At 46.3% G+C, this 105,096-nt stretch overlaps 7 protein-coding genes and 1 long non-coding RNA gene across 18 annotated transcripts; 5 read left to right on the top strand and 3 right to left on the bottom strand.

Moving 5' to 3' along the window:
* The first annotated feature begins 3,815 nt into the window (after window positions 1-3,815).
* CLDN19 (claudin 19) lies at window positions 3,816-9,681 on the top strand. Its single transcript, XM_061601821.1, has 5 exons — window positions 3,816-4,128; window positions 6,427-6,591; window positions 7,019-7,103; window positions 8,901-9,047; window positions 9,353-9,681. Exons 1-5 carry the CDS (start codon window positions 3,906-3,908, stop codon window positions 9,384-9,386), a joined length of 654 nt encoding a protein of 217 aa, XP_061457805.1. The 5' UTR covers window positions 3,816-3,905; the 3' UTR covers window positions 9,387-9,681.
* Window positions 9,682-13,934: 4,253 nt separating this feature from the next.
* LOC133372924 (claudin-16-like) lies at window positions 13,935-20,815 on the bottom strand. The gene is made up of 5 exons (XM_061602118.1): window positions 20,726-20,815; window positions 17,539-17,674; window positions 16,238-16,402; window positions 15,501-15,565; window positions 13,935-14,255 (listed from the first exon to the last, which is right to left on the bottom strand). Exons 1-5 carry the CDS (start codon window positions 20,813-20,815, stop codon window positions 14,061-14,063), a joined length of 651 nt encoding a protein of 216 aa, XP_061458102.1. The 3' UTR covers window positions 13,935-14,060.
* A 1,806-nt stretch (window positions 20,816-22,621) lies between these two features.
* Window positions 22,622-35,029, top strand: SLC45A1 (solute carrier family 45 member 1). Of its 3 annotated transcripts, none has more exons than XM_061600876.1 (9): window positions 22,622-22,725; window positions 25,908-26,315; window positions 27,588-27,680; window positions 29,138-29,362; window positions 30,816-31,000; window positions 32,222-32,375; window positions 33,196-33,372; window positions 33,720-33,925; window positions 34,679-35,029. In XM_061600876.1, the coding sequence occupies exons 2-9, from the start codon at window positions 25,919-25,921 to the stop codon at window positions 34,943-34,945; spliced, it is 1,704 nt and encodes a 567-aa protein (XP_061456860.1). In that variant the 5' UTR covers window positions 22,622-22,725; window positions 25,908-25,918; the 3' UTR covers window positions 34,946-35,029. The 3 variants fall into 3 exon arrangements, with proteins under 3 accessions (XP_061456860.1, XP_061456857.1, XP_061456858.1); XM_061600873.1 differs by having other exon boundaries at window positions 30,816-31,552; XM_061600874.1 differs by lacking the exon at window positions 33,196-33,372 and having other exon boundaries at window positions 30,816-31,552.
* Window positions 33,792-36,871, bottom strand: LOC133372371 (uncharacterized). The gene is made up of 3 exons (XR_009759484.1): window positions 36,799-36,871; window positions 35,413-35,549; window positions 33,792-35,013 (listed from the first exon to the last, which is right to left on the bottom strand). It is a non-coding gene; the product is annotated as an uncharacterized LOC133372371 (long non-coding RNA).
* Window positions 36,872-36,976: 105 nt separating this feature from the next.
* On the top strand, window positions 36,977-54,350 carry LOC133372549 (scyllo-inositol 2-dehydrogenase (NAD(+))-like). 2 transcript variants are annotated; one of them, XM_061601322.1, is made up of 14 exons: window positions 36,977-37,075; window positions 37,623-37,733; window positions 41,112-41,196; window positions 41,687-41,760; window positions 42,334-42,393; window positions 43,824-43,931; window positions 44,558-44,614; window positions 47,292-47,422; window positions 48,895-48,949; window positions 49,609-49,701; window positions 50,698-50,832; window positions 51,246-51,347; window positions 52,393-52,557; window positions 53,917-54,350. In XM_061601322.1, exons 2-14 carry the CDS (start codon window positions 37,641-37,643, stop codon window positions 54,031-54,033), a joined length of 1,275 nt encoding a protein of 424 aa, XP_061457306.1. In that variant the 5' UTR covers window positions 36,977-37,075; window positions 37,623-37,640; the 3' UTR covers window positions 54,034-54,350. The 2 variants fall into 2 exon arrangements, with proteins under 2 accessions (XP_061457306.1, XP_061457308.1); XM_061601324.1 differs by lacking the exon at window positions 36,977-37,075 and adding an exon at window positions 37,082-37,186.
* Window positions 54,351-55,107: 757 nt separating this feature from the next.
* MRPS16 (mitochondrial ribosomal protein S16) lies at window positions 55,108-59,323 on the bottom strand. Of its 4 annotated transcripts, none has more exons than XM_061601328.1 (4): window positions 58,983-59,323; window positions 58,012-58,036; window positions 56,602-56,862; window positions 55,108-55,910 (listed from the first exon to the last, which is right to left on the bottom strand). In XM_061601328.1, exons 2-4 carry the CDS (start codon window positions 58,022-58,024, stop codon window positions 55,789-55,791), a joined length of 396 nt encoding a protein of 131 aa, XP_061457312.1. In that variant the 5' UTR covers window positions 58,025-58,036; window positions 58,983-59,323; the 3' UTR covers window positions 55,108-55,788. The 4 variants fall into 4 exon arrangements, with proteins under 4 accessions (XP_061457312.1, XP_061457310.1, XP_061457311.1 ...); XM_061601326.1 differs by having other exon boundaries at window positions 58,012-58,146; window positions 58,983-59,320; XM_061601327.1 differs by lacking the exon at window positions 58,983-59,323 and adding an exon at window positions 58,906-58,977 and having other exon boundaries at window positions 58,012-58,146.
* On the top strand, window positions 58,995-76,767 carry CCDC27 (coiled-coil domain containing 27). Of its 5 annotated transcripts, none has more exons than XM_061601319.1 (14): window positions 58,995-59,046; window positions 60,386-60,483; window positions 61,038-61,247; window positions 62,127-62,256; window positions 64,104-64,235; window positions 65,455-65,600; window positions 67,211-67,390; window positions 68,987-69,220; window positions 69,971-70,187; window positions 71,424-71,554; window positions 72,101-72,178; window positions 72,919-73,131; window positions 74,851-74,955; window positions 75,231-76,767. In XM_061601319.1, exons 3-14 carry the CDS (start codon window positions 61,086-61,088, stop codon window positions 75,354-75,356), a joined length of 1,854 nt encoding a protein of 617 aa, XP_061457303.1. In that variant the 5' UTR covers window positions 58,995-59,046; window positions 60,386-60,483; window positions 61,038-61,085; the 3' UTR covers window positions 75,357-76,767. The 5 variants fall into 5 exon arrangements, with proteins under 5 accessions (XP_061457303.1, XP_061457302.1, XP_061457304.1 ...); XM_061601318.1 differs by lacking the exon at window positions 58,995-59,046 and adding an exon at window positions 59,169-59,255; XM_061601320.1 differs by lacking the exon at window positions 58,995-59,046 and adding an exon at window positions 59,178-59,939 and having other exon boundaries at window positions 68,990-69,220.
* Window positions 76,768-79,970: 3,203 nt separating this feature from the next.
* LOC133372736 (uncharacterized) lies at window positions 79,971-98,853 on the top strand. Its single transcript, XM_061601750.1, has 13 exons — window positions 79,971-80,037; window positions 81,047-81,184; window positions 82,583-82,769; window positions 84,281-84,528; window positions 86,161-86,335; window positions 87,412-87,512; window positions 88,213-88,299; window positions 90,484-90,612; window positions 92,765-92,887; window positions 95,028-95,192; window positions 96,811-96,981; window positions 97,946-98,106; window positions 98,763-98,853. Exons 1-13 carry the CDS (start codon window positions 79,971-79,973, stop codon window positions 98,826-98,828), a joined length of 1,818 nt encoding a protein of 605 aa, XP_061457734.1. The 3' UTR covers window positions 98,829-98,853.
* Window positions 98,854-105,096: the final 6,243 nt, after the last annotated feature.

The following is a 105,096-nucleotide window of genomic DNA, read 5'->3' as shown; positions in this document are numbered from 1 at the left end:
AGAAAATGAAAGGAAGCTATGTTTTAGGAGGCTTCTTGGAAAGTAGGTTATAGATGAAGCAGGGCAGATATTTGGAGGAATGGCATTTTGTAATGAAGGTGCTGTAAAAGAAAATAGGCAGTTATATGAAACCAGAGGAGGGCTGTAAGTTTGGAACCACAAAAGGCCTGTAGATGGAGATGAAGGGAGAGCTGCTTCTGGCGTCCAGGACAAAGGGATAATAAGCGAGTGAGAGTAAAAAGAGGGGTTGAGAGAATAAGCCAAACACCTGAAGACCAGGAATGTGATTTCTGGGCGGTTCAAAGGGGGCTGTAGCTGCAAAGCAGGCCGCTTTTCATGCAAAAGGTCCCAGTTTCAGTCCCCAGCATCTCCAAGTGGGGTGGGAAGGACCTGTCTCTGAACCCCTGGAGCGCTGCTGCCAATCAGATTTTGCCATGCAAAAAATATATTGGTGACAATAACGTGCAGAAAAGAGTTCTGTGTCGGGAGATGGCTTGTAAAAATGTGTTCGTTACTCAAAATTGCATACGAAAATCGGTATTAGGGGAAATGTACAGTTACATGCTGAAGAATGATCATGAGGAATATGTTTTAAAGCAAATTGCTGCAGAAATGTGAAGATTGGAACAATGGCAGAGAACCAACCTTGACAGAGCCTTTCCATCCCCAACACTGAGTAGACCACAGTGGAATGCAACCCACTGCTCTGTCCAGTTTTGCATCCAGACCCCGTTTATCAGTCACGTGTGGCCCCCAGAGGGTTCACATGTCAAAATGATTGGGAGGAGAACAGAACTGTATTGTATACAGTTCTATCCATCAAAAAGGATATTTTAGAGCTGGAAAAGGTTCCAAAAAGGGCAACCAGAACGATTAAGGAGATGGAGCGACTCTCCTGGGAGGAAAGGATGCCTCATTTGGGGCTTTTTAGTTGAAAGAAGAGGCGGATCAGAAACGACACGGTAGAAGTGTATAAAATGACATGCGGCCTGGAGAAAGACAGAGAAAGCGTAACACTACAACTCCTAGTTGCTGCCCTAGGCTCCTACAGGAAGGAAAGGCAGGATATAAATCGAAGAAAGAAAGAAATACAATTTGTGGGACATCCAATGAAGCTGAATGTTGGAAGATTCAGGACAGACCGAAGAAAGGAATTCTTTGCACAGCGCATCATTTTGTGGAATTGGCTCCCAGAAGAGGCAGCGGTGGCCACCAACTTGGACGGCTTTAAAAGCAGATGAGACAAATTTATGGTGGAGAAGGCTATCAATGGCTACTAGTCGTGATGGCTACACTCTGCCTCTGCAGCCGGAGGCAGTATGCATCTGAGTACCAGTTGCTGGAAAGCGCAGGAGAGGAGCGTTCTCTTTGCACTCGGGTCCTGCTTGTGATTTTCCTATTGGTAACTAGTCGGCCACTGTGAGAACAGGATGCTGGATTAGACGGGCAGAGCTCTCAAATGGCCCCTGGCAGAGTGAAATCAAAAGCTGTCCTCTGGGCTCAGTTCTCACCTGCCTTGCCCCCCCAACTCTGAGCTGCAAATATTTAACTCTCCCGGCTCATTAGCAATCTGCTCACGCCCCTGCAATCTTGCTTTCACCTTTCCTTGCAGGGGGAGAGCAACTGATTTATCCTTTATTGCTTATTGAAAAGTGTTCCCAGTTCGTAATGAGTAAAAGGCCTATCCCTTAGCATAACACTTGTGGCCTAGGGTTTGGGGGCGGAGAGGTTACCGATAGTCTCCTATGAATATTTGTTCATACTGTTATCATTTCAACACCTTGTAAACGACTCTGGCAGCAACATACATTTAAAGCAGGTGACCCAAAACAACATCCTGTGGAACTGTGGGAAAGCCATGTGCTTTAAACGTATGGTGTGGATGTGACCAGTAGTGTAGCAGCAAATTCAGGAGTCCAGGGTCCCTTCATGATCGTCACAGCCCCCCCTACCCCTCCCTTTTGCTACTGGGTTGAGAATTAGGTCCTTGTTAATGCCTCCTTCCACAACAATAGACATCCCTAGGAGCCAATAACATGAAAGGGGGAAAGTGTTAGCTTCTGAGAAGAGTCTTCTCAGTGGTTGATTCACCTTTCTTTCCTGGTTGTTTCACTGCCCAGTAGTGTAGTAACAAATTCAGAAGGGCAGGGTCCCTTCACATTGCTCACAGCCAACCCGCACACACACTTTTTTGCTGCCGAGTTGAGAATGAGATCCTTGTTTATGCCTTCTGCTACAACAACAGACACCTCTAGAAGCCAATCAGCATGAAAGGAGTGTGTTAACTACTACTGAGAAGAGTCTTCGCAGTGGCTGACTCATCTCCCTTCTCTCCGATGGGCTCCAATAGGCAAGAAAGGGCAAGGAAGCATGTTAGAAGACCCTTCTCAGTGGCTAACTCACTCCCCATTCATGCTAATTGGCTCATAGGCTGCTGGGGACACAAGGACCCTGCTCCCAAAAAAGTAAAGGGTCTAAGACCCTCTGAGACCCTGGACGACTACACCCCTGGATGTGACCCCAACTGGGAGGTATGCTCAATAAATCAGGGGTCTGGACACACACACACACACATGAATCTCCCTCCCCACACACATTGCCCCATGAGGAACAGCGGCCTGTATCCTCTGACATTTCCAAGCCACCTTATTGGGTGACCCACTTCTCCAAAAGTCCCTCCTCTTTGGTGTCTCTGTGGAGCCCATGAGCAATTTTCTGAAAGGCGACCTGCGAGAGCAATTTGCCAAACTGCTCCAGGCAGGAATGCACTGCACATGATTTGAGTTCTGGCTTGTGGCCAGGATGCCCGCTGTGGGGCAGGAGAGGCTCTGTGCCCTGAGCTGCGAGATGTCCTCTGTTTGTGACTGCAGTTTTCACCAGGATGGCGCACAAAACCCCCCTAAAGTGCATTTCTTCTTTACACACATACTTGTGGCATGGGGGGGGAGAGAGTAAATGAAATCAGCAGGAAGCGAAACACTCCCAACCATCCCGTGTCAATGAGGTTTTTTGTTTACAAACGTGGCCCACCCGAATTCCAGCCCAAATGCCAAGCAGCCCCCACATAGCGGCCGGGCACAAAGCAGGCCTTTGGATGGAAAGCAAAGGAGAGGGAAAGGTTAACCTCATTAGCACGCAGCTCAGGGTTGCTTTCTAGACAAAGGGCAGGAGTTGAAGAAATGCGGTGGGGGGGAGAGGAGAAGCAGGTCAAACATTCCAAACGCTGTTGTGTGTCGAGGCCCTGATCCTGCTCAAGGGGGCACGTGATGCCAAACCCAATGGTGTGCACAGAGCAATCTTTGATGCATTTTTTAAAAAAAAATCTAAGCCCTCTAAGTTTTTCCTACATGTGCTTGAAGATGGTGCTTGCAGCATGATCCGACGGCAGCCCGACCTGCACCCTTGATGCAACCTTTGGGTTTCTCTATGAAACTGCAGCCAGAAATTTAGCCAAGGGCCACAGCTCTTTTCTTTTACTTGGAGTAGACCTATTGAAATGAACGGGACCACCGCTCGCCACGCCCGTCGGTTGCAGCGGTTCTAACCTGGGAATGGATGGACCTCCGTTAACCGTCTCAGTTTCAAGGGGTCTGTTCTGAGAAGGCCGCGCTGTGGATGCCACAACTTGCCTTCTCTTCTGAGCGCTGGGAAAGACGCAGCGGACAGCAGCCTGGCTGGACTGGAGGACTAACTCCTCCCGCTTCGGGGCCAGCCGGGGGGAGGAGAGAGAGAGAGAGATCGCCCTCTGCCAGAGCGTTGTCCCGCGCGGGGGCGGCCCCTGGCATCGACCGGCGGCTGCTGCAGCTGCAGATCGCCCCGTCGGAAGAGGCGAGCCCGCTCCTTCTCCTGCCTCGGCCGCTTCCCTGCCGTCCGTCCGTCCGTCGGTGGCGCTCCTCCTCCTCTCCATGGCCGGCGCGGGGCTACAGCTGGTGGGCTACTTCCTAGCGCTGGCCGGCTGGGTGGGCGCCATCTGCTCGTCGGCGCTGCCGCAGTGGAAGCAGAGCTCCTACGCCGGGGACGCCATCATCACGGCCGTCGGGCTCTACGAGGGCCTCTGGATGAGCTGCGCCTCGCAGAGCACCGGGCAGGTCCAGTGCAAGCTCCACGAATCGCTGCTGTCGCTCGACGGTGCGTCCGGCCGCGGGCAGGGGCGGGGCGGGGGCCAGGGTTCTGTTGCTGTTGCGCCTCGCTGGCGTCCAGTGCGCAGCCTGAAGGTGCCTGGGGCTCCCGCCTACGGGATGCGAGCAGCTCAGCAACATGGGGTCTGGGGGAAATGCTCCCTGCTAGCCTGTGCTCTCTCTCACACACACACTTGCTCGCTCGCTGTGGTCTGTCTTAGTTACCCACTAGTGACAGAGCTGCACTCTGCACCTGCTCAGAGGGCCACTCTTCCGTCTCTTGAAACTCAGCCTTAAGCACCTTGTAACTTGAATTCATATTCTCCCCTCCCCCCAACTTCCTTCTAGGCTTCTGTTGCCTCTACTACATTGAATTTTAAATTGTAAGTTCAATGGGGCAGGGACCACTGTTCTTGTTGTTAGCCTGTGAAAATGCCATGCAATTGACGACTGTTACTTCTTCCATATTTGTTATGGTCATGGTTGTTGTTTGGTATTATCTTCTGCTTTATTTTTATTTTTTACTATTCATATTATTCAGTATTATTTCATATCCAAGTTGCTTGGTATCATGTATGGGTGCTGGAAGTGATAATGGTGGTGATTTTTTTTTATTATTATTATTATTATTATTATTATTTATTACTACTATTTTAGTATTTAGTATTACTTATTATAAGCAGGGAATGCTTATCAAATTCGCAGATGATACATAATTGGGAGGGATAGCTAATACCCTGGAAGGAAGAAACAAAATTCAAAGGGGTCTTGATAGGCTGGAGCATTGGGCTGAAAAGAAGAGAAACACTGGTGCCCTTGAGACTGGATTACTGCAAAGCTCTTTATGTGGGGCTGCCCTTGGTCCTGATCCGGAAGCTCTAGCTGGTACAGAATGTAGAGGCTAGACTTCTGATGGAAGCAGATGGCCAACAGCGTGTAACGGCTTTGCTAAAACATCTGCACTGGTTGCCCATATGCTGCTGGGCCAGATGTTGATAGAAAAGCCCTGAACAAATTGGGTGCAAGACACCTTCAAGGCAGCCTGAGCCCTTGTATCCCAGCCCAATCACTGAGATCATCCAGAGAAGTACAGCTAGTTGCTCCCCGTGTTACAGAGGCCTGCCCGGCCACTGGTAGAAGTTGGGCATTTAGTGTAGCCGGTGCCATGCTGTGGAACACTCTTCCAGCAGAGATTCGGAGAAACCCTCACTTTTGGGTTTTTTTAAGCTAACAGGCCTTTGCCTGCCGCTGTTGATTCGCTAGTCACTTTCATGATTATTTGTATTGTTTTAAATTGCCTTTTATGTCTTGCTCTTGTACACTGCCCTGGTATTTTATGAGATGGTGGTATGAAACTACTTTTATATAAACAGGGGTGTAATCATCTGGGGTCTCAGAGAGTCATAGACCTTATTTTGGGGACAGCAGGGTCCCAATGTCTCCAGCATCCTATGAGCCAATCAGAATGAAAGGGGAGTGTGTTAGCCACTGAGAAGAGTCTTCTAACATGCTTCCTCATCCTTTCTGGCTGATTGGAGCCAGAGTGGAAACAGGTGAGTCAGCCGCTGCGAAGACTCTTTTCAGTAGCTAACACTCTCCTCTTTCATGCCTATTGGCTCCTAGGGACATCTGTTGTTGCAGGAAAAGGCATTAACAAGGATCTCATTCTCAACCCAGCATCAAAATAGGAGGGGAGGGGCATAGCTGTGACTATCATGAAGGGACCCTGCACTTCTGAATTTGTCACTACACTACTGTATATAAATAACTAAATAAATAAATTAGGAAGGAAGGAAGGGCCAGTAGACCATGGGCCAAAGGTCATTAAACATACATGATTTGGGAAAAGCTCAAACGTATACTAGACAAACGCAGTGACAGACTAGTCCGTGTCCATGCTAGGCTTGGCGGAATGGACTAAACGGCTTTCAAATAAGGTTGCCTCCTTCCTCCCCTCCCTTTGCAGGGCTCCAGTGTCTTTCATAAGTGCCTGTAATAAAAGATGAACTTTGTCAGCCTCAAATGCAATGAAAAGGAGGAGGGGAGGATTGAGAGCTGCACCTGTGGGATTACAGGCTGCCACAAGCCCCTTGAAGGCACAGGGGCACTGCAGAACTGACAGCAGGAGGGGAAAGGTGGCAATTAGAGCTGTAGCCCTTGGCCGGTGTGGAACCAGACACTCTACAATTGTGGCCTTTGTTAAACAATTTGTTCCTGAGCATGTCATTTTGAGAGAGAGAGAGTTAAGCATGCAATGGTCGCTGTCTCCTTGGTCGTTGCAAAGACAGGCCCTTGTTTTGCTTTTCAGTTCATATCCAGACGTCCCGGGCACTCATGGTGGCCTCCATCCTCCTGGGGTTCGTGGGGGTTGTCGTCAGCGTCATTGGCATGAAGTGCACCAAAGTTGGAGACGAGAATCCCGTGGCTAAAAGCTGGATTGCCGTTTTGGGGGGGGTGCTCTTCTTACTAGCAGGTAAGTTCCAGGCTGGTCCCAGAAGGGCTCGCAAAATCCGCTTTTGTTATCCTGCTGTTAACCCTCATACTGCAGGAATATAATTTAAAAGTGTGTGGACATCTGCCCATATCAAGGGTTTTGCCAGTACAAAAGTATCTCCTGGGTGTCAAGGGCAATCTAAAGATCCCCCCCACAGGGAGTGGCTCAGGGGTGACGTGCCCCACCACCTGTGCAGCCGTGGGCAAGCTGCATAGTCCCAAGGAGCCCAGTTGCCCCCCAGCTGGCAGTTGTGGACAAGGAAGGGGCTGGCTTGTGCAGCTGTGGCAATTCCCAGAATTCCTTGGGGGAAGCCAGGACCGTTTAAAGAGGTATAAAAGTGGTTTACATGTATGGTATGGGTGTGATGTATCCTCTGGGTAATTTGCACTTCCCTCTCTACTCTCAGGTCTGTGCACAATGACAGCCGTTTCGTGGTATGCCGCGCGGGTGACATACGAATTCTTCAATCCCAGTACGCCGGTTAATGCCAGGTGAGTTCAGATGATGGGTCAGGGGTGAGAAGCAGCCGTGCCAGTCTGGAGTACCTTTTGTACACCTCCTGGGAAACCAGAATTGATGACAGTAGACTTGTGCATTGAATAATTCAGAAGTGCCCCAATGGTCTAGATCAGGGTAGAGAACTTTTTCAGCATGGGGGCCACATGCCGCTCTGGGCAACCTCCCTGGGTCCATGTGCCAGTGTTGGACGGGGCCATTGGAAAATGTGGGCAGAGCAACAAATGTAAATTTTACCTTTGTACTGTAGCCTCATTTCTACACATGCTCCTGCATCCCTATCCTCCGTCCAGGCCGGTGCAGAGGTATGGCCAAGGGTTCAAGGACACATTCAAGCCAAGCAAAAACACTGAATGAAGGTGGATGCAAAGCAAGGCCCATGAGGGATGTGGCCTGGCACCATTGTCTCCATGAGCAATGCTTATTCCAGGAGCCACCCCCAAACTATGAGCTTTGTTCTTCAGTGGGTGGCTTCTGCTGGGTGGGCTTCTATTGTACCCAAGGGTGAATCCCGATCCCAGGCTCTGACTCTCTTCCTGATCTCTGGCTTGTCTGGATTAAGCTTCAGTTTATTAGCCCTCATCCAGTCCACCCAGTGCCCCCAGGCAGTGATTTAGACCATCAACTCCTTCCTTGAAGACTCATGAGACGTTCCTCCAGATGACCTCTTTATGGAGTGCTCATCCTAATTTGCTTGCACAAAGCTTATTTGGAGAATCATAGAGTCGGAAGGGTCCTGTAAGAGCATTGAGTCCAACCCCCTCTCAATGCAGGAATCCAGCTTAAAGCATCCCCGACAGGCGGCTGTCCAGCTGAGTGGTGAAGCATCTGCTTTGATGCAGGAAGTCCCTGGTCCGATACCCGGCATCTCCAGGTAGGGCTGGGGATGTCCATCAACTGAAACTTTGGAGAGCTGGTGCCAGTCTGTGCAGACAATAGTGTGCTAGATGTACTGGGCCAGAAGGCAGCTTTCTCTGTTCCTCTGTTCCAATGGAGGTTGGACTGTCTCCAGTCTTCACTGACCATTTCTCCTGATTTGTTTGGAGGGAGTTTACACGACAATGAACATTCATTCTGCTTTCATCCCAATTTGGAAACTGTCGTTTACTCTTCAGGGAGCTACAATGCCCAGCACCCTTAACAAGCTACAGTTCCCAGGATTCTGTGGGGGAAGCCACACGATGGAAATGTGTTAAATGTACTTTCAATGTATGGTGTGGGATGTGACCCTAAAGCTCTGGTATGCACTAGAATCCCTCCCACAAAATCCTGCCGCAGAAACATAAGAAGGTTCATTATAATGACTCAGACTGTTGGCCCACCTAGCTCAGTATTGTCTATCAGGGATGAGGGATAAATTTGATTCAGTTTGCATTTAAAGGTGAATCTACCAAATGGCCACGTTTTGAAACAATTCACAACCCGAACACAGCGGCCCTTTGGAATTCACACTTTGAGACATTTTGCAATGCCATTCGTCCAACCGGTGTTTACAAAAATCCGTGTGTTAGGGGAAATTGTGCCTAACAAGGAATATATTAGGGAAAATAACATTAAAAATGCATTATATGAGGAGAAATCGCTTGCAAAAATGTGTGCATTAGTCAAAACTGCATACAACAATGTGTTTGTTGGGAGAAATTTGCACTAACTTGCTGATGAATTTTCATGAGGCTTTGAGCTGGGTCCCTTTTTTCAGTGTCTTGGGGCAACTGAAGCCATCAGTAAACACGCACCGTGACTTGTTTACTAATACCCCTTTATCGCCCTAGGTACGAATTTGGACCTGCTCTGTTTGTGGGGTGGTCAGCAGCCAGCTTGACTTTGCTGGGGGGCACCTTCCTGTCCTGTTCCTGCCCCAAACCGGAAGAGAGGGGTCAACAGTACTACCGGCAATCACAGCCTTCCACAGCGAGAGAGTACGTCTGACAGCCAAGGGGAGAAAGAGAGAGAGATGAGAGATGAGGGATTCCTTTCCGTGTCCGAGAAACGGACAGGACCAAATTGCCTCTTGCAGCCCCAAGCAGGCTGCAAGTTCAGAGGCACAACAATATCTCAGGATGTCCCCCGCCATTCCTTCTCAAATTCATGTTCATGAAGGAATTTCATATTGGCGAGGGATCCTAACCATGGGATCTACTTCCCTACCCCCACCCGCTAGGTGTTTTTGCGGGCTTGAAATTAATGGCCCTCTTTTTGTTTTTATTTTCCCTTGATTTTTCAGGCCCACTGAAAAAAGGGGAGATCAGTGCATGTAATGTCTTCAGGGGGAAGAGACCCGGTGGTTTGGGGCCTGAGCTTTTCCTTCCAAGAGGCCAAATAAAGACTGTAGCGAAGAGATTAAAAACAAAACCGTACTCCCCAACACCAGTTTTCTTTACTGGGGAAAAAACCACAAGATTGAAATCAGAAATGCAAGGCTGAAAATGAAACCTGCTCTTTTTGCATCATTCCCCCCCCCCCCATGGGACCATCTATACTGCTTGTCAAGATGGCTCTGGATATTTTTTTAAAAAAATGTTTCTAATGTACTAAACACTTGCCTTATTAAAATATTTTTATTGCCAGTTTTGAATGTTCGTTGTATCCCTCTCGCCTGCACCCACATGGTTTCCGGGCTGCGTTGTAAGGGCTGAACTGAATGGTCCACCAAATTCACCACCCAGTTTGGAGATGACACCGCTTTGGGGGTAGGGGAGGGTAGTAAGGAAACTGTCTTATATTGAGTTAGACCACTGGTCCTTCTAGCTTAGTACTGTCTACACTGGCTGGAGGCAGCTTTCCGGGGCTCGCAGCCCTACCTGGAGATTGAACCTGGGACCTTCTACATGCAAGGCAGATGCTCTGCCGCTGAGCTGTACCCTTCCCTTAAGACACAGGACCTAAAAGCCTTATACCAAGTCATACCCTAACCCTAACCCTATTGGTCTATCTAGGTCAGTATTGTCTACCCTGACTGGCAGTGGCTGTCCAGAATTCCAGACAAGGAGTCTTTCCCAGCCCTATGTGGAGATGTTGGGGATTGAATCTGGGACCTTCTGAATGCAAACCATTGAGCTACAGCCCTTCCCTTAAGACATGGTTTGCCAACGTGGTGCTTTCTAGATTTGATGGACTCAAACTCCCATCATCCCCAGTGACTGACCATGTTGGCTGACGGGAGATGGAGTCCAGGAACATCTGGAGGGCACCATGTTGGCTGCCCAATGCCTTAAGAGACAGAAATGTAGGAATTGCCTTATATCAAATCAAACCATTGGACCATCTAGCTCAGTATTGTCTACACTGACTGGCAGCTGCTCTCCAGGATTTCAGGCAGGGGTCTCTCCCAGTCCTACCTGGAGATGCCGTTGGGGGTTGAACCTGGGACCTTCTGCATGCAAAGCGGATACTCCGGCACTGAGCAACAGCCCTTCCCCATAGGTTGACAGAAAACCTGTATCTCGGACAGTGTTGGATGGCGTGTTCAAGCAAAAGTCACCAGGCCCAAGGCCATAGCTGTAGGTCCCAGGCGCTAAAATTAATTCCTGAACCCTCCCCCACCCAACCAACTTGACCCACTTAAGCCCGTGATGTTGTGACTGGGGCTGGGACCCTTTGTTCTCTGGCTTCTGTTGCAGTCTCCTTCCTCCCACCCTCAAGCTGGTTCTCCACTTGCTGCTGGAGAGTCGTAACTTTGCTGCTTCCAGTAATTAGTCCGTAGGTTGCCAAATCCTTTTTGGACCTATGAGCAAAGGAAACGCTAATTAACCTAATCCTTCTGAGCACGGGGATGCCATCGGAAGGGGTGTGGGGGAGATAATATTCTCCCATACGGCATTTGGGCATGGCTTTGTGCCTAACGTCGGCTAATTGGGCCTGCTTTCTGAAGTTCAGAGACAAGCTTCCGAACTTTCTGCAAAAACCAGCTGGGCCACGTGACCTCATGAGCTGCTGAAACCAGTGTGCATCTGGGTGTCAAACTGGTCTGAAACTTTAAGCCACCGAAACAGGGGTGTCAATCCGGTAGCAGGTCTGCCCTGTTGTTGCATTCAACTGAAGATTACAGTCTATGAAAGTTTGCAGTGGAGGGTGAAAGGGGCACCACCCCACTAACTTCAGTCTGCCCTGAGCCAGCCCCCACCAGCCTGCCTTCTTACTTTCAAGCAGTCCAGGGGTGTGCTTGGCTGTCGGTTTCCTCCCCCTTAGTGTTAGTGCTGCCAGTACCAAATTTTGCAGAGAGGAGGATAGGCACAAACCTACAATGAGTTGGCTCTGGCTGTCATTGGTTCCAGATCCACCAACTGCTGGGCTCCCCATCTTCCGCCCCACCCGTCCCAATGAGCACCAGCCATCATTGGTATATTTCCCAGGATTTGGTGGCCACTTATGCATCACCCAACATCACCCTACACGGGGTTGTCTCCAACTAAGTCCTATTCAGAGTAGACCCGTTGAAATTAATATTCCTACGTCAGCCACGCCCCATTAATTTTAGTGGGTCTACTCTGAGTAGGACTAACATTGGCTTCAACCCACAGATTTTAATAAAATTTTCATATCCTAATTTATAAGTAGGGATCCACATTTACAAATAATGGGTGGTATTCAATGTGAGTCCAGCTCAGAGTAGACCATCAAAATCAATAAACCCAAGTTAGTTAAGCCTATTAACTTTAATGGGTTTACTCTGAGTAGGATGTGTTGAATACGACACAATTTCTTTAATTTAAATAGAAATGCAATGCTTCTCACCACAAGGGAGAAGGCTGTGATGGGATATCCTGTCTGCCTGTTCAGTCTGCTGTCCAGGTGCTGATGGTCGATGGGCAACTTCAAGACCTCACCCTGATCGGCTTTCTTACACTTCTTTATCTTTAAACTGAACTGGAACCAGATAGGCTGCAAAGTCATCTGCAGTCATTGCTATTTTCCCACCATAACTGGTACGGAAAGTGTGGTGTAGTGGTTAGACTGTCAGAATAGGATCTGGGAGACCAGGGTTCAAATCCCTTCTCAGCCATGAAGCTCACTGGGTGAGCTTGGGCCAGTCGCTGCCTCTCAGCTTAACCTACCTCACAGGGTGGTTGTTGTGAGGATAAAATGAGGAGGGGGAAAACCATGTTTGCATGCCACCTTGAGCTCCTTGCAGGAAAGGAGGAATATAAATCTAATAAATAAATAAATGTCCCCATGGTGCACTGCGCCTTACATCCAAAGTACCACTAGCCCTCTCGTTCTATTAGTGCAAGGATTTACACTTGCCTTCCCCTCTCCTCCCCATATATGGCCCCTAAATCTGTTTGGGGTTTTCCCCCAACCCTCCGAAGCAGATTTGGGGAGGGGATGGGCTGCGCACAGGGGGAGGAGAGGTGGGGGAATTCAGTTGTGCAAGCTGAAATCCATGTCTTTTTGTTTGCTGTTTATGTTTACTGTTGGTAGGTTGATTTTATTGTGATATTCTGTATTTTAATCTTTTGTACACCGCCCAGAAAGCCACTCGCTATGGGCGGTTTAAAAATGAAACAAATAAATAAATAAATAAAATGTGCTTTGGAAATGACAGCATTGGGTGCTGCCCTATGTCTCTAGGCTCAGGATTCCGAAAAGCACACTTCCATCAGTGACATGTAAATAATCCAATATACCATCTCCTCTAAAGGAAACCAAAAGCAAGCCCTGGAACTCCTCACGGCTCAGGTAAGTACTGAGCACATAAGATGCATCAGTGTCTCTACGCCTGATGATGTGAACCAAAACAGTCAAGGCTGAGAAAAGAGTGACTTGCCAAAGTTCACGGCAAAATAAAACTTTTTTAAAAAAAGCTAGGTTTGAATTAGCCTAGGCTTTCCAGCTTGCGATTTATACCCTCAGCTACTCCATCAGTAGCAGAGCCGCCTCTGAAGATCAAAGCAAATAGGGGAGGAGGCTTTGAACTTATCCACTCTTGGTCCAGAGAACGGGATGGGGAGTCTAAACCAGGTTGAAGTCTGATAAAAGATATGCTCACTGTGTGGCAGAATCTGTTGTAGCGACAAAGCAATCTATGCAGCCCTCCTGAATGGACCACAAGGTTTTGAGATAACCTGGCAGAGGTCCAGAAGATTTCCAAAGCCACACACAAGACACTCTTTCATTTTGCTTTATCAGACAATTCCGTTGGAAGGGCCCAGCAAGTAATCTCTGTCTGATGTTGAAGGAAGGCAAGTGAACTGGCGGTGAAAATCATTGAACTGTTCACAGGAACAAGGGTGGACTGTTATCCTAATTCATTAGGAGAAAGCACCCACACTTCATTGAGGGCTGCATTCACTGAGGGCCGCATTCCTATCGGGGCAATGTTCTGGGGACCATATGCTAGTGGGGTAAGCTGTAAATAAAAAGGCATCGATGGGTGAATCTAACATACAAAATTGCATTATATAAGGGGGGCACGCTTTACAAAAAAATGTGTGTACCAGGCAAAATTGCATACAAGTATGTATATATCGCATTCAAAGGATGATGAATTTTCATGAGGACTTTAAAAAATATATATCCCAAACTGATGTGGAATTGCGGAGAAATGAACTTAAGACTCAAAAGATGGGAAAAGGAATGAAACGCAAATGGACCAATTCACCCATCGCTAGATACAATCCTATGTCCCTTCCCAAATGAAATATCTTACTTGCTTAAATCTGCAGAGAGAGTGTGACATATTTTGGCCTGATGTGAATAATAATTGCGAAGCTTATCAAATGCTAAAACATACAACACACCTTCTGGTTTAATAGGAATCTTGCGTTATGGTCACATTCCACACCGACTGTATGCTGAAAGCACATTTGAAAGCCCATGGATCCCCCGCAAAGAATCCTGGGAACTGAAGCTCGCCCCTCACAGAGCTATGGTTCCCAGCACCCTGAACAAACAATAGTTCCTAGACAGCAAAATGCTGCTGGGCTCCACATTCACAGGTATGTCCGCTGCCCTTTGGAGGCCGGTGGGCTGCATAGAAGATTCCGCTCTTTCCGTGGCACCCGGGCATCGAGACAGCTGGCCGCGACCAAAAAGGTGCCACTGGAAGCGGTGCAAGCGACGCCCCCAGCAGCCATCCAGTAGGAATAGCCAAGCTCATAAGTCACGCCAGGGATGCCGAAGCTGACCTGAAAGAGAACCGAGCTGGTGAGCAAGCCGGGACATGCTGCAGGGGTTGGGGAAGACACACACATATAGGCCAGGCTTACGCAGGGATCCATAAAAGCCTGGTCAAAGCTGGTGTTGATTAGTATTAAAGGGAGGGATTGATTCTCAGCAACAACACTTTGTCAAGGCCTCGAGTCTGAGTCTCTGGAGAACTGCTGTCAGTCAAAGTAAAAAATAAATAAATACTGGACTAGATGATAATGATGATTTAGGTTCATATCCTGCACCTTCCTCCAAAGGAGCTCAGCGGGGCAGACAATATTAAAACATCACAATAAAATCTTCCAAAAACATTTAAAAACAACCTTCTAAAACACCGTTAAAAACTTCTAAAAGGAACCCTATTCTCAGACTAGTAATGATGTGTCATCTGACCTGGTTTAAAGCGTCCACGGAGCAAAGGGGTGGATGCGAAGCGCCTCCAAGGAGCCACACAGCTTCCAAGATTTTCCGTTCCTAACAGCAGTCCCTGCGGAGAAGTGCCATAGCCTTCCATGCACAGTCCCAGGTTCAATCCCCGGCATCTCCAGGTAGGGCTGGGAGAGACTTCTACCTGAAGCCTGGAGAGCTGCTGTCAGTCAGTGTAGACAGTACTGAGCTAGATGGATCAAAGGCCTGACTCGGTGTAAGGCAGCTTCCTGTGTCTTAAAGGAAGGGTCATGGCTCAGTGGCCAGAGCACCTGCCTTGCATGCAGAAGGTTGCAGATGCAATACCCAGCTTCTCCATGTATTATTATTATTATTATTATTGTTATTATTATTATTATTGTTATTATTATTATTATTATTATTTGATTTCTATCTCGCCCTTCCTCCCAGCAGGAGCCCAGGGTGGCAAACAAAAGCACCAAAAACATTAAAACATCATAAAAACAAACTTTGAATGAATGAATGAACTGCCTTCAAGTCTATTCTGGCTTATGGCGACCCTAAGACACATTAAAACGAAACATCTTCAAAAACGTCACTTAAAAAAAGCTTGCAAAACATCTAAGATTAAAAACATTTTAAAAAGAAGGTTTAAGAACATCTTAGAAAGCAATTCCAACGCAGACTGGAATAGGTCTCAACTTAAATGTATGGCTGCGAATGTCCCCTGACTGAAACCGTGGGTAGCTGCTGCCAGTCAGTGTCGACAATACTGAGCCAGATGGACCAGTGAGTCTGACTCAGGATACGGCAGAGCCTGAGGCTCAGTTACTTACCTCTAGCTTATACTTCTGGACTGTGTCGATGCCATACCAGAGAATAGCAACAGCTCCAGAAAGCCCTGTGAAAGGGTAAGATTCCACATTAGAGTTGCCAATGGCCACTGTTTCCTGGATGGGTCTCCTCTATAAAGCAGAATTTTAAGCTTTTTGAAAGAGGTCTGGGCGTGGACATTTGTGGCATAAGAAGTTTCAGCATTTCAGCAGGATGTTGCGGGTCATGCACCAACTGGAAAGAAGCAATGTGTCCATCTCATAATGTTTGCAGGCACCAACAGTATTGAAAATGGATCCACATATAACCATCCCATAACCACTGAGAGCACAAATCATGAAAAAAGCTTTGGGGAGGGGGCTTTTGGCTGCTGTTAAAGGCATCAAAGCAGGGCTAGTGTAAACAAGAAGGAAGGGGAAAGCCAAACGGCACTCTAGAAACTGTTGCAAAGTAGGTTCTTTGCTTAAACTGGATCCTTGTACTTAACAACGTCAACCATTGCCAGTTGCAACAAACTCAACAAAGAAAGAGGAAAGAGAAGCTAAACTCATGACTCAGGAAGGCCACCTTTTGTTCCTAGGTGTAGATACATGAACCCTTTAGTGGCCTCCCCCCTTTTAGTAGAGTAGGTATTAACTGGTGACTGTTGCTTATTCCAACAGAAACAAGTGCTTGAAAGACAAGGCCTGGATAAGGTTACATTTTGCTTCACCCTGAAACAAGCCAAGGCTGTGCTTACCTCCTAAGAGCAACAGGATCCCAGCAGCAAGGGCAAACTTGTGTTTCTGAGGGACTCTGTCGCGGATCAGCTTGGTGCATGTCATCCCCGCGATGAAGGGAGGCACGGCAGAAAGGGTCAGGAAGCCAGAGAGAATCACCAAGACCCGAGTGACCACAAGAACAGCTGGGGAGATGGGGAGAATTGGGAGAGAATGAGACCAATCAGGATCTACTGATAAGATAGGGAATGGTGGGGGAAGAAATCTGAAGTGAACTGACTTAATTTGCACTTTCCGATACAATTTGACAACCGAAACACAGCCATCCTTCAAAAAGGATCACTTCTCTGAACTTTGCAATGCGGTTCTCCAACCGCTGTTTACAAAAACAGGGGAAAGTGTGCCTAGAAGTGAATCCATGAAGGCAAATAACATACAGAATGCATTATATTAGGGCAAACTGATTTGCAAAATTGTGTGCGTTTGGCAAAACTGCATTCAAAAATGTGTAGATTCGGGGAAATTTGCACTAAAATCCTGACAAATTTTCCTGAGGACTTTAAAAAAAAATTGCAAGCTGGTGTGGGAATGTGGAGAACTGAACTTAAGACTGGGAAAATGAGAGAAACAAAAATTGACATGTTCGTCCATCCCTACTGGTAAACCTCAGACTTCCCGACAACCAAAATTCTCCACCTTCCCCCACCAGACTGTCAGTATTTTGGGGTGGAATTCAATCACACACCAGCAAATTCAGGTTGCACAGTTTTATTGGATTGGGAGGTCTTGTGCAACAAATGTGTTTTCCCCCAAAGACTGGACTTTCTGTGATAAGGAAAATGCACTGGAAAATGTGGAATGGCGCTTGTTTTGATGCCACGCCATCTAACTTTCCTGCAAATGAATCGGAATGAATGCTCATTAAATAGACAGTGCCATCGTCTAATCTCCCTGCAAACAATATCAGAACGGCTGCTCAATAAACAGGTTGTCTGGAAGCCTCTCCTCCGGGGTTGTTAGGATCCCTGATCTCTGTCAATCGGGTGTAGATTTTGTATATCACTCATGGGACGCTGCAAGCAACCTCGAGGTCCTGAATGTGGAGAGGGATGGATTTGGCCAAGGCAGAGCATCTGCCTTGCATGCAGAAGGTCCCAAGTTTGATCCCAAACTCTTTCTTGAAACCATGTAGCTCCACTGCCAGTCAGTGTTGATGATACTGTGCTAGATGGACCAATGATCTGACACAGACTGAAGCAGCCTCCCACGTTCCACCATTGCAGCCTGGTCCAAGTGCATGGACATGCTTTGTTTCCCTCACCTGGATGTTCACTGAGATATGAAATGGGAATGTCACAAGTCCAGAGGTTGGCCACATTATCAAACACGCACTCGCTCCACAATCCCCGGCACCGGACGCTCAAGCCCACCGAAGACAGGGGGTCCTTGGCATCTTGCTAGAGGAAGGAAAGGAAAAAGAATTGCTTCGGGCAGGAACAAGGAGCCACGAGGTCTTTGCAAAAGCAGGTGCTACATAAAGTGAGCTGGAGGTGAGCCCAGAGGCCTTGGTGGACCACCTCAGCTACACACCGTCTCCACAAGCTGCACAATGCATGGACAAAGTTGTGAAGAGACTCCTCTTCCCCTCACAGAGCTACAGTCCCCAGAGTTCTCTGGGAAGAGGGACTGACTGTTCAACCCTGCTGGGAGGAAAGGCAGGATACAAATCAAACAATAAATAAATAAATCAAATAAAACCACTCTGGGGACTGCAGCTTTGCGAAGGGAAGAGGAGTCTCCGAACAACTCTCAGCATCCTTCACAAATTATCCTTCCCACAGGGTTTATTCTAAACAATTTTTCCTATTGCACAAGCAACCAGCATACTCCCCACCCCTCCAAACTATTCCAAGTAATAAGTCCCATAATATACTATTAGCAGGGCTTTCTTTTGTGACAGTACCCACCAGTATGGAGTGCCAGCACCTCTGTTTTTTGCTGTCCATGCTAGCCATTTTGCACCAGCAGCCACAGTAAGATATAAGTACTGGCACATCATCATCATCATCAAACTTTGCCTTCCCAGGATTCTTTGTAGGAAGCCATGACTGTGTAAAGTGGAATAAATGTCTGGTGTCAAAGTCAGGAGAAGCAGATTTGACCTTTCCAGGAGCATAGCAAACGCCACAGGCGCTATCGGTGTGTTTTCCTCAGAGCTTAGTGTTCCTATGGCAACTCGGCCTCCGTTTGTACAAGAGCGCAACCAAAGCACCCCCCACCCCGTTCTTATGTCACCCGGGTGATCAATTTCTTCCGGAAAGGAAAAGGGAAAGCAAGAAGGAATGACTCTGAAGTCCATTCGACATGAATACATTCCAGAAACGTTGCTGCATCTCCCTGTTGAAGGAAAAAGACTTGGGGTTGCATCCAACTAGGTTTTGCTCAGAGTGGACCCACCGAAATGCATGGGCTTAAGTCAGTATGGAAAAGTTACTTTTTTGAACTACAACTCCCATCAGCCCAATCCAGTGGCCATGCTGGCTGGGGCTGATGGGAGTTGTAGTTCAAAAAAGTAACTTTTCCAAGCTCTGGACTAATGTATATTATTTTAATGGGACTACTCTGAGTAGAACTAACATTGGGTACAAACCATGGTGTGTTGCAATCTGAGAACAGTGGCCTATGGGAATTTCGATGTGAAGAACAGCCTTATCACAGCTATGTTTGTTCAAGCGCCCCTCCAGAAGTGCGCTCATGATGATTTGTGCTCATGATGGCACTGGAGCAGTTCCATGCCATCCCACTTTCGGTAGCACAAGAGTGCGCCTCCAGATGGCAATGATGTGGTAATATTAGGGAGGCATTGCAGAACAGCCAATAACGTGGAACGATGTGCGGGCAGTCCAGTATAAATCCACCACCAATGCACTATGATTGCATCTATGGTATGTTGCAGAATTGACCTGCAAAAAGCCACCAGTCTGGAGGGCCCCCAAGCTAATCCCATTTATGTCAATGGAACTTTCTCCTGAGTAAACATGTTCTCGACTGAGCTGTGTAAATAGTGGGACACAGCCTCTCTTAATGTTGGAGTGTGTAAGCCGTATGCCTCCTCCACCTATGCTCAGCCTGCATGTCTTCAAAATGGAAATGGACTACCTTCAAGTCGATTCCGACTTATGGCAACCCTATGAATAGGGTTTTCACGGTAAGCGGAATTCAGGGGGGGTTTACCATTGCCTTCCTCTGAGGCTGAGAGGCAGCGACTGGCCCAAGGTCACCCAGTGAGCTTCATGGCTGTGTGGGGATTCGAACCCTGGTCTCCCAGGTTATAGTCCTAACACCATAAGCCTCCAATTATCTCCTTTAAAAAAAGAGAACAGGTTGAGTGCTTTACCCCTGGAACTTCCGACTGACCTGGGAGATGTGGTGAGCATAGTTATAATTTTATTTATAATTATTTATTTATTATTTGATTTATATCCCGCCCTTCCTCCCAGCAGGAGCCCAGGACGGTAAACAAAAGCACTAAAAACACCTTAAAACATCATAAAAACAGACTTGAAGATACATTAAAACAAAACATCTTTAAAAACATTTTTAAAAAGCTTTCAAAACATCTTTTTTTAAAAAAATAAAAAGGTTAAAACATATTTTTTTTTAAAAAAAGAAAAGGTTTAAAAACATATTAAAAAGCAATTCCAACACAGACGCAGACTGGAATAAAGTCTCTACTTAAAAAGCTTGTGGAAAGAGGAAGGTCTTCAGTAGGCACCAAAAAGATAACAGAGATGGCACCTGTCTAATATTTAAGGGGAGGGAATTCCTCTTATTTTTATTTTTATAAATTTTTTATAAAATTCTCTCATCGTGTCCATTTCCAAGGGACCTATTTTAACCCCCCTGCCCCCAAAATGCAACTCCCTTTCCTTGGGAAGGTGATCCAGCCCTTCATTCATTTTGGTTAGTGCTGTACAGAAATGGGCATATTTGTTCATTTCAGTTTCTCTCCATTTCTCATTTTCTCAGCCTTCAGTTCATTCTCTGTATCTGCAAATCAATTTGCTTTATATATATAAAAAAGTCCTCCTGAAAATTCACCAGCATTTTCGTGCAAATTTCCCCCGAAATATATACATTTTGTACTCAATTTTGCCTGAGCAAGTTACTTCCACAAATACATGCACGTTTATCCACACTTTAGCCTAACAGATGCCCTTTTCTATACATCTGGCCAAGAGTAAATTTCAAAGGACGACTGTGTTTCGCTTTGCACATTGCTTTGGAAAGTGCAAAGTAGGCAGGTCCGCCTTTAAATGCTTTCTGAAACAGAAATTGGCTGGTTTATCCGTCCCTGACCGCGAATGTGGTAGAAAAATGAAAGCCACTCACAGGGCAAGAAAACATGGGAGGACAGGGATGTGGGGTTCTTGTGGCACAGCACAGCTTTTGATTGCCCCCTTGTCTGCACCTTTCCCCGCTTTACAACCCTGTGAGTTGTTCCTTACCCTCCAGCAATCAGATCCAGTGCCCAGGCCGAGGAGCAAAAGGCCCAGCCCGCCCAGGCATATCACCAGGATGTCCGTTGCCACAGCCATGTCTGGATCTCCATTCCCCCTTCAACAGGATTTTTTTTTCTTAGCAAACACTCCCCCCACCACAACCTTTCTTTTCACATCCTGTAGACCAGAAGGTGGTCTGCAGCTCTGCAGAGAAAGGGTTGCAAGTGGAAAGAGGTCAGCGTGTTCCCCCTTGTGGAAATGGAAAGAACACGTTCCTGAAATCACAGCCCTGAGCTCCAGAAGTCTGGCCGCCTGCCTCACCTTCCCCTCCTGAGCTGCTGTGCACCATAAACATTTAAAAGCTGAGAAGTCCACCTAGCCAGTATTGTCTACACTGACTGGCAGTAGCTCTCCAGGGTTTCAGACGGGGGCATTCTCAGCCTCACCTGGAGACGCCAGGGATCGAACCTGGGGCTTTCTGCATGCAAGTCAGATGCTCTACCACTGAGCTACGGCCCTTGACCACATGCATTCTTCTCCACCTTCAAGGGCCCAAGGTCAGCAGTACTAATTGCCTACTGCATCCCATGAGTCATACCCAAAATTAAAATCTATAACTGATTGACTGAGATCAGTGAGGTTGTGATTCTAGTTTGTTTCAAACCGTTTTTAATATTAATTTTTTAAAAATTGGTTTCTTGAATGCAATCTCATTAAGGGGGTAAAAGGGAAGGAAAAGAGAGGAAGAGAGAGAGAGAGAGAGAACCCCTGTCCGCTCACATTAACAGGACATTTAGAAATATACAGATCCATTTGGGTTTCCACGTAGAGACCAATATACGCCACCCAAATGTCCAATTTGCATTCAGACGAAACTGGCATTTATAGAAAGTAAGCTCAAATGTAGCAAGGGTTGATCAGTAGCTGGCGGCTATTGGTCGTTCCAGGCTCAAAATACACGTCTATTAATGCAACTCCCATCTTCCCTGACCATTGACTATGCTAGCTGAGGCTGATGGGAGTTGGCCAACAACATCTGGAGGCTGCCATGTGGGCATTCCTGGCCTACACAGACTGCCAGCAGCTCTCTAGGGTTTCAGAACAGGAGCCTTTACCAGACTGGACCTTGCACCTTGCACCTGCCAAGCAGGTGCCCAGTCCCTGACGTGGGGTCCTTTCCCTTAACGCTAAAGTTAAGATCCCAGTCCTCATGGTTCTAAATAAAGAGCTGCTTAAATAGGAACATACTGAGTCAGACCATCAGTCCAACTAGCTCAGTGTTGTTGACACTGACAGGCAGCCAGGCTTTCAGAAAGGGAGGCTTTCCCAGCCCTGCCTAGAGATTGCAGGGGTTGATCCTGGGGCCTTCTTCAAGCAAAGCAGATGCTCTAACCACTGAGCTACAGCTCTGCTCCATCATCAATCTCAGAACGGACTTAACAGGCAGAAATCCAGCATTTTTTTTATTTTTTAAAGCAGAAATGGTGATTGCCTCAATATCCAGTTCTCGCCGAAACATCCTCACTGCTTCCCAAAACATACCTGAATCAGGATCCTGCACATGCAGAGACTCTCTTCTGGTGGCGGAAGGCTGTTGTCATTGTGCGTGCGTGCGTATGCTTGCACCTGTGCATTTTTCTTCTCTTTTCAAGAGATCGATTTCCTCCCCTCCATAGATCGCTGCACAGAGGAAGGATGCTCCATCCTCATCGCTGACTCCTGCCTCTTTAAGACAGGGTAGAGGGAAGGCGGGTGCGTTCCTGCAGAGCTGTGGAGGGGGGGAGGTGGGCAGGGCTCAGAGACACGGTGACATCACCCAGCCTCCTCCCCAGCCAGAAGCGCAGAATCTCAGTGCAGGGGTGGGTGGGAGGGGGTGGGAGGGCGAGACAAGACCGTGAGCAGACCTGCCAAGGTGAAACCAAAAATCCAGGGGGAAATCGGCAAGCCTGATCAACACACATATATATATTTTCAAGGATGCTGCACCATCTGCCGTAGTAACACAGGTAAATCCATCTCCTATTGCATCGCTGCAGGCTGCTTCCTAAGACCTTTAGGACCAGGCCCTCTTGGTAACAGGAGATGAGGATGAATGAGAGGTGGGTGCTTCTTCACCTGCCTGTTTGAGCCCGGAGAGGGATGGGGTGTTTTGAGGGGCGAGCCGCCTTGCGATGGGAAAGAGAGAAGATGGGTGCATTTGTAGGTGTTGTGGACTTTTGCCTTCACAGACAGGATGGCCGGGAATGAGGATTCACACCAGCCGCCTCTTCCCAGATTTAAACAGTCTGCGAGGGCCACGGCCTGTGGGGATGTCTGGAATTCTTATTTATACTTCAGGTTCCTTTCCTGATTTTCAGCTTAAGAAGTTTCTAGATCTAGAGATATGAAAAATGAATTTTCAGCTATATTTGTTTTCTTAAAGTTTCTAGCCCTTTTGGTTCCAGAGATATAATGAAAGAAATTAATTTTCAACTTTATTTTTCGTGAGTTTTTAATCCTTTTGGTTCCAGAGATATAAGGAACAATGCATTTTCAAGTGTATTTGTGTTTAAAGTTTCTAGCCCTTTTGGTTCCAGAGATTTAACGAAAAAATGAATTTTCAGCTTTATTTTTTGTGAGTTTTTAGTCCTTTTGGTTCCAGAGATATAAGGGAAAATGAATTTTCAGGGTTTTTTTTCTTTTTAAAGTTTTTAGTCCATTCTAGTTATAAGGGGGGTGAAATGTGTGGACTGTATTTTACCTGGTGGCACATTAAGGAGTAAATCTGTCTCCACCTTCCAGTCTCCTGTGAAAAGACACTGGCATGACTGATTGATGAATTTGAAGGTGGCACCTAAACACAAATAAATTAACATGTTACGGTCATTAATTTATTCAGCCACATGTTTTGTAAGGAGGAGAGGTTGAACATGGTGTGGCATAATGGTTAGTGTATCAGATCAGGGAGACCCAAGTTCAAAATCCCACTCAGCCACTGGGTGACTTTGTGCCAATAACTATCTCTCAGACTACTCTACCTCGCAGGACTGTTGTGGGGATAAAAGAGAATGAATGGGGAACTAGGCGAGCTGACTTGAGCTATTTAAAGGAAGGACAGGATAAAAGTTGTTGTGTTGTGTTTTATTATGCTTATTTGCTTGCTTTAAATTGTATTTACATGCTCTTTGAATTAATTTTTACTCACACTTTTGTACACCATCCTGGAATGGTTTGGCAAATAATGGGTAACAAATAAATAAGGGTGCAATCCACACAAAAAATCTTCATCTCTTGATTCTGCTCTTTATATAAACTAGCCCCTGGAGCCAATCTGTGCATGTAATGAGGTAGACTCCTTAGATGGTAGAATAGACGATACCATGTTAAATGTCAGGTGGGGTCACATTTGGGCATGACATTTTTGTAGAAAAACTCTGCAAGCAGAAATCTAGCACAATGGGTAAAGGACTTGGCATGAATGTTCCTCCTTTATGAGCTAGCTTTCTAACTTACAGGGATTTTTGTAGGATAGCATTCCCAAATTCTCTCTCTCTCTCTCACACACACACACCCTACTTACCTACATTCAGTTTAATCTGTTAAGGGCTTTCCATGTTAAGCTCCAAAATGCTTGGAATTATAGCTGTTGAGGACCACACCCTGAAGAGACACATTGTGCAGGCAATATATTCTGTGGTTAGTTCCTGCTTCAGCTCTACCTTTGAGCATTCAGTGGGAGAGGGGTGGACCTAAATCCTAGATTTGTTTGTTTTGGGGAGGGTTTTTTTGGGGGGAGGGGGGAAGGTATATTCTGCAACATGTCATTGACCAAATAATACTCCATTCGTAGTAGATTTATACTGGACCATCCAGACATCTTTCCACTTTGTGAGTTCTTCTGTGATGCTCTCCAATGGTGAACTGCGTTATCGCTGTCTGAAGAGGTGGTCTTGTGCTTTAGCGCAACAAAAGTCAGACAAAAAGTAAACCCGGACACACGTGGTATGAAAAGTAACAGGATTTCAGCAGGACATTTCAGGGCATGTCCTGGCTGGCCACGAAACGGCTTGTCCAAGTCTCTGGCAGGTGCCAATGGCTATTGGAAGTGGGGTCACATATAGCTGCCCCAATACCGCTATGAACGCAGAAGAAAAATATGTCTGGAGAGCCCGTGCAACTGAAGCCATCATACAACTGAAGCGGTCATTCTCCATTGCTTGCACCAAACTGGGAACTAACTTTGTTTGTGAGAGAATGACTTCTGCATGAGGCCACCAGCTTGGATGGCTTTTTAAAAGGATTTGCGAAATTTGTGGAGGATAAGGCTGTCAGTACAGCTGGTATAGCACAGTGGGGCGGAGAGCCTGGCTGGGAGTCCAGAGTCTGTGAGTTCCAATCCCTGCTCATGTCTCCTGGGTGTCAACGGTCAGCTAAAGATCACCCCCGCAGGGAGTGGCTCAGGGGTGACGTGCCCTGCCACCTGTGCAGCCGTGGGCAAGCTGCATAGTCCCAAGGAGCCCAGTTGCCCCCCAGCTGGCAGTTGCGGACAAGGAAGGGGCTGGCTTGTGCAGCTGTGGCAAGCTGAGCAAGCCCTAGCCAGCTGGGGAGGACTAGCCTCAGAGGGAGGCTATGGGAAACCCCCTCTGAAGACCGCTTACCATGAACACCCTATTCATAGGATAGCCATAAGTCGGGATTGACTTGAAGGCAGTCCATTCCAAAGCTGTCAGTGGACACTACCCACAATGGCTATGTTGTGCCTCCGCTGTCAGAGGTAGCATGCTTCCAACTACCAGTTGCTAGGAATCACAAGCCAGGAGCGTGCCGTTGCGCTCGGGTCCTACTTTGAAGCTTCCTATTGGAGCAACTGGCTGGCCGCTGAGAGAAGAAGAGGGTGGACTAGATGGGCCAGCCAGATCTGGCAGGGCTGTTCTCATGCTTGTATAGGGCAGCCCATAAAGGGTGAAAATCAAGCCTGGGGAACCTGTGGCTCTCCAGATGTTACTGAACTCCAGCTCTAAGACGGCCAAGCATGATGGGAAATGTAGCCTGGTAACATCTGGAAGGACACAGGAGCCCCCTCCCTGCTGTAAATCAGAAGCGAGTATGCATTTTTTATTTGGATTCCAGCACTGAGCAGGGGGTTGAACTTGATGGCTTTATAGGCCCCTTCGAACTCAACTGTTCCATGATTGCCTTTTCCCTGCAGGCAAATCCGTGATGATTCCTCCTGCTGTGGCAAGCCCTGCCAGTGACGCACTCTTCCCAGCTCTATCTTCTCAGGATCTGTGGAGGACCCAAGTGACGGGTTACTCTGGCTCCATCACCCGCCACATCAGCCACCGTGCCAACAACTTCAAAAGGCACCCGAAAAGGAGGAAGCACATCCGCCCCTCCCCTCCCCCTCCCCCCAACACCCCTTGCCCCATTGACCAGATTCACTTTGGCGAGATCCACCCGGAGAGGTCCTTCCGGGAGCTGCTGTTCAACGGGTGCATCCTTTTCGGGATCGAATTCAGCTATGCCATGGAGACTGCCTATGTCACCCCAGTGCTGCTTCAGATGGGGTTGCCAGATCAGCTGTATGGAATGGTTTGGTTCATCAGCCCCATACTGGGTGAGTGGTTAGGTCTGGGGTGGAGGGATCTCGGTCCTGAGAAAGCGAGTTATGCTCCTCTGGTAAATCATGACTGACCTGTCCCCCTTGTTGTTGATGATGAGTATAATTCACAGTATTTACTAAAACACCAGCAGTGACTGCGTAAATATCATACATTTAAAGGGCATGACTTCCTTTGGATTTCTGCACTGAGCAGGGGGTTGGCCTAGATGGCCTTATAGGCCCCTTCCACCTCTACTATTCTATGATTCCCCCCCCCAAAGAATCCTGGGAACTGTAGTTTACCCCTCACTGTTCTATTGATGTATTGTTATGTTCATTTTCTTTTGTAAGCTGCCTTGAGGGGTATAAATTTAATAAATAAATAAATAAATTAATTAATAACAGAGGTACAATTCTCAATATTCTTAACAAACTACAGTTTCCAGGATTTTTTTTGAAGGAAGTCATGGGTTTATATCCAATAGTAGTTCTATGTAAAGTGGACCCATTGAAGGTAATGGGGCTAAGTTTGTTGTGCCCATTAATTAGAATGGGTCTGCTCTGAGTAGGTCTCGCATGGAATACAACTCAATGAGTTAGTAGAGCACCATCAATGTCTGTGGCACTTTAAAGACTATTGTGGGCTAAACAGACAAATTATCTGAGCTGATGTATAAAGCCCTATGCAGGTTGGCACCAGGATACCTGAAAGACTGTCTTATCCCTTATATACCCAGTCAATCACTGTGCTCTGTAGGTGACGGCCTCCTGCAGATATGATCTTATCAGGAGGTCCGTTCTGCACAATGTAGGAAATGGATCTTTAGCGCAGTGGCACCTACCCTTTGGAATTCCCTTCCCATAAATATTAGACAGGCGCCACCTGTTATGTTTTCAGTGCCTTGAAAACCTTCCTCTTTCAAGAAGCCTTTTAAGTAGAGACCGTATCCCAGTCTACATGTGTGCCAGAAGGGCTTTTAAGATATTTTAAAATAAAAAACAACTTTCAAAAATATACATTTTAAGATTTTTTAAATGACGTTTTGTTTTGAAGATGCTTTCAGCGTTTTATCGCCTATTTGCTGCCCAATGATGACAAATGAAGCTTTATATGTTGCTGAGGCCTTTCCATTCTGCCAGCCCCTACCTATACCCCAAAGTGGTGTGGTCTGATGCAGGTTGACCTCTTCCGGAGAACGAGGCTTGTGCGACTGGCCTCTCTTGCTCTTTCGCACCAAATCCCCCTTGATGCTGGACGGTGCTCTGAATCGTAGCTCTTTCTTCCAGGTTTCCTACTTCAGCCCTTGCTGGGCGCTTGGAGCGACAGGTGCACCTCACCGTTTGGGCGGAGGAGACCCTTCATCCTGGTCCTGGCAATTGGTAGTTAGATTTTGTTTGCTTTTTTAACCTTTGCTTTTCTAACTCAGGGCCCTTAAGACCCGGGAAGCTGCTTGATACTGAGACCATTGGTCCATCTCATTCAGTACTGTCTACACTGACTGGCAGCGGCTCTCCAGGGTTCAGGCAGGGAGTCTCTCTCAGCCCTACCTGGAGATGCCATTGGGGATTGAACTGGGGACCTTTTACTTGCAAGGCAGATGCACTAACCAGTGAGCCATGACCCTTCCCTGTCTGGACATAACTCTTTCCTGCTCTTTCTGATGTTTTTGGAGAGGAATTGTAGCAGTCTATACCACCATTTTCTGGTTTTTTAACACAGTGATTGTGTCCAGTAGCATAGAGGCACATTCCGAAACACAGGGTCCCTTCATGATAGTTGTGCCACGCCTCCTAACAGCCACACTCCCTCTCCCCCTTTCTCTAATCTCCCTTGCTCTCTGTGTCACTTTTGAGTCCATACTGCACTAGACATCCCTAGGAGCCAATCAGCATGAAAGCGAAGGCTTTGCGTTAGCTACTGAGAAGAGTCTTCTCAGGGGCTGACTCACCTCCTTTCACTCTGGCTGTCTCCAATCAGCACGAAAGGACAAGGCTTCTCGGTAGTTAACACAGTGCCCTTTCGTGCTGATTGGCTCATATGTAGGGACCTGGCTGGGACCCTGCTCCCAAAAAAGTAAGGGGTCTACGACCCTCCGCAATCCTGGATGACTACATTCCTGACTGCATCCCCCCATCAATCTCCACACCAATGATGGGGTGTGTTCAAATTCAGAAAGTAGTCACACCCTTTCCCTCATTCTGCCAGCCAGTAAATGTTGGAGTTACGAGCATGCACACAGGTTACTGGTTTAAAGTGTTTGTTTGTTTCTTGTGTATAACACTGGATATTCTGGAATTCTGACCCAGTGGGAGATTAGGAGAACAGACCGCAGGAACTGTTGAGTGCACTCTGAATCTGAACTATCCGGCCTTTTTAGAGAGTGGAATTTGCTTGCGTGTGGTTGTAGACTGTACGCTTCTGTCCTATGGAAAAACAAAACAAAACAAATGGACTAGTGGGAACTGCAGCAAAATGTTGCAGCGTAACATTGTTTTTGTCTGGCTAGTATGTTTCCTTGGAGCCATTTTGGCATGTAAGTAACACACATATTAATAACAAATAATAAAGAATAACTCTGATCATGCTTTATGCCTGCCTGGATGGAGGAGAGAGGGGTGTGTGCAGTAACTGGCCTACTGTAGAAAGGCAAAATTTGCATTTGTTGTTCTGCTAGCTTTTACCTCTGGCCGCGATCCACATGGCCCCTCGAAGGGTTACCCAGAAGGGAATGCGGTCCTTAGACTGAAAAAGTTCCCCACCCCGGCCTCATGGTAAAGTACCACCTTGAACCAGTGTTCTTTATCTTACTTGTCCTGATCTGATTCCTCCTCCGCAGGGGCGCTGTTGGGACTTTCACTGATGTTGAACGGCAGGGACATAGGCACCGCTTTGACCGACACTGTGAACAACCACAAGTGGGGAATTGCACTCACCATCTGCGGAGTTATTCTGATGGACTTCTGTGCCGATTCTGCAGACAACCCCAGTCACGCCTACATGATGGACGTGTGTAGCCCGTCAGATCAGGACCGAGGACTCAACATTCATGCCCTGCTAGCCGGTGAGCTTCTTGGCATAGATCAACAATGACAATGCTGAGCCTTTATTTATCCACTAATAGGCCAAAAACCTTGCGGTTTAAAAACTTACCTATAGCCCACAGATATTTCTATCAAACTTTAACAAGCAGGGAAATTGGGCAGCTGTAATGAATGCACCAGGGGAGCAGGAGACCTGACCTCTTCTCTGAAATATTGGACTGCCCTATAAATTGGTCAAAATGCAAACACCATTTGGGTTGATCTTTCACAGTCCAATCCACTTCCTGTGTAGCTTGGAAGAATTTGGTAACATGTGCCTCTGAGCATAAAACAATCCTTATAGCAACTTTCTAAGATAGATCAGTGTTATTATGCCTATATTGCAGGTGGACAGTTGAGGCTATGAGGGACAGGGTGCATGCCCTAGGGCATCTAGGCATCTTTGTGGCAGAGGTGAGATTTGAATTGGGGATTTTCTGATCCATCCTAGCTCAGTATGTATTTCTTCCATTTCTATCCTGCCTTTCCTCCAAGGAGCTCAAGGTGGCATCTAAACACGGTTCTCCCCTTCTCCCCATTTTATCCTCACAGCAACCCTGCAAGGTAGGTTCGGTTGAGAGATACTGACTAGTGCAAGGTAACCCAGATAGTTTCATGCCCAAGCGGGGATTTGAACCCTGGTCTCGGTATACTTAGGGAGGAACATCGGGATAGCTGCCTTATACTGAATTAGACCGTTGGCCCATCTAGTTCAGCATTGCCTACTCTGACTGGCAGCAGCACTCCAGGTTTTCAGGCAGGGGCATTTCTCAGCCCTACCTGGAGGTCCCAAGGATTGAACCTATGACCTTCTGCATGCAAAGCAGATGCTCTGCCACTGAGCTATATGGCCCTTCCCGTTTCCTGGTGCATTTGCCCAAGCTGACGGCCGCAAGTTGAAAGAGGACGGTCTGGCTTGATGTAAAGCATCTCCCTATGTCCCTATTGGAGGTTACTTTTGTGGAAGAAGACAAAGCTTTCTATGGTGTTTGAATCATCACGATCTGCTAGAGATGCCTTTTATTTACAAGAAAGCAAAACAAAACCAAGTAAAGCAAACAAATGGCTGTTCGGAGAGAACGTCAGACAAGTGCTAGTCCAAAGCTCTCTCCCATAGACAATTCTCCGCTCGCTCTTATAGCAAACTTTCTAAGGTGTGCAGAAGCAGATTTTCGTCATCACGCTGACATCTGTAAGTGATTTGCAAAAGAAACGCCTGTGCTATGCACGTGTGCTATCTACTTTGCGGTTTTCCAGAAAGTCAAACATCGACGGTTTTGTCGGAACATTCTGTAACAGACTCCGTACATGTACTTTGCGGCACTTCATCATTATCTTGCACATCATTCCTTTTGTGTCTGCAAAGTTCAGACCAAAGCTTTGAGGCTCATAGAATTTTAATTGCACAATTCCATTCTGTCCTCTCCCTGACAGGTCTCGGAGGCGGCTGCGGGTATGTTGTCGGAGGAATCAATTGGGACAGGACCGGCTTTGGAAGGGCCGTTGGGGGACAGCTCCGTGTCATTTACGTTTTTACCTCAGCCGCGCTGATGATCGCGACCGTCTTGACTTTGATCAGTATTCCTGAAAGGCCCTTGCAGTCTTTTAGCAAGAAGAAGGTGATGAAGAGCCCCAGCTTACCTCTCCCACCTTCCCCGCCCCTTCTCTTTGAGGACTGCACAAATGAAAACCTCGCCTCTCAGAACCCGGTCCGTCTGTATGCCAGTTTCACGAGCCCCATCTCCCCTCTCAGCCCGCTCACGCCCAAGTATGGCAGTCTCATCAGCCGGGATAATTCCTTGACGGGGCTTAGTGAGTTTGCCTCGTCCTTCGGGACCTCCAATATCGACAGCGTGCTCATAGATTGCTTTACGAGTGGACATGATGGGTACTTGACCATCCCGGCTAGTCTGCCAAGGCAAGCTATAAGTGTTAGCTTCCCTAGGGCTCCAGAAGGATCCTATTCCCACGAAAGTGCTGCCTTGGAAGTGGGAGAGAATGTAGGAATGTCTGGGCAAGATGGAGATTGCCTGAGGGTGGGTTCCCTGGATACAATAAAGCCACGATCGTCGGGGATTCTGAAAAGGCCGCAGACTTTGGCCATCCCAGATATTATCACAGGCAACATTCCGGAAAGCAGTAGAAGAAGGAATGTAACCTTCAGTCAACAGGTGAGTGATGAAAATGCTTATTCAGTAGCAAGAAGTTCTGCAAAAGGCCCTTGCAACTTTAATTAGAAGCTTCCTTCTTGCAGCTTCTGCCTATAACAGCTTCCTATTTAGTTTAGCCAAAAATTATTTATGAATCAACGCCTTGCCCCTTAAAAAATTAGGCCCTGCTCCATGGAGGGGGTGAGAATTTGACTGCTGGTTTCCTCCCATTTTTTTTTTCATTTTGAGAGGAATATTGCAATGAAACCTCCTCCTTGCGGGGGCAGAGGAAACAGGAACTGACTTCATTATTTAAGGAGCAGTTCATCAGTAATGCTGGGCTGAACTGCATGGAAAGCCATTAAAAGCAGAATCAGAAAGGAGGAAGGTTCTAATTAAGGGTACAGTATCACTGAAAACCTCAATAGCACTTTCCATACTGGGCAGGCTGGGGCCACAAGTGCTTTTCTCTGGAGTTCTGCCGTATGCTGGGGAAAGCAGACCTGGCAAAGGCTGAATTGCAAATATGATAAAAAATCAGGGGTCACTAACATGATACCCATGGGTCACACCTTCCACGGCACCCACAAAATGTCTCAGTAAACATCCCTTAAAAATCCACAATGTACAAGAGGCTGCTCTTCCTGCTCAGTGCTGTTTGTTCATTTTTGAATCCTCTTTGCGGTGCAGGTAGCAAACATTTTGCTGAATGGGGTGAAGTACGACAGCGAACTGAACGGATCGAGCGAACTCTCTGAACAGCCGCTTTCGATGAAGCTCCTTTGCTCAACTATCTGCCGGATGCCCAAGCCCTTACGCAACCTCTGCGTCAACCATTTCCTAGGTAAACCTCCGTGCGGATCTTTGCAGGGCTGGCCTGGGGTCCCAGGACTTCAGAATGCCCCCCACAGCCATGGTTTTGCAGGACCAGTTGCTGGTCTTTTACATTCGTGTGAGTCAGGGCTGTAAGAAGGCATCACTGTGTCTATTGGATGCAGCACTGTTTTGGGACAGACGTCAAGAGCCCCCACTCAGCTGAGTGAGCGGAAGAGTCCCCAAAAGCAGTAGGGACTGGCTCTCTACATGAATTACGGGGTCAGTTTCATTCATTTTTAGTCAAATGGCTGTTAGGGATGGGGGAGACATTTGATTCTGTTTGCATTTAAAGGCAAATCTAACCAATTCTCATTTTCCAAAGCAATGTGCAAACTGTAACACAGCCACCCCTCGAAGTTCACCCGTCCAAATTTTGCTTTGCACTTCTCCAACCAAAGCAGCGTCTACAAAAACGCATAGATTAGGGGAATGCGTGCATAAAAATGAATGCATGAGTGAACAACAGAAAAATGCATTATATTAGGGGAAACTGCTTGCAAAGAAATGTGTACATTAGTCAAAACTGCATACAAAATTGTGTTTGTTAAGAGACATCCTCACTGAAATGCTGGGGGAAAAACTCCCTGCAAATTGCTGAAGAAATGTGGGAGACTGAATTTTGAGAACCAACGCTGACAAATCTTTTCATCCATATTTTTGATACAATCTGCATCCTCTAAAGATGCCGCCTTGCATGTAACCGGCTCTTGATAGCCCCCTCCTCGGGAAAGGTGTCTGCTCCTCCGAAATGTGCTTTCTGCCTCTCTGCCTTCCAATTTGTCTCCTAGGCTGGCTCTCATTTGAAGGGATGATTTTGTTCTATACGGACTTTATGGGGGAAGTGGTCTTTCAAGGGGACCCCAAAGCCCCTCACGATTCCAAGGAGTACCAGAAGTACAACGCCGGCGTGACCATGGGGTGTTGGGGCATGTGCATTTATGCGTTCAGCGCTGCCTTCTATTCAGGTACAAAACCTCTCAGGGTTTGGACATCTTGCAGAGCAGCTGGTGGTCACCTCCTTAGCCGGAAGCCAGCTGCAGCACCACTCAGTTTGTGACCCTCCAGATGTGGCTGGACTACAACTCCCAGCATCCTTGAACATCGGCCCTGCTGGCTGGGACTTATGGGAGCTGCAGTCCAGCAACATTTGGAGGATTTTAGGGATCCTCATCCCTGTTTTAAAGTTCTGTCCCTAGCTAGCGGGTGTAAGGAGATACCATTTGGCCTGTCTGTCAGGCAGCCACGTGTTTTGGATCTGCCCTGCATGAGAAAATAATCCACATTCATTTTTTAATTTAATTTAATTTTACAGCCTCACTAGAAAAACTGGAGGAATACTTCAGCATCCGGACACTGTATTTTATAGCATATCTTGCTTTTGGACTCGGCACGGGGCTAGCAACGTTGTCCCGGAATGTCTATGTGATTTTATCACTCTGCGTAACTTACGGAATTTTATTTTCAACGCTCTGCACACTCCCATATTCTCTGTTGTGCGACTACTACCAGAGCAAGAAGGTGAGTCTCAGGTGTGGCAGCCCAAGCGGATATATTTGTTTTATTTAGGGCATTTGTACGCTGCTGTGCGGCCAAAAAAAGCTCCCTGAGTGGCTAAGTACAATTAATTAAAACTAGGCAGTCCTGGACCTCAGGCTTACAATCTTAAAACAAAACAAAACAAGACACAGAAACGAAAGGCACAGGGAGGGAAGAGGGGAAAAAAAGCAAACTCAGGTACCAATTCTGAAAGAGTAGTTCTTCTAATGACCAACTGGCACAGAAACAGAACAGGAGCAAGAGGTAACCTGACGGAGCTGGTCTTTCAGCAGCACTGATGGAATGAGCTCCACTCCCCATCTCTCCCACAGAGGCAGCCTGATGGAATGGGGATTTTTTTTAGGGTTGCCCCCTTATCAGTCTGGGAATCTGGAGATCTGTGGCTCTCCAGATGTTGCTAGACTAAAATGCCCATCCTTTAAAAATGTTTTTAAATATGCAGTTGTTCAAACGGTTTTTAAAGGTATAAATGCAATTGTTTTAAGTGGTTTTATGGCTTTGAGAGGCTTCATAGGAAGTGATTCATAAGCAAAATAGATCGCCATCATCGTACCTGACCGTTGGCCATGCTGCCTGGGGCTGATGGAAGTCAGAACCCAACAACATCTGGGGGGGCACAAGTGCCCCCATCCCTGCCCCCAGAGCCCCCACTGTAAAACTGCGTCTAAGATAATTGTTTTCAACAAGAGCCTTCTTCTGCCCCCCACTGAACAGTTTGCAGGATCCAATGAGGACGGCACCAAGAGAGGAATGGGGGTGGACATCTCCCTCTTGAGCTGCCAGTACTTCCTTGCACAGATCCTCGTCTCCATGGTGATGGGGCCTTTAACGGCCGCGGTGGGCAGCGCCAACGGGGTGATGTACTTTGCCAGCGTGGTGTCCTTTGTCGGCTGCCTGTATTCGTCCCTCTGCGTCGTCTATGAGATCTCGCCGGGCGAGGAAATGGCGGAGGAGCAACAGCCCCTCATGCTCAGCGCGTGAGGTCGGAGTGGAGGCAGAGGCGGCAGGTGGGTGGGTGGGATCCCACGCCACGATCCGATGCCACGGTGCTATGGAAGAGACAATGGAAGGAGGCCAGCTGCAGAGCTGTGCACCTCGTAATAATAAAAAAATCAAACACATGACTCCTTTGACGTCTTTAAATGCAGAGGGGAGGTGGGGACAGGAGAGGCCTCAGCAATTTCCATTTTTTGTCCCGTCCTCCTCACAACAGCTCTGGAAGGTGCATCAAGCCAAGGGTGGGCTGCATTTTCTTTGCTACTGTCCTCCAAGGGGCTGAAGGAGGTGTACAAGGTTCTCCTCACCATCCTCACCCGTTTTATTCTCACAACAACCCTGGAAGGACGGGTAGGCCGAGAGATTGTGACTGGCCCCAAGCGTCTCTCTCCGGCCTCATGACTCTCCTCCAGGTGCACCCCCCCCCTGCCCTTGCCTTGCTTTACATCTACCTCAGTAGGAGGATGGAAGAGGCACAGGTAACAACTGGATTTGTTGCTCCGACCATTTTTTCCTGTGGCTCCACCCATCAAGTGCTCCTTGCACTCGGGTCCTGCTTGCGTGTTTCCCATAGGCAACTGGTCGGCCACTGTGAGAACAGGATGCTGGATTAGATGGGCCTTTAATCTGATCCAGGAGGACTCTTCTTAGGGACTTCATGGCTGAAGTTATGGCTCAAATTATGACTTGTTTGGTCTAAAAAGTCTAACCTGCCCTTTCAAATAAACAGGTCCTCCCTCCCCACACACACACACACTACCTGGAGGAGAACATCCCTCTGGAAGTAACCTGTTACAGGCTGCGTAGGTGCTCAGAGTGGTTTATTATTATTTATTTATTTATTAAATTTATTAGTCGCCCATCTGGCTGGCTGTTCAGCCGCTCTGGGCGACGTACAAAATAAAAACATACAAATACATTAAAACATTAAAAAATCTCAACAATAATAATAAAACCTAACCCACCCCAAAAGCCTGCCCGAAGAGCCAGGTCTTCAAGGCCCGGCAGAAGCTCATCATAGCGGGGGCATGGCGGAGATCATTTGGGAGGGAATTCCACAAAGTGGGGGCCACAATTGAAAAAGCCCTCTCCCTAGTCCTCACCAGTCTAGCTGTTTACAGAAATACATGGAACAATCATGCTTAGGATACGTAAAACTGATCATTGAGGGAAGAGGAGGGGGGGAGGGCTGGAGTGGACAGGGGAGAAGGAAGAGGGGAGGAGGAAAGGAGAGAAGGTGGAAGGGAGGGAAAGGCAGGTCTGATCATTTGCATGCTTATTGAGTTCAATGGGATTTACTCCCATGCAATCATGGTTAGGCTAGGTAAAACTGATGAAGGTGTAGGAGGAGGGGGAGGGGAGAGGACAGGGAAGGAGGAAGGGGGGAGAGGAAGCAGTGGGAGGGGGGAGGGGATGGAGAGGGGAGAGGGGCAAAGGAAGGGGGAGTGAAGGGGCAAAAGGGAGGTGATGGGAGGGAGGAGGAGGGGAGGGCAGATTTGACCATTTGCATGCTTATTGAGTTCAATGGGATTTAATCCCATGCAATCATGCTTAAACTAGGTAAAACTGACAATGGGGGAGGAGGAGGGGAGGGGCAAAGGAAGGGGGAGGGAAGGGGCAAGAAGGACGGGGGAGGAGGGAAGGAAGGCAGGTTTGCTCATGTGCATGCTTTTTGAGTTCAGTGGGATTTACTTCTGTGCGATCCTGTTTAAGATAGGTGAAACTGACCTGGAGGAGGGGCAAGGAGGGGAGGAGGAGGGCTGGGAAAAACAGCAGGGAGTAGAAAAAGAGGAAGGCCAAACAAGAGATGGCTTGATTCCATCAAGGAAGCCACAGACCTGAACTGACAAGATCTGAACAGGTGGTTCACGACAGTTGCTACTGGCGGTCGCTGATTCACAGGGTCGCCATCAGTCGCAATTGATTTGACGGCACATAACAACAAACACAGAATCCTTCCGGGATCACGTCGTCCGCGCTCATTGGTTGCCTTCAGCGTGGAAAGACCCGCATCCAGGGAGAGGGGGCGTGGCTATGGCTGTGTGCCCAGCTGGGCATGCCAAAGTCCGGGTTGTTCTGAAAGCCTCGAGGGCGCAGCGGAAGCTTCCCTGTTAGGTGAGTGCAGACAATGGCTCCTTTGTAATGCAATCCAACGCAGACAGGAGATCCTTTTATTGCAGAGAGAAGCGCTGTTGGGAAGGGACGTTGTTAGCGGGAAAAGAATAGGTGAGTTCCTTTTCAAGACAGGGCAGTGTTTTGAACGTGGGAGCAAACCTATCTTTGCCAGTTTCAGTTTAACCAAATGTCCAGCGCTTGTTATTCAGCCAGTGTGGTGTAGTGGGTAGAGTGTGGTGACTAGGACCGTGGGCGACCAGGGCTCCAATCCCCATTAAGCGCAGTGGGTGATCTTCTTCAAGCTGGATTAAGAAGTTGGCTTGAAATTGTAGGGGCAATGCACGGCAACATTTTAGAAGCTGCTGATCAAGGTTTGAGGCTTCACAGCTCTTTATGGTTCCTTGAATCTCTGCCAAGATTAGCAAAACAAACCAAGCAAGCCAAGCCTATGCAAAATAAATAAATCGGTATATGCTAACCAGTTGAGCAGGGAAGCGGCTGTCCTGAAGTCTGTTTGAAAACCAATATTTTTGTTTCCTGGATGCAGACCAAAGGCCGTGCTCAGATGTCTCTCCAAGTCACCGTTCTAGTGGTCGGAGCTGGAAATCGGGGAAGCAATTATTCTTCCTATGCTCAGATATATCCTGCGCGCATGAAGGTAAGGTTGTTCTTTGTGTCCACAAGACTGGGCTCCTGCCGGGAGGAAGGGCAGAAAATAAATCAAATAATAAATAAATAAATAAATAATAAAACACTTCAAGGAGGTGACGGCTGGGAGCTCCGGGGCAATGGGTCAGAGGGATCCACTCAGAGTTTTAGTCCAAACTTTCAAGGAGTTGTCCGAGGTGCTGAAACAGTTTCCTCCTTTTTCCAAACTTAAATTGTGTTCACAATTCTGTAGCAATTTGCAATTCTTTTTTTTTAAATCGTCGTGAAAATTCTCCAGTATTTTAATGTGACTTTCTCCTAATAAGCACATTTCCGCAGGCAGTTTTGACTAAGGCACACATTTTTACAAGCAATTTCGCATCATCTCACACATTTTTCTGTGATGTCTTCACTCGCATTTTCATTTTTGGCCATGCTTTCCCCTAACGTGCACATTTTTGTAAACATTATTTTGGATGGCGAACTGCATCACAAAATTCAAACAAGTGTGGATTTCGAAGGACGGCGGGTGTGTGTTGATTCTCATATTGTTTCAGAAAGTGCAGATTTGATAGATTCAGCTTGAAATGTGAACTGAATTGAAATTATCGCCCATTCCTACTCCCAGGACCTCGAGGTGGCATCCAAACATGGTTCTCCTCCTCCTGATGTTATCTTCACAACAGCCCTGTTAGATAGCGTAGGCTGAGAGATAGTGACTGGCCCAAGTTCACTGAGTGAGCTTCACGGCGAAGCAGGGAGTTGAACCCTGGACTCCCAGGTCCCGGTCCAACACTCTGTTACACCGCACTGGCTCTGTATACCTGCCTATACATTTTTCCTTATAGTTGTAAGCAAAAGGCCTTAGAGATTTACCTTAAATGAAAGCAGAAAAGTCAGGAGAGAGGCCTGAGGGCGGGGGACAGGCTTCCAAAGCCCAACCCCTCTCCATTCTCAGCTTTTTGTGGCTATATCCCTGATTGCTACCCTCACTAATGATTTCCAACTCCAAAGTCCTTTCTTGGTTGCCTCCTGACTCCTGCCTGTCTGTGACCTGTGATACAATAGTGTGCAGTCCTAGTTAGACTGATCAATTTGATTCAGTTGAATTTAAAGGGGAGCCTGCTTAACTTGCACTTTCCAAAACAATACGAGCATTTTATTTATTTATTTATTTGATTTATATCCCGCCCTTCCAGCAGGAGTCCAGGGCAACAATCAAAAGCACTAAAAACACTTTAAAACATCATAAAAACAGACATTAAAATACATTAAAACAAAAGATGTTTAAAAACATTTTTAAAAAGCTTTCAAGACATCTTTTTTTAAAAAAGGTTAAAAACCTTTTTTTTTTTTTTTTAAGGTTTAAAAACATATTAAAAAGCTTCCAGCACAGAGGCAGATTGGGATGAGGTCTCTACTTAAAAGGCTTGTTGAAAGAGGAAGGTCTTCAGTAGGTGCCGAAAAGATAACAGAGATGGCGCCTGTCTAATGTTTAAGGGGATGGAGTTCCACAGGGTAGGTGCCGCCATTTAGGCTAGCTGAGTAGTGTCTGCACTGACTGGCAGCAGTTCTCTAGGGTCTCAGGCAGGGGATATTCCCGGCTCTACCTGGAGATGCTGATGATTGAGCCTGGGACCTTCTGCATGTAAAGCTGGTGCTCTACCACTGAGCTACGGCCCGTCCGTAAATTGCCACACAGCCCTCCAACGTGCCATGGCCCTGCCATCTCTCCGTAAGGCAACGAGGGTGTCATCAAGAACCTGGCTGTAAAGATGGCAGCCCATGCTTATTGCTTAAGCTGCCTTATACTGAGTCTGACTATTTAGCTCAGTATTGTCTGCACTGACTGGCAGCAGATCTCCAGGATTTCAGGCAGGAATCTCTCCCAGCCCTACCTGGAGATGCTGGGGATTGAACCTGGGGCCTTTGGTATGCAAAGCAGAGGCTCTTCCACATAGGAAGCTGCTTTATACAGAATTTGATCCTTGGTCCATCTAGCCCAGTACTGGCTACACCAACAGGCAGCAGCTCTCCAAGGTTTCAGACAGGTTTTTTTCTCCTTCAGCCCTAACTAGAGATGCTGGGGGTTGAACCTGGGACTGTCTACGGGTAAAGATGAAGCTCTGCCACTGAGCTACGGACCATCCCGTTTTATCTCTTCATTGCCGGCCGGGCACATTGCCCATTTCTGTTATCTTTCACATTCTTTCCTTCCTCGTGAGTTGTTCAGAGCACACAGAACACTTGTTCCTCTTTCTGATGGCATCAGCGCTTTGATAAACGCCCGTAACCCCATCCTTCAGCCTCTTCGAGTGAAAAATGCATTTTTCCCCACCCATCCACGCCTCACTGACGACTGTATTCTGTATCATAACCATAGAGACATCTTAAAAGCTTCACGCGGGAGTCTGTTTGAACCTGGGATCTTTTGCATGCAAAACAGGTCTTCTACTTCCTGAGCTGTTGTCCTTTCGAAAAAATTATTTATTTATTTATTTATTTATATTTATTTATTTATTTAATTTGTATCCCGCCCTTCCTCCCAGCAGGAGCCCAGGGCGGCAAACAAGGCACTAAAAACACTTTATATACAGGAGGGGTAGGAATCGTAGCCCCCGGAGGGCTGAATGTGGCCCCCAGGTCTCTCTCACTGGCCCTCGAGACTCTCCTGTGTGCAGTCTCCCTTCTAGGCCTGTTTTGCACCTTCCTTGAGTGCTTTTGTCTGGCTTGAATGTGTCCTCTCGCTCTGATGAAGATTTTTGCTGGGAGACAGAGAGGTGTATGAGAGTGCATGTATAGCAAGTGCCTGCTGTCTGAAGAAAATATTTATATTGATATTGCCTCTAGCTCTGCCTGTGACTAGCAAGCATCCCCCAGAAGGAAATGCGGCCCTTGGGCTGAAAGAATTTCCTCATCCTTGAAAACAGAGTTAGAAGACTGGTCCATTTTGGCCATTTCACTTTATATTGATCAACAAGTGGCCTCCCCAAGTGTTCGGTGGAAGCAGGTTGCGTACACAAGGCACATTGAAGGCACATTGAAGGCACATAACCCCCTCAAGAATACTGGGAAATGTAGTTTACTCCAGATAGAACTACCATTCCCGGCACCCACAACAAACTACAGTTCCCAGGATTCTGTGAGGGAAAGCGCTTTAAATGAATGGTGCAACTGCAGTCTTGTCCAAAATTTAATTGGAGACCTTCTCTGGTGCTCTGTTGCTGCCATGGGTGCATCCCCCAAAACAGTACTTGAAAGTAGAGTTTAAATTGCCCTTGGCGCAGCGCGATGCTTTTTCCATGGTATTGAAATTGTCTGCCCTGGGCTGCCACAGTCCGGCTCGCTGCTGGTGAGATGCTGATTGTTTTCTCTCTCCCTCCGTTAGGTGGTTGGTGTCGCAGATCCCCGTGCCATTGCAAGGAAGAAGCTCCAGGAAGCACATCACATTCATGAAGACAATGTGTTTGATGGTGTGCATTCAGTATTATATTTTCATTTCCTGCAGGGTCCTCAGTAGGACTGCAGGAAGCAAGGATGGGGAAAATGAAGAATAGGAGTGGCATAGGGAGAGAAGGGGGAAGTGGGGGAGAAAAGTGGAATAGAGAGAGAATGGGGGGGGAGATCCCCTGTGATAATATTCAGCCGTCCATTGATCACAATAAATAAATAAAATAAATGTTTAAACTCTTCATTGTTATGCTTTTTCATAGGCTCGTTGTATTGTATATTTTAAATATGGGTGTTATTAATGTTTTGATGGAATGGTTTTATTGTGCATTTTCATTCTGTATGGATTTTATAAATGATTTTATAGTCGTAAACCGCACAGATGCCATTTTAGGATATAGTGGTGTATAAATTATTATTTATTTATTTTTTAAAAAAATAAGAGACCCAAGCAATAAGATATGTGCCATTTTCGGCTTCTACTGTTCACCTTCATTGTCTGCTTCCCTTAAGACTGGAGAAGGGCAGCCGCGAGAGAGAGGTTTGCAGACGCTGTTATCATAGCAACGCCTGACAGTCTTCACAAGGTACTGCCAACATCTCCCACCCAAGGCTTTCTCAGAGCTGAGATTGAGTCATTTGCGTGCTGACTATTTTCGGTGATGGGGCTCAGCTGAGCCCCGGCTGTGCAATAAAAATAAAAGTGACATGGAGAAACACCTTCAAACAGGAAGGAGGCTGAGCTTCGTGGCAAACCACACCTCCCACTTTCACACTTGTAGGGGTGGAAAGACCTGCCAATTTTGGTTCTCCCACTTTCCCATTTTTAAATCTGAAATCCAGTTCTTCACATTTCAGCAGCAATTTGTCATTTTTTTTAAAAAAAACAAAACAATACTCATTAAAATTCTCCAGCATTTTAGTGTGAATTTCTCCTAAGAAACATGTTGTTGTAGGCAGTTTTGACTAATATATACATTTTTGCAAGCAATTTCTTGCCATATTATACATCTTTTATGCTATTTTCACTTATATATTCATTTTCATGCACGCTGTCATATGCATTTTTGTAAGTATTGTTTGGTTGGTGAACTGCGTTGCAAAATTTGAATAACTGCAAATTTTGAAGGATGGCTGTTTCGGCTCTCATGTCGTTTCAGGCGCCGGCAGTGGCTTTTGCCCACAAAGGATACCACATCTTGTTGGAGAAGCCCATGGCGGTAAGTGCCGGCACACTGCCCTGCAAAGACGTTTGAGTGAGGAAATTGTGGAGGCCACAGCGGCAACGAGGGCCCGGTTAAGCCAGATGTAGAACAGCTGCCCTTTGGGTTGGTATGGGTGAAATTAGGGCATGCTCTTCAGTGGAAGGGAGAAGTTGGCACAGAATGTGCCAAAGCAGGGTCCTTCCTATCCGGATCTTCAGGGATCTAAATCTGGATCTAAATTGGTCCTCTCCCACGGTTCTCTTTTACGTGGGCTCACAGGAATTCTGCCTTGGCGTGCTCTTCTGTTCTCCACTGCCATTTTGACTCGCCTCATCTTCACTTATAGGGGGCATTCTGCTTCAATTGGCTACTCAGACTCTGTGCGTCGACCGTAATCACTTCCCCCAGTCCAGGATCTCATGACAAAATTCCTTGTGAGCGGCGATGCAGTTAGGTCATTTTTTAAGACTGGGAGCAGTGGCCTTCCATGTACAGCCAGCTGTGATGCCTTTGGGGGCCCTCCTCTTCTTTCTGCTGAGTGGAGCCCTGGACCTCTGCCCCAAAGTCCACTGTCCTGAGACCCCCCACTGCTTGTGAGATCCTAACTGTGGCCGAGAAGTCCCAAATGCCTTCAGGATTTGGTTCCTAGTGGTGTGGTGCCAACTGTTTTCTGACCTTCCACGGGTCATTCCCATACATGAGAACCTATGAAGAGTCCTCCTGGATCAGGCCAGTGGCCTATCTAGTCCAGCTTCCTGTTTCCACAGTGGCCAATCAGATGCTTCAATGGGAAGCCCACAAGCAGGACCAGAGTGCAAGAGCAGTCTTCCTTCCTGCGGTTTCCAGCAATTGGTACATCCACATCCTAGAGCCTGTGCCCCTCCAGATGTTTTTGGACTGCAGCTCCTATCATACCTGATGTGTTCGCCATGCGGGCTGGGCTGATGGGAGCTGGAGTCCAGCTGCACCTGGAAACCTCACCCTTATCCTAGAGGGTAGCAAACATCCTGTGCTATTAAAATTGGGAAGACCAGGGGTAGCCAAATGTGTCCTCCAGATGTTGTTAAGCTACAACTCCCATTAGCCCCAGCCTGCACAGCTAATACTCAGGGATTATGGGAGTTGTAGTCTGGTAGCATCTGGAGGGCCACAGGTTCTCCATCCCTGAACTAAAGGCTTCTGGGTACTGGAAGAACCATCCAGAAAGGAAACTCCCTGCTGTTTCTTTGCGTGAGTGGCTATTCTGGCTTTTATTAAGAGTGATTAAAACAAGGCCAGGGAAGCTGAGGTTCTTGAGATGTTTTTGAACGACAGCTTCCATCAACCTCAGCCAGCATGGCCAGGGATTATGGGAATTGTAGTCCAAGAGTTTTGGTATATTGCTGGGTAAGATGATCAGTGTTGCTATGGCTGAGCTGATTGTTCTTTTTATTTTGATGGATCAGGTAACGCCAGAAGACTGTAAAGCAATTGTTCTGGCGTGTAAAACCAGCAACATCATCCTCGCCGTCTGTCATGTCCTGCGTTACCACCCAGTCGCCTTGAAGATAAAGGTATATACATCAGTTCCTCTAATGGCAAACTCAGTTGCCGAGTGCCGAGCAGACTGCAAGTCAAAATGTGGCTACTGAGAAATGAGAATCTACTTCTCTGTGTGCCACTCTGAGGGAGGTGCAGAGGGTGGTGACACGAGAGCAGGCCTTTTCAGTGCTGGCTCCGCATCTGTGGAACGCTCTCCCCAGAGAGGCACGCCTGGTACCATCGCTGTCTGTTTGTAGGCCCCAGGCAAAAACCTTCCCCTCCCCCCAGCGTATAGTTTTTAATTGGAAGGATAGTTAGATCAGCCCTTTCTGTGTTCCTCCTTCAACTGGGGTGGGTAGCGCTTGTTCCTTTTAAATATTTCTCTTGGCTGAGTGCTTTAGTTTTTGCTTGTTGCTGTTTTTATCCCTGACTTTATTTTGTTTTATTTTTACTGCTTTGAGTCGCTTTGAGGCACTCGAGTGCAAAAATGCAACAAATAAATATAATGCATAATAAACAATTATTCGTATTGGTTTTATTGTTTTCATGGGCATGTTCTGGTGTGAAAAGAACGGTCCCAGTGCTGTGAAAGGAAAAGGCAAATGCGGCTGTGTTTACTCTCTCCTCTGCCTTTTGTTATTGTTGATGATGATGTTAGGAAGTCCTGGATGCTGGACTTATCGGAGACATTTGCCACATTCAGCACCTGGAACCTGTAAGTATTATAAGTCCAACTTACATTGAGCCCAAGGAAACAAGAATATTTGTCCCCCGTCTTCTCCTGCCTCAGTTTCCCCTCTGTTTTTTTCTCTCAACTTCCTTGTGCTGATTTCTCAATTGTATGCCCCTTGGGCAGTGACCCCTATGTAGAGGGCACCGTACAAATAAATGATATGTTCTTAAGCTGTTCCCGCTTAGCTCTGCTCAGGGTCTGAGCGGTGGGGGTCCTCGTAATAACTTTTCAGGCTATTTTGTATAAAAATGCCAAAGTCTGTTGAACGGTATAAAATAATAAGAATGCCTCAAATACAAAATATAATACCGTGTGTGTGGGTGAATTGCATGTGTCTTTATGAATTGCCTGTGATAATATTGTAATATTTTTGTGGATGTTTTTAAATAAGATATAAGTCGCCTGGGTAACAAGTGACTAACAAGCATCATAAATAATTATGATGGTGATAACTGTAATAATAGATGTATGTAGAACAGTTGTGTGTAGATGTATGTAGAATACGACCCACCCTACTCTTGTGATTGATAGAAATAACTGTGGGCAGAGACAGTGTGGTGTAGTGGTTAAGGTGCTGGACTACGACCCAGGAGACCAGGGTTCGAATCCCCACACAGCCACGAAGCTCACTGGGTGACCTTGGGCCAGTCAATGCCTCTCAGCCTCAGAGGGAGGCAATGGGAAACCCCCTCTGAATACCGCTTACCATGAAAACCCTATTCATAGGGTCGCCATAAGTCGGAATCGACTTGAAGGCGGTCCATTTACATTTATAGGTACGTTCTTAAACCACAAGGTTTTTTCCCTATTGGTGAATCACATTTAAAGCCATAATAAAACAAGCTATCAATCAATGAAAACATATCAAATTAATAACATAACGTCCCAATACAAAAGCGTAAGAAAACAGTTTTGTCATTCCAGCGTTGATGTTCAAGCCTTTTTAGGCTGTCAGTTATTAAGAACATAAGAACATAAGAAGAGCCTGCTGGATCAGGCCAGTGGCCCATCTAGTCCAGCATCCTGTTCTCACAGTGGCCAACCAGGTGCCTGGGGGAAGCCCGCAAGCAGGACCCGAGTGCAAGAACACTCTCCCCTCCTGAGGCTTCCGGCAACTGGTTTTCAGAAGCATGCCGCCTCTGACTAGGGTGGCACAGCACAGCCATCACGGCTAGTAGCCATTGATAGCCCTGTCCTCCATGAATTTGTCTAATCTTCTTTTAAAGCCATCCAAGCTGGTGGCCATTACTGCATCTTGTGGGAGCAAATTCCATAGTTTAACTATGCGCTGAGTAAAGAAGTACTTCCTTTTGTCTGTCCTGAATCTTCCAACATTCAGCTTCTTTGAATGTCCACAAGTTCTAGTATTATGAGAGAGGGAGAAGAACTTTTCTCTATCCACTTTCTCAATGCCATGCATAATTTTATACACTTCTATCATGTCTCCTCCATGACTGCTAAGCTTCCTCAGAAGTCTTTGGTGAGGTACCTTGTCAAACGCTTTTTGAAAGTCTAAGTACACTATGTCCACTGGATCACCTCTATCTATATGCTTGTTGACACTCTCAAAGAATTCTAATAGGTTACTGAGACAGGACTTTCCCCTGCAGAAGCCATGCTGGCTCTGCCTCAGCAAGGCTTGTTCTTCTATGTGCTTAGTTAATCTAGCTTTAATAATACTTTCTACCAGTTTTCCAGGGACAGAAGTTAAGCTAACTGGCCTGTAATTTCCGGGATCCCCTCTGGATCCCTTTTTGAAGATTGGTGTTACATTTGCCACTTTCCAGTCCTCAGGCACGGAGGAGGACCCGAGGGACAAGTTACATATTTTAGTTAGCAGATCAGCAATTTCACCTTTGAGTTCTTTGAGAACTCTCGGATGGATGCCATCCGGGCCCGGTGATTTGTCAGTTTTTATATTGTCCATTAAGCCTAAAACTTCCTCTCTTGTTACCACTATTTGTCTCAGTTCCTCAGAATCCCTTCCTGCAAATGTTAGTTCAGGTTCAGGGATCTGCCCTATATCTTCCACTGTGAAGACAGATGCAAAGAATTCATTTAGCTTCTCTGCAATCTCCTTATCGTTCTTTAGTACACCTTTGACTCCCTTATCATCCAAGGGTCCAATCGCCTCCCTAGATGGTCTCCTGCTTTGAATGTATTTATAGAATTTTTTGTTGTTGGTTTTTATGTTCTTAGCAATGTGCTCCTCAAATTCTTTTTTAGCATCCCTTATTGTCTTCTTGCATTTCTTTTGCCAGAGTTTGTGTTCTTTTTTATTTTCTTCATTCGGACAAGACTTCCATTTTCTGAAGGAAGACTTTTTGCCTCTAAGAGCTTTCTTGACTTTGCTTGTTAACCATGCTGGCATCTTCTTGGCCCTGGCGGTACCTTTTCTGATCCGCGGTATGCACTCTAGTTGAGCTTCTAATATAGTGTTTTTAAACAACTTCCAAGCATTTTCGAGTGATGTGGCCCTCTGGACTTTGTTTTTCAGCTTTCTTTTTACCAATCTCCTCATTTTTGTGAAGTTTCCTCTTTTGAAGTCAAATGTGACCGTGTTGGATTTTCTTGGCAATTGGCCATTTACATGTATGTTTAATTTAATAGCACTGTGGTTCTGTTTTCTCCACCCACCCAACCCCCAACTTCCATCCAGGTTGGTTTCTGGCACTTTGCACACTCTTTTGTCCGAGGTAACTGGCGGAATGAAGCTGAAAGTTCCTTTTCTCTGCTCACTAAATCGTGCCACGATGTTGACCTCGTCAGTTTTTGGATGGGTGGCAAAAGGTAGAATGGACTGTCCTCCTTAAATCTGAGGTTTCTGTAACCTTTCTGTGGATGCCCTGATGGAGCGTAGATGGAAGGTGCATATGAATGCTTCTGATAAAATGAACAAAGGGTATCGACTGTTTTTATTGGGCTGGCTCCTGATAAAAATCTGGAAGCAGCTTTGATCTTCTGCCTTCCAGAATCAAGTGTTACTCTTTGACGCAGCTGTCAGTACGTTCCTGAGCTAATTTCAAGGTATTAGTGTGCCATAGGGATGGGTGAGAAATTCAATTCAGTTGTCACTTCAAGCCGAATCATCAAATTTGCGCTTTCCGAAACAAAGTGAGAATCGAAACACAGCCATCCTTCGACATTCGCACTTACCTGAGTGTTGCAATGCAATTTGCCAACCACACAGTCTTTACAAAAATGCATATGTTAGGGGGAAGCAGTCGTGCAGAGGCAAATTCAGAAGTGCAGAGTCCCTTCATGATGGTGTGCATCAAAATGAATATATGAGTGAAAATGATGCACAAAAATGCATTATGTGATGAGCAATGGCATGCAAAAATGTGTACATGTCAAAATTGCATACAAAAATGTGTTAGGAGAAATTCGCATGAAAATGTTGGAGAATTTCTATGTGCATACTTAAAATGATATATGCAAATTACTGCAGAAATGTGGAGAACTAAATTTTGATTGGAAAAATGAGAAATGGAGTGAACCGACATTGACAGATCTTTCCATCCCTAGCGTTCAAGGCCCTAAATAGCCTAGGAACAAGTGACCTGAAGGACTGTCTTGTCCCTTATACAACCGTGATCTTGGGTCACTGATATCATCTGGGTAAGGCCTCTTGGCTGTCACCAATCATATTCCTTTAGTTTCTATGTGAACCAAAGCTTTTAGCGTAGTGGCACCAGTAATTTAGAATGCCGCTCTTATGGAAATCAGGCAGACACCTACAATCCCGATATTTCATCCCCTTTTTGAAAACGTATTTGTTTCACCAAGTATTTTTAGAGAATTGGGCCGCATCTGCACTATACATTTAAAACAATCTTATACCACTTTGTCATGGATCCCTCCCCCTGCAAAGAATCTTGGGAACTGTAGTTTATTAAGGGTGCAGAGAGTTGTTAGGCGACACTGTTCCCCTTACAGAACTACAGAGGGATTGTTAAGCCACTCTGGGAATCATAGTTCTATAAGGGGAATAGGGGTGTCCTCCTAAAACTCTCAGCATCTTTAACAAACTACAGTTCCCAGGATTCTTTGGGGGAAGCCATGACTATTTAAAGTGGTATAATACCACTTTAAATGTATAGTGCAGATGGGGCCCTAGACTAATTCTATGTCTGTCGTGTTCTGGATTTTATGATGATTTTATTGTAGACTGTCTTGATATTTTTAATGAGTCAGCTGCTTATAAAGATCCTTATAAATAAAATAGTCCCCAAATTTCTCCCCTCCACTTTTTCTTTCAGATGTCTGAAAGTCTCTTCTTTTGGCAGCGTGTCCCATTTCACCAAAGAGCACAAGGTTGGCCAACCTTCCCTATGCTTTTGTTTGATTTTTTACTTCAAAAGGCAGAACGGCGTGCGTTCTGTGACTCGGGACGAGTGTGGAATTTGAGCACCTGGCTGGCACCTTTCCGTTTTCTTCCTTTAAAAACAAAGCCAAGCCTCTAGTCCACATTGTGGGAACAACGCTGTGTTGAAAAGCAGTTTTGATGTTTATAAATGAAATAGATCAATAGTCTATTTCAGGACTAACGTGGGTTCATTCATTTCAATGGGTCTACTGCTCTGAGTACAACTGAGCTGGATACAACCCTTAATCTTTAAGGCAGGGATGGGGGGGCTGTGGTTGCTGGATGTTGCTGGACTCCAACCCCCATCATTCCTGGCCATTGGCCATGCCAGCTAGGGCTGATGGGAGTTGGATTCCAGCCACATCTAGAGGGCCATGGGACCTCTGTCTCTGTTTTTCAGGGCTCTATACTGTTGTTTTTGCAGCAACAGATTAACAAGGCTACTTTGGAACGGAAGTTGGTTTCATGTAGTAATGCAAATCCATTTTAAATTGGCAGTAGAAATCAACACGGATTTGAATTCTTTTCGTGACTGCCCCCTCCCCCTTCCCACTGCCTGGGGCATGTGTATTTCTCAACAGTTGACCTCTTGCCAACTTTCCTTTAGCCCAAAGGAGCTGCTGGCCGCTGTTTAGACTGTTCCGTTGAACAGACTTGCCCGTATTCCGCTAAGAAGATTTATCTGGCACAGGCAGAGAAGGTAGGTGCCGAGGGAGGCTGCAATCATAGGGACCGGCTGCTTTCTTCCAAATGAACATGCAAATGGTATTCTAGAACCACCTCTTAGCCAGCAAAAAGAAAAGTTTTGCTTTCTGTATTTTTGGCCTGTAATTACAAAGGCATTCACTGATCCGCTTATAAGTGCCTAGTAGTTTAAAACATTTATATATATATATTTAATTATTATTTTGCAAGGATAAAATGATATGGTAAATTGCCACAAACTGGTCTGGGGCTAGTTGGCTGCAGCAGTGGGGTTAGGGAGTCAGACTGGAGAGATCCAGGTTCAAACTCTGCATATTCCTTGGCTGGAATTGGGGCTACTCAGGTGCTGTGTTTCGGATCTTATTTCAGAAAGGGCAAATTTGATAGATTGAGCTTAGAATCATAGAGTTGCAAGGGGCCTGTAAGGCCATCAAGTCCAACCCCCTGCTCAATGCAGGAATCCAAATCAAAGCATTCCCAACAGATGGCTGTCCTGCTGCCTCTTGAATGCCTTCAGTGTCGAAGAGCCCACCACCTCCCTAGGTAATTGGTTCCATTGTCGTATGGCTCTAACAGTTAGGAGGTTTTTCCTGATGTTGAAATGCGAACTCAATCAAATCCCCCCCCCATCCCTAACAGGAACTGGGTTTTTGCAGGACTCACAGTGAGATCCATCAGGGCTCTTCTTTTGCTCTTAAGAATTATAAGAACATCAGAAGAGCCTGCTGGATCAGGCCAGTGGCCCGTCTAGTCCAGCATCCTGTTCTCACAGTGGCCAACCAGATGCCCATAATGGGAAGCCTGCAAGCCAGAAGTGAACACAAGAGCCCTCCCCTGATGCAGTTTCCATCAACTGGCATCCAGAAGTATACTGTTTCCAACCGTGGCAGGAGAACATAGCCATCGCGGCTAGAATCAAACCCACTGGGGACAGCTTTGATTCAGCAAGGCGATTGCCATTAAAACAATTACTGTTTGGTTTCATTCCTAGGGTTCCTTTGACTATCCTGTCTCTGTGGTCTGCAGTAGTGGTGAGTGCGATGTCGAATCGCTGACTGAAGCCTTGCGGCATGGCCCATATGGAAGGTGCGTTTATGAGTGTGACAACGATGTTGTTAGTAACCAGGTAGGCAGCCTTGCATTAAATCTTCCTCCTCCTCCCCTCCTCCCGTCCCCGGTTATTTCTTAACCAAATTGTTAACCTAGGAGAAGGGGGAAGGTGCCTTGGCGACGTGGGGGGGGGGTAGAGTGCAAAGCGTGCAGGGGCAGAGCCCCTAGTACAACATATATTCACACTTTCATTTCTTGACTTCCAAGTTAAATGAGATTTCCCCAACCTGTTGCCTTCCGGATGGTTCGGACGACAACGTCCATCAGCCCAAGTTGGTGTTTAAGGAAAGCTGGCTTAACATGCTTTGAAACCAGTCTTGAGGACTAGAAACATCCTTTAAATAGCACAAAAAAACTGCTTCAGCTGATTGCCCTCTCTGCCATCTTCTGTACGTTGGTCTTCACTTGTTAATTAAACTCTCTTGTCAGGTTGTCAATATGGAATTTGAAGGTGGAGCCACCGTGGCCTTGACGATGGTTGCCTTTACAGAGAAACTGGGTGTGAGGAAAACAACCATCTATGGGACAAAGGTAAATGTCAGTGCAGGGCTTTGTACATAAAAATGCATCCATATTCCACATCAAGAAAATCCTAAATTCTGCGATCTGATAAAATTAGGAATATCACTTGGTTTTGAAAATACCTTGCAATGCAATCTTATCTGGTTGCATCCAACTTACTCAGAGTAGACCCACTGAAATTAATGACTTCAAGTTAGTCATATTCATTGACTTCAGTGTGTCTGTTCTGAGTGCCACTAGCATTGGCTGCAATTCAACATGTTTCACCTGCCGTTCACTTTCTGGAAGACACACATCAGGGATACATTTTGTCACAGGATCCTAGTTGTATCTCTGGTTCTATGAGGGCTAGAGATTTTTTTTAAAAGGATGCTGGGAATTGGGGCCAGCTAATCGTGACATGGTTAGAATCTAAGGGTTGCATCCAGTGTTAGTCCTACTCAGAGTAAACCCACTGGAGTTAATGGGCATGACCGATGGATGGCTTCAAAAGAAGATAAGACAAATTCATGGTAGATAAGGCTATCAATGGCTACTACCCATAATTCTGAATACTAGTTGCTCCACAGGAGGGGAGAACGCCCTTGCTCTCAGGTCCTGCTTGCAGGCTTCCCATAATGGGCATTTGGTTGGCCACTGTGGGAACAGGATGCTGGACTAGATGGGCCACTGGACTGTTCCAGCAGGCCCTTCTTATGTTCTTATTACCAACTTAGGTCAATAAGGCTACTCAGAACAGGACTTACTTGGATGCAGCCTTAAGTAAAACCCACCCAACTGGGCAGCCCTGATTTCAATGGAGACTCCGTTAACTCCTTTCACTGATTTATTTACACACGCATGCATGCACACACATTTATGTGTATATTTGGCCAGGGACATGTTGTAGTGCAGCAACATTGGGAGGGCCAAAGAACTCTGAAAGGGGTAATTTGGAGTGAGGAATGGGCAGGGAGGATTGCTAGACTCCTTAAACTCAACCCGTTCTCATGTTAAACACTGGCAGTCTTCAAAAAACAGCGTTACCTCCCTGCATTTTTTTTGTTCTTTCTAGGGAGAGCTCTCTTGCGAGGATTCAGGACGAGTGGAGATTTTTGATTTCCAGCAAAGGAAGAAAACCGTCTTTTATCCCGATAAAGCAGGCAACGTCCCAGCAGCATTAAGCAGTCACGGCGGGGCAGACTACTATCTCATGGAGAGCTTCGTTTCAGCCGTAGCTGTATGTTTCTTTCCCCTCCTCCACCACCACCACCCCTGGATTTATTTCCCCAGTAAGGAAAGGGCCGTAGCTCAGCACTATAGCATCTGCTTTGCATGCAGAAGGTCCCAGGTTCAATCCCCAGCGTCTCCAGGTAGGCCTGGGAGAGACTCCCTGGAACCCTGGGTACCTGCTGCCAATCAGCGTAGACAGTACTGAGCTAGACGCCCCAGTGGTCTAAGGCAGCTTCCTATGAAGTATGGGGTTATATTCTCCCTACTCCTGCCTCTCCCATTTCCTGCTTTTCTTTCCATCCTCTCTTGAGTCATGAGGACTAGGAACTTGCCCCTGAACTCCTTTTTCAGTAATGTCACTACACCTTCCTTGAGAACTTTGCCACGCCTCCTCTGTAGGCAGTTATTAGATGGACCCAGCAAGTTTTCAAGATGATGGCGGTGGGGTCTTTAGCAGCAAACATTAACCCAAGGGTGTTTTTATTTTTAAAAAATGTGTTGGTGGCTGCCAATTCCCATCAGAAATGGGCTCAAGTTACAGGAAGCCAGATTTTGACTGAACATCAGGAAAAACTTCCTAGCTGTTACAGTGGTACGACAATGGAACCAATGGCTTAGGGAGGTGGTGGGCTCTCCAACACTGGAGGCCTTCAAGATACAACTAGTCATCCATCGGGTATGCTTAAACTTGCATTGAGCAGGGGGTTGGACTTGATGGCCTTATAGGCCCCTTCCAACTCCACTATTCTAGGATTCTACTCCCCGCCTGACCATTGACAGTGCTGGCGGGAGGTGGAATCCAAAACATCTTGAGGGCCCCAGGATAGGGACAGCTGTCCCTATGGTATCGGTAATGTACATAATTCTATTGTGTGCTGGGGGTTGGAGGGGGAACAATTTCACACAACAGAGAATCCAAAGCTGAATTCTGGCAGCCTATGGAGCTTCATGCCGATTTGCAAAATTCTGATTTCCGGCAGGTGTGGGGAGGGGCCAGGATCTATGCCCCTCGCCCCAACAACCAGCAAAATCTATTCAGCGATCCCAATGCCAATAGGCATTGCTCATCAAACAATCAAGCCTGTGTGTCGAAATATTGATTTATTTATTGCATGCAGGTGCAATTTGGTACAGTTCCTAAGTGGCCTTGGGTAAGCTTCTGTCTCGTGGCTTCAGTCCCTCCTTCTGCAAAATGGGCATGCTTAGTAATGGACCTACCTTCATAGGCTTGTTGAAGGGATTCCCGAGAATTTTCAAACTCTCTCACACAAGTGCTTTATAAAAGCTAAGTGTTTTTAATGCATCCCCAGAGGAGGCCTTCTTTTCATGGTTGTCTGAACATCCATTCTTTTTATGTTTTAAATAGGCGAATGACCCATCCCTGATTCGGACCGGCGCAGACGAGACCTTAACCTCTCATCTCCTTGTGTTTGAAGCTGAGAAATCCAGAAAAGAAAACCGGGTTGTGTTTCTAGAATCATGAAGGCTGGGGAGGAGGGGCTCTGCTCTTCTTGGTCCGTTGCTATACTGATTTATAATGACTGATTCTGTGACATGCTGCTGAGTCAGTTCTGATCGAAGACCTGCCTTTCAAGTGTGTCCCAATTGGGGAAGAAGCTGGAACACTTAAGAGGATGAGGTTAAAAGCTTGCATTTCAATGATCTTAAGGGCACATTTATCATTTCTACAATGCAATACTACAGGAATGCATCGGAAGTTTATGATCTTTTTGTGTGCAACAGATAATAAATAAATAAATAAACCCTCCCCATTAAAATGATTTGCAAGCTGCATCTATTTCCATTCAGGATGTGCAGAGGCATCTTCCGTGGAGGCACCCAGAGCAGGTTTCCTCTGATCTTAAGTCAGCTGCCCCTAGGAAAGTGCGTTTAGGATTGTAGCCGCACAGCCTTACCAGTAAGTGTGTGGTGGCATCCACAGGTCTTATCCATTGTTAGTCCTACTCTGAGTCGACCCATTGAAATCAGTGGGCACAACTTAGATCCATTGATTTCAATTAGAACTAACATTATAAAGCAGTATGCAAACGGAGGGCAACCTTTTATTGATTTTTTTTTTCATTTTTACTTTTTGTCAAGCCCTCTGGTGCTGGGGAGAAATCACTATGTTGCAGCATAAACTACGTACACTACAAGGTTTTCTGTATATATAACCAGTCGGTCACTGCATTCCACAGGAGAGTTTCTCCTTGCAGTCGGGAAGAAGCCACCTCCGCAGGAACTCGGAGCAGGGCTGTCAGAGGGGGCTGCCCGTTTTGTGGAACACCGTCCCTCTTGAGATAGGTGCCCACTATAAGAAACAGAAAGACATTGTTTCACAAGCTTTTACAGCTGAATGGAAAGGTCTCTGCCTTCGGTTTGAAAGCAAAACAACAAATCTTTACCTGGATTTTTTTCTAGCTTTGGTTGTTTGTAAAGTGCCGTAAGACTCAGCTGAAAGGCACTTCATAAAATAATACACCTGTTACTCAGCCTCTTTTTTTTTTAACCAGCAGCTGCCCAGTTTGAGGCATGGCCACACATTCAAAAATACAACTTGCAAGCAAAAGGGTGGAAACTTTAATTTTTTGATTACAGGGGAGCTGAATGTTGTGCCTCTTTTTTGGGGGGGGGGGAAGGTAGATCAACCCACAGGCTGGCACAGAGAAACAACCCTTCCGTCCCATCAGTCTATTGTCATGTCTCTGGCAAAGCCGTCTAAGACAAACCTTTTCCCAAAGACGGTACTCTCCCCACGTCTTGCGGGCAGAGATGCTATTAAGGACTTTCTAAATGCAGCCAAGTGAAAAGGGCTGAATTTTTAAGACAGAAGTAGGAAACCCACGGTTGGCTAAATGTTGACAGACTCACAACTGCTGGCACAGCCAAATGTCAGGGATGATGGGAGTTGTAGTCCAGTAACACCTAACAGACCGCAAGCTCCCCTCCCTTGTGGGGGAGGATGCCTCTTGCATTGGGTGCTACAACACCACTTTGAAATGGGCAAGAAACTAGCCTTCCAGATGATGTTGGCCTCCATCTTCCATCATCCCCGGCCTTCCTGGGCGGGGTCGATGGGTTCCAACAAGATCTAGAGGACCATGCATTCCCCCTCCCCTGGCTCTGTAATGGTGCAGAGTTTGCTTCCCTGGCACAGCAGACAGTTCTTCCACTTCTTCCGGCTGCTGCCCTTTGAGCTGGCAGCGAGAGTCCCCACTTTGTCCACGCACTTTGCTCTTTATTGATTCTCAGCCACACTTTCTTCCTGAGTGGCTGTTGCAGCCTCCCGGGCTTGCTTTCTCTTTTCTCGTTCGGCATTGGTGATGGTCATGGGATGCAGGGGGAAAAATCCAGAAAGCCCTGGGGGATGGCGTGGGGAGAAAGACAAAAGGTTTTCACTGTTTGCACTTTTTCAACCTGAGGGCTAGATTCTTTTCTGGACAACCTTCCAAAGGCCACGTGCTGGGGTGGGTGGGGGCCAGAGGCCAAAGTGGGCAGCACAAATGTGAATTTTACCTTTGTACAGCAGGCTAGTTTAGTTTGTTAACCCAGACGTCGTCAGACTACGACTCCCATCAACCCCAGCCCGCTTAATGGCCAAGGATGATGGGAGTCTTAGTCCAGCAACATCTGAGGACCCCAGACTGAAGCGTGGGCTAATTTCCACATGCACCCCCCCCCCATCCAGGCAAGAACGAGGACTGATCAGAGTTCAAAGACTCCTTCCAACCACGCAAAAACACTTTGGATGTGAAGCGTGGCTACTAGCCATGATAGCCACGCTGTGCCTTTACTAATGGAGAGTATCCCTCTGAATACCAGTTGTACAATTCCTACACAGAGTAGACACATTAGAATTAATGAACCTATGTTAGCCACGTTCATTGACTGAGCAGCGAAAGCATCAGATACAACCCTGTATTTGAAAAATTTATAAACTGCTTTGGTGGACAAGCGGCATATGAATCTAGATAATTAAATACAGTTAGCAACAACAACAAAATAGGAGTAAGATTTTTTTTTCTAAAAGAAGGAAAATGGGTCAGATTACCCAGAAGTTTTTCGACAGGCATGGTGAGATGGGCTCCGTTGGCAATCCAGTATTTCAGCCGCTCAACGTTCAAGCCAACTATTTTTTCGTCGTGGTCATTAGGGAGAGGGTCATAGCAGCCAAGCTGCTCCAGGTACTTGCCGTCCCGAGCTCGCTTGTTGTGTGCAGCCACAATCCGGAAATAAGGCCTGTTGGTGCAGCCGCCAAGGGCAAAACGGATGACAATGCGCAGGTTGTGGTAGTTTTTCAGCAGGAGGTGCCCTGGAGGGGAGACCGTGCAAAGGCAACATTAATGGCAACCCTGCATTTTCTGAAGATTCACTGTTCTGTTAAAGAAGAGGTAGCGATGGCCACCAACTTACATGGCTTTAAAAGCTTGCTGCCCTGGGCTCCTGCTGGGCGGGAATATATCAGTCAATCAATTACTAGATAAATAGATAGATTGGGCAAATTTCCACCTGCCTTGCCCCACTTTCCAGCCTTCCAAAGGGAGAGACTCGCTTTGCCATCAGGGGAGGCTGTTTCTACCTGCTTTGCCCCACCCCTCCAGCCCTGGAGGACTTCAAACGCAGCTTCTTTCGGAGAACTTTCTGGCCCTTTGGGTTGAGCTGTGGGGGTTTGGGGGAGATTTTTGTATCAGCTTGGGGGTTAGTTTTTAAATATTTTTGCCTTGGCTTTGTTGTTGAGCTTTATGCTCATTTATGTTATTTATTTTCTTAATTTAGTGATTATATTCTTTATTATGTGCTGTGCAATTGCATTGGATTATTTGTGTGAACCACTTTGAGCACGTATATTTGTGGAAAATGCGGGATATAAATAAACTTAATAATAATAATAATAATAATAATAATAATAATAATAATAAATTATTCATGAAGGATAGGCTGTCCCTGGCTACTAGCCACCTTGGCTAGATTCTTCCTCCATTTTCAGAACACCAGTTGCTGGGAATCACAAATGGGGAGAGGGCTCTTGCCCTCAGGTCTTGCCCGTAAATGGGCATCTGGTCAGCCACAGTGAGAACAGGAGACTTGACTAGATGAGCCTTTGGCCGGATCACGCAGAGCTCTTCTGATGCTCTTATTCATCATACAGTCCATAGCTTTAAGGGAGGAGGGTAGACAAATTCATGGAGGATATGGCTATGAATGACTCCAAGCCACAATGGCTATGTTCACCCTCCACTGTTGGAGGCAGTACGCCTTTCAATACAATTGCTGGGGAGAGTGCTCTTGCGCTCAGGTTCAGCTTTAGGGCTTCCCACAATGGGCACCTGGATGGCCACTGTGAGAACAGGACTCTGGACTAGATGGGTCAGATCCAGCCTGGTTTTCTTACTGGTTATGTTCCTGTTTCAAATGTGGTTACTTTATTATGCAAGGGCAAAGCATTATCAGTCCCACTTACCCAGCTGAACCATGATGTCTGCTTGCTGAGGATAAAGAGAAACTAAGGTAAGAAATCAGATCCCAACTTTTATTAACATTCGTTTTAAGAAAAAACGTTATTAAGCGAGGAACCAGGAGCCCAACATCTCTGCAACTGTAAAAATAAGCAAGAGAGGGTGAATGAGAGATGGAAAGTAGAAGATGTCCAGGGGTATTAGAACACAGAAATCTTGTGATCCATGCTTCAGTTATTCCAAATCTAGGAACGCAGGAAGCTGCCTCACACTGTGTCAAACCAGTGGTCCACCTAGCTCCGTGTTGTCTATACTGATTGAACCTGGAACCATTGGCATGCAAAGCAGATGCTCAGCCACAGAGCTATGGCCCTTCCCCTCAAAGTAAAGGCAGGTTCTAGTCCACATGGTTCTGTGTAATGGTTCCCAGCTGTTGCTACCACATATCTGACAGATGGCTCCCAGGTCTGCAGGCAAGGAGAGACCATCACTTTCCAAAGCAGGCTTGTTTCATCCCCACACGGTTTATACCGGAAGGAAGCCTCTCCGAAAGCTACTCCTTTACCATTTCCACCCATGGATTCGAGTCCTGCCCTTTGGAGCAACAGACCTGGCGACCCACTGTGGCGATTTAACACCAAATATCAAAAGTTGCCCCAATGTGTCAGATTCAACGGGTGTAGGTTTTCCCTAGACTGGAGGAGGTGCTGGGAAGGCAGCCCTCCAAATTCAACAGGTGCAGCGTTAGCTAGTCGCAGGAGCTGTTGGGCGAGTGGGCAGGCAGCCCTCCAAATTCAACAGGTGCAGCGTCCGCCATTCTGGACAGGCAAGGCTGCAGTTCACCAGGTGCACCTTCTCCCCGCAGTGGCGAACAGCGACGAAGGCAGTGGCAGCTGTACCTGCTGAATCTCTCCCTGAGTCCCTGACTGCCATTTACCGAAGCAATATAAAGCGGCTCCCCTCTGCATTTACTTACAAACTCCTGGAGGTCGGAAACCACGTGAACAAGCCGGGGCAGCCCCTGCGCATGCGCCCAGTGGGTGAGAGAGGAGGCGTGTTCCTTGACCTTAGCGTAGAGGCGCTGGCCAATCAGAGCGCGAGGCTCACGACGTGCGCGTCGCGAAAGGCGACGGAAGCTGTAGTCGTCCCCTCAGCGTTGTTTCCCCGCGTTGCTGAGCAACCGCCTTAGGCCTCGCAGGCGGGGAAACCACGCTTGGCTGGGCTGGGCGCTTGGGCGGCGGCAGAGCCGGTGAGGGGAGGGGGCAGCCCATGGCCCCGTGAGGGGTGGGGGAAAGCGAGGAGGGTCGCGGAGCGAAGAACGAGAGAAGAAGCCTGAATATGACACACCCAGAAAGAGGGAGGCCCCCTCTGCCTCTTGGCCACGCCCCTTAACCACGCCCACCGCGCGTGGAGACCACGCCCCGTTTGTTTCTTTATGCGCGCTCCCAATGCCGCCAACGGGTGGCGTTCACTGCGCAGTCGTGCCTTGCCAGCTGAGACGTCTGCACTGACGACTCTTGGGTGGATTTAATAACAAGAGTAATGATGATGATGTCTGGCTTTGCAATCCTCAGTTTGCAATCCCCCAAATGTCTACCTAGAAAGAATGGCAGCTGGGAAGAGATTGGCAGGTGGCTGGTACTGGCCATAGGAATGCAGGCTGCCTACACTGGCTGGCAGCAGCTCTTCAGGGCTACAGGGTCTCAGCCCTGCCTGGAGATGCCAGGGGTTGAAACTGGGAGGGACCTTGTGCATGCAAAGCAGCTGCCCTCCCACTGAGCTGTGGCCCCTTCCCTTAAAGGAAAGCAAGATCCCAGTCCTCACTGTTCTAAATTAAGAGGTGTTTACAAAGAGACAGCCTTATACTGAGATCATTTGTCCACCTAGTTTAGTGTTGTCCACAGTGACTGGGAGCCGCTCTCCAGCATTTCAGGTAGGGGTCATTCGTGAGGATCTTGGTGGAGCAACGTAATGGTTTTTTGTGTGTGTGCCTGTTGTAGCAGTTGTGATGTGCTGTGCTAGATGCTGTATGGTTTTTTTGTGTTTTTATTTTGTTTCTTTGTTATATTTTGGATTACAGTTTGAATTCCATAGAATAAGTCATTACCTGGCGCAGAAAAGGTGTCAGTGAAGGCGCCAAGCGGACCTCACTGAGGAGAGCATTTCACAGATGGGGAGCCACAACTGAAAAGGCCCTCTGCCTTGTTTATTCCCCCCCCCTAAAAAAATGCTACCACTTGTTAGAAGGCAGTCTGTAATTTTATCATTTTTCTTTCTATGTTATGTTATTAGAACACACCGGATAAAAATTGCTTTTTATACAAAGGATGTGGGACCTCATTCACTCACAGACCCACCAATTACAATATGTCTTTGCAGAGTGATCAACAAAAACGTCTGTTGGATGCATCTAGCAATTAAACCTTGCAGCTCGGAAATAAATAAGTTTACACCGCATCCCTACCTGTGTTTTAGAGGTAAGTCGGATTGTGTTTAGTGAGTTTAAACAAAGCTATGAATGGCCACTAGCTATGATGGCTATGTTCTACCTCCATTGTCAGAGTCAGTAAGCCTCTGAATACCAGTTGCTGGGAATCACAAGCGGAGAGAGTGGTCTTGCACTCAAGTCCTGCTTGTAGCTTCCCATAAGGGCATCTGGTTGGCCACTGTGAGAACGAAATGCTGGATGAGATGGGCCACTGGCCTGATCCAGCAGACAGGATCTTACAATGTTCTTATGTTCCTTTGCCAAGTGCTATTTCCCAGTGTTCCAGTTTCTGTCCTTATGATACTATGCATGTTTATTCAGAATTATGTCCCATTATGTTCAGTTGGTAGGGTGAGGGCATACTCCCAGATAAAAAGTGCATAGGCTTACAGTCTTAGAATAGAATAGTAGAGTTGGAAGGGGCCTATAAGGCCATCAAGTCCAACCCCCTGCTCAATGCTCAGTCCTTAACTCAGTCCTATCCCTACATCTGACAATAAGAGAAAGTCTGTTTTTCTTACAGTGGGCTTTTCACCCCTGCAGGGCCATTTCATTCTTTGTTATAACAGCAGTAGCTGAGCTCTCACAGCCATGGAGAAACAGGCCACCTTGATGAGGAAGGGCTTCAATGAATTGCAGGAGATAGGCAGCCAGAAACAGCAGCAAAATAATCCTGTGTGGACTCCTCCAGCCAGTGGCAAAACGAGGCCCAGCAAAGCAGGTCAAGCAGTCAGGCAGTACTACGAGAAGCAGGTAGGCAAAGCACTTCGACATATAGAACCAGAGCACAAAGTTGGAAGGGATCCGGGAGGTCATTTAGTCCAACCTGGTCTGCTCGGTGCGTGATGCAGTTACAGCAGAGTTCGCCAATGTGGTGTGGGCAGGCTAGGGATGGAAGGATCTGGCCATTTCAGTTCTCTCTGTTTCTCATTGTTTCCCATCTTAAATCCAGTTTTTCAGCAATTCACAATTTTTTGTTTTAAGAAAATCTGCATGGAAATTCTTCAGCGTTTTGATGCATAGTTCTAGTAAACACATTTATGTATGAAGTGTTGAAGAACGAACACATTTTTGCAAGCAATTTCTCCTAGCATCGTGCATTTTTGCATGTTATTTTCATGAATGTATTCATTTTTGTGCACCTTTTCCCCTTACGTATGCATTTTTAGAAACAGTGTTTGGCAGAAGAGCTGCACTGAAAACTCCAGATGAGTGTGGATTTGGAAGGGTGACTGTGTTTCGATTCGCATATTGTTTTGGGAAGTGTACATCGGCTTCAGATGCAAAGTGAATCGAATTTCTCCCTTGTCCCTGCACCTGAGTTCCAGAATTCCTGACCAATGACTATCCATTCCTCCCACTTGACTACCTCCAGCCAAGGAAAGGAAAATGGGATAAAATAAAATGAATACATGCAAACCTGCAGAAATTAATGTAAAACCTAAACGAATTAAAGGACAAAACTCAATTAAAAGTAACAGTCTCTCTGGCAAGACGTAGCATTGTCTCGTAAACCAGTAGTCTACATGGGGTAAAGCATGTTTTGATGTTCATGAGAAGCAGTTATGAATCACACCTTGCAGGTCAAACTTTCTCATCCAGTGTGCATCCCCAATTCCTCCCCTTACCCAGGCTAAAGATCAAGCGGCGCGTGCTTTGGGAGCTGGCTACACGCCCGAGGTGGACGAACTGCGGAATTCCTTCCTTATGCGTCCTGGATGCCCGAAGTACAGCCACAGAGCTACTTCGACATCTCACCTCGGTAAGGCTCGTGAGGAAGAGGCTGGAGAGGACAGCCTTCCCCAACTGACGGCCCTCCAGAGGATTTGTTCTAGAACTCCCATCAGCCCATCCAGGGGTGATGGGAGTGAAAGTTCAACAGCTTGTGGGATCGCTTTACCCCCCATGTGCCCACTCAACCCCTTTGATCTTCAGAACTGACACCATTACAGGTGTCACATAATACCCATTCCGCACTTGTAAGAAATCATTCTTTTACTGAAGCAGTATTTGCACTTTGGAACTCCCTGCCTATTGACACCTGGCAGGTGCTGTCACCGTGCTAATTTTTGTTCAGGCAAGCCTATCCAATATTTTTTAAGCTTGCTGTTCATTTTCATTATCTTTGCAATGTTTTTAATTGCTTGGTTTTTTTGAACTGATCAGTCTCATATTTTTGCAAGCCACTTAAAGATTTTTTTTTTTGCAGCTGCATGGTATGTGCATTTTGTTAAATAAATGAAATAAATAAATAAACATATGGGAAGCCACCAGTTCCCCATCCATGACCTAGATGGACCAACAGGCTGAATTGCTTCCCTCTAGAGCAAGGGTGGGGAACCTCATGCCACAGGCCAAATGTGACCCTCCAAGCCTCTCTTTCTGGCCCTTGGGACTCTCCCCAGGCTAGATACTCTCTAGCCACACCCACTACTACCTCTGGAGGGGCAGTCCTGGGGGCTCTGGCTTTGCAGTCCCTTTAGAGGTGGCCTTTTCAGTGGCTGCCCCTAGGCTCTGGAACTCCCTCCCTAGGGAGGCAAGAATGGTCTCCTCTGTGCAGTCCTTCCACCGACAGCTAAAGACTTTTTTCTTCCGGCAGGCCTTTGGAACTGAAGGCTTTAAGGGTAGTGACTGATGAGGATGCTCTATGTTATTGTTTTACTTGTATGCTCCTAAACTGGGTTGCAGTATTTTAAGAGTATATCTAATTGGTTTTAACATCTTAATAGTTTAATCCTGTTTTAATGCTGATTTTATATGTTTACATGTTTTATATTTTTATAGGTTCTTAATGATACGTACTTATTTTTATCTGGAAGCCGCCTTGAGTTCCAGTTTGGAAAAAGGGCGGGGTATAAATAAATAAAAAATAATAATAAAGCTACCTGTGAAATCATCCTAAAGGGGGCAGATGTATTAGAAACATCGCAGCTGTGGGCAGCTTTGATGCCTGCCCATACAAGCAAGCCCTGCCATGGGTGGCAGGCTGTTGCTGGTGTCCACTAAAGGGGCTACTCCAAAGGGGACTGTTCCTTTGAGTCGTCCCTTGGAGGAGTTACAAGGGTAGGGGTGCCACCCTGCTCAATTTTTGGCTATTCTAGTGATGTGAGACTAGGAAGAGGTCATTGGGTCCAGGGGACCGCCTTAGTTGTGAGAGATTTCGGGGTGGCCTGTGAGTTTGTTTCAGCCCTGAGTGGGAGCTAGGAATCGGAGAGGTATTGAGTGGGGAGGTGTACCAGAAGGAGGAGGGGTACTGATATCGGTATACATTTATTAAGCAATTTATGTTTGAAACTAAGCAGGGTCAGGTCTGGCCAGTGCCTGGATGGCAGACCGCCTGGGAACCATATGTAAGCCGCCTTGGGTTTCTGTCATGAAAAGAAAGGCAGGGTATAAATGTAATAAATAAATAAATACTGGTTTTATTGTGTACTTTTTAAACGTTTCTGTTTTTAAATTAGCTGTGCACTTTTTAGAGATAGTTTGTGTATAAAGTGATACAGAAATAGTCTTAAATAATAAACAAATGTGCCTCGCTTGTTGGCGTTTTCCACTTGTTGTGTGCATCGGAGACCCACCTGACAGTCTCCTACTTTCTCCTGCTTGCAGAAAGTCGCGCCGCAAAATTCCACCTGCCCAGTAACATCAGCACCATAAGTCTGTCGTCTCAGCTGTCTTTGGAAGATTGGAACTCAGTCTTTCAGAGAACAGAACTCTTGGATTCGAAGAGTTACCTCCGATGTGAGTGTCTTTGTCTGACTAACTGGTTTCCAGACATATTCCCCCCCCCCAAAGTACAACGGTTTTGTTTCAGCTGCTGTGACCCTCCTCTGTTCAGGCGAGTTGAGCCAGATGATCTCTATAGTACCCTTCCGGTCCTCTAATTTGGTGCTGCCTCATATACCTGAAATAGTCCCCCAGTCAGAATGACAATGTATTATTCAAATATCTCTTATCGTTGCGCACAGCGCCCTGTGCTTTTTTCAGACTGTCGCTCTGTTCGGGTGGGATTCAGTCACGTACAGGTTGTGCAGGTGTGGTTGATAGGAACACAGGAAGCTTGCCTTATACAAACCTTTGGTCCATTTGGCTCAGTATTGTCTACACTGACTGGCGGTGACTCTCCAGCATTTTAGATAGGGGACATTCCCAGCCCTGCCTGGTGATGCCAAGGACTGAGCCTGGGACCTTCTGCATGCAAAGCAGATGTTCTGCTGGGAGCTGTCCAAGGAGGGAGAGAGCATTCACTCTTAAGAACATAAGCGCTCTGCTGATGCAGACCAAAAATCTCCGTCTAGTCCAGCATCCTGGGTTTTCAAAAACAGCTGCCGAAAATTGCTGCATAAAAATCCGACCTGCAACAGCAGAGAATAAGTGAATCAATGGGAAATTCGGTACCAAGTCCAAATTGTGCAGAATTCTAGCATATCCCTAGCTGGTTATGACCTACATAGTCCTAAACTTGGAGGGGAAACACCTCATGTAAGGTGTTCAGATGCTGCTGCATGGTGGCATTAGAGATTTATTATTTATTTAAAGCAGAGGTAGCCAGCTTGGTGATCTCCAGGGATCTCAACTTCCTGGAGTCCCTAGCTGTTGGCTATACCAGCCGGGGCTGATGGGAGTTGGAGTCCAGCAACATGTAGAGGGCACCCAGGCTTAACCCTGGTTTTACAGCATTTTTATCTCGCTCTTCAGCCAAGAAGGCAGTTTTCAAGATCTGGAGAAAGACCATCCCTATACTCAAATTTACAGTCTGAAAGGCATAACACAAAAGGAAAAAAGGAGGGAGGAGGGAGGAGGAAAAAGGCAAGCTCAGGCATTAGGTCGTAAAGTTGCAGTTATTCATTATGAAGAACAGCCAGCTGGGTATGGAAACAGTGCAGGTAGGCTGGCAGAATTGCACCTGCTAGCTTGAAAGTCTTTTTTTTCTCTCCCCCCCCCCGCCCCCGGTGAACAGATTGTCCGGCTGCATCTACTCAGAGCTTGTCCAGATTACCTAAGTGGAAAAGCTTCACGGAAGGCTGTAGGGACGCTTCCCTAACAAAAAGCCAAACCCACGTGGGGGGCAAACTTCCATGGTACATCACAATGCTGCAAGAAAAGGTAAGGACATGGGCATCAAAGCACCTTGGCAGAGAAGTGGAAGATGCTTACGAGGTAGTTAGCCACTAGCCCGGGGCAAGCAGCCACTGCTTTTGGGCATGCTTCTCACGGGGCACTTCCTGGTATCGGGAATCTCCTCCAATGAGGCACGTGGATGGGGGAGGGGGCCCAGATGATGATCAAAGGATCTGAGTAGGTTCACCATCGGGAGAGGCACTCCAAAAGACATTGGGGTCCTGAGCCGTACAGGATTTCATAGGCCATGGCCAGCGCTTCGAATTGGGCTCCGAAACGTACAGGTGATGGGAAAGATCTCTGGCTGAGATCCTGGAGAATTGCTGCCAGTCAGTGTCAGCAATACTGGACTAGATAGGCAAACACTGTCTGTCTTGTACTTATGGGGATGACCATCTCCCACCCACCCACCTACCCAGTGCAACAGAAGTGGGCGACCTTTTTAGCCCAAGGGCCACATTTCCTTGCGGGAAACCTTCCAGGGGCCAAATGCCAAGTGTGGGCGTGGCCAGGTGAAAAGTAGGTGGAGCAACTGAGGGAACTCTCTTTCCCTTTGTACAGTAGGCAACATTCCAGTCATGCAAATATATTCGGGTTTCTAGGATATGAGCACACATTATCTCCGTCCTCTGTCAAGGCAAGCAAGAGGCACATTCCAAAACACTCAAGGAGGGCATGGAGTGTTATCCTCACAACAATCCTGTGAGGAAGATTAGGCGGAGAGAGACTGAGGGTTGTGTCCCATGCTAGTCCCACTAAGTGAAGACCCATTGAAATGAATGAATCTGAGTTACATCTGTTAATTTCAATGGGAATAGGAGGAGAAATCCTGTATTTAATTGCAGGCTGCCACTCTGATTAGCAAGCATTTAGTAGACACTGGTTTAACATTTGCTTTGCTTTGGATTCCTGCACTGAGCAGGGGGTTAGACTTGATGGCCTTATAGGCCCCTTCCAACTCTACTGTTCTATGATTCTGTGAAAGAGAGGCCTGGAGGGCCGCATTTTGTCTCCTCACCCTTGCCATAAAACGTTCCTGGGAGGCTACCTGTGAGTGGGATGGAAAGACCTGTCAATTTCGGTTTTCCCAGTTCCTCACTTTTCCCATCTCAAACACGGTCCTCCACATTTCTGCAGCAATTTGCAATGTTTTTTTTAAAAAAAATTCTCATTTTAGTGGGAATCTCTCCTAACGAACACATTTTTGTTCACAGTTAGCCGTTTTGGCTAACGCACATTTTCTTGCAAGCAAGTTCCCCTAATAAAATGTAGATTTTGCCTGTTATTTTCACTGATACATTCATTTTTACGCACACTTTCCCCCAATCAATGCCTTTGGGCAAGCTGTGGTTGGACGGCTGTGTCACAAAATTCAGATAAGTCCAGATTTCGAAGGGCGGCTGTGTGTCAGGTCCCATGTTGTTTAGGGAAGTGTGGATTTGATAGATTCCACTTCCAGCGCAGACGGAACCAAATTCCTTCCCCGTCCCTACCTGTGAGTGAGCAAAGGGGTTAGTTTTAGAACCAGCGTTGGCCTTCCACTTGGAGGAGGTGTCTCTGCCGTCTCAGCCTGGCTGTTCTTCGTGCCTCCCCAGGACACGACTCTCCAAAAGCTGGCGGAGGAGCTGTTCCATCTTGCCAGCTGCGAAGTGGAGTGCGCCCGGAAGGACGACGTGATCTCAGTCCTCCGGGAGGAGCTGGAGGCCATGCAGAAGCGGCTGGACTGTCTCCAGCAGGAGGGGATTCTCGTCCCGGTGGAGGGCGCTGCCAAGAAGGTGGGCCAGATCCTATTTATTTACTCACTCAGTTTCTACCCCACCTGTCCTCCGAGGAGCCCAAGGGGGTGTAGGTGGTTCTCTCCAGCTCTGCATCTTATCCTCACGACAATCCTGCGAGGAGGGTTAGGCGGAGCACGACTGAGGGTTGTGTCCCATGCTAGTCCTGCTGAGAGAAGACCCATTGAAATGAATGAATCTGAGTTAGTCACATCCATTAATTTCAATGGGTCTAGTCTGAGTAAGGTTGAGAGCCAGTGTGGCGTAGTGGTTAGAGTGTTGGACTACGACTTGGGAGACCAGGGTTCGAATCCCCACACAGCCACAAAGCTCACTGGGTGACCTTGGGCCAGTGACTGCCTCTCAGCCTCAGAGGGCGGCAATGGTAAACCCCCTCTGAATACCGCTTGCCATGAAAACCCTCTTCGTAGGGTCGCCATAAGTCGGAGTTGACTTGAAGGCAGTCCATATACATATACTGGAACAGATGGCTATGTGTCCCCATGGGTGTATTATAAAAATTTCCATTTTTAACCTTTTGCTAAGGGCTTCTCCCACTACCTGTAAAAACATGATTGGCTGAGAGAGGGGGAGGAGTGTGATATGTTTAGAGGTGAGTGGTTGCGGTGAGAAAAGGAATACTTAGGGTTCAGGTTCGGATCTGTGGCAGTTGAAGGTTTAGATGAAAAGAGACAGGGTCTAGGACTTGAGTATTTATTTATTAAATTTATATCCTGTCCTTCCTCCCAGAAGGAGCCCAGGACGGCAAACAAAAATACGAAAAGCATCCTGAAACATCTTAAAAGCTAAAGAATGTAAAACACATCAAAGCAAACCATCTAGGAATGTAGGAGGGAATACTTAGCAGTTAACATACTGTAATTAGTAAAACCTAGTAACGGAAATATATGTGCTGGGAGGAGGGTAAAGCGGCTTCTGATCGTGTTAATACCTTTCAGTTGTGAAAGTTTAAATACACTGTTGTCTTCGCTACCTCACGCCTGTCGCTTGAGGGCTCCAAGAGGGAAAGTAATATAGATGAAACGGTAAGATGAATACACGTCCTCGCATCCTAAGGAGAACAAGTATTGGACCTGAGGTAAAGGTCCTGATGGCAGCATTACTTGGAAAATGACAGAAGGTGTTGCCTGCTGAGGTAAACGCCTGGTCAAGCAGGGACGCCACAGTTCCTGTGTATTATTATTATTATTATTATTATTATTATTATTATTATTATTATTATTATTATTATTATTATTATTATTATTTATTACATTTGTATACCGCCCCATAGCCGAAGCTCTCTGGGCGGTTTACAACAATTAAAAACATTAAGAACAAATATACAAATTTAAAAGCACATTTAAAAAAACCCCACAATTTAACAATTGTAGACCATCTTTCCATGAATCTATTGGATTAGTCAGTGTGTGGTCTCCTATAATAATTTAATATTTTCATTGCCACAGTAGGCCATATTTTCTCTAACCTTCCATGTTCTGACGACGTTTTCCAATGTTGCAGAAGGGCAGAATCCTCAGTTTCCATCTTCAGCGCCCTCCTCACTCCCGAATCTCCCCACCCCTTTTTTTTTAGAAGACTGAGGAAGAAAAAGTGTCATCAGAATTGAGCGATCCAAGCCCGCGCAGGCGAGGGGTCTCGCTGCCGGTGGTTATGCAGCAAAAGAGCATCCCGGAAGAGTTCCGGCAGGAGATTGAGCGCTTGAAACTGGAGCTGACCCATTCGGATAAACTCCTGGACTCCAAGGTGGTGCTCCTGAACAAGACGCTGGTGCAGGACCAGGAGAAACTGGAACAGCTTGAAAAGGAGGTGAGCAAAGACCCACTGGGACAAATTCTTAACATTCCAAATAGCAAATTTATTCTCCAAGTGCTGAACTTCTTAGGCAAACCATTGAAAAAGCGGAACTCTCCAGGCTTTGAGGAATCCAAAGATTTGCAGAAATTAGGCATGGAAGGATCTGTCAGTTTGGATTCACTCGGCTTCTCATTTTTCCTATCTTAAATTCAGCGCTCCACATTTCTGCAGAAATTTTACAAAAAACGTTTTTTTTAAAAATCCTCATGAAAATTATCTAGCATTTTAGTGTGAATTTCTCTTTATACTTTTTTTGTACAGTTTTGACTAACGTACGCATTTGTCCATGTTACTTTCACATATGTTCATTTTTATGCACATTCTCTCCTCACATTTGCCTTTTGGGTAAACATTGCTTGGTTGGGCATCTGCATTGCAAAATTCGAATAAGTTCAAATATCGAAGGATCGCTGCATAGATTTGACTTGAGATGTGAACTGAATTGAAATTCTTGCCCATCTCTATTTGTATCCAACTAAATTTTACTCAGAGTAGACCAACTGAAATGAATGGAAATAAGCTAATCAGGTCCATTAATTTCAACAGGTCTACTCTTAAGTAAGGCTGTCATTGGATAAAGCCCTGTGTTTTGATTCGTGTCTTGGTTTGAGAAGTGTGACTTAAGTTGTTTCTCATTCAAATTGAGTTTCTCCTGCGTCCCTGCTTCAGCATCCCAAACCTTTCTTCTCGCTGTCTTCGCAGTACATCGAAATACAGGAAAAGGGGCGATTGGAGGGCGAGGACGAGACGCGGACCGAAAGTGGGTCGAGGGAGGCTTACGAAGGAGAAGTGGAGCCAGAAGGAGTGGAAGAGTCAGAGTCGGAGCTGATTGTATGCAAGCTCCTCGAGTTCCAGAGGATGAATGACGAGCTGTATGACGAATTGGAGAACGTGAAAAATGATTATGACATTGCTACAGGTACCATAGGAAAGCGGAGATGGCTGTATGGAAATGTATGTTATGCTTCATAGTGGGATGGTCTCCCTAACCCACCCGCTTGAGGTTCCACAGAATACCAGGTCACTCTTGACTTCCGGAGCAGGCGGGGCGAGCCCTTTGTTCTCAGAACTCAGGAGCCCAGTTCATCACAGGATCCTCCTGTGGGTTTCTTCTACCTTCTTGTGCTCAGGTTTCTCCCTCTTCCTTCTCCTGGACTGGCCTCTGTTGCTGCTCCCTCCCTCTGGCTCCCTAGGGACTGAGGTTGCAGCTCTTACTTAGCCTGCCAGTGTTCAGTCGCATGCATCGTCACCCTTTTCCTTCCCTGTCCATTCCTGACTTTGTTCCTCTGAGAAGCACCAAACGCTGTGGAGCTTTTCCTACAGCTGTATCTTCATCTGTTCTTGCCCCCCTCTCCCTCAGTGAAAACAAAAAAGTTCACACCTCTCTCTCAGTAATTCCTCTTTATCTCTCTACACTGAGGGAGGAGTCATGCCCCCCAGTCTGTCTCTTGGGGAACCAAAAGTCTCTCACTCTAGTACCATACTCGGGTGGTAAGTGCCAACTGTATTGGAGCTAAAGTGAGGCCATTCAGAAACAAGAGGAGGATAGGAACATACGTAACAATATATGTTATATTTATAGTGTGGTATTAATTCTTGTATTGTAATATTTGCTATTTTTTGTTGATTACGGTTGTATTATTTTGTTTGAAATAGTTTTGCAGTTGTTTGCTCTTGTTATAAGTTATTTCAATTATTGTGTTTTTGCTTTCTTGTTGTAAGTCGCTTTGAGTTCTGCTGTGGGGAAAAAGCGACTAACAAATGCCAGTAATAAATACATAATAAATAGGAACATGCTCAGGAGAGACCTGAAGTTGGTAGAAGTACAAAACGGTCATTTCAAAATCCTATGCCCAGTGAGGGCTGAACCATGCTCAGCAAGCATGGACTGCTAAGTGTCAGTCGGAATAGACAAACAAAACTTGGAGATGGGAAATGGAATGGACCTGAGCATGGCTGTCTGTTGGACAGTACAAGAGCACACCTGCAGGAAGGCGAAGATCCACTGCCACATTGAGTTGCAGGCCCCTCTTGTATTGACAGAGCGCTGGCGCTAGGGGAAAAGGTTTTGAGAAGGTGAAGGGGAGGGAGGTGGTGATGCCATAGTGGGTGGAGGGCTTTGGTCACATTCACAGCTTTCCTCTCGTTTCTCCAGGTGCAATTTCTTCCTTGCAAAGACAGCTGTCTTTTGAGGCATCCCAGCTCCGGAAAGCTCACGCGGAGCGGGAATTGTTGCAGAAGGAGCTGAGAGAGCGAGGAGATCAGCTGGAAGCCATGTCTAATAAGGTGCTTCCCCAGGAGTTTGGGTTGTGGGGAAGGCTGATTTCTGTTTTGAAGCAGTGCACCCTTATATCTGAGGGCATGAGGTGGCGGGGAGGGGCTCTACCTCAGTGGCACATCTGCTCTCTGTGCAGAGGGTGCCCAGTTCCCCACTGGGCATCTCTAGTTAGAGCTAAAAAAACAAACGTCACTTGGAAGGCTGCTGCCTGCCAGTGTGCACAACACTGAGCTAGATGGACCGGTGATCTGACTCGGTATAAGGCAGCTTGCTGTGTGGCAGAGCAGATTCCATCCCTGGCATCTCCAGGTAGGGCTGGGAATGCTTGCTGCCTGAATTCCTGGGGAAACCAAAAAAGGCGTCAAAGACCAAGATGCATCTTGGTCTTTGACCCCTTTTTTGGTTTCTCTTTTGGATGCTAGCCACCCCCTGCTTTTTCTCTTTTATCTGTGGTTACTTTTGGGAATTCCTGGGGACCTACTGCCAGTCAGTGTAGGCAATACTGAGCTAGATGGTCAGAGTCAGTATTGTCATTCTTGCCTTTTTCCTTTTAGTTTTGCAACCTGCGAGAGGAGAGGAAACATGAAGAAATGATGGGCTTCATTGAGAGAGAGAATTACAAGCTCCGGCAGGCGAGTTCCTTCTCCATGCCGGCCACGGCAGTCTCCTACGTTCTAATTGGGGATCACCAAAGGGGTGCCCATGTGCCTGCCAGCACTCCTTACAGCATCCGCAGAAGGTCTTGGTTAGGATCCCCACAAAAATCCACAGCACCCGAGAGACTGTTGGCTCTCCCCGCTCGGTTCCTCTTTGTGCTGACATGGAAGCCATCGTATTTCTATTTTTCAAAAAATGTAATGCTTGTTTCTGTCCTGGCTGCCCTCCAAGCGGATTCAGGCTCGGGACTCTGGGTCATCACCAGCGGCTTTAATCCACAACTTAGTATTTTTTTCTCCCTGGTCTTTCACATCTCTACCACTGTCACCCTTATGAAGGATGAGGCAGGCACAACTACTTGCCATTTGGGGATGCACCATGCTCTCACGGCAGCTGTTCTGTGACTGTCACCCGCTGTCCCACTTTGGAGTTTCCCCTAACACAGTGGTGGGGACCTTTGGGATTCCAGATGTTGCTGAACTATGACACCCTTCAGTCCCAGCAAGCATGGCCCACAACTTCCCTAATTTACGCACTTTTGTACACATTATTTGGTTGGAGCAAAGTTCGGAGAGTTGTGAATTCTCGAAGGATAACTCAGTTTAAGCAGTGGTTCAAGAAGTGGGTATTGGGTAGTTGCTCATTAAAATGCAAACAAAATCAAATTTCTTCTTTCTCCTTACCTCGGATCCTTTCTTTTTCTTCTGCTACTCAGGATGTCTCTGACCTAGAATTCAGACTCTCTGAAAAGAGCCAGCTGATTGACGACTTGCAGAGTAACGTCAACCGGCTCCAGGCCGAGCTGGTGGTGAACCAGCACCACATTGGGAACCAGCTGAGCCGGCAGAACGAGCTGCAGAGGCAACTGGAGATCTTGCAGCGGGCAGAGCAGCAAACAAGAGTCATTCTAGAGAGCGTCAGTGCCAGGGTAATCCTCCCCGCCGCTCATAGGAACATATTAATGGTTGGATTTCTCAGCCACCCTTCACCAGGGTGGGTTACAGCTAGGGACGTGTGAGAAGCTTGATTCAGTCCTCATTTCAAGCTGAATCTATCAAATTTGCATTTTCCGAAACAATACGAGAACCGAAACTGAGCCACCCTTTGGAATTCAAATGTATTCGTGTTTTGCAATGCAGTCTGCCACCCAAACCATGTTTACAAAAGGTGCATATTAGTGAAACTATACAAAAATGCATTACATTAGGAGAAAGCACTTGCAAAATTGTGTACATTAGTGAAAATTGCCTGCGAAATGTTTATTAGGAGAAATTCACACTAAAATGCTGGAGGATTTTCATGAGGGTCTTTTTTACACAAAAAAAATGCAAATTGCTGTAGAAATGCGGAGAACTAAGATTGGAACAGTGAGAAAGTGAGAGAACTGAAATTGTCAGATCTTTCCAACCCTGGTTACAGCAATGTAAAAATACTGTTGGTTGCAGCCAATATTAGTCCTACTCAGAGTAGACATTGAAGTTAGTGGGCAACTTAGGTTCATTAATTTTGATGTCTTTACTCCGAGTAGGACTTAGTTAGATTCAGGCCAATATTAAAACAAAGGCAGGAAGCTGAGTCAGACCATTGGTCTTATCTAGCTGAGTGTTGTCTACACTGACTGGCAGCGTCTCTTCAGGGTTTCAGGCTGGGGACACTCTCAGTTCTACCTGGAGATGGCAGTGATTGAATCTGGTACCATCTTGCACGCAAAGCTGATGCTCTGTAAAACAGATTTTAAGTTTCTAGTCCTCTTTAAAACCTTCATCCAGACTTGTGGCACAAACCCCAGTGCACTTTTCAATTGCACGTAAGTAGATCTGCAGTGTAGCTTTTTTTAGGACATTCTCACAAATTGTGACCTGCACAACACCCCCAGATTTCAGCCAGTTACCACTTACCATTTTCCTTCTGGAAACAAAAAAACCAACTAAGGCACAAAATGTCCCAGAAATTCATTGGGGTGTATTTACTACTCCAGCCAATGTTAGCGGATAAGGGTAGTAAAAACACCCCCATAATTTTTCATAGAAAAATGGCCGGGGACGGGTCAAAAAGAGCAACATTCTACCACCTCTGAATAAGCGTTTTCTAGCTTTGGGTGTTGTCAAGCATGCTTCTTCCAATGCCACAGACACAAACGTTATCTGCGGGCAAGAGATCAGCCCACCATGCGTTGGAAATCTCATCCCCCGACATGGGATGAAGAGACAGGAAGCAGCATGAAACATTTTGAATATCTCGAACCAGTGGCAATGACAGAAAACCCCGACAGCTTCTAGAACGCTGCTGTTTTTGTGGCAGGGATTTGTTCACATGCCGGTAAATTCAGATTGTGCAATTAAGGTGGATTTGGCACTTTTGTGCAACAAACCTGCTTCCATGGGGAAAGTGGAGGGGGGAAGAGGAGTCTTTTCACTGGAAAGTAACCACAAACAAACCAGAATGAATGCTCAGTAAGCTGGAGACCTCCTTGCAAACTTTGTGAAAATGTATCGGGATGACTGTCCAATAAACAGGTTGTCTGGAAGCGCCCCCTGTCTCTTTGCAAAGTCCCCCTCTTTGATTCTAAGGACATCGTCATCTTGCCTTTGAACTAAAACACTCTTCACTTCCTTTTTCCCCTCCTTTTTTTTTTAATCATTGAAAGTTTGAAAGATTTCGAAGCAAAATAATTCAGGCCACCTACAGTACTCCGGGCACCAAATCACCCCAAGCTGAAATCTCTGACGACGAGGTTTTGGAGGCCTTGCAGGTAAAGTCACTTCCATGGAGGTTGCGCATACCACTGTGGTCACGTGCGGGAGAGTGGGATGTGGGGTGCAGAACGGCTGCTGCCATTTCTAACAACCTGGCTCTTCAGACAGGCTTTTGTGGTGGGTTAGGTTTTATTATTGTTGAGATTTTTAATGTAATTGTATGTTTTATTTTGTACGTCGCCCAGAGAGGCTGGACAACCAGCCAGATGGGTGACTAATTAATTTAATAAATAAATAAATAAATAACAGGCAGCCCTTCCATGTTTTCCAGAAAATAATAACAGACCGTCTCGACTTTCACCAGTTGCTGAAACAGAAAGGGGTGAAAGTCCCATCCCTGACTGCCTCTGAATCTTCCACTCCAACTCCTCATAAGAAAAAGAGCGCAAGCAAGTAGGGACTTGAAACCAGAAGTCTCTCTTCACACTCTCGTAAACTGCATCTGTTCATGGACATCTTTTATATTCCTTTTCCTAACTCCAATTAAATGATTGCTCCTTAACATTTAGCTTTTCTCTTTGATCCACTCTGCTCCTTGCTTAAGGATGGGGGAGCAATTAGATTCCGTTGGCATTTAAAAGGCGAACCTTCGCACTTTCTGAAACAATATGAAAACCAAAACACATCCAGCTGCTTCTGCGTGGCCTTCACCTCCTCCCAGAGGACTGAGATCATGTCGTCCTTCTGGGCGCACTCCGCTTCTCAGTTGGCGAGGTGAGCAAGTTCTTTCCCCAGCGTTGGCAGAGTCGTCTGCTGGGGAGACAGGAAGGACAGCCAGGCTGAGACTTCAGAAGTACCTCGTCCAGTGAAATGTCATGGACATACCACAAGGCTAAAAGCTGGTTGTACAACCAACTCCTTTGTTCACTCACAGGTAGGGATAGGGAGAAACTCAATTGTGTTTGCGTTTAAAAGGCAAATTATCAAATTTTCATTTTCCGAAACCTTATGAGATCTGAAATACAGACGTCCTTTGAAATTCAGACTTATCCAAATGTGGTGGTGCAGTTTTCCAACCATCCAGTGTTTACAAAAATGAACATATTAGCGGAAAGGTTGCATAAAACTGAATATATTTGTGAAAACATACAAAAATGGAATGTATTCGGGAAGTCTGCTTGCAAAAATGTGTTTTTAGAAGAAATCTGCACTAAAACGCTGATTCATTTTCGTGATGATTTTAAAAAATAGTAATTCACCAATGCTAGTTCACCAATTGCTACAGTAATGTGGAGAACTGAATTTGGGACTGGAAAGATGAAAAACTGAGTGAACTGAAATTGATGGGTCCTTCCATCCCTGCTCTTTTACTCTCTTTCCACAAAAAAATCTACTACGAATGGACTAAGATGCTAATAATATCTATTAACACCAGAGCAGTCACGTCATATTGTCACAACATTTGAAGAACTGGCCGTGAGATGGTCTTGCAGCTTCTCAAAATATTTTTATTATTAGCAGTCTCCTACCTGGCATTGCTTGGGGAATCCTAAGAAACAGCAGCAAAACAAAATCTGTGCACATTTGAAAGCGGTGGTTAGAATCAGTGCACTTTTGAAAGGTTCAGTCTGCCATCGTGATTCAAAACTGCGCCCGGTTGTATCCAAACGGGACGAAAACCTCCTTGATCTCGAGAACCACCCTGCAAAATTTTGTGACCTCTTTTAAGAGGTGTCCCAACGCATAGCAAACAACTGTTCAAAATATTTAGCAGATGGCATCTATTTCCCAACTTTCTTCCAAGAAGCTCAAGGTGGCATACATGAATCTCCCCCTCCCCATTTACTAAATACGGTGTTAGAATTGTTTTTAACATGTTTTAATGGTTAAATCGCTCCATTGGGAGGAAGGGCAGGATCCTCTCGCCACTACATCAGCAGTCCCCAGACTTCTCTCCCCGTGGTCTACTTGAAAACTGCTGATGGTCTTGGCACACCACTTAATTATTTTTTTCCTACCTGTTGTAGCAATTGTAAAGTGCTGGACTAGATGTGGTGTGGTTTCTAATAGCGTTTGTATTCCAGCTTTTCTTGTAGTTTATTATATTACACTTTGCATTCCACAGAATGCAACAAAAGAGATAAAACATCATGAAAATACAGTTAAAAATCAACAGGAATGTTTAATGTGGACACGCTGCTGCCCACCCGGATGGCGCTCGTGGACTGTTGCTGGTCCACGGACCACAGTTTTGGATCCCTTGAACTACACCACAGTGGATTATGGAACATAACTAGCAGGCCCTCCCGCTTGATCAAACAAAAACCTGTCTAGTCCAGTATCCTGTTCCTCACAGTGGCCAGGCAAGTGCTTCTGGGAAACCTGCAAGCAGGACGTGGGTTTCTTCCACTGTTCTCCAGTAATTGGAAGTGGGAGACATGCTTTTGATGAATCTGGAGGTAGCCTATATCCATCCAGTGCAGCCAGTGATGGCCTTCTTCCATGAATTTGTCGAATCCACTTTTAAAGCCATCTGGGTTGGTGCCCACCACAACCCCTTATGGGAGCAAATTCCGTATGCACAGAACGAGGGCTACAATATGGCATAGTATAGAATTGCCCAGAAACACCATCAGTTCCAGTAAGATATTTTCTTAGGGTTGTATTCAACTGAGTCCTACACAGTCCTTTGAAATTAATGTGCTCAAGTTAGTCATCTTAGTTAATTTCAGCGAGTCTACTTTGAATAGGACTAACTTCCTAACTGTTAGAGCGGTGTGACAATGGGACCAATGACCTAGGGAGTTGGTGGGCTCTCCGGCACTGGAGACATTCAAGAGGCAGCTGGACAGCCACCTTCGGGTATGGTTTAAGTTGGATTCCTGCATTGAGCAGGGGGTTGGACTTAGTGGCCTTACAGTGGCCCTTAATATCTAATAAACCTTGATAGAAGGCCAGGTCGTTAATTGCTTTCAGATTATCTGTGTTCAGCAAGACAAAAATAAATAAAATGCACGCTTACTCTGTTCCATGATTATATTCACCATGAATTGGACCTTAGCAGTTTATAGTCATTGCAAACTTGCAGAATCTTGCTGCTGGCAGGCAGGCTGTCGCTGCTGTCTCTCAGATCCCTGTGAGCAACCTTTCAAAAATCAATGGGCTGCTGTTCTGTGGAGAGAAAAAACCTGTACGTCATCTACATAGATCCCAACACACCCTGTCCATAAAAGGTTGCTAAATATGCCATCTCTAAAATTACCTGTGTTGGGGTATTTGTAGAAAGAGCCTTGCTAAGAGATGTGCCTTATGATATAGACTAATATCTGGCAAATTAAATCCTCCTTCCAGTAGGCAGCTGCATTCTTTTAAGAAAAAAAACTAGGTGGAGAATTGCTCCAAATAAACTTCCAAAATAGTGCATTGAAAGTACCTTTGGGGGAATCTTATCATCCAAACTACAGACCATGGGGGAAAAGATCCATGCATGTTTTCGAGCCACACAGGCAAAACTGGGGTGATTGACAGGTGGGCAGTCTCCACCAGTGGCAGGCAGGACCAGAAGCAGAAGTGGGAGGAGCAACAAATATCAATTTATTCACCCACTCCTCTCTATTCTTCAGGCAAGCAATAAACATGATCAGAGTTTGAGGGCACAGTCCAGCCAGGCAAAAGCACTCAAGGAGGGTGCAGAGTAGGACCAATGAGGGGTGTGGCCTGGGGAGAGTCCCAAGTGCCAGAGAGAGGGCTGGAGGCCACATTCAGCCCCCATGAGGTTCCCCATCCCTGAATTAAATCCTGTAGCCATGGAGTCTCCCTGTACCTGTTTTAGGGTGCAAATCCAACTCACACATGCCTGTGGAGCATCCCCATTGCCTTGCACGAACACGGAACATGCTGACAACTTGTGCATTATCAAGAAAGAGAATGGGCATCGCCAGGATAGAGGACACAGATTTGCATGCATGTTGTTGTTACGTGCCTTCAAGTCAATTGCGACTTATGGCGACCCTATGAATCAGTGACCTCCAAGAGCATCTGTTATAAATCACCTTGTTCAGATCTTGTAAGTTCAGGTCTGTGGCTTCCTTTATGGAATCAATCCATTGCTTGTTTGGCCTTCCTCTTTTTCCACTCCCTTCTGTTTTTCCCAGCATTATTGTCTGTTCTAGTGAGTCATGTCTTTTCATTATGTGTCCAAAGCATGATAACCTCAGTTTCATGCATATTGGCTAATTTATATTAACAGCTGGAAAGTTAAACCTATTGGATTGTATTTAACTAAGTGCTACTCAGAGTAGACCCATCGTAATTAACGAATCTAAGTTTGCCATATCCATTAACCTCTGTGGGTCTGCTCTGAGTAGGTCTAGCTTTAGCGGCAACCCACTGAGTACAGTTTAAACGGAACCGCTATACATCTTCCTGTAGGGGAGAAAGGACGGCCTGGGTGCCTGCTCAATTTGTTGTCCAGGTGTTGTTCATGGGCAACATCAACACCTCTCCTGCTCTACCTCCTTAGAGTTCTTTCTCTTTAAACTGGGCTTAGACTGGACAGCCCTTCAGACAGAGGACTCCATCAAAGAGAGAACTGACGCTGGTACAGTAGGACACATGGGCACCCAATAGTGCACCCAGTGGCTCCCTGTGGTTGCCCGTTGAAAGGAAAGCTGCGGTGGGCCACCTACACCGTTCCATCATTGCTGGTCTCCTGTTGAGGAACCCTCAAGAGAGCCCCAAGAACCTCAGGACAATTGAGGAACCTTCCAAGGAAGGCCAGGGTTTTCTAGAACCCTCGTTTGAAAACTTCCGCTCTGTGGCATGGAACGATGAACTCTGGTCTACAATCTGCAGCCCCCGGAATCAGAACCTTTGGAACCATTTGAACGGAAACGGACCTTCTTTGTCCCTGGACGCTGGGCCTGGTGCCTGCCGTTCCCAGATCCCAGAGATAAAACAGTAGGCAGATGGGCCCCACCTGCAGACCCACAGATGTGCTGCTGGCGGCATCCTAAACCCGCTCATAGCCAGCAAGATGCGAGTTATCTGCAAAGAAGCGGCTTAGCTGAAAATGCTTGTGAGTCGTCTGTCCTCTGTCCTCTGCCTCATCGCCGCACAGATCCTAAGCAAGATTCACGGTAAGTCTCTTAAGTGGAAAGGGGGGGAGGAGGAATCCTAAGCCACCCCCTTTTGTGGTCAACCCAGTAAAAAAAGTTGTTAGATTTTTTTAACCTACTCTACACTATCAGGCCCCAGCAATGTAAAAATACAATATTGAAATTGGCCAAAGAGGATCCTAGAAACATATACCTTGGGTGTTCCAACACCCTGATAAAGGTTTGTATCGAAGCTAGTCCTACTCAGAGCAGACCCATTGAAGTTAATGGAGATGACTAACAAAGGTTCATTCATTTCAATGGGTCTGCTCTGAGTAAAACTTGGTTTGATGCAGCCTCAAATCATTAGGAAACTTCACATCTATTAGTACAGGAAAGTCCTGCTTTCGTGTTCCCAGCAGCCTCTCCAGTTTGGGGGCTAGAATCATAGAGCAGGGGAGCAACCTTTTGGGGGCCAACAGCTGTATTTCCTTGGGGGGAAGTGTTTCAGGGTTCTGGCCTGGCAGTGAGTGGGGCTGAGCTATGCATCCAGTAGTGTAGTGGCAAATTCAGAAGTGCAGGGTCCCTTCATGATAGTTGTGCTATGCCCCCTCACAGCCACACACCCTTGCTTGTTTGCTCCCTGTCGATATCTCCACACTTCTCAGTCCTTTCTTCGTGTGCCTTTACCCGCAACAAAAGACGTCTCTAGGAGCCAATCAGCATGAAAGGGGAGAGTGTTAGTTACTGAGAAGAGTCTTCTCAGTGGCTGATTCACCTCTTTTCATTCTGATTCGCCCTAATCAACAGGAAAGGGCAAGGAAGCGTGTTAGAAGACTCTTCTCGGTGGTTAACACACTTCCCTTTCATGCTGATTGGCTTGTAGGATGCTGGAGACATAGAGACCTGGCTGGGTCCCTGCTCCCAAAAAGGTAAGGGGTCTAAGCCTTCCTGGACACCCTGGACGACGACATTCCCTGTATGCATCTTCATGTTAAGGTGGGATGGGTGATGCACGTATTTGCCTAATCTCTTCCTCAACTCCCTCCAGATCCATATAAACAGGAGTGCATTACCAGGAAGGTTCACTGTCACCCGGAGGCCATTTGCCAATTTGACGAACTGACATCTGATTACTATTGCCGGTGTCTGCCAGGCTACAAGGGGGATGGAATAAACCTTTGCCAAGGTCAGTTCATTCCTGTGCATGAGTCTCTCATGGGGTTTGGGGGGAGGCAGAGACCCACAGTGGCTGGAATACACATTCAGTTTTCTGTACTACATTCAAAACATACATACTCATGCAGCCCAAGGAGTCTTGAAAACTCTCTCTCTCTCTCTCTCTCTCTCTCTCTCTCTCTCTCTCTCTCTCTCTCTCTCTCTCTCTCTCTCTCTCTGTGTGTGTGTGTGTGTGTGTGTGTGTGTGTGTGTGTGTGTGTGTGTGTGTGTGTGTGTGTGTGTGTGTGTGTGTGTGTGTGTGTGTGTGTGTGTGTGTGTGTGTGTGTGTGTGTGTGTGTGTGTGTGTGTGTGTGTGTGTGTGTGTGTGTGTGTGTGTGTGTGTGTGTGTGTGTGTGTGTGTGTGTGTGTGTGTGTGTAATGGGGATGGGCGAACCTCTCAGTTTTCGGTTCTCTCTGTTTCTCCAGTCTTAAACTCAGTTCTCCACATTGCCAGAACAGTTTGCAATTTTTTTAAAGTCCTCATGAAAATTCATCAGCATTTTAGTGCAAATTTGCCCAGATTTATTTATTTATTTATTAAATTTATCATTCACCCATCTGGCTGGTTGTCCAGCCACTCTGGGCGACGTACAGAATAAAATCATACAATTACATTAAAACATTAAAAAATCTCAGACAATAATGATAAAACCTAACCCACCCCAAAAGCCTGCCTGAAGAGCCAAGTCTTCAAGGCCCAGCAGAAGCTCATCATAGAGCGGGCAATCATAACAGTTATCAGAAAAGAGAACCAAAGCAAAAGACACATTTGTATGCAGTTTTGCCTAATAGACGCGATCTCGTCTGATCTCGGAACCTGAGCAGGGTCAGGCCTGGTTAGTCCTTGGATGGGAGACCACCTGGGAATACCAGGTGCCGTAGGCTTAGAGGAAGGCAATGGTAAACCATCTCTGAATACCTCTCACCATGAAAACCCTGTGAATATGTCAAAAAAGGATTCATAGAGTCACCATAAGTCATAATCAAGTTGAAGGCATATAGCAACAACAACAGTGGTTAAATTGCTTTGGGTTGTTTTATGGGAAGTGATTCATAAATGAAACAATAAACCCAACCTTGGACCCTTGCATGAGTTGTCCCCCTGGCCTCCATTCCCCCCATCTGCAAAATGGGGATATTACTGAGCACTTCCCTGACAAAGCTCTGTTGTGGAAGACTGTGATAAAGACAGGGATTGGGTTCAAGTTTAATTGGTTTATTATGGTCACAGAACAATATAATGTAGTACAAAAATAAAAAGACAGGGATTGGAAGATAATTTTGTAGGTTAGAAACTGCTGCCTAAATTATTAAATGTTATTTTTAAAATAAAATACCTGAATTGACCTCGCTGTTTGTCTGTTTGCAGACCCTGGATTCCGCATCACCATTTCCAATGCATCTGCTTGTGACGGCTTTGGAGAGCAGGTTTGTCTCCTTAAGGCAACAGAAAGAAAAGTCACCTTCAAGGTCTTGGTCTCCACCTCTGGGCACTACCAGATGCATGAAGTGAGGTGGTACAAACTCTACTCTGGTCAAAGCCCGCAGTTCTACAGGTATATTTGTAGCCAAACGAGATTTTTATGGCAGGTGTGAGGAACCTTTGGCCCTCCAGATGTTTCTGAATGACAGCTCCCATCTGCCCCAGCAAGCGTGACCAACGGCCAGGGAGGATGGGAGTTGCCTTTCAGCAACATCTGGAGAGCCAACTTTTCCCCAAACCCATTATGCAGGAAGGGCTTCCTCTGGCGAATGTGCCTGGAATCCAAAATATAAGCTGGTCTGCATATCTGAGTGCGCATTATGGAGCATTATGCATCCCCATGTGCCTTGATGTGTTTGTGTGTGTGTGTGGCAAACTAGAGCTCTCAACAGTCAGGTGTTCTGAGAATGAATGAGAAAGAAGGGAATTGTCGGGGAATTGTGACATTGAGATGCAAAACACTGCAGGAAAAGGATGGATGTCTTTTTAAGACAAGGTCTTCAATTCAGAGTTTTTTCCTGGACATTTTTTCCCCTTAATAATGTTATTTGTTATTTACTTTAATTTTTGTAAATTGTATTGTTTTCATCGATGTATTTTTATATTTGTGTTTATTTTTCTTTGTAAGCCGCCTTGAGGGCCTTTGGCCAAAAGGCGGGGATTAATGATGATGATGATGGTAATAATAATAATAATAATAATAATAAAAGGGACATGTACTCTGCCCTGGAAGAAAAGCAAGCAGAATAAATACGTTAAAACAAAAACTCACCCAGAGGAACATACCTTTTATGTTATTCCTCAACCGAGTATCCCTCAATCTGACCTCTTGGTTGTTCTTCAATCCAGCCTCTTGATTGTCTTTTGGTTCTGACTAGGGATGGAAAGATCTGTCCAGTTCAGTTCTCTCGGCTTCTCATTTTTCCATTCTTAAATTCAGTTCTCCACATTTCCATTTCTGTACCAACCTGCAATTAAAAAAAAAATTCCGCAAGAAAATTCTCCAACATTTTAGCGGAAATTTCTCCTAATGAACACATTTTTGTATACAGTTTTCACTAATGTACATGTTTTTGCAAGCAACTTCTTCTAACATAACACACTTCCCCATGCTGTTTGCATTAATAAATCCATTTTATGTGCACTTTCCCCTGACATACGCATGTTCGTAAACATCGGTTGGAGAACGGCATCCCGAAATTCAGATAAGTGCAAATTTCAAAGGATAATTGTGTTTTCGTTCTCATATTGTTTCTGAAAGTGCAAATTTGACAGATTGGGTTTCAGATACAAACTGAATCTAGTTTATCCTCCATCCCTGACCCTTGGCTTGCTTCTTGTTCCTACTTCCCAGTTTGTGCTTTGGTCCTGATTTATTGTTGAGTCCTGATTACTGTCTTCTACCACATCTGACCCACCTCAGACTACCGAGGCCTGGTTGTGCAGATGAAACCAGATAATCCCAAGTATTCCCTCTGAACTCCTTTCAGGAAGAATGGGATACAAATGTGACGAATGCATTACATCAATACACTTAAGTCTCGTCATTGAGCCATCGCTCATTGCTAGGTCACTTCATTGCAGCTACCGAAGAAGGCTGTCACCTGTGGAGCACGTGGCTCCAAGGATGGCCGTGGGCAATCATGGCCAGGCTCTGACACTGCTTTCAATCAACGAGGATGATTTTTACCCAAACCTTTTCTGGGCAGAAGTGAAATCGCATGCAGCATCCCCCAAGATGGCCATGGTCGAGGCCTATGATCTGCCAGGCTTTCAGATGTTAAATCCTTCCAATCTGAGATACTATTTTGTTCTGGAGAGCGTGCCTATAGGTAAGACAACTTTTCATTTGCTCCTAGACTAATGATTTGTTGTAACGGGACTTGGAAGACTAGACACACTGAATGAAGTTATGAAAGCCCATAATCATTTTATGTAACAAACTCATTGGCACCCTGGTCACCACCCACAAACAAGAGGGTGGTTTTGGGGAAACCCCAGTGTTTTCAGAAGTAGTAAAAATTGTCAGGAGGTGTGGGGGGGAACCCAATGGAGGCAAAACCTCCCCCAAACAGCCCAATGAAAATGGAGCATGTTCAGTAGCCACAGAATATTAGCTGGCTGTTGAGGGTTGGATGCGGACAAAAACCAGTGTGTGGGGGGAATGAAATGGTGTATGTTAGAAAAGGGCATGGCTGGCTGCTTGGAACTTTGGACAGGAAAATACACTGCAACATTTTGTTGCAATCTCTTCTTGTGTTTGTAAATGTTCATAGTCTTTTCATGGTTGCCCTCTCTTTTCCTGAGTGGTAGAGAACCCAAGCTCGCCTTTACAGGGTCGATTTTGGTTGCAAGACAGGAGCCCTCCACATTGTAACATTTTGTTGTAGGTCCCTGCTTGTTAATTGAAATTTTAAAAATGCCCATCATCATATTAAGTTTTTGGGATGCTGACATGTTTGGAGAGAGGATCTGTCTAAAAGCAGAGACATCTGGGCTGGAAAAGTAATGCATCTCCCACAGGGGCTGTCGATGGAGGCTGGGACACCCTGTGTAAGGGCTGCTCTCCACCCTGCCAGCCCGTATAGCAGTGGTGAGGAACCTGTGGCCATCCAGATGACGTTGGACTCCCATCAGCTTGCAGCTCCCATCAGCCCCAGCTAGCATGGCCAATGTTCAGGGCTGATGGGAATTGTAGTCCAGCAACATCCAAAGAGCTACAGGTTCTTTATACGTGTCCTATAGTCAGGCTGGCCCTAGGATCAACAGCGCCCGTGATGAGGAGTGCCTTCAGCACATTCCCCCACTGCCTTGGTCAGCTTTGCAGGGCCACCCAGAGGATTTATGGAGTCTGGTGCAGGTGTGATGTTGAGGGCCATTCTTCCCCCTACAAGGACCCTTGCATGTGCAAAGCTGGGGGCCACATGTGAGAATTATTGCATGCACAGACCATATTACCTAAGGAGGTGGTGGGCTCTCCAACACTGGTAGCATTCAAACGGCAGCTGGATAGCTGGAATCCTGTATTGATCAGGAGGTTGGACTCGATGGCCTTCCAACTCTACTATTCTACGAGTGAGAATTCTCACCTGCAGCTTCTCCTTGCCCTGGGATCAAGCCGCTTGCAGTTTTATTTTATTAATTACTTATATAGCGCTTATCTTGTTTATAGTATCGGAAATGCTGAGTGTTGGGGAAGGTTGTCTCAAAGCTAAGCTGCCTTCCACTGGTTTTTACCTAATGCAAATAGCATCAAAGCAGATCCTGAAACAGAAGCAACCTGTAGAACCTGGGGGGGGGAGGGAATAGCAGACACTTGCTTTTTTACCACCCTAGCTCACTGCAGACAGAACATTCAAAAGACACAGTCACCCTTAAGCCGCCGTGGTTGAAATGGATCAAATCAGTACATTGAGAGAGATCTTGGTTTCCTTTTCCCTTCCCTCCTTCCTTCTTCTTTTTAGAGATTGGAGAGTTCTTGGAGGGAGACACCATCGCCATCCATTTGCCGCAGTACTTGCAGCTTTCAGCGTCCAGCTTTGTCAGGTGGATCAAGGAGACCCGCCCGATGACGCTGCTGGACAGCCAGGCCGTGGTGTTGGCCAACGGCCTGGAAGGGATTGAGATTGGAAGACTAATGTACGCTTGCCATTCCGAGGTGCTTTCGGGCTCAGCCTCTAAGCAGGAAGGTGTTTGCCAACTTCCCTCTGTCTTACTCACACTTATAGAAGGGGGTGAGCATGTGCCTGTTTAAGCTGTGGAGGAAAGGGATAGCGCCGGTTTAAGGTGATGTTGACGAGACAGCCGTCCATAAAACCCGGCCTTGAGAGAAGGGGCGTAGCTCAGTGGTAGAGCATCTGCTTTGTATGCAGAAGGTGTCAAGTCTAGTCCTTGGCATCTGCAGATAGAACTGGCAGCGTCCCCTCTTTAAAATCCTGGAGAGCTGTTGCCAGTCAGTGTCGGCAGTGCTGAGTTAGATGGAGCTATGGTCTGTCTCGGTTTAAAAAACAATACAAGCTCAGGCACCAGCTGAATGTGAAATCAGAACACCAATGCTAACGAGCATATGACTGGAGGATTATTTTATGCACAAATATATAGTTTATGAAAAATGGGGAACATAGAACAAATGCTGGATTAATACTTAGAAAAAGCTGATAAAATACACACAGGTATACAGCAAGTTTTAATTTTTGTACAGTACGTGTGTGTGTATCAGCTTTTTCTAAGCAATCCAGCATTTGTCCAGCAATAGTGTGGAACACCATGTTATTGGTTAACATTCTGTTTACAGAGACGTCAACATGAAGACCTACATTCACATTTGGATCCACATCTACGTCTCTGTATACAGCATGTTTTAATTATTGTACATGTGTGTTTATACAGTATTCTGTCAGAGACAGAGTCTGAGTGTGTGTACGTGTGCGAGAGAGAGAGGGGTGTGAGAGAGAGGGGGTGAGTGAAGAATGTGTGTGTGTGAGAGAGAGAGAGTCTGAGGAGTGTGTGTGAGAGAGAGAGACAGACTGTATGTGCGTGTGAGAGCATGTGCAAGAATGTACATGTTCATGACAGAGAGTTGTGTTGTGAGAGAGTTAGTGTGAGTATGCGAGAATGTGGACGGCATGAGTGTGAACTTTTCGTTTTCTGGTCTTTGTGTTTCAAGATGTTCTGAGGCACGTCTCACAATTTTTGTCCCTTTTCCTGTCTCTTAGGGCCGCAGACTTTGGCTTTGTACGAGCGCTTGTCTACGATTTTAGTCCTGATGTCCCTGGAAGGGTGTTGGTAGCTCAGAGGCTTTTTTTCATAAAGAAGGGTATGGGAAAAAAAACAAAAGAAACACCTTTCATGGGCAATTAATGTTAATAAGATGATCAATGATCATTTTTTTAAGTTTACACCCAGTGTTCTATGCCCAATTACACTCAAAGCGGCTTATGCTGATGCGACCAAACAATACGAGCAGGAACTATTTCAGCCACTTTAAAATAAAGCACACAGTACAAATCACAAACAATTAGTGGTATTATGTTTTGATGCCAACATATTGATGTAAGAACTAGTAGACATTGTCTAATTGTTAGGAATTTGTTAGGGAAGTGTGATCTGTGATTGTATTTTCATTGGAAGTTGTTGCTTTTTAATAATGTTATTACCTTGTTATTTAATTTTTGTAAATTGTATTGTTTTTATTGATACATATTTCTATATTTGTGTTTGATTTTTGTAAGCCGCCTTGAGGGCCTTTTGGCCAAAAGGCAGGATAGAAATAAACTATAATAATAATAATAACAATACACTTTCTCAGTCCATTTACTTAATAAAGCATAAAACAGTAGCGTCAGAAAACAAAGCAGAGCAAATAAGACAGTGAAAATGTGGTAACTGAAACATTTTAGAATTGTAGATGAGAGATATAATGTAAGTGTGTGTGCGACTCTTTTTAAGCTGTTGTGGCATTTTGTTTCCGTGTCGGAGTCTGTACAGTCCTGCAGGCTCGCATTCATTTCTTTCAGACATCAGCAAAACCTGCAACGGAAGCCGGGACGAAAAGAACTGCCGCTGCAACCAAGGATTTGAGGGAAATGGCGTACACTGTGTTGGTAAATAATTGTGAGCTTTCCTTCTTGACGCCTTTATTTTATTATTTATTTTTCATCATGCCTACTTATTATAAGGGTCAGACTGCTGCTACACCCATCTGTTTGCATTTTCACAAACGGCACTGATTTGTGAACTCTTGCGACGGATGAGGAGCCCTGCGTCACTCTGGAAGACACCACGGGTCTAAAACCTGGAATCTGGCTGGTTCTTGGGACAGTCCCAAGGCCACACCCCTCCTCAGCCACGCCCCCTCTCAGGCCACACCCTTCACCGGCCCTGCTTTCCACCTCCAGCCTTTTTGCCTGGCTGGGATGTGTCCTGGACCTCAGATAATGCTTGTCTGGATACAGGACAGAGAAGGGTATGTGTAGAAACCACTCCCTGTACAAACATTTACATTCATGGCTCCGCCCACTTTTGCTTGTGGCCCCCCCACTGGCATGCGGCCCTCAGAAGATTTCCCTGAGCCAACCTCAGGCTGGAAAAGGTTCCCTGAAGAGTAGGTCATGAAAGGGAGGGTCTGAAATAAAACACAGCTTAAACACAAGTTTGCAGCAATGAAGTCTTCATGGCTGGGACCTGTGCTCAGCGGCAGAGCATGTGCCTTGCCGGCAGAAGACGCCAATTTCAGTCTCCAGGGAAGGTTGAGAAAGTCTGTTGTCTGAAGCCCAAGAGAGCTCACATTGGGCTGGCTGGATTAATAATTTGACGTGGTCTATGGCAGCTGCATTTGTTCTTTAGAGAAGGGGTTGCCCACCTGGTGCCCATGGGCACCAGCATGCCCATCAGGTGCCTCCTATGATTCCCACAAAAGGTCCCAGTGAATGTCCTCTCAAAAATCCACAATGTCCAAGAGACTGTTTGCTCTTCCTGCTCAGTTCCTGTCTGGCCTTCTCCTACACTGAAGACACGCAGACATGCCCACATTTAATTGGATGCCAGGACCAGGCACTCGCCTTCCCTTCCCTTCTGAGCAGAGGAGAGGTGCAAAAAGCTTCTCTTGGTAACAGTGGTGGCTGTTGGCTCTGGGTCAGGGTGGGCAGCAGTGAAATCTCCCCCGGGTTTTAGGCTCAACTTTCAAGGAGTTGTCCAAGGTGCCGGCCCCGTTTTGAGAATAGGTTTCAGCACCCTGGAAAGCTCCTTGAACGTTTGAACGACAAGCTGTAACAGATTGCACCACGTCACTGACACAGAGTCACCAGCCACTGCCGCTTTCCATGGCTGATGTATCTACCTTTTCCCCACTGATGGTGGTGGCAAGTGGTCCTCTTTCTTGTTCTACTTTTATAAATAGCCATTTTGTACTATGCCACACACCCCATGGCATCCATTTTGTGACTGGTGCCCACAGCGCTTTCTTCAAATTCCGAATGTGCCCACAGGCCCCCAAAAGTTGGCAAACCCTGCCTTAGAGCATCCATAGTTCAGTGGGTAGAACACCTGCTTTGCATGCAGAAGGTCCCAGATGCAGTCCCTGGCATATCCAGATAGGGCTGGGAGAGCATCTTGTTGGAAATCCCTGCTGCTAGTCAGGGCAGACAACATTTTATTTATATAATTCATATCCCCGCCCTTCCTCCCAGTAGGAGCCCAGGGCGGCAAACAAAAATACTAAAAACACTCTAAAACATCATAAAAACAGGCTTTAAAATATATTAAAACAAAACAACTTTAAAAACATCTCAAAAAGCAATTCCAGCACAATCCAACACAAGATGCAGACTGGGATAAGGTCTCTACTCAAAAGGCTTGTTGAAAGAGGAAGGTCTTCAGCAGGCACTGAAAAGATAACAGAGATGTCTAATATTTAAGGGGAAGGAATTCCAAAGGGTCGGTGCCACCACACTAAAGGCCCGCTTCCTATGTTGTGCAGGACGGACCTCCTGAGCTGAAGGGTCTGATTATCTGACAAAGTATAAGGTAGCTTCCTATATTCCTTTTGAAATCAGCCCTTTATTCAGAACCATGAGGACTGGAATCTTGCTTTACTTTTAGGGGAAGGGCTATAGCTCATCTCCAGTTAAAAGGATCAGGTGGTGGGAAGTACTAGACAACTGCTGCCACTCAAAGTAGACAGTGCTAGGGTAGAGTGGACAAATTGTCTGAGCTGGTGTATACATATACGTACTATATAGCATGCTCCTATATAATCTCATTGGCCCTTCTTCTTCTTTTCTGCAAAGACATAGACGAGTGCAAGAAAGAGATGCTCATGAACTGCCTGCCCGAGGCAAAGTGTGTCAACACCTATGGATCACATTTTTGCCGCTGTCCAAAGGGTTTAGAAGGAGATGGTCTGCTCAGCTGCATAGGTAGAGGAAATACATCAAGGTCTCTGGTCTTGATGGGGTTTGGATGAATTCACAAAGGACATCTTGTCCCATGCACATAGTCTGGGAGTCTAGAAGGGGCTGGGATGGGGAACCTGTGGCCCTTCAGGTATTGCTGGACTAAGGTGCCCATCATCTCTGACCCTTGGCTGTGTCAGCTGGAGCGGATGGGAGTTGGTGTCCAGTCTGGAAGGCCACAGATTCCCCACTCCCAGCTAGAGTTGCTGGATAATTTGCTGATGTTTCATCCCATGTCTGGAACAGAAACCAATCCAGTGAATACGACCAGTTTTCACTGTTGTTGTTGCTTTCATTTCCACAAATGACACATAAGTGACTGTGGTTCCCACCCACCCTTGCCTGTTTGCATTGTGCTTCCCTAAGTATTGAAATGAATGGAATAATGTAATTTACCAAAATGGTGTAAGTTACATTATTTCATTGCAGCAGGCATTGAGACAAACAACGTTTTTGGAGGAAGACAAACTGCAGCAGAAAGGAAACAGCGCTGCATGTGACGAATATGGGGTGGAACAAGAAACAATGCCTTCTAACATTCCTACCCCTGGCTTATAAGCTTCCCATTCCTGGTCCTGAGAAAGAGAGAGAGAAGCTGTAGCTCAGGTGTAAAGGACATGGCTTTGCATGCAGAAGGTCCCAGGTTCAACCCATGGCAACTCCAGCAAAAAAGTAGGATAAAAAATCACTGGGAATAGGACTGATCCTAGAGAGCGACTGACAGCCTGACTTTTGCTCAGGCAAAGACTCATGACTAAACTGGAGAATGAAGCCAAGCCAGGAGAAACCAATCGTTTTCAACAAACACCTACTCAGAGTAGACCCATTGAAATTAATAGACATGATTAAGTTAATTGTAGTTAACTGAGAGCCAGTGTGGTATGGTGGTTAAAGTGTTGGACTGGGACTTGGGAGGCCTGGGTTCGAATCCCCCATTTGGCCATGAAGCACAATGGCTAACCTTGGGCCAGTCACTGTCTCTCAGGCTAGCCTACCTTGCAGGGTTGTTGTGAGGATAAAATCAAGAGAGGGAGAACCATGTTTGTACGCTGCCTTGAGCTCTTTGGAGGAAAGTTGGGATAGACAGACAGACAGACTATTAACTGGCCAGAGAAGCTCTAATATGCCTTTTCAAAGCTGATCCTTAGAGTCTCTTGTGATTATTTTACTTGAGGTTTCAAACAGGTCAATTACAGAGCAAGTTGCAAAATTTTTGAATGTGGCTATTTTGACAACACCATCCCACCATCTGTTGATATTACCTATAGTGTTTTTCATGCGTTTTATTTATACTTTTTGTTAGTGGTATTAATATGTATACTTTTCTTATTTTTTATATATATTCCATCTCTGTATTCTGTAGTTTTTTGTATTTGTGGTCAGTTGACTGTAAATAAACTGTGACGACGGTTAAGTTAGGTCCATTAATTTCAATAGGTCTGCTCGGAGTAGGACTTAATTGGCGACTACTTGGGAAAGAGTGGAGATGTTCTAATAGGGATGTGGAATCTCTGGCTCTCCCAGTGGTGTTAGACTCATAAGGAGAGCCCCGCTGGATCAGGCCAGTGGCCCATCTAGTCCAGCATCCTGTTCCCACAGTGGCCAACCAAATGCCCATTATGGGAAGCCCGCAAGCAGGACCTGAGAGCAAGGGCGTTCTCCCCTCCTGTGGAGCAACTAGTATTCAGAATTATGGGTAGTAGCCATCAATAGCCTTATTTACCATGAATTTGTCTCTCCCCTCCTGTGGCTACCAGCAACTGGTATTCAGAAGCATACTGCCTCTAGTGGAGATAAAACATAGCCATCAGGGTTAGTAGCCACAGGTAGCCTTCTCCTCCATCCAAGTTAGTGGCCATCATTGCCTCCACCTCCCATCATCCCCAGCTACCATGGCAAATGGTCAGGGATGATGGGAGTTGCAGATGGGCAACATCCAGAGGGCCGAAGGTGAATCACTCCTGGGGCAAAGCAACAGCTGAACGAGAAGAGGTGGAGGGTATGGCTTTTCATGCAGAGGGACCCAGGTCCAGTTCCCAGCCTCTCTGGCAAAAAGGGGAGAAGTAAGCATTGCTCCCACGGCGTGGCTTCTTCTGTCTCCCCCGCCCGTTTTTAGACATAGACGAATGCGCAAGGGACTCCCACGGCTGCAACCGAGATGCAGCATGCTTGAACACCCTGGGCTCCTACTTCTGCGTCTGCCCAAGTGGATTTATCGGCGATGGTGTTCACTGTAAAGGTAATTGCAGAAAATTGCTTTACATAAGAATGCGGGGGGGGGAAGAGGCCCACTGAATCAGATGGAAGATGCATCTCGCCCAGTATCTTGTTTCCACTGAGGGATAGCCAGATGCTTGCAGGAAGCCCACAAGCAAAGCATGGATGAAACAGCGTTTCTCTCTTCTTTGCCTCCCCAGCACCTGGTGTTCAGAGGTATACTGCCTCTGAACATGGAGGTTCCATTTAGCTAAAGCAGCTCCAGTACCTGTTGATATACCTCTCTTCCCTGGATTTGTCTAATTCCCCTTTCCAAGCTCTCCATTGCATTTCAGGGCAGTGAGTTCCAAATGTTCATTATGGTTTGCTAGCATCCTCGTAACCAATGTCACTCGAGAATTCTAAGAACCCCCCCCCAAAGTATAGTTTTGAAAGGTTCAGTCTGCCTTCTTGATTCAAAATGATGTCCAATTGTTTCCAGGCATTGATGAAAGCCTGCTTCTTGGTCTCAGGAATTTGGAGACGATATCTTAGGTGGTGCCCAAATGCACAGTGAACAACTAATTTTGCCAAAAGCAATGGGTTGCATTCAACTATTCTTTACTCATAGTAGACCCATTGACATTAATGGGCCTAAGTTACTCATTGTCATTAATTTCAATGGGTCTCCTCTAGGTAAAAAAGAATTGAATACAGCCCAACGTCTCTTGCCTCACCTGAATGTACATAGAATCATGGTGAGTTGTATCCAACTAAGTTTTACTCAGAGTGGACCCAATGAAATTAATGGACCTCAGTTAGCCATGTCCATTGATTTCAGTTGGCTGTCTCTGAGCAGGCCTAACATTGGGTGCAAACAGAGCTGGAAGGAGCCTTGGAGGTCGCCCATTCCACCATCCTCTGCTCATTGCAGGGTCTGCAAATGCAGGGCTCTGCTACAGCAGAAGTAGCCAAGTTGGTGCCCTCCAGATGGACTACAGTTCATCAGCCCCCAATGGCCAGACCTTGACTACCCCTGACAGATGGCCACCTAGCGTCCAAAGAAGGAGAGTCCAACACTTCCGCCAGAAGGCTCTTGCCACTAAAAAGTCCCTCTTACTCTTTAGCTGAAATCTTCCATTTCCACTCTTTGGGTTCCAGTTCTGCCCTCTGGAGCAGCAGCAGACAAGAAGCCTACTCCATCTTCTGCATGACAGCCCTCACAAAGTTTGAAGATCATGGTCCTCCCCTCACCAGTCAGTTTTGTTGAGTGTCTCCAAGTTTGTTGAGTGTCTCCAAGTTACGAGAGAGGGAGAATCCCTCACTCCCCCAATTTTACAAAAATTATATCCCGCTTAATTGTAAAAAAACCCTCTAAGCAGTTCACAAAAGACAAAAAGATTATCAGTAAAACAGTTAAAGACAAGTAATTGAAACATATTTAAAACCACTAAAACAACAACAAACTCCAAACACCTGAACATCTGTGTGTCTGGACAGGGTTGCTTAAATAACAAAAGTTTTAAGCAGGCGCTGAAAGGAATACAGCAAAGGCGCCTGCCTGATATCAGTAGACAGAGAGTTCCAAAGAGCAGGTGCTGCCATGATAAAAGAATAATTTCTTGCAAGTGTGGGATGAGTATTATGTGGCACCAATTCCCCTTCGCTCTCTCCACACTGTTCACAATATTATTAAATGATCTTCTCGATCGTCCCAGAGTGCAGGACATGGAATAATGGGCTCTAGTTGCAGCAAGCCAGATTTCGACTAGACATCAGGAAAAACTTCCTAACTATTAGAGCGGTACGGCAATGGAACCAATGACCTAGAGAGGTAGTTGGCTCTCCGACACTGGAGGCCTTCAAGAGGCAGCTGGACAGCCACCTGTTGGGAACACTTTGATTTGGATTCCTGCATTGAGCAGGGGGTTGGACTTGATGGCCTTATAGGCCCCTTCCAACTCTACTATTCTATGTATGATTCTGTGAAACCTTCCCCATATAATTGTTGGTTCCCCACTCCCTGCCAAAGCCTTCCTCTGCCAGGAGATGCTCCGCAATGTCGACCATCTTGGTTGCCCTTTTCCAGCTGTACAATATCTTTTTAGATAGAAGTTGATTATGAAGGGGAGAAGCATGTGTGTGCTTTTGTCGGCGTTCACCTCTCTCCTCTCCCATTGCAGCGAAGAGCAGCTGGTCCCCGTGGTCTCCGTGGTCCATCTGTTCCGCCACCTGTGGGTTCCAGAACCAGATGCGGATCCGTCAGTGCACTCACCCGGAGAGTGGCATGCGGTGTGTGGGCCATTCCGCTGATCTCAAGCTTTGTCCTAATCTACGCCCCTGCCAAAGTAAGCAGGCCTTGGCTTCTTCAGCTGGGAACAGGCAGACCTCTATTGTAACAGACGCATCTGCGCTGCCAAAGCACATTCCTTTTTTTTATTTTTACTTTTGGGCTCTCTCCCAAAGAATCCTGGGTATTGTAGTTTGTCTTTGCAGCTAGAGGCGAATGCATCCGTCAATGTCATTTTCTCTCCGTTTCTCATCTTTCCAATCTTTGAATTCAATTCTCCGCTTTTCCACAGCAATCTGAGTTTATGAAAATTCATCACTGTTTTAGTGCAAATTATTATGAAGAGTTCTGCATGGAATTTTGACTGACATATACATTTTTACAAGCAGTTTCCCCAATGCAATGCATTTTTATATGTTGTTTTCATTAACGTCTGTACTTGTATACACACTTTCCCTAAGATATGGCTCTTTGGACATATTGTTTGGTTGGAGTACTACATCACAAAATTCGGAGAAGTTCAAATTCTGAAGGATAGCTCTGTTTCAGTCCGCATATCCGTTTGAGAAGTGTGAGTTAAAAACTTTCTCATTAAATTGCAAACAAAATGAAATCCCCCCGTCCTACTCTAGGCTGCCTCTTCCTTCCCTCTTTCCTCTCACCACCCATTGTCAGTGGGTCAGCCACATTGTTGAGTGGTTTTGGTGGACCACTTCATGATTTATCTGCTTGTTGCAGCTACTGTGTAATAAGCTATGCTAGGTATGTATGATTTTTAATTGTACATGTCTAAATGAAACTTGTGGACTGTCGATGGTCCAAAGACCTCACTGTGGGAATCCCTGGTGTATATAAATGGACCAAGAGTGGAGAAAACTAGAGGGAAAATATATAAGCAACGTTTGAAAGACCTTTTTCATTCCTACTCACAAATCACACACACTTAGCCACTGAATAACACAACATTGGTCGTGTCTTCAGGGGGAAAAAAGGTAGCCTAAGATAGGGATGGGTGAGAAATTTGATTCAGTTCGCGTTTCAAGCTAAATCTATCAAATCTGCACTTTCTGAAATAATATAACAACTGAAGCACAGCCATCCTTCGACATTTGCACTTACTCAAGCTTTGCAGTGCATTTCGCCAGCCAGCCACTGTTTACAAAAGTGCATATATTGGGGGAAAGTGTCTTTTATGGTGCGGAACTGCTTGCAAAAATGTGTACCAGAGTCAAAAACTGCCTGCTAAAAAAATGTGTTATTAGGAGAAATTCATACTAAAATGCTGGAGAATTTCCATGAGGATTAAAAAAAATAATAATCACAAATTGCTGCAGAAATGGGGAGAACTGAATTTCTCCCAGGCATTTTAGCAAGTGTTTTTAAATTGTTCTTTAAAAATGTGTTTTTAAATTTGTATATTTGTTTTTAATGTTTCTAATTGTTGTAAACCGCCCAGAGAGCTTCAGCTATGGGGCGGTATACAAATGCAACAAATGAATAAATAAACGGAGAGAACTGGAACTGACAGGTCTTTCCATCCCTAGTCAGAACCAAAAGACAATCAGGGGGCTGGATTGAAGAACAAGCCCAGAGGGCAGGATGTCTCTTTCCACCCCTAGTCTGGGATGATGCACAGAGAATCAGCTGACAGATTTCTCCTTCCTTCTTTCCTCTAGCCAATGGCCACTGGTCAGAGTGGTCACCCTGGTCAGTGTGCTCAGAAACATGTGCCGGGCTCAAGAGAAGGGTTCGGATGTGTGACCACCCCGCCCCTTCCAGAGGGGGCCTGCCTTGCAAAGGGGAGAAGGATGAGCTCATCATGTGCAGTGACGATAACCGTTGCCCAGGTGCAGAAATCATTTTGCATAGGAATGGGCGAGCAATAAAGGATCCTTGCCCTGGAAAAGCGTATGGCGTCCCTTGAGCATGAATGCCGAATGCTTGGAAGCCTTGAGAGAGTTTTCCAAGTGTAACAGCTCCTCTTGCCCATGTTCCCTCCCCAGGTGGGGTGGGGGAAGCCGCAATGAAGCCGAAGTTTGGGAGATTCAGGACAGAGGAAACAAAATACTTATTTGCACACCATTATAGTTAAACTGTTGGGTTTGTTTGCGCTGCCGCCCACCAACTTTGATGACTTTGAAAGGGAATTGGAGAAATCTGTGGAGGATAAGGCTATATCAGTGGCTGCTAGCCACAGTGGCTGTGTCCTGCTTTAACTCCTTTGGTTGCCACTTGTTGGAAATCACAATTGGGTAGTGCCCTATTTTGCTGGGGTTCTGCTTTCAGGCTTCCCAGAGGCGCACCTGGCTGGCCACTGCGGCAACAGAATGCTGGACTAGACGGGCCTTTGTCTGGATCCAGCAGTCAGGCTCTTCTTATATTCTTACCTCGGAGAAAGGAAATGTAGGTTGAGCCCTGCTGGGATCAGACCAAAGGCCCATCTGCATTTCTGTTCTGTTCTGAGATGCTTATGGGCAGAGTTGGTCCTACCATTAGGCAGAGTGAGGGGTCAGCAATCTCGGATGCTGGGAGGGAGGATGGGGTGGTAGCGAAGTGTTGGAGGGAGGGCAGCTCCGCGCCATGCAGTTTTCAGGTGTATGGGAGAGGACGCTCTCCTGGTGCTGGTCACGAAACAAGATTCATGAGGCAGTCCAGTTGGTTTGTTTTGTGCAACAGAGTCAGCATCTTCTTGCATCGGAGGGCCCAACATGTCTTGGGCTAGCCCTGCCACCAATGGGAAGCCCCCAAACATGACACGAGAGAGGGAGGTAGAGAGAGTAAAGGTAGACTTTTGCCTTCTCTTTGCTTCAGTTGATGGGCTGTGGTCTCCCTGGGCATCCTGGACTCCCTGCCCCATCTCCTGCGGACTCGGAGTCGTGAGCCGATCTCGACGGTGCAACAATCCTTCCCCTCAGCACGGGGGGAATAACTGCAGTGGGCACGGGTATGAGGAAGGCTCCTGTGGTTTTCCGGTAAGGAGCAATGGACAAACATGCAGATACAAGAAGCAGGTTTTTGAAAAGTTGGCTGTGTTGGGTAGAAGGAGTTTTAAGCCAGGGATGCGGAAACAGTTGTGCTCCAGATGTTGCTGGAATAGAAGGATCTGTCAGTTTCAGCTCTTTCCATTTCTCATTTTGTCAGCCTTAAATTCTGCTTTCCACATTTCTGCAGAAATGTCCAAATGAATGAATGAATGAAGAGGACTTTTTTTTCAATCCTCATGAAAATTCATCAGCACTTTAGTATGAATTTCTCTTAATAAACACATTTTTGTGTGCTGTTTTGGATTTTTCGCATGTTATTTTCACAAATATATTCATTTTTATGCGCACTTTTGGCCAATAAATGCATTTGGCAATGTTTGGGTGGAGAACTATGTCGCAAAATTCGGATAAGTGTGAATTTAGAAAGATGGCTATGTTTCACCTCATATTGTTTTGGAAAGTGGAAATTTGATAGATTTGGCTTTATATGCAAACTGAATCGAATTTTTCTTCCATCCCTATCTGCAACCAATCTAACAGAATTTGACAATTGTGGATCTCACCCCCCCTCTCCGTCCTTGCAATGTGCTGGCAGTCCTGATACTGACACACTCTTCTGTTTCACCTCTTATTTTTGTTTGCAGGAGGCGTTCTGCAAATACCTGGCCAAACCATCTGAATCTATAATACCAGGGAAACTGATTCAGTGAGTACCCAGATACATTGACTGGTGCAGCAATGGGAAGACTATCAGCAACCAGCCAATTTGGCGTCTCTCAGTTTGCAAGCTGAACTCAATGGTGATGTAAGCGACAATCTGTTGATAAACACACCCACTGCTTAGTGAGGATCAGGGCTGTCTGCCCAGAAGCTGAGGTGGGTGTGGGGCAAATACATTGATTGGATGGCTTAGCAAAGAACAGTTTTGGAAAAAAAACTTGTGAACTGTATTAATTGCAGAGTTGGGCTGTTGGGTGTCTTCTAGAATGAGGCATCCCGGGAAATATCATGCACGATAATGTCAGCAGTTCATGGAGTTTTTGTATGGATGCACGAGAGCCTCGGTGAAAAATCAAGCACATATTTAGTGTTTGCAAAGAGGATGGTGCCCTGTAGTCATTTGAGGAAGCCAGACAAACCATAGTAAAGCAAATGATGGGAAGGGTTTGTTGGCCTGGACCCAGCTCTGGGGGAAGCAAAGGGCAGAGACCGGTCAATGAGAAATGTGATTAAAGTTTCAATGGCCTTTACACTGGAGCAAAGATTTTTATTTTCGGGGATGAGGGTGAATGGCTCAATTTTATTAGGTTCCTTCCCCCCGCTGCCTTAAAGGGAGATGAATTCTACTTACAGGAGTTACATAGTTTCTTTCTTGCAAGGCTACCCTCCTCCCTTGGAAGACAATTTGCTGCCTCAGCTGAAGGACAATTTGGGACAGGCAAAAGAAAGGACTTCTTCACCCAGGGCATAGCTAAACTACGGAAATCCACTCCCACAAGAGGTCGTATTGGCCACCAACTTGGATGGTTTGAAAAGAGGATTAGACAGATTCATGAAGAGTCCAGCTGTCAATGGCTGCTTGCCACGGTACCTGTGTTCTCCCTCCATTGCCAGTAGACAAATATGCTTGGAATCACAAGTGGTGCTGTGCCCACACCCTGCTTGTGGGCCTCCTATGGGCATCTGATTAGTCACAGGATTTATTTATTTATTTAACAAAAATTATATACCGATAGTGTTAAAAAAACCCCACACATACACAAAACCTACATGATTTCCAAGGATGCTAGATTAGATGAAACTTTGACCTGATCCAACTGGACTCTGCTTATGTTCCTATTCATCATACTCTTTATAAGGGGATTGTACAGAGGGGATAAGGTTATCAGTGCTGTGATGGCTTATATTCTACCTCCACTGTTGGAGGTGCTCAGGTCCTGCTTGTGGACTTCCCATTGGGGCATCTGGTTGGCCACTGTGAGAAACAGAATGCTGGACTTGATGGGCCACTGGCCTGATCCAACAGTGATCTTCTTTTGCTCTTATGACGGCACCCATTGTTACTCCAGCCATGGTGATGGGACTGCCTCCTTCAAAGCACGTGAGAGCCATAGAGAAGTTTAGGGGGTGGAGGGCAGGCCACGTAGCCCTCACAGCTCTGTCCTCCCAAGAGCTCACCACTGTCCCGGTGACTGAGGGGACGTCTCACCCTGCCTAATGGCAGAGCTGGTCCTGATTCTCCCCATGTAGCTACGTCCCCCCCTCCTGTCCAAGATGGTAAGCCTGTGTTGGATCTGCATCACTTCAAACGGCAGGCGGGGAGCTGACGTCGCCGAATGCGTCTCCATATCGAAAGCAATCCCTGACACAGGAAAGTTAGCAAGTCAATGAGAAGATGAGGCACCGAGAACATACTTCACCGGTAACATCTATTTTCTCTCTCTGTCTGTCATGAATGTGGAGGTTTAAATATCCCTGCCCCCAGCATGGTTACTTCCATCAAATTCAGAAATGGCACGATTTATTTATTTATATTATTTATTACATTTATACCCTACCTTTCTTTTCATCATAGAAACCCAAGGTGGCTTACATATGGTTCCCAGGCAGTCTCCCATCCAGGCACTGACCAGACCTGACCCTGCTTAGCTTCAGCAGGGAGCTGGCCTCATGTGCCTTCAGACCATACCCTGGGACCTGGGATGATGTTTTTAAAGTTAAAAAAAGGAATTAAGGATGAAGAGAGCCAGTTCTTCCCATAGTAAACAAAAGTGTGCCTGAACTGTATTTAAAGATTTCTACGGTTTATCACTCCTACTAGGTCTGGAGTCTGAAAGTGACACTCTAAGCCTTTCTATCAGGGCTTTACCCTGGCCACACCCCTTGTCTCCATGCCACGGCCCTCCATTGACCTGCTTTGCACCCTCCTTCAATGTTTTTTCATGACTGGCTGGTGTCCTTGCTTGTCCAGATGCAGGATAGAGAGGGGAGTGTGTAGAAACTAACCTACTGTGCAAAGGTAAAATTTACATGCACAGCTCCACCCACTTTTGCCTCTGACCGTGCCCACCACCGGCATGCATGTGGCCCCCAAAAGGTTTCCAGAAGGGAATGCAGCCTTCAGGCTGAAAAGGGTGCCCTAGGAGTATAAAAGGAAGGGGGGGTGTATGCATGCAAGAGCACTTCGCTTCTCCCTTTTGAGTCAAACAACATTTGAAATACGTTTATTGTGTTACAAAAAAAGCTATAAAAAGAACACAGTTCCTCTCCCCCCCAAGATATCATTACAGTAAAACAAAACCTCACAATTCATGACAAAGTTTGAATGCCACTTGCGTTTCCACGCCTAGGTTAAGGCGAATCCCCAAAGCTTGGGCACATCCGAGAGGGATTAGACAACCCTCGGAAGGGCCCAACTCAGAGAGGGATGCATTGGTTGGGAGAGATGTCAGGAATTTCACTGGCCTTTCCTAGAACAAACTGACGTAGATCTTTGCTCTGCTTCAATCCAGAAATGCACTCGCCACTTTTGTGCATCATGCACATGAAGGGGGTTCCCTCCATTGATGGGGCACTGGCTGTCCTCACACCCAGTGCCACATGGCAACCCACCCACTGTTCTCCATACACATCTGAGCATCACCCAGATGACATCTGGATTTGCCCTGAATCATGCCAAAATGGATTCTCACTCAGCACCACTTGCTACAGAAGGAGAGATGTCCAAAAGAGAGAAAGAAAGATCAAAGATGTCTCTGTGCATAGGCTCCCATTGGACCTGGGACCCTTGCACCAGCGTCGGTCTTGATTCCTCCAGGCCCATCTGACTTCTTTCCGACAACCAGTTTGAAGGATAGTCCTGGACATCTGCTTCCTCCTCCTCCTCCATCTCAGTGAGTTGTATCCAGTGCTACTCAGAGTAGACCCATTGAAATTAATGGTCATAGCTAGCTTGGGTCCATTCATTTCAGTGGGTCCAAGCTGAGCAAAACCTGGTTGTAGACAACGCAGCACTGCCCTTGGAGAGCTCAGCAGGGAGGAGGACGGGAACAAAAATAGGATTAGTTGGTTCTATCTGCGATTGCCTCTGGCTCCGCCTGTTGGCAGCTCTGGCTTCATCTACTGTTGGGCTCCCTGCCTTCTGCCCTACCAGTCCCAATGGGCACCAGCCACCGCTGTGTGTGACTGGGGTTCCAGATTGCATGGAAGCCTATGTGTGTAGGCTTCCTGCTCAGACATTCAAGCTCAACATGGACTGGGAAGGAAAGAGATGCCACTACAGCGTTCACTGCAGCATCTGGGATGCCCACCAGTGGAGGCTGGTGGCTCTGATGTCAGTGGGGCTGTGAGTTACTGAGCACCTTGGACAGCTCCTTGAAAGTTCAGACTAAAACCCAGTGTGGATTCACTGCCTTGCTGACCTGAGCCACCAGCCTCCACTGGAAAGCAATTTCTCCTGACATAATGCATTTTTGTATGTCATTCCCAGTAATAGACACATTTGCACACGTTACGCTGGTATCTGCGTTTCTGCGCACTTTATTCAGCTGGAGGGCTGCATTGCAAAATTCAGAGAGGTGCAAACAGCTCTGTTTTGGTGCACGTATTGTTTTGGAAATTGCAAACGAGGTAGGTTCCCCTTTCAACGCGACCTGAATCTGATTCCTCCTCCACCTGATGCTTTCAGGGCTTCTGGATTTTTGCAGTGCCACACGCCTGCCAACATTTTTCAATTTGCTACGGACATAAGCATGCACACATGTACATATATACAGAGTAATTGTATAATAATACTGCTGGGGGAAAGCATTTTTGTTACCACTGGGGGAAAGGACAACATAAAGTGCTTTTAACATACTACTGCTTCACAAGCACAGTTTGGTCTTGGCTGTTGGCCAAAGTCAGCCCCTGCAGGACAAGCACGAGTGCGCAGTTTTCAGATAGGATCATTAACAAGGTGCAAATCTGGTTGTTCCCTTAGATACGTTCATGAGTAGTGATGTAAAATTTTTTTTTATAGAATATTTGGCTGGGTAATGAGCAAGGGAGCAGCAGAATTTTAGCTGTGTTCCTTCTGGCAAGGCGAAATGTGTACTACTTTAGAGAGGACGGTGCTGTCTTTGAAGGGGTGGCTGTCCAGTCAAAGTCCAGTTTAAAAATGAAGAACTTTAAGAACAGCAAGCAGGGTGATGTCTTGAAAGTTGCCCAGTCAACAGTTAGCACCTGGACTGACACAGACCTCCTGCCCACAGTCTCCTCCGCTGTGGTGAGATGGATTGCATTTCATTCAAACTATAGTAGATCTAGCACGCATCCCCGGAGGTCAGCGCTCGTTGGCATGTATTAGCTCTAGAATTACCACAGTTATCCAAGTAATGGTTGGAGCGACCAAAGGAACCATAACTGATTTAATATGGACACTTTTGTAACATATAGGGCTTCTCTCTTTGCATTGGCAGCACAAAAGACTCGTGCGAAATACATTCTAGACCATGCGATAAACTGTCAGGGGGATGCCTTCCGGTAATAATTTGTTTACACAGTTTCCCAGCCATGTAGCATTCTTTGGGCTTAAACGGAAAGCTTAATGTCAATAAGCACAATAGCTTTGTTGTAATTGAACGTAGGTTTTAACTGGAATATATTATAATGCTGGATCATGTCAAATTTTAATTGTATATTAAAACTGAGTACATGATATTTGTTATGCGATGGCCTATGGCTAAGCAATAAAGTTTTATCTATCTAGTAGCTCTAGCAAACCTGCACATGCAAATGCTATGCCAGATGGGTGTCCATTCGGGCGATGCATTTCCTGTTTGTTGGTGTTGTGTAAAGTGGAAACTGGTTCAGCTGGGGAATGTAGGGAGGGTCACAGGATCTCCATCTTTGGCCCACACTGACTGGGAGTGGCCCTCTGGGATTTCAGGCAGAGAGTCTCTCCCAGTCCTCCCTGGAGATGCCAAGAACTGAAATTTGGACTTTCTGCACGCAAAACAGATGGTCCACCACTGAGCTGCGGCCCTTCCTTTTGAGAAACGCCAGATTAACCTTACTGATGGGACAACAAACATGTGTTCCTCTGATCTTAAGTTACAGAGAGAGAAATACACAGGGAAAGATGTCAAGACGTCTCCTGGGCTTTGGAGAGGCATGGAATGGGGGATCTCCGAGTCAGACCGTGGGTCCATCTAGCTCAGTATTGCTTGCAGTGACCAGCAGTGGTTTTCCGGGTGGGCGCTCTGCCACTGAGTACCTCTCCACACATGATCAAGGGCAGGCAGGAGAGCGTTGGGAGGCCCAGATTTGGCTCCTTAGACGCCGCCCTGTCTGGAAAGTGGCATTTAAACCAGCCCAGAGTACTGGACTATAGCGAGCTTTGTTCTGAGCCAGGAAAGCCATTTCTTAACTTTTCATGGATCATGATCTCATCATGATCTGAAGAATGCTCCTTGCACCTTCCATCCCTTCCCTACACTGGCCATATGGGAGAATCCCCTTCGCTCAGTGGCAGATTACCTGCTTTGCCTGCCAAAGGCCCCAAACCCTGGGCCCAGCCAGCATCTCCAGCTTTAAAAGCGTCAAGAGCTTTTCCTGAGACCCCAGAGAGCCAAGCTCCTGGGCAGTTGCTCCTGGAGTAGACAATACTGTTATAACTCCTTTGCTTCCCTTTGTCTGCATAGATGGATTCAAGCTTAAGGGACTTTTGGCAAAGTGTCCACTTCTATGTGGGTGTCCCCCTGCAAAGGGTGTGTGTGTTACTTCATAGCACCGGAAGCTTTTTCCTTTTGGCTTTATCACTTGTTGTTTGCCACTCTAGGCTCCTTTTGAGAGGAAGGGTAGGATAATAATAATAATAATAATAATAATAATAATAATAATAATAATAATAATAATAATAAATTTCCCTCTTTTTTTTAATTGTAAGGAGCAACATAGCTTTTGTGGGCAGGACCTCAATGGCATTAGGGATGGAAA

The sequence above is a fragment of the Rhineura floridana genome, chromosome 18 (genome assembly GCF_030035675.1).
Source record: "Rhineura floridana isolate rRhiFlo1 chromosome 18, rRhiFlo1.hap2, whole genome shotgun sequence".
Taxonomy (NCBI): domain Eukaryota; kingdom Metazoa; phylum Chordata; class Lepidosauria; order Squamata; family Rhineuridae; genus Rhineura; species Rhineura floridana.
Note: the sequence above shows the minus strand (reverse complement) of the source record. Positions and strands in the feature narration are given on the sequence as shown.

Excerpts from the sequence above, each read along its gene's own strand:
- CLDN19 (XM_061601821.1), top strand. The coding sequence starts at position 3,906 with ATGGCCGGCGCGGGGCTACAGCTGGTGGGCTACTTCCTAGCGCTGGCC. Across the intron at positions 4,129-6,426 it reads ATCGCTGCTGTCGCTCGACG|TTCATATCCAGACGTCCCGG; the intron begins GTGCGTCCGGCC and ends TTTGCTTTTCAG. Across the intron at positions 7,104-8,900 it reads AGTACGCCGGTTAATGCCAG|GTACGAATTTGGACCTGCTC; the intron begins GTGAGTTCAGAT and ends TTATCGCCCTAG.
- LOC133372924 (XM_061602118.1), bottom strand. The coding sequence starts at position 20,815 with ATGGCTGTGGCAACGGACATCCTGGTGATATGCCTGGGCGGGCTGGGC. Across the intron at positions 17,675-20,725 it reads CTGGATCTGATTGCTGGAGG|CAAGATGCCAAGGACCCCCT; the intron begins GTAAGGAACAAC and ends TCCTTCCTCTAG. Across the intron at positions 16,403-17,538 it reads ATATCTCAGTGAACATCCAG|CTGTTCTTGTGGTCACTCGG; the intron begins GTGAGGGAAACA and ends CCATCTCCCCAG.
- SLC45A1 (XM_061600873.1), top strand. The coding sequence starts at position 25,919 with ATGATTCCTCCTGCTGTGGCAAGCCCTGCCAGTGACGCACTCTTCCCA. Across the intron at positions 26,316-27,587 it reads GTTCATCAGCCCCATACTGG|GTTTCCTACTTCAGCCCTTG; the intron begins GTGAGTGGTTAG and ends TCTTTCTTCCAG. Across the intron at positions 33,373-33,719 it reads CAGCGCTGCCTTCTATTCAG|CCTCACTAGAAAAACTGGAG; the intron begins GTACAAAACCTC and ends TTAATTTTACAG.
- LOC133372549 (XM_061601322.1), top strand. The coding sequence starts at position 37,641 with ATGTCTCTCCAAGTCACCGTTCTAGTGGTCGGAGCTGGAAATCGGGGA. Across the intron at positions 42,394-43,823 it reads TGTTGGAGAAGCCCATGGCG|GTAACGCCAGAAGACTGTAA; the intron begins GTAAGTGCCGGC and ends TTGATGGATCAG. Across the intron at positions 43,932-44,557 it reads CAGTCGCCTTGAAGATAAAG|GAAGTCCTGGATGCTGGACT; the intron begins GTATATACATCA and ends TGATGATGTTAG.
- MRPS16 (XM_061601325.1), bottom strand. The coding sequence starts at position 58,974 with ATGCAGAGGGGAGCCGCTTTATATTGCTTCGGTAAATGGCAGTCAGGG. Across the intron at positions 58,037-58,905 it reads CTCAGGGAGAGATTCAGCAG|CAAGCAGACATCATGGTTCA; the intron begins GTACAGCTGCCA and ends CTTTATCCTCAG. Across the intron at positions 56,863-58,011 it reads AGACATCATGGTTCAGCTGG|GGCACCTCCTGCTGAAAAAC; the intron begins GTAAGTGGGACT and ends TCTCCCCTCCAG.
- CCDC27 (XM_061601319.1), top strand. The coding sequence starts at position 61,086 with ATGGAGAAACAGGCCACCTTGATGAGGAAGGGCTTCAATGAATTGCAG. Across the intron at positions 61,248-62,126 it reads GGCAGTACTACGAGAAGCAG|GCTAAAGATCAAGCGGCGCG; the intron begins GTAGGCAAAGCA and ends CCCCTTACCCAG. Across the intron at positions 67,391-68,986 it reads TGGAGGGCGCTGCCAAGAAG|AAGACTGAGGAAGAAAAAGT; the intron begins GTGGGCCAGATC and ends CTTTTTTTTTAG.
- LOC133372736 (XM_061601750.1), top strand. The coding sequence starts at position 79,971 with ATGCTTGTGAGTCGTCTGTCCTCTGTCCTCTGCCTCATCGCCGCACAG. Across the intron at positions 90,613-92,764 it reads TGGTCTGCTCAGCTGCATAG|ACATAGACGAATGCGCAAGG; the intron begins GTAGAGGAAATA and ends GCCCGTTTTTAG. Across the intron at positions 92,888-95,027 it reads CGATGGTGTTCACTGTAAAG|CGAAGAGCAGCTGGTCCCCG; the intron begins GTAATTGCAGAA and ends CTCCCATTGCAG.